Source organism: Salminus brasiliensis, chromosome 4, assembly GCF_030463535.1.
Source record: "Salminus brasiliensis chromosome 4, fSalBra1.hap2, whole genome shotgun sequence".
Taxonomy (NCBI): Eukaryota; Metazoa; Chordata; class Actinopteri; order Characiformes; family Bryconidae; genus Salminus; species Salminus brasiliensis.
This window is the reverse complement of record NC_132881.1, coordinates 28,415,933-28,532,227: the sequence shown is the minus strand read 5'-3', so window position 1 is coordinate 28,532,227 and position 116,295 is coordinate 28,415,933. Positions and strand designations below refer to the sequence as shown.

Sequence of the window (116,295 nt, the reverse complement as noted above, 5' to 3'; positions counted from 1 at the left end):
TACTCAAATAAAAGTACAAACTCAAACGTACTTAAAGTAAAGAAGGAAAAGAACATCTTTAAAAACGTTCATTTATTTTATTAAAAATCTTTTTGGCTTTTTGAGTTACAGGTGAGCACAAGCAGGACAGTGAGTGTAAATAATGGTTTATGGCAGAGCTGCCTGCAAAATCCTACAAATTGCATTTTAGTCTGCTCTTTTCTGTACAGAAAAACTACCAGTTAAAATACTGTTTTTTATTTATTTATTTATTTATTATTGTTATTATTATTTTTTATTTATTTATTTATTTTTGTAGCCAGTTTCAAGTCAAGTCAAGTCAAGTGGGTTTATTGTCATTTCAACTACATACAGAGTACACAGTGAAACGAAACAACGTTCCTCCAGGACCATGGTGCAACATAGACAGAGCATACAAGACACAAGTGCAACACAAACAAACAAGTGCAGACAGACAACACAACACAGTACAGACAGAGAATAATAATAAATAATTGCCGGTAGTGTGCAAGTTGTGCAATGTGCAATAAATAGAGTCCAGTGAGGTAGTAAAGTTATTAGTGCAAATGCTTGTGCAAAAAACAGTAGAACAGTAGTTATAACAGTAGTTATCTTCTGGTTCACAGAAGATAACTGTGGTAATACATGCTCTCCAGCTCTGATACCCTGAACATGTGAGTAGCAGTAAGAGCCTGTTTCTGTCTTTTCACTCAGATCTTAATTTGAACTGTCATGCTTCACACTACTGTGTTAGTATTTCTTTACAACCACATTTCTATCAAATTCTAAAAAAGTCCTTCTGTAAACAAGCAACACAAAAAGTGACACCACCCATCTGACATGTAACAATTGAACTGTTGATTTCCAGGTATTTACTGGTTTTAAGAGACTAGTGGGGAAGAGACAGTTTATCCAGAAAGCTGGTGAAAGGTTCCTCTCTGTCAGGGCTGTCCTTTCAGATTTGGAAACCAGATTGTAAGAGCAGTTAAAAGCCCAGCATTCCCACCTCACAGGACAGACCGATTCAACTCTGCTGAACTGGTAAAACTGACTAATCAATTGAGCGCTGTCAGCTAGTTGTGTATAGATGCCTTTGAGTTTAACAGTGAGAAAAACAGTAGATTAAACATCATAGTTTTTTTTCCTGGCTCTCAGATGAACCATCGTTTGATTCACCTGCAGACTGAACTGGGCAGATAACGACAGTGATACTGGAGTCTGAAGAACCCATTGATCTGGGTTGTTAAACCGAAGATCAGAGAGCCGAAGATCACAGAACCGAAGAGCAGAGAGACGAAGATCTCAGAACCAAAGATCAGAAAGCCGAAGATCTCAGAACCAAAGATCAGAAAGCCGAAGATCACAGAACCGAAGATCAGAGAGCCGAAGATCACAAAACCGAAGATCAGAGAGCCGAAGATCACAGAACCGAAGATCAGAGAGCCGAACATCACAGAACCGAACATCACAGAACCGAAGATCACAGAACCGGGGATCAGAGAGCCGAACATCACAGAACCGAACATCACAGAACCAAAGATCAGAGAGCCAAAGATCACAGAACCGAAGATCACAGAACCAAAGATCACAGAACCGAAGATCACAGAACCAAAGCTTAGATTCACTTACAGAAGCGTGCGATTAGCTAACTGAGTAACTGAGTATCTGCACGATTAAAAAAAGTAACAAGCCTTTGGTGTAAATATAGTAGATATATAATAGATTTTCTTGTGAACTGTAGGAAGCAAAAAGTATTAAGAGAAAATAAAAAAATCTGAGTACAGTAACAAAGTATTTATAGGTTGTCACTTGCCACCTCGACTAGTATTAAAGTCAGAGCAGAAAGGTAAAAAGAACCGGTGTGTTTTGGTTCCACAAAGAGAAGACTCCAATGATCAGAGCTGAAAAAAATTATAATATAATATAATATAATATTAATATAATAATATAATAAGCATCTCCATAGGATCAACCCTCAATAACAACACACTCGCTGAGTCTCTTCTAAAAGGAAAACGCTTTCCACAGTCTAACCTTTCCAGGATGTTTTGCTTCCAACGTTCATCAGAACTTTAAGTTAGTAGACTATATAAAGCACCGGAGACGATTTTAAAGCAAAAATGCAAAATTGTGGACGTTATAAAGTAATATCAATGTTAGATAAATTAGTGATGCTTTAATGACCAGTAAATATTTAAATATTTACTTTTAATATTAAATATTATATATTTTCCTAGACAGCTGACTTTAACACTGAATAGATCATATTCAGTGTTAAAGTAAAATAATAATAATCAAATAATAATCAAATAATAATAATAATAATCATTTCTATATAAATGATATATGTACATGTATAATTTATCTTTCCAAAAATCTAAGAATTACTTTTTGTGGTTGCAATAAACAATTTGACTGGTTTTACTGAACTCAAATAAAATCTCTAAATGAAACTAGTTTAACTGACTGAAACCATTTTTAAGGTTGAATGGACAAACCATTTTACAATAGAGCGCTGTTGTCTGTTCCAGTCGTGTGCGCAATACTACGTACAACTCTTTAAAAGAGGAAGGTAAGTGAGAGGTGCTTACATTAACACACACACAGAAAGTACTAAATTCATTGCTCTCATTCAAAAACATTGTATCTTCAATGTGGCAAATTCACAGGAAAAGGGAAAAAACATCTTAACTTTCAATGGAAGTCAATGTAAAACGTTATTTTTTTGTATTTAAACAATTCATTTTTTTTATTAATAATTCTGGAGCATTTCTATTGGTCCTTTCATTATGAAATCTCGACACATTGAAAAAACTGCCGTGTCAAAAAGTGAAAAGCAGCAAAACTATAAGATATCAGGTACTGAGGTAACTTTATTATTCACCACATTGGCTCCAAATGTCCCAGCCAACATGCTCATACATTTTTAAGTTGAACTGATCAACCATTTTACCCAGTTTGATATAATGAAAGGATCTGAATGTTATAACTAGTGAAAACGAAACTGAAAGGTTCACGTCAAAGTGAGTTCATAGGTAGTATTGTCTACCATTTCTCACGTGACTCCTCTTATTCATGATGAATGTAGTTCCTTATTTCACACCATACAGCACAATAAGAGTTTCCTACGGGGTTGGTTTCACACACACTTAGACCTTACTAGTGAGATACGGATCCTATAATATGCCTGCCTTTTGTCCGAATGGAGGCCTATTCCTCTACGTCCTTTTCATTTTTGTACAACATGGAATTGGAGAGGAGTGCACACAGGTAGGACTGACTATGAAAATCAATTACTTATCAATTATTACTACTATATTCCTAACTAACTAAGTAGACTGTAAACAAAACATAGCCTGTTTTTGTTATTCAACTCAAATCAACACCGAAACATTAGTTTAATATTTCCTTTGGTTTAAATGAAACTAATAATTTTTTTAGAGGAACACGCAAATCTATAGGGAAGCCTGATGTAGCTATGCTGATCCGCTGACTGTTAAGCCTATGTATATGCACTTAAAAGCCTCTCAGCAAATCATTTTGCATTTTTGATTGACGCAGATTAATAAAGATGGATGCTATTCCTGTGAAGGAAGGAATCTCACTTACATACCTATCAGTTTACCTCCCTCTGTGGAGATACTGGACTTCAGTTTTAATTTCTTGCCCGTCTTAAGAAGGTCTGTATTCCCTCAGCTGTATCAGCTGCAACATCTAGATCTCACAAGGTAAACGAGCTTTGTTAACGCAGTGATCGATCGCTGACAAGCATTGTTTCCAGAACAATTCACTTTTGAATGGAATTTAACATGGCAGTGTTTTTACATGTCTTGACCTTTCAGATGCCACATCCATCATATTGCTGATGATGCTTTCCTTAATGTGAAGAACATCACCACTCTAATTCTCACCGGAAACCCTGTCTCATATACCGGACCTCATAGCCTGAACTCGTTACAGAAACTACACAGATTAGTTCTGGTGGACACTGGCCTGTCCTCTTTGAATGTCCAGTTCAACAGTCTCACCAAGCTTCAAGAACTAAACGTTGGGACTAACAACATTCAGTCCATGGCTCTTCCACCGTTCATGACACATTTCAAAGACTTCTGCTTGCTGGATCTGCATGCTAATAACATTTCCATCTTAACAGTAAACGACACAAACATCCTTCGAGAGATGAGCGGAAATATCACACTGATACTCTCAAGGAACCCGATATTACACATAGACCCAGGAGCGTTTCGCAACATTCACCTCAGAGAGCTTAATATTCGTAGTGCTTTTGTTTCACCTGATGCCCAAAGGGAAGGTCTGAAAGCCCTCAGTGGTCTTAATGTTGGCAAACTCATCATTGGAAACTACCGACTGGATAAAACGACAAAGACATCTGATGCTGATCTTGACGGCCTGTGCCTGATCAATTTTGAAGAAATAGATTCTATGCATGCTGGTTGGTCGGCCTCTGAAGTGCAGTGTATTGTCAATGCAACGAAAATCATCATTGAACAAAGCGCCATAAAAGCATTGGAAAATGTTCCATTTCAACGGGTTAAAGAACTCCTCATAATTGCCAATTACATACCTGTGACACTGGAGCTCTCGCATCTACATTCTTTAGAAAGACTTGTGGCAGGTCAGACTAATATCATCCTTAGAGGTCTTAATGACCTGCCCAAACTCCAGCATGTAGATCTGAGTAAAAGCAGACTACAGCTACATAGCTCTTTCAGGGGGGCGCCCAACATTCGCAGCCTTAATCTGAGCGAAAATGGACAAATGTATATAGGTAAAAACCAGTTTTCTGGGCTTAGTTCATTAGAAGTTTTGGACTTGCACCTAACATCTTTGGGTGGACTAACTACACAATTTGAGCTTTTTAAAAAGCTCCACTATTTACAATTTCTGGATATTTCATATTCAGAAATTACTTTTAGAAGCACAATGAGCTTCGGTCGTCTAAGCAGTCTAAAAGTACTAAAAATGGCAGGCAACTATATCCAAGGAGATGCATTAAGTTATTTATTCGAAAATCTCACAGCTGTGGAAATACTTGACATCTCAAACTGTGATATTGACAACATAGCCTGGAAAACCTTTAACAATCTCCAAAGTTTACAGCAGTTATTGCTTAATCACAACAGACTGATGGTTTTGGATTTTGTAACCCATCCAAATTTAAAAGGCTTAAGATTATTAGAAGCACACAAAAATAATATTGCCAGCATCCCACTTAATATCCTACAAAATCTGCCATCAAATCTCTCTGTTCTTGACCTGTCCTTTAATCCGATTGACTGCTCTTGTTCACAAATAGATTTTATATCTTGGATCAGTAGCCATCAGCAAATTCTCCCCCAGTCAAACAACATTTTATGCAAGTCACTGTCACACAACTCGAGGCAGAGAACCATTGACTTTGACATTGAAAGCTGCATACACATCAGAAGACTCACTATTGTTCTTTCCATATGTGCTGTGGTTCTTCTAGCGCTTGCATCAGCTTTGGCCTACAGGTTCCAGTTTTACCTGCGGTACGGATGTATTCTGTTTAAAGGTTATAGGGCCCCCAGACACCACGAATTTTCCTATGACGCCTTTGTGATCTATTCCAGTAAAGATGAATGCTGGGTACTGGATGAACTGGTGGAAAATCTGGAAAATGGAATACCACCCATCCACCTGTGCCTCCACGTGCGGGACTTTGAAGCAGGCAAGGCCATCACCTCCAACATTATAGACGAGGGCATCATGGGCAGTCGTAAAAGTATTGTGGTCGTGTCTAAACACTTCATCGAGAGCTCTTGGTGTCGATTTGAGTTTGAAGTGGCCCAGTCCTGGCTAGTGACTCAAGGCAATCCCAACATCATCATCATTATTTTGGAGGACGTGGAGGAAGAGAAGACTAAGAAAGTGTTTGGGCTTCATAAGTACCTGAAAAAGAACACTTACCTGAAGTGGAGCACAAACCCCATGAGTAACATGAGGTTCTGGATTCGTCTCAGAAAGGCTCTCATGACCAGAAATTGATGCGTTCACCTCAGTGTTTAAATGAACTGGTAACACCTTGTTGTGAAACAGAATTACAGACAGTATTAAACCGCCACGGTTACGCTTTCCTGTCTCTGTTTAGATGAGGAAATATGTAGAATGTATTATTTTGTTTGATTTGTTTAAATAAAGCTCTATTTAAAGCCACTTTTGTGTCTGGAACTTGGCTTTAAAATAGAGAGGAAGTGAGAGTTTCTGAGTGCAGGTCAGACTGCCCTTTTGCCCATAATCTGTAGACCACAGCTATGAAAAGTCTAGTATAGAGAGAAGAGTAGTAGTGGAATAAGCCTCTGAAGAGTTCTACAGTCCAATTCACTTTTTGCCTGAAGAGGATAAAGCAAAACTAATAAACTGAAGGAGGAGGTTGGCTGTCAAAGTCTAAGTGAAAGGAGTCAGAGAAGTAGTGATAGTGAGGTTAGGGATGTATTTGCTATAGAACTGTTACACACAACAGTTCACAAAACAGGTTCTTCTATGCAATCACTGCAAAGGAGCCTTTTTGGAGAACAGAAAGGAGAAATTCCAGACATTTCCTCTGATATTCAGCTGTCATACAAGCTAAAGCTATTTTGCAGCATGTTTTTAAACCTTGGCAACCACATAATTTCTCTGATGACATCCTGTTTAATTTTTTGGGTCAGTTCCTTATTTCACATTCATCACATACATATGTAAACACACACCATTGTTGGAGATCACTCCTTCTTTTAATTTGACTGCTTTTTGCATGGATGGAGGCGTATTCTTCCTTTTATCTCATACAAAATGGAATGAAAGAGAAGTGCACCAATAGAAGCATCGCTATGTCAATCAATTACAGGTCTGAATCAAGCAAGGTCTTCTGTTTATGTACTAAAACACTCTCAGTGATTATTTTGCATTTTGAATTGACACAGTTTAATAAGGATGAAGGAAGTTTGTGTCCGTGCGAAAGAAGGAATCTCACTTACGTACCATATCAGTTTACCTTCCTCTGTGGAGATACTGGACTTGTGTGTGTCTCTGAGTCTTGACAGGTAGAGTAGATCGCTAGCTACTTATTAAGTGGAAATATTAGCTATGTCCACTGGTTACATTACTAGTTACAATGTTCCTTTATAATCCCAAAATGACATAAGATGTAGTCATCAAATGAATCAAACAGCTCCTATGACAAAATTAATACAGCTAGTTGTTCAAGATCAGTTTCTCCAGGTCTCCTCATTCAATCCATTAGGGTGAACATTTTGGCTTAATCATATTGTAAAAAGAACGTTTTTCACATTTGTCAAACTATTGCTTAATTGTATTTATTACAGTGTACAGTTTCCTTAGCGCTACACAATGACACACACACACACACACACTCATATATATATATATATATATATATATATATATATATATATATATATATATATATATATATATATATGCCTGTATACTGTACTGTAATGTGTGTAGTATGTGTATGGATGTGTAGTAAACTGTCTGTTATTCATTCCTTTTTAACAAGCTGGACAATAAAGTTATATTCTATGTTCTATTCTAAAGTGACATAAAAAGAAGAACACAAACAGTATAACATTCTATTCTGATATATTGTGAATATAGTTTAATACAATATAATAAAATATGATGGTCTACAAAGTCTTAAAAAAAGCATTTAAATAATAGTTCCAAACTGTGTGATTTCATAGTTTTGTGTCTTGTGGTCTTGTGACTACATTAAATCATTTTGTCAATAAAGTTAGATCCCAAAAATAATATTATTGTGATGCCAAACAAATTGTGTACCTTTTTTTTATTTCACATTAAACCTATGGATATCTGATCATGTGGTTGAGAGCATAACGGTACCCAAAACATGGGAAAAAATTGAAGATGATAGACTGGAAGATCATTAACACACAAATTCCCAGTCAGGAATTTCATACATCAGAACAGTCAAACAATACCCAGCATGAGCTCACACAGTAATTATGCAAATACTTTCAAAAGTTCCCTTATGTATTTGTGGTTTTCAGTCTGTGTCCAATCTGTGAAATCTTCACTTCCCTGTTTTACTGCATTAACAGCATTTTGAAAGTCACTTCTTCTCCTGTTACCCTAATATGGAATATGTTTACAATCTGGCATGTTTTTTTCTTTTTTTACTTTTTGCTCCACCCTTGAATCTTCCTAGTCACTAGTCGTCATCTGCCACTCCTCTCCATTTTTTCTCTCCCCCAACAAGGCATACTGGTTTACCCTACAGTGTGTTCATTGTTCACATACCCCCATATAAAGCCTGTGACACAACAGTTTCAATGAAACTAGACAGCAGGCAGAGACCTTGCACACAAATTTACACTGCAGAAGCTGGAAATGTCTCGGCGCAGTAGTGTGGCTGACCAAGGCCGCTTCAGCTCCATGGGGAAGTCCCAGAGGAGCGACTCATATGGCAGATACAGCAGTCCGCGACCCAGCAGCCGGGATGGTCAGCGGAATGTACTGTGTGACTTCTGCTTGGCCAAGAAGATGAAGGCTGTGAAGTCCTGTCTAACATGTCTGACCTCGTTCTGTGAGACCCACCTGCAGGCCCACTACGAATACCCAGCACTAATGAAGCACAAGCTGGTGGCAGCAACGGGGCAGCTGAGAGAGAAGATCTGTGCCGAACATGACAAACTGCTGGAAGTCTTCTGCCGCTCGGACCAGATGTGTGTTTGTGTCCTGTGCCTCATGGAGGAACATAAAAAACATGACATTGTCTCAGCTGCAGCAGAGAGGACAGAGAAGCAGGTGCGAGACACTTCTTTACTACCTTTTTATACTAGAGGCAGTAATTTGATCCATAAAGAAGCAGGGAGACCTGGACTGGCTGCCACATCTATTTCTCTTTCTATTATATGAGTTATTTTAATATAGTAATAATTGCTCCTCTTCATCTATTTCAGCCCTATAGATCTATACATAGTTGCACATGAAAGACAGAGTTCAGTGAAATATCTCCTAATGCTTAATGTGGTTGGTCAGCCAAGACGAGGTTAGTGCCCAGTGCATTTGCTGTTTGCACTGGTCCTCTGAGGCTAATGTCAAGTCAATATAGCTTATAGCCACCAATTAGCATCTTACAGAACAAGACCTAGACAAAGATTTAGTCTAGATGGCTGCTGGTACTGTTTAGCTAAGAAATATGTCTTTTTCAGTTTTTATAGACGACAGTATGTCTTACAGTACAATAACATCTTCAAGATTAGTGTACTTGATGTCCAAAAGCTAGGTGAAGCAAATAAACTCAAAATGAGCCTTGATTGGCTTCATATAGGTAAATTTCAACTTTTATTAAGCATTCACTCTGGTCCCTGCAGAAACAGCTTGCGGATAAGCTGATGGCCTCTCAGCAGAAGATTGAAGAGAAAGTGAAGAAGTGGCAGGACCTGAGGCAGGCCGTGGAGTCTCTAAAGGTGGGGCTTTAATGATGGAGGTGCAAGAGGTGACTCTGAATGCCTACCTTTTTTCTGCTGTGTACAGCTCATGCAAGCCATGGGTCAGCAGGACTCTCTTCTGCTGTTTTTTCACAGCACTCGTCTCAGAACGTGCTAGAGGAGAATGAGAGGATCTTCACTGAGCTGATGCGAGCGCTGGAGAGGAGGTATGTGGACGTGAAGGAGATGATCAGAGCTCAGGAGACAGCTCTGATGACTCAGGCCGATAGACACCTGGGCCGAATGGGGGAAGAGATCACACTGCTGCGGATGAAACACAATGACCTGGAGAAGCTCTCAGGCTCTGACGACCACATCCATTTCTTACAGGTAGATGAAGAGAACAACCAAACTTTACTGTGACTGAGACTTTTAAAGACTGTTATACGTGATATGTGCCAAGTAATTATAAACATTATTAAGTTCTACAAATGACTGAAAATACTGTCAATTACAGTTTGATACAGCCTACATTTCTCCTCTGGCCACAGAGCTGGCAGTCTTTGTCTGCACCCTCAGGATATGAAGACTTGGCCAAAGTGGCACTGGTCCAACAGCACTCCTTTGATAAAGCAAAGAAAGCCATCTCTGAGCTTAAAGTGCAGTTAGAGGATGTCAGTAAGGAGGAACTGAGCAGGATTTCATCTGCAGGTTGGTATGATTAGACATTTCTGCTGCCATCTGTTGCTATAAGGGGACTGGGCTTGCCTCATTTTACTGCATAAGCGTGACAGTGCATTTCTTTTACAGTAAGAGAAGTCCAAATCCTGCAAACCCTGGAGCCAAAAACAAGGGAGGACTTTTTACAGTGTAAGCTGCCTTTTTCCACTACTATTGCACACCAATCACACACCTCTATAAATCTGTAAACTAGCACTAAACACTGAGAACTTACACTCTCAATGGTTTGAATAATACACTGTAAGGAAAAGTGTGTGTGTCAGTAAAGCAGTAGTTCCGGTTTGCAGAACAGGTTTACAGCCAAAGGTTTCCATTCCTCAAGTCGATCTCAGTACAATAAACATGTCACTTGTCCAAGCTTCCCAAGTAAAAATATAGCCTACGTTAGTACATGTACCACGTCAACAACGATACAGGAGCATTACTGTAGCCTCCAGACTTCTTCTGCATGGACGTCTGGATCTGCTGTAATTTCACTGTGGAAATGGATGGATGCCATTTGCCATGACTCTACGTTCATCTCTGTTATTGTAGTCACTCGTCAACGTGTCTGAAAAAGAAGTAAAAGCCTTTGGTATTGCAACATGTTCAGGCAATGTGCTCTAACTGGAATTCAGGTTTCCTTGCAGCTCAGACCACATTACAATAGCTCAAACTATGAACCTCATCAGGACAGAAATGTTTCCTCCATGGATTGAACCCTGTAGCTGCTCTGACCAACATAAATGCTGTAGATTCATTGGAATTAACTCGTATGACCTCTCCTGTAGAATCCCCATTTTGGCCATGTTTTTCATTGGATGGTCATGACGCAGACATTTAATGACAAATATTGTACAATTATTGATATAATAAAATATATTTTCAATAAAATCTAAATATTCTGGCACAACACACAAGACCAGCTAGCTAGGTGGATAATTTAATGAAATCCAAGAGGCAGATTTTATTGTGTTATTTGTTTGCATTTTAAACGATCTGTGCTCATTCCCAATTCCCAAAAGCATCTTAGTGGTAAGAGTATTCACTCTACCAATTAAGAAACAGCTTTGTGTTCAGATGCTTTCACATCCACCCAGGGTCAGTTAAACTGGCTTGTGGGCTGCTAAAGCTTTTGTGGTCAGCTGTGTGTGTGTGTGTGTGTGTGTGTGTGTGTGTGCTGCAAGTTAAAAAGGTTGGGATCCCTGCCACAGAAAAATCAATTTTTCAGTGGATAATATTTTAAAGAACCATATTTTTAAATGGAATATTGGAGAATGAAGAACTTTTTTTTAATTAAAGAACATACACGTATTGTAAAGGTTAAAATACAATACAATACAAACAATACTGATATTTATTAAGAATGTTAAAAGTTACATTACATTACATACAACATAGCACATCTACTTCATCTTCACTCCTAAAATAAAGGTTAAGATGCTTTAATACCGTTTTTTAAAAACCTTATAATACCATGTTTGTCTAAAGACCCATATTTGTCTAAGATAAGTAAAGAGGGCCGATGTAGTGCAATGGATAACACCACTGCCTGCTCGTAAGCTACTATACCATGTGGGAAACTGGAGTTTGATTGCCAGTCTGGGTGACCAATTATTGGCTATACCAATAACAGTCCTTGGGCAAGACTCCTACCACTACATTTCACACCTCTGTAATATGACTACATTTGTAAATAAAGAACTTTTTAGAGGTTTAAAGATGTGGCTGTAAAGACCACTTGCCAATTTCTTTTGCATAATTTATTGGCAAGAAACCACTAATTAAAATGATTAGTATTTCAAATCCTAATTATGCCATTCAACCACGAGGGCATTAGTGAGCTCAGCTGAAGTTAGTTGGTTAGTTCTGAACTCCACTCTTAGGATCATATGCTGCAGATTGTCAGCTATGGGTGCACCTTAAAGTGACTGATGTCACTCATTAGAAGGGGTGTCCAGACACTGGACAGTACGCACATAAAACCCCCCATCCTGAGGTATCTTTGTTATGCTTTTTTTTGTGCAGATTCCTGCCACCTTTCGCTGGATCCACTGACAGTTCACCCTAACCTGCACCTCTCTGAGGGGAACACAGTGGTGCGGATGAGCAGTGACCCAAAGCGGTACCCTGACCACCCTGAGCGCTTTGATCACTGGCAGCAGGTGCTGTGCAAGGAGGGCATGTCTGGCGGGCGTTACTACTGGGAGGTGAACTGGACCGGTACAGAGATTGACATCGCCGTGACCCACAAGGCCATTAGCCGGAAAGGCAATGACAATGTCTGCAGCTTCGGCTGGAACGACATATCCTGGAGCTTGTACTGCTCCGACTCCAAATACTCCTTCATGCACAACAACAAAAGCACCACTCTCGCAGTGCCCACTTCCTCCAAAATAGCAGTGTATTTAGACCACAAGGCTGGAACCCTGGCCTTTTACAGTGTGTCCGACACGATGACTCTCCTCCATAGAGTTAACACCTCGTTTGCTCAGCCCCTCTACGCTGGGTTTGGAGTCTGGGGCTATGGAACAACTGTAAAGATACTGTAAAAAGATGTAGAGTTTACAATATAAAAAACTTTTAAAGATAAATGTTCCTAAATGTTTTTTGGCTTCAACTTGTTGTTCTAGGGGAGCTTGTTTGTTGTAATAGTTTTGTGGATTTTGAAAATGTATTTTACACTTAAAAATCAGTTACAAACATGGGTTTATTAAAAGCCTTATTAACATCAACCCAAAGAACCTTTTTTAAGCACTTTATTAAAGAGCATTGTCATAATATTTCATAATGTCTTTAGTCTCTCCAGTTCTGTAAGTTGCCATTCACTCATTAAGGTTATGCTTACTTAAAAAGGTTCAATTCTACTGACTCTAAAACTAGATGACTGTCAAAAAGTGAAAGGGAGAGGATTTTGTAAACAGTAGAGGGAAGGAGGTTGCTAAGACTATATCTAACCACTAGATGGAGTAATTCCATATATTTTGGTTCCAAAGGACATGGTAAATAAATGACTGTAGGTGTGATTGGGTGTCACTGTGTTCAGTCCCTCTGTGAAGCCCTGTCACAGTTTGAGTTTTTTAAACACTTTTTTTTGGTTAAAAGGTTAAAATACAAGACAATACAAACAATACTGAAATATTGTATATATTTTGTATTGCATAATACAAAATAAAGGTTAAGATGCTATAATACCGTTTTTAAAAAACCTTATAATACCATGTTTGTCTTAAGACCTATATTTGTCTAAGATAAGTAAAGAGGGCCGATGTAGTGCAATGGATAACACCACTGCCTGCTAGTAAACTACTATACTATGTGGGAAACTGGGGTTCGATTGCCAGTCTGGGTGACCAATTATTGGCTATACCAATAACAGTCCTTGGGCAAGACTCCTACCACTACATTTCACACCTCTGTAATATGACTACATTTGTAAATAAAGAACTTTTTAGAGGTTTAAAGATGTGGCTGTAAAGACACAATTTATAACAAGATGTTTTCTTCTACTGAAAAGCTTCTTTGACGCAACAGTGGAACCCTTTTTAGTCCTATGTGGAACCGTTTTTAAAGGTTTAAAGGACGAGAGTGGTGTAACCGTTTAAGCATTTGTTTACTTATCAAGTTATCTGCATTGTGTAGAAATGTGTGGGCATTTCTGAAGGTATAGGTTCTGGGAGATCTAAAAAATATAGATAAAAAAAATTAAATAAAAATAAAACAAAATTTAATTAAAAAAAGAAAAAAGAATAACAATAATCATTTAAATCTACTACGCAGCACTTTACTGATATTGCCTGCAGCTGTACTCTAGGTTGACTGGTACCATGGGAAATTAAACAGGAATATGATGTTTTAGGCTTTCACTGTTGAAAGATTGCTCAGGTTTCACCATTGATGAACACACACAGGATTACTCAAAGAAAAACGAGTCTCTGAAATGAAACCTAAAAGCAATGCTTATCAAATGGAGCTCAGTTATGTAGTGTTTACAGCCAACCCAGGCTGCTACCTCTCATTTTAATGAGGATTTACTTGTGATATGCCATCATTTATTTAGAAACCTGCCTGTTTACCGCACCTCAGTATCCTGTGATCAGCCGTGCCATACACACCACGTCTTAAATTAGTGCCTTTGTTTTTGTAGTTTATTTATAAGCAGTAATATTTTAACCAGCTATACAAACAGCTGGAAATCAAAATTTAGTCACACTAAAAAAACTATGTCTGTGTCTGGCCCCTCAAAAATTGTACCTAACGAATATTAAACTCTATTCAATAAAACCACATAAAGTTATTAAATAAAAATAAAATAAACTATACTGACTTTTAAAAGTTTACTGCTTTTCAGAACCAATTAAATGTTCTTTAAAGAATCATATTTGACAGTTCTTCCAACACAGAACCATTTAAAGCAACATTATGTAGTCTTAAAATAGCAGCTTCAGAATAGTTTTGACTATGGACTATTGACTATGGTAATATGGACTATGGTAATATGGAGAATGGCATCTCTGTCAATGCTACTCCGGCCCAGAATACTGGTAATCGCACCATGTAACTTTGGTGGAGCTGCACGAGACGTATTTGTATAAAATCCTGCAATCCTGTCAAAATGACAGAGGCGTTATTCTCCCATTTACAAGTCAGGGGAACCAAGACAAAAGACAGATCTTTACAGGGAAGTTCATCATAAATGTAAGGTATTAAAATGAAAGATAGGCTAATAGATAAATCTGTATTAGAGAACAGTACAGCAAAGCACATTAGATTTATGAGATGACGTTTTACATGCGGATCAGAGATACAGATATCTGTAAAGAAACAAACAAGTAAATATATGAAGCTATTGGAGCAGACCTGTATCTGCAGTGACCACATCACATGGTTCTGCACTACTAGGGCTATGTAACCTGACGTTTAGCATTACATTCAAGTCTCAGATTAAGTTTAGTCATGCTAATGCTGAGAACTATGGCTCACGTGCTCGCAGCAGTCAATCAGAGAACAACTACAAGATTCCTGTGAATAGAGATATTGTTCGTTTAGAGACCTGCTTGTGTGGAAAAGGAAAATCTCGATACACAACATAATGGTTCACATTACACATGGCATGATGTCTTAAAGTATTTATCTGTTCAAGCCTGACAGCCAGACAAATTAAATAGAGAAAATGGTCTGAAGTGCTGCTCTGAATAAGCCTGTTACATCAGTAATGATTCACTGATGAAAGAGATCAAGTCAAGTCAAGTCAAAAACAATTAAAGTCATTCTGGAAGAAAATGTTTCAGTATTAGGTTCCAGTAAGTGTGTAAACATCTAGACAGAGGGGGAAGTGTGTGTGTGTGTGTGTGTGTGTGTGGGGGGGGGGGGGGTATGGATGCCATCCCTGGTCAAAAAACAGGGTAAAATCCTCCCTCTTTAGATTAAAGTTAATGTGTGATGGCAAGACGTTTCCTGTTCATATTCATAGTTGATTGCAGTTGATACTCCAGACTCCAGAAAGTTACAATAGCATTCTTTTCAAACCTAGACACAGAAATACACACACAGTCCTGTGCAGAAGTTTGGACACCCTGGTTGCCATTTTTTTAAACTGAGAAGTAGCATCTGTACCTAATCAAACACAAAGCACTCTTTTCAGCAAATCCTAATACACAGTTACTCAGTCATTCATACCATAAAATAATAATAATAATAATAATCTAACCCCTTAAGTAAAACAAATACAAAATGGGTCATTTGGCCATGGTTGACCAGACTTTTGCAAAAGGCTGTATACAGTTGTGTGCAAAGGTTTGGGCTCTCCTGGTTAACTTACATGTTTTGATAAATTAAACCAGGTCCACGTGAGCTACAAAGCATGTGCAATGTCTTTTACAGAAACTGTGTGTTTGAATGCATGGACAATGCAATATTTAGGGTTTCTCTTTTTTTTCTTTTTCTTTAGAAAATAAAAATCAACAAATCATGTCATCTGAACAGGGCAGTCCAACTATTGCATACGACTGTTTACATAGGAGTGTTGCTGTAGAGAACATATACTGGGCTATATTAACTAATGAATCTGAATCTTTTGTCAGCTAGTAGCAGGTATACAAGATATTTCTCTTGGTGCGGGTCTCAAAATAATTAAATCCAGTGAAATCAATATAGAAAATGATTTACTAAATATGAACATAAAATAATCATGTGAAATAGACTATACACAAACAATTTGGCAAGTAACAGGATGATAGAGAGATACAATCAAGTTCTGTAGTACTGAGGTACAGATATTCATATATATACACAATAATTTTTCAATTATCTGTCAATAATCTGTAAATAGTATTGTTTTTTTTTCTTTTTACTATTATTTATATTGTGTATATATTGTTAATTTATCTACGTTTTGTGTCTTGCTATTCCTTTGCTGCTGTGGCACTGTTAATTTCCCCACTGTGGGATTAATAGGATTATCTTATATTATCTTATCTTATCTTATATATACAGCATGTACTATATAATTAAACAAGAAATATTTGACTGGACCTTTATTAATATGCTAAAAAGTAAATATAACCACCATCCCACTATGGTTCAGTTACACCACTAGTAATAATCATAGTATAATAATAATAATAATAAAAAAAACACTTTCTAATAGTACAAGGTTAAAAAAGGAAAGATTGACACATCCCAGTTGTCTGAACCCACAATGCCCTTAATGCAGCAGATTGTTGGCCATAATCAGCAGATTGTAGTCAGTAAGGTCAGGCTGTTTTGGAGAGCTGGTAGGAAGGCTGGAGCTATGCTGATGTACATGAGGGGTGCTGGAGGTGCAGTAGTGCAGGGAGAGTGAGTGAGGGACAGGGAGGGGGAGGAGCTGCTCCAGCTGTCTGATTTTAACCCAGAAGCGCCACAGAGCAGCAGCACGACTCAGCGGGGCTACGCTAACACACGAGCCAAGAGAAGCAGCCAGCCAGCCGGAGAAACACGTTTTGAGGGAAAAAGAGACAACCGTTGGGCGTCTCAGCATTCCTGCTGCAGCTGGCGGTGTGCGCTGGCACAGGGAGGCGGCTGTAGTCTCTCTCAGATACCGGGTCAGTCTGCAACGGTCACGAATCGGGGAGTAACAAAAGGTGGGAGAGAGAGAGAGAGAGACAGAGACAGAGAGACGATTACTGTCCCTCATCAGAGGGGGAAGGTAAGATCAAGAAAGACCTGCTACCCGCGAGCTTCAGGGGCTCGCTAGCTACCTCTGTACTGCTGTTCAGAAGTTGCTGCCGCTGATAATGTTCAGCCATTTTGCTTAGAAAAAAAAAGTGTTTGGAAAGTTTCGATGATGAAGTTTGCTCCTTATTCCCATTTTCGTTCCACCTTAAATAGTCCAGCAGCAGCAGCTGCAGCTAACGTTACAAACACGAGTCCCGAGCAGTCGCCGGAGTGGAACCGCTGTGCCATTTAAGGTGGAACGGAAAATCAACACGAGAACTTCAACTTCTTCAGCTTCGCTTGAAAGTTAGCTAGCTTAACGTTTCTGCGTCCTATAAGGTTGAACTGTGGGTTATTTTGTATTTTTTATCATTTTTTGCTGAATAACATCAGATATGACCTAACGCTGGTGTCGTCTCATGTTCTTTAATCCTGCTCCACTCGCAGTTATGGTCCTCTCGGAGATGAAGGATTTGGAGCTCGTCCCAACACCTTAAATGCAAATTGATGAGCAGAGGGTGACAGGCTGGCGAAGGCGAAGGAAGAAGTGGAGCTGTGCGGCGTGGCTGTGGAGGAGAGCCGAGTGGAGATGATGTCGCTGTGGATGATTTTACCCGTCAGCCTCCCAGCCCTGACCATCACTGGGATATGGGTCGTGTGAGTGCTTTTGTCTTTGCTCCTCAGCTTCACACACAGCACAGATTTACCTCCTGAAGCATGAAAGCAAAGGGTTTTGTGCGGGGATTTATCAGACCTGGCAACCCACATTCATTTACATTAAATTAAGCTGGCAACCAAAATTGTGAAATTCAATTCCTTCATGTTGTATTGGAGCACAAATGAAACCTTTCTTGATAATTGAGGTTGTTGAGGTTAGTTATTAAAGGAACAGTTCATTGAGGAATCACATTTGCACAGTTTTTACCCTTTTACGTCACACACAATTCATTAACTGAAACCATGTTAACTTTAGCATTAAATTTAAGGTAAGTGCATCAAAGGTCTCTCTCTCTCTCTCTCTCTGCCTCTGCCTCCGCATTAGCGCCAAGAGCAAAATGGTGTAAAATGAATTTATTAATATATTTATTAATATTAGTATAATTAAGTAACTTCTTCATAACCAGATGTACAAAGGTTTTTAAAGGGCTGTAGAGGAGTGTAACCTACTGTGTGTAAAGCTACAATATGTACAGTAGGCTGGTGGTTTGGTTGTGTACTTGCACAATTGCTGTGCAGTGTTTATTCCATAAAACCAGTGTCTTTTTTTTTTTTTTTTTTTTTTTTTTTTTTTTTTTGACTATGATAAGATTCAGTGTTTACTTTGTTGGAGTAATGAGAGCTAATAAGTTGACAGTGGTTGATGCAGCATAGTGGGCAACAACACTGCCTTCTCTGTCTCAAAATAAGGTTTGAGTCCATGGCTAAATAACATATGTATCATGTAAATAACATATGTATCGCTACAGTCTGTTACCCGTGTAACATGATTTAAATGTAAGTCGCTCCGGATTAGAAGTGCCAGACAAATGTCAGAAATGTAAATATCTCTTGGTCTGTAATTTCTTATGTCAGACCAGCGTAAACGTATTGGTTTAACAGCTTAGACTTTTTTTTACGTCCGTTTTTCGGTAAGTGCGAATAAGAAGTTTCACTGGAATTGCTGGGCAGTAATCACTGGCCAAGACATGTCCTAAGGTCTTTTCTCTCTGTGTGACTTCATGGGCCCCAGGCACAGAGCTGTTCCCATGTGAATATCAATTCACTGTGATTTTCTATTAATGAGCTATGTGGTGTAAGGGATTTGTTCTGATGTAGGTTGCTAATTTGAGTCATTTGAGCTAAAAGGCTGGGCCCTCTGCTGTAAGGGACACAGTCATATTCCACTTCTGGTGATGATGTGTCTAGAGGTAGCCTAACCCAGTGGTTCTCCAACCCTGGTTCTGGAATAATCCCTGCTCTGCACATTTTAGCATCGTCTATGATCCCAACAAACCTGATTAATACTGCTTTCTTCATTTGCACTGTGCTTGTTAGAGATTACCAGGACCGCAACTGAGAACTCATGGCTGCAGAACTCATAGAGAATGCAAATTGGCACCAAAAAAAAACCTGGTTTGTCATTATGAGCCAATCCCTGAGAGGTGGGTAGAAGTGCTAGTGAAACAGTTGAGTTAGGCTACAGACACATGAGAGATAAGAAGGCAGTGATAAAGAATTTGGGTAAAGTTGAGAGGGCGCTGGGACTGTCCACCTGTTCTGTGTTGGAGGCAGTTTTCCTTCTACTCTGTGATCATCACTGTGGAATGCAGGAATCCAGGAGGCTAACGCCGCATGCAGCTTTCTCTTTTCCCTGTACTTGAGGTGCAGTAGAAGGCTGTCGTCTCGGTGCACTGCTGTAGTTCCTTCCTGTGGAATGCTCGTAGGCGCCCGTTTTCTGAGCGCACTGAGGAGTGCCTTTTCCTCCTTCGTCCAGCAGGCCCTTGATCGAGGCTGGGCAGGGGTGTTTACGTAGAGCTCCCGCCAGCCTTGGAGGAGGAGAGGAACGCCGGGGTGGAGCTCATGGCCACGCTTTCCACATAGCATCAGCCACTTCTCATTGGCCGTGAGAAGATTCTAGGAAAGAGTTGAACTTCTTTTTTCCACGTCTCCCTTAGTGACGCCTGGGAGCAGTTCCCAATAAAACGTGGACTAACTTGTGCTACTCCTTAAATTGTTGCTTCCAACACGAGTCCTGTTTTGCCTGGTAAAAATGAGGCCGCTGTAATTATGACCTTACCGAGGGATTTATTGAAAACCCCAGAGCTTTGAGTACAAATCGAGATGTTGTGTTCTCCAAAAAAAAGGGGGGGGGTTCTTACATGTTATTGTTTTAAATATTTTTGCTGCAGTACTTCCAAACAATACCTTTTAGTGCTTCAGCTGTTTATGGAAAATAATCCCCAGTTATGGCACAGAACATTGTTTTAGATTTAATAATTCAGTGCTGAATTTTAGTGCTGTATTGTCAAACATTTATTTTAAGGAGTTTCCATGCCAGTTTTCTTTATGTTCAGGCTGTTAAATGAGAACCAGGAAAATGTGGTTTTGTTCCCCCTCGGCCCTCGGGCACACACACACACATTGGCTCAGTCTTTCTCACACTGCTCTTTGTGTGTGTGGGACTGTGCGGTGTGCAAACGCTGCCTTTAATACTTATCATCTTTCCAATTCACTTCGAAGGCTTGATCGGGACTCACTGGAATGGTGCCATGGCTGCCCCAGGGATAGCTCTTGGTTTACACAGAGGATGGGAAGCATATGACCTTGTGATGTGTTTGTCGTTTGTTGTTGTTACCAGAAACTAGCTTTGCCGGCAGCAGCTTCTAATGAGGCCTTTTAATTTCCCAACATGTTTAAACCACAAATCTTAAATCTGTAACAAAGCTGAATAGTAGACCTTTCCTCAGAACATCCTCTTTCCCCTCTTGTCAGAGTGGACCGGCAGCTCTAAGGTGGGATGGTGGTTTGACAGAATCAGATTAGACCTCTAGCCTCCACCTCTGCTGCCATACCATAAGCTCCTAGCTCATAAAAGTACACTTTTTATGAATGTCTCTTCTCTGGTACATAAGAAGAATGAGGTCTTGCAGAAGCAGGCTCTGTCATCTGTTTTACAATGCTGTCTGTTTAAATCCGCAGCATCATCCCTGGCTGTATGTCTGGTAGCTACTCCAACATTCTCAAACCTGCTAGTTTGGACTTGTATGTAAAAGGAGTTGAGTTGGTAGCTGTTCATTTACAGTTAATTTCTCACCTTTTTTGAGTTTGATATGGTAAGTAAATATTCTGAGATGTTGAACATGTGCTGTTCACTCCCAGTCCACATATAAAGGGGTTTTAAGGAGTGTTTCAGTTTGGACTGCTTTTTTAGATGTAAGGCAAAGCAGCCAATTCGAATAGAGATTTACTTAGGCTTTACATAATTTTACTGAAATTATTTAACTCTTTATCTCGACAATAAGGGTGTTTTTGCAAGTAGAAAGTCAAGATCACATTGGAACAAATGTGAACATGAACATAAATACAGTAACAATAAATAAATTAACAAGAATTTCTTGAACTTGAACCTAGTTGATATCATGTGAGCTACTTTGAAGAACAAGACTGGCTTCCAGATTTTTCCTGGTTGCCTCACGCCAGCATGTAGGTGTGTTCAAATCCATCAGCATCTCTTTATTTTATCATTTAAGCTTTGATTTGCCAAACCAGGTGTTAAATGATGACTATAAGTAATACTAGACACTTATGAAGCGAGTTTTGGAAACAAAGACCACATCATAGAATCACCACGTTTTGTATTATTATTAGTATTAGTATTTATTTAAATGTTACGATTTTTGAAATTAAATAAATACTTACTGCCTCAATAATAAAAAAAAAAATTATAATAATTATCCAGCTCATACATACTCAACGTCCCCCAAATTCCCCCACCCCCCAAAAAATTGCATGCGATGCCTCCCACACTAGTGTGGGTGAACCTACTCGCTCCCCTTCCTCCCCTGACGCATGCACAGTTGAGGCTCTCTCAGGGCCTCGGCTGGCGATGGCTAGCAGCATGACCGGGATTCGAACCATCGATCGTCTGATCATAGTGATAGCACTTCACTTGGGGCCCGCATTTTTATTATTATTTTTATATTATTATATTTATGTATTTTACAGTGAAAAATATTGTCTATCCAAGAATTCATTTTATTTACAAACAAAAATGAAAAAGGCAATCAATGTTTGTTGGACTTGTACACCACAGCACAGCATGTGCTAAATGTGGTACTTGTGTCCGGTAGTTGTATCCAGTAGCTGTGTGTCCTCTTCTGCAATTCCCCACCCCCTCTCCCACCTCTTTCCCACCGGTGTTAAGGGTGACCTGGTAACGGCGTGTGTGATTATTCACAACACCAGTTGAGGCAGATGGCAGAATGTTTGTTTACCAAATGTAATTTCACTCTGTGTAATGCTGAGCACTGAACTGGGCTCCGGAGGTGCATCTCACTGTGTACATACATATACACACACACACACACACACAGATGCAGTGAGAGATGGAAACTACCCTAATTGGCGTTTAGCCTGTTGCTGACCCTGCACACTGTCAGAGGCAGTTACACTGGACAAACGCAAACACTATGTGTGTTGTGTAGGACGGTAGAGGAGCACTGACTGTCCTCTGGTGTCCTGAGTTGGTGTGCGGTTCGTTTGACTTTTTGTCAGGTGATGTCTCTGCCCTCTGTAGTCCCGTCTGTTGTCCGTTTCTCTGAAAGTCTTGTGAAAGTGACCATGCAGACGTTCAGGAGCTGATGTTTATTCTGAGGGTTATCTGATGCCCTTCTGTTCGCTGACATTCAGAGACGGTCACAGTGACTCTGAATCAGCTGCTCTTTGACCTTGTTGCATCAGCTAGAGTGAGGATTAAAATGCAGTCATTGGTGCTGCTGGTGCAAGAGTTGAATTTGTGCGAAGGTATACCATGACGTCTAAAAGATGTGAAAAAGACAACTAAGACAACGTTTCCGGGACATCTAGATTACGGCCAGAGTGTAAATGTTTAAAACATCATTTAGGGAGGTGAAACATCAAGTAATGGTTTCCTAAACCTTTAAAAGGTTCTTTACACACACATCTAAGACAAACATGGTTTATATATGGTTTATGGAACTTAGGTTGGCTCTTCTGTGGCATTGCCCAAAGAGCAATTTGAAGATTGCTAGCTGGCCATATACTGGACATCTCATGTCAGTCGGTTCTGGTCAGTGCTATTTTCTACAAAAAGGCTTTTTGTAGAATTTTAGCTTTGGAATTCTTGTAGTTCTCTGGAAATGGCAAATACCAACTACTCACGATCACTTTCTTATTTTACTCTCTTTTCTTTCCATCAGGTATGCCATGGCACTGTACAACCAGCATGTCTGTCCTGTGGATAACTGGTAAGATTTTGAGTTTGCATTTATCTCCACACACACACACACACACACAAAAAAGGCTGTCATATGTACTAGTATGTGAGTTTGTAACAAAAAACTCATTTAAGCTTCTCTAGAAGGAGGACTTATGCATTAGCGTATCCGTTTGTAGGTCATAGTGCTTACCATATTGATCATTTAGATAATTCAGTAGTATGAACATAAGACTAAATAACCTTATGTGCATATTTCAGTGTGCCATACTGAATTAGATGACTCTGCTCTACTCTTAAGGGATCCCTTATTTAAGCTTACTCTGAAATAACCTCTTGATTTTATGTTTTACCAGCTGTTTGTAATGAGTTATCTATTCTGAGACTGAATGAATGTTTATCAGGTTAGGGAATAACAGGTTTGAAATTTCTATCTAAAGTCCAGAAAATTGTCCAACATGATTAGTCAAAGAAAAACCTCATCCACTAGCTGTGCAGATATCCGTAATGTGCCACCCAGTCTATATAGTCATATGGACATTACGTTTGGGTGTGTTAAAACAGTTTTTCTGCCAGCAATCATCTTTCCCTTAGCTCAACATAGTCAGGCAGCTGAGGTGTGTTTGGTGCCCCAGGTGCCCCAAGTTCTATACAGGGTCTCTGAAGCTAAGTGAAATGAATGGATCATCATGCATACAGCATGCTTATGTGTAGAGGGGGACTGAACAGTGTTTTTCAGCGCGATCGGGAGGGAGGCCGCCTTAATTTCCAGGCAAAACCGGTAATGCATCAGATTGCAAGGCTTTTGTAATGGCCTGTGCATCGTCTCTCAAGTTTAAATGTACTTTACATTTTTTAAATCAACCACATTTAAAACATTTGTTTGAACTCTGAGCCCTCACTGAGAGAGACCATGCAGGACTGTACTGTTTCGTGCAGTGTCTTTAGCAATGTTGGCTTGGCTAGTTCTGATGATGCTCACTGTACTGGGCTGAGTAATCTTAAGAGTGGTATTAGGTTTCTGGTGTTAAAAGCCTTGACTTGCTTCCCCCCCATGAGACGCTTTATGTTTAGACATTCTACAAATGTTTGATCTATAATGTCCCACAATATGTATCATATGATCTGACCAGCTCTCAGAATTGAAAAAAATATTAGAAATTGTTTTAAGTTGTTTTCTTTTTTACCATTTTTTCCCCCTATTTGGATGGCCAGTTATCCATCCCATACTTATTCATCCCTGTGCAATGCATCTGACAGTGGGAGGGTGAAGACAGACCCACTCCTCCTCCAGCAGGTTTTTTTTCTTTTTCCAAACTGCTGCCGATGCAACGTCACCAGACAACCAGTGTGCTCTGAGGGAAAACTATGTGTGTCTGGCTCTAAAGCATCGGCCAGCAGACTCCACTGGAGTGATTTGGACAGAATGTGCCATCTACCCACCCTGGAGAAAGCAAGACCAATTGTGCTCTCTTGGGGCCCTGGCCCTGCCAATGGCTAACAGCATGAACAGGATTCAAACCAGGCATCTCCTGTTCACAGTGGCAGCGTGTCCTCAAGCTATACATTTATTAATTCATGCTTAAACATCTGGATGCCCTGACCACAGTTACAAAACACAGTTACACAGTTACAAAAAATCAGCCAAGTAAAAACATAAAAATCAATTCAAGATCTAGAGAAAACAAATGTTAAATAACTCACCTAAATCACTTAAAATCATCTATAAAAACAATGTATTAACTTCAATGGCATTTTAGGGCTTTTTTATATTATATTCTTTATTATATTTTTTTAAAAGCACAATTAAACATGTGAATTAATAGAGGAACACAAACATTTCAAATCCTCAAGCAATAAATTCAGTTTCAATAAATCCCAGCTTAATATCAGTTAAATATTCAAGTCTAGAAGTATGAACAAATTCAAGATGCACTATTGGGACACCTATTCATTCATTGTTTCTTCTGAAATGAAATGTATTAAAGAGTTGATCCTGCTTTTGTTGAAGTAACTGTCTCTACTGCCCAGAAATTATTTTTTTACTTGATTTTGGAGCGTTGCTGTGAGGATTGTTAATTAAGTCCAGATGTTGGATAATCCTCATCTCAAAATAATGGAATGGTGCACAATCATTCCAGAGAACCCAGTTCCACTGCTCCACATCTCAGTGCTGGGGGCTTTATACCTCTCTAGCCAACACCTGGCATTAGGCATGATGCCAAGAGGTTCATGTTTATCTGCCTTAGTCTATTGACAGTACTTCTCTACAGAGACTAGACAAGCTGAATGTACAATACTGCATTCATTATTAGAGGGGGTGTCCACAGACATTTGGACATATAGTGTAAATTGACTGGATTATTTTTTTTTTCATGAGGAATGGACTGAACAGTGCATTGACACAGGTCTAGTATGCTCTGAATAATACCATGGTGAAAGCACCACATGCTACTTGATAAGAGTAGAACATGCTGTGTGGCAGATGTACAGGTGAATGTACACTTTTAGAAGTGTATGTGGTTTTCTTCTAATGCATATTTATCACACCATCTCTATACAGATGAGCCACTTGAAATCAACACAATCTGCTGCATTCCAGGATCTGTCACTTTTAGGATTTCCTAAAAACAACAGTTGTTACGGGGCTTTCTCTTTGAACTGATTCATTATGTCTATAGTGTGAGAAGAATGTGCTTTAGTGAAGCGCATCTACATCAGAGCTTTAAGGTTCTTTTAAGTGTGTGGATTAAGGTTCTGTGGTTTTGCAGACTCTACTGTCAAAACACGCTCATTTTGGGTCTTAATAGAAACTTTCAACATATTGTGTGAAAGGCTGGAATGCAGCACCCCAGCTCTTTCTGTGTTCATAGCCAGCGGGTCTCCTCTTCTAAAAGGTGTTTTTACCTGCCTGTGATTGATGGCTGTTTTAAGGAATGGAGATCAGAATGCCATGTCCACTAATGTGGTGGTTTAAGCAGTACTAATTTGACTTTGTGTGTGGTGTTTGTGTGTTTCAGGATGTATAATCAGTCGTGTGAGGAGGATTTGCCCTTGCAGAGTGGATCAACACTATGCTGTACTCTGGACAATGTGCCACTTATCAGGTCTGTTAACCCTTCAAATTTCTCTCCATCTCTTTCTCCCACCCCTGGACAGTAGAGACAGTAACTCCAACTAAAGCAGGATAAACTCTTCTTTAATATCCTTGATCTCAGAATAAGCGTTGAATAAGTGGGTATCCCAATACTTTTGACCTTATAGTGTATTTAATTACTTATGCTTTAGGATGTGTAGACGTGTGTCCTTATTTTCACTTAGAAAATCAAAGGACATGTAATGGGATCAAGGGTGCCAACACATTTGCATAACTGTTTGTTTTTTGCTTTTTTGCTTTTTGTTTTATTTAGCCAGTGTGAGTTTCTATTCCTACATGCTCCACGTTGCACATTATGAGCGTAATGAGCGCAAAGCAAACCACAAGCCTAGTTTAATACTTTAAGTTCCCATAACTTTTTTGTGTGTGTGTGTGTGTGTGTGTGTGTGTGTGTGTGTGTGTGTGTGTGTGTGTGTGTGTGTGTGTGTGTGTGTGTGTGTGAACAGTGTGAGTTTGCTTTAGGAGCTTATAGAACAGAGAATCCCTGTGCCATGAAGGTAACCAATTACAACAGGGTCCATGGAATGAGCTGAGTGTAAATGTCCAATCAAAGTGCTGCCAGCTACTTCTGTAAGGGAGGGGTCAGGCTTCTGTGCTCTCTGAAGGGGTCTAATGTATGTCTATAGACTGCCTGACCCGTGTGTGTGTGTGTGTGTGTGTGTGTGTGTGTGTGTGTGTGTGTGTGTGTGTGTGTGTGTGTTTTTTGTTTTTTTTTTGTTTTTTTTTCCCACCCCCAAGTTTTCCCTACAAAAGTGCTTCTGACTTTCACTGTCTTTTTATTGGTTCTACTTCTGATACCTCCCTTCTGCTTTCCCTCTGGCTTCTTCTTTCTCGTCATCTTCCCTTTTTTTTTGATATGACATAAAGATGGGCAAAATTTGAGTGTGAACATGCAGTTTATCTCCATAGATATACACAAGTCATTCATTGTCCATGTTTCGTAAGGGAGTGCCCCAGGGTTCTGTACTTGGACCCCTTATTTTTCTATTCTATATTTTACACAAGTAAGATAATTTGGACTGTGGTTCTCAGTTTCATTTTTATGCTTAAAACATTCAGATAATGTTGCATTTTACCATCTGTTCAATATTGCATATTTTCACTTCCAATGAAGCAATCTTAATGCTCCTGGCAAATGCAGCATTGTTGCGGTGTAGAGCAGTGCCGCGGATGTCTCCGAGTAGGGATGATGTTTGTGGAGTCTGTGGGTTGAGGATCCACATGTTTCATAAGGCAGCTCGGGATGGGCTTGTGCTTGCCTAGCAGATGAAAGCATTCCCCTGAGTGTACCCAGAAAAGAATTGAGGCTTAGATTGTAGACATAGTAATTTATTCACTTAGTTCCCTTTTCTCCTTTACACCCTGCAGAATATGCAAATGCTGTATGTTGTTAAACAACTTATGGGCTGTGGTGCTTTTGTCTTTTCTATAAACTCCTCTCTTCTGTGCATTTACAGAAATGTGACCTATGGAATTTCATGAGTGAACCTGTGTTTATATGCGTGTTTTGTTTATGTATGCTCCTGGGTGTGTCCCTATTCCTTGTGGACGCTGGCAGCGTGTTGGGAGCGTGGGTCTGGATGGGTGTGGGTGTGTGTGGGGGTCTGTTTTTATACTGCTTTCCCATCATCTCCTCTTCCTGGCACAGAGGTGTAGTGAAGTAGGTGAAAGGTCGCACTCAATGTGAGATGTAAGCAGACACACTGGAGAGTGCAGTAGAACTTTATCAACACCTCTATGCATGTGTATGAATCAGCTGTAGGGTGCTCTATATAAAGCACAGGAAGAGAGGTTGCAGGGTATTGGGACTGCTTGACTTTTCCTTGACTAAATGTAATGAATCAGCAGTTTAGTTTGCCGTACAGTAAGAAATTAGGTGTGATCTTTTGCCACAATGTTTTTTCATTTTTCAAATGAACTGTTTTAAGGTACCTTAGTTTGTCTTTAAGAGATCATCTTTGAAAAATAAAGAATTTTTGAAATGATTTATGTCATAAATAGTGAAGCTCCTTGACAGTATAGGCAGACATATGTGCATGAGTGAAGTTCCCTCTACGACGGTTTCCTGAATGAACCTGTGTGTCTTGAAGGTGGGGACTCTTTGATGCACATATGTAATGCTGGGTTTCATGAACTCCTCCTCTTCGGTGGTAATTAGTGCAATAGCTTTCTTCTGGTTCGCATCATCCTCCCGCGGTGCTGTCTTGTTTGTCTCATTCTGTTGTGCATGCGACCTGACAGCTGTGTGATGAATCCCCCAGCTTTCCTTTGGCCCTTATCAGCTTCTGCTCTTCTCTTCACTCCTCTCACTCAGCTGCTGGAGTGCTCCCAGGAACCCAGGCAGGGCCAGGTTTGATCAGCTGCCATGAAGGGTTCAGCATAGGACCCCTTCACCTCCCAAAAAAAAAAATCCATGATGTAAGAGAAGATATTCAACAATACTGTGTGAAAAAGCACCCCCCCCCCCCAGCAGCAATGCCTGCAACCAAGAGCTTTCTGTGTAGATGTGTGCTTGCTCGTGTGCTTTAGATCATTGTCTTGTCACATGACATGACCCAACTGCACTATAGCAAGCAGTAGCAGATAGCAAGGCATCCAGGACCTGATGCAGCAATGCCTCCACAAACCATAACACTACCACCTCGTTTCACAGTTGGTAGTAAGGCTCTTTGAAAAGCAGCGTTAAGTTTCGACAGACACAACTGTGACTGACATGAGTCTAAAGCTTTTTTTTTCATGAGTTTTAGGAATACTGACCAGTTATATGATTGTTAGTAATGATTTCTGACTTGCTATTCTGTCATGGATCACATTCTTGCAGTGTATTTGTTTGTTTATTTATTTATTTATTTATTTTTATTTTATTTATTTTTTTCCTGATCATGAACACCAGTCTTCACTGAGGCAGAGGCCTATGGTTTGTTAGGTGTTCTTGGTCTCTCTGTCACTTGATTGATTTTACAACCTGTTCTTGGAAGGATTTTGGGAAAGCATCTACCCATGGGCAGACTGATTGGTCTGGACTGAATGGTCTGGTCTAGACACTATTGCTCTGATTTGTGATTCAGTTAAAATGCACTTAGAAACCTTCCACAACATTTTTTCCCCCAGAGGTGTTGACCCAAATCAAAGCTGGTCATTAAACAAGGCTCTTGCACTGGATGCTGATCGCTGATCCTAATTAACTGTCATTAATTATAATTTCACAGCACAGTGTATATGTAGCTCATTGGACTGGACAAATGTGCCACCTGAGTAGTAGATCAGTATTTTACTCCTGCTCTGGTGTCTGTATTTATATTATTTTTTATTTTTTTTTTATTTTGCAGTAAGTGTGGCACACTGCCCCCAGAGAGCTGCTTCTTCAGTCTTATCTGCAGTACAGGATCCTTCATGGGTGAGTGTGTGTTTACCATGTTGCACATCACACTTGGGTCATCCTGACTCATTACACCATGTTTTTTATTTTATGCTAACGATATTGGACCAGTATTCTGAGGGAGGGGGGCAGGTAGTAGATGGGAGGATAGCTAAGAGGTAGTGGCATGAGCATGATGACCTATGTTTAGAAGATAATTCTAAGTGAAGTACTTCAACTGCATGTAGCTAATTTTGGAGCTTTGATTATTTATTATTATTATTATTATTATTATTTTTAAGAAACAGTATTGATAAAGTTGATACACAGTTTGAAAGGAGGCTAAAAGCTCATAAAAGATGGTCCCACTTTATATTAAGTGTCTCTAAAAGCTGTGTTGTTACATGCTTACAATCTAAGCAATAACAGTGAATCTACTGGTGACGTCTTCACTGTGGATTACAGTAGTAATAGTACAGTTTATGTAATTTCAATAGTTTTGGTTCATACAATTGAGTGTCAGACTATACTACTGTAATTCATCTGTAACAGACATCACTAATAGTTAGTTATTGCAGGGGTTTGTTCATGTGTAACTACACAGCACTTACAGACATTTAATATAATGTTGGACATTGGTGAAAAAAATCACCAATACATTGAGGTAATAAAGGGATTGATTTACTGCTGTTGTGGGTTCACGGATGAAGCAGTAGCGTGTGTGTGTGTGTAAGTGAGGGGTGGCTATGGAAGGCTGCCACCTAATCTGTCTTTTCTTTGGAGCCAGACTTTGTGATGTAATACAGCTAGTTGACATGGATGCGACTCCTTCAAAAATGAGCGTTCCTGCTGGTTCAGGCAGTGATTCCCTGCTGTACGTCCGATACACACGGCCTAGCCAAAGAGGGCCTTTGGAAGCAGCTGCCTCTGTGTGCATATGTGATCATGTATTAAATTCTTTGTAGGGAATCCAGAATAATGGAAAACGTTTAGTAGTTTAGTGCTGTATGAACATTTGACTGATCCTCACAAATATTAACAATGCTTTTGTTGTTCTGAGAGATGGTAGATTTTTTTAATGTTCAGATGTTTGTGGACACCCCTTCTAATGAATGCGTTAAGCTACTTTAAGTTGCACCGATTGCAGATACAGATGTGCAAGTGTGCACACACAGCTTGTCTATTCTTTGTAGAGAAGTACTGCCGATAGAATCAGACTCTCTGAAGCAGATTAACACATATGCCTAACACCAGGGGCTAGAAGGGTGTAAAGCCCCCAGCATTGTGTGGAGCAGTAGAGTGATTGTGCTCCATCCAGTACTTTGGGGATGAGATGGGGGGGGGGGGGATGATGTCATTTGAGGAGCATCATTATTTGAAGTGTGATTTAAGGCATTCTTTGACAGCTGTCTATGAAAATAGCCCACAAAGATGGCAATACAAAATTCTGTGTGTGAGATGAATTGTCTTAAATGAACTTACAAAGCTAATTGTCTGTGCCAATTATAACTTCTGGGTAAATGCTGATTGTGCACACTCAATGCTTGGGAATACTGTCGACTTGAACATGTTAATCTACCACTCGAGCTTCTGCAGACCCATTTCCATGGCATTTGCATTCAAGCAGCTGATGGTGAGTGGCCGATATGGTCATCCGGTATTATTGTCAGTGTTTATGAAGTGTAATCTGCAGGACACTGAAGATGAATCATGAAATTCAGCGGGAATCAGATCACCCACAGTGCAGAGAACAAAGAGTCATCCAAAGTTGATAAACAAGCAAACAGTTACATCATTATCACAATGCTAGAGGACCGAGCTGGTCCTATATCAAGATCGTAGAGCCAACTCTTTCTTGACTTACTGGAGAATTACTGGAGAACTATTGGAGTCTGAACATCAGGCTAACAGGAAAGTCCAGTACTGCATGGGAAACGTTGTTTGACATACCTAGAACCAGCCAGTCGATCACAGCCAGGTGTGAACTGTGCTGTAGGTCTCAAAGGGGTAAAGGCCCTTTGTGCTTTGTTACTGGTAAAACATGACTTATGACCTGGTCAGTTTGGTCTGACCGTAAAGCCCTAGGCTCAGATCTGAAGGCCTGTATTGTTGGTGACAGGCTGGATGGTCAGGTTAGGTCACTATGAGCCAATGTTCCCTTTTTTCATGAGGACAGGGTAGTGCTTTTTCCAACAATACCAGAAAAAGTCAGGGTATTTTTTTTCCCCTGTTCCTTGATATTATGCTGCTATGAAACGACTGGACATTCTCTGGTATGTAATTTGTGTTGTGAATATGTTCAAACAATACAAGTTGCTTACACAGTGAACAGGAAGGTTTCTGGAAAGGATTTTATGTAAAAAGGATTTGTTGAAACTGCTCCTGCCAGTAGAGTAAATATATCTAGTAGATTTTTCCTAGCAGAGCTGTTTGTGCTCCCCATAGCTGCAGGTTACATAATGATCACTGTTTCGAGGTGTGCCGCTCACTGAAACAAGAGTGGTACAGGAGGAAACGTCCATCAGCATTAGAACACAATAACAAAGATGAAACAGAGAGTAGAGAGCGCTGCAAGAGCTGACCAAGGCCAGTGGAGACGCCCAGAGAGCCTGTCCTCACACAGAAAAACCTAATGCAGCTCTCCCCTTCCTTTTCCTGCATGTGCACTGTCTCTGTTTGGATCAAGTGTGGAAGGTTAGAACGGGCCAATATGATGTAAATTGCAAAACAGTAAGCTTTTCTGAATGTACTGGGCATATCGTAAACTGGGTCCTAACCAAAGTTACCCTAAATAATATATGTTTAATAATAATGTTTAGATTTAATTTTAATTTTATTTATATTTTTATTTATTTTATTTTTTTATAAACTGACCTGAGGATCGCTAGGTCGAATCCTGAGTCATTCTGCCCACCATAAGCAGCCAGAGCCTGAGACTTGGTTGTTATTTTAAAAAAAATAAATTACACACACATATAATATGTGTAAATATATAATATTTATGCCATATCACCCAGCTTTAGTACAGGTGTATATCTCTGACCCCATGGCCTGGTCACCCTCAGAGGGAACTGTGAAATTGTTTGAATTTATGTATTTGCAGTGCTGCTGATTTCTGCAATGGCGTAAGAAGAGAATCCGACCGAAATACAATAGCCTCTAGAGGTTCCAAACTTAATTGAGTTATTCTTTTATTTATTTGTTACTTTTATTTATTTATTCATTTATTCATATCATTTCAACATTATTTATTAATCACCAACTTCAGCAGTTTTTAGCATCACACTGGTAGAGTTTAGTATTTTATGGTATGTTGCATTTTTTTGTGGCAACCTAATGGCATACTTCTGTCTATGATGACCAGACCTCTCTTTAAAGTATATCCATTAAATGACGCTGTTTTTCCATGGTCTCATATTGTTTGAGAACTAATGTCTGCTCTGTGGGAGCAGCAGCCATGAAAGAGCACCAGCCACAATCTGTCTTATCAACTTTAACAGGGTAGTTAAAGCACCAAGTGGGTGACTAACACAATGCCTGCCGTTAGTGTTATTAACACTCCCAGCATGGCTTTAACAGCTCCAGTAAAGCACAGATGTGTTTACGCTGGATATTATCACGCGTTCACTCAGAAGGCGTCGGTCTCCGCTGCCAGAGTGACATTGCGGATGCTGCTGCGGTGATGTCGCCGGCTCGGAGCTTTGCTTAAATGGACAATTGCCTCAAGTGGTCACAAGTAGCATGTGGCCATGGCAGCATATTTTCTGTGGGTGTTAATAAATGGCTTTACATAATTGTAAGGCTGTAAAAGAAGGGATGGCTTATGACTAAACCTGGTGTAGGAGCCCTGGTCGTCTGAGCGGCTGTGATCGCTGGGTCATTCACCGGCTCTGTTGACTCAACCTCTCGGCCAGTCGGCCTTTGTGGAAGAAGGCAGCACTGCTGTGTTTGTTTAGAGTCAGAAAATAATGATGGCGGCTGGCCAACGGCAGCATGTGTCCCCCAATCTCCTCCCACCCCCCACCCCCCCCCTTCTGAGGACACGAGTTCAACTCTAGGAAATGCTTGCGCATACACGTTTCTCTACAGACTACAGATTTCTGACCTTTTGTGACCTTTGCCACCTTCCTGCACTGCGTTCAGTAAATAGGCCGGGTGGTTTGGCTAAAAAAGGGCATGTGTGCTGCTGCTGCTGTACAGTATTAATGATAAGACATGATAAAGTGTGTCGAGCCCTGGCACCATATTACGCTGGGCGGCGATAAGCGACCTGCAGTGTCGTTCCACAAATAAATGTAGCAGTTTGTGAATTGCTGTGTGAGCTGGATTGGTACACGTTTCCTGTTACTGTATCCGCTCTGTGTTCTCCTCGCTGGTGAAAGCCACTGTGCACGCCTATTCGTGGATGCTCTTGAGTGCCGACTCCAGCCGACACTAATCTAATGGAGTAAACAAGCCTTATGGTCCCCCCCCTTTCTGCTACAGCTGGGCTTTGTTAAAGAAAAAGAGGGTAATTTCCTTTGCCCGAAGACAAGCAGTTTGATTTTTCCATGCTTGCAACTAACTTGCTCAACTTCTCCTAAAGTATTTATGTCTTCTCAGGAAGGTGTGTAGAGCCCACACATGTTCTCAAATATGGGTTTTATGGGGCTTCATCCATGTTAGGCCTGCGCAATGATATTGTTATCTCATTACATGGATATTTGGTGGATATTTGCTTAAAACGTTATCCGCATTGGATATTCAGATTTTATTTCAAACTCATTTTTGATTGTGCAATTAATGTGATGTGATTGATGTGACACTAAATTGTCTTTAATTTTACTATGGCTGCACCTAATGATTTTATTATTTTTATTTGTATATGTTTTTATTTTTATTTTGTTATCTAATGGCTAATTTATTGCTTATTAATTAATATAAGTTGACCATAATAATTTAAAAAATGTACTATGTAAATGTTATTCTTAATATTTCAATATTTTCTTTAATCACCAATAAAAAAAAAACACATTTGTATGCATTTCAGGGCATTATTCTGCAACAAAAAAGTATCCTCTGTTTTATGTCATAGGAACTCTTTACCTGAACTGAAGAATGAATATTTTTACTTAAACACTAGACTTAAAAACTGCTATATACTTGAATACTAATTAAGGTAATCACTGGGTGTTTTTGCATCAGTGTAGGAAAATAATTCAAACGTACCATAAGAGCAGTGATGCAGTAATTGTTTTAACATGGGGCGATGAAGACACAACACTTTGGGTGCAGTTATGCTGTTGTCTTGACAATGTGTTCCAGGATGCAAGTGCTCATGCATAGCAAGATGGACTGCTGTAAAAAGCCATCTCCACTTGCCAAGCTTGCAGAGCACCACGTTGTTGGGTCCCTGTCCAAAATACTCCCATACATTTATATGCCTGTGGGTGATTTTTAGCCGCAGCGGAGAAATCCATGCCGGTGTCTCAAACCACACACTTCCATACTTTGGAATACTATTTAGGGTGGTAGTGTGCAGTTTGGGACACAGGCCCAGTTTTAGTGAGTGCAGCAATGTGCGACGTGTCTACGCATGTTATGCAGATCAACTTATTTCCATAATCATTAATGTCAGTTATGTCAACAAGTCGTCCCATCTCGACTATTAATGTTACAGAAATAAGCAGTTTGTCTCTTTATAACTAAACAGGTTAATCTAGTCACAATTTTTAAGTCGGGTAAATCTTAATGTGTCTGCATTGGTGTCTGATGGGCACATTTGTAAAATATTGGACATCTGCATCAACCCACATTTCCCATCTCATCCACCAGTGCTTCCTAATTAAAACACATTGTTCTGAAAGTGGAGATTCAGCTAGCCAGTTTGAACAAGCCATTTAAAGACATTTTCTCCATACAGAAGAGTTCTCGTAATATTTTGGATGGAGAAGCTATATAAGTAACAGCAGGCTTTAAACACTGTTCAAACACTACACCATCAGTACCATTATTTTCATGCAAAGCATGCTGCGATCTATCCAGTTAAACAGGACTAACCATACTCTTTTAATGAAACATTCAGTAGGTCAGTAGTCACTTTGACTATAGGCTCAAGGCCTTTTGCGCAGTGACACAGTGACCTCTGCATATGATGGTAGCTTTGAGCTAGAAGGCCAGATCCTCTCTGATAAGTGCTGCAAGGTCTGAGAGATGTGACTGAGTTAAAGGGAGGAGACTAGGTGGTGAGTTGTGAAAACTTTGTCATTAAGACGTATGGAAGAGAGGGTATTTGTATAACGTTAGATTGGAAGGATGAGGGGTTTCAGACATTTTGTATATATCAGAATTATTATACCAAAATTTCACAATATGATAACATGCCATATTGCTCAGCTCTATTTAAAAATCCAGAAATATACACCGGCTTGTTTTATTCTCTGTATTCTACTAATATTGTAGAAATAGTAATGGTCAATATGGTCTAAATACATTTTGGCAATAATGATAAATATCATTTACAGCATTTAGCAGACGCTCTTATTCAGAGCAACTTACAAGAGTGCTTTTATTTACTCAAGAATAACCTCAGCTAGTTTGAATAGGCTAAAATTCAAAGATACCTCTAAGCTTAGATACTACTGAAGTATAGTGGTATATCATACTACCCAGCCTTAGTAAATAATTCCCCTGGTTCTTTTAGCACATATTCTTTAAAACTAGTTCTAATCAGTCATGCTGAAGTTTGAGACTTCATGGTTCATTCAGTTGTTTCCTAAATGACTGTAATTAGATGGTTGCGTGTTCAGAGATTTACACCCCTGGAGCCCATTGTATTTCAGTTTCTCACTCTCTGCTGTTGGCAAACGCAGGCATCGAGGCTCCTTGTCTGTGAAAGATTCTGGAATGGTTCCCCTCAGAGTGTGAGGTTGACAAGGCCGTTATGGGCCGTTATGGTGCGAGGGGTGATTTGTCCCCATGCTTGCCCCCAGCTGGTCAGCTCCAGTCAGCTTTCATTAAGCATTAAGCATTAACCCAGCAGAGCAAACAGAGGAACGCGCTAGACAACTCTCAGCACATAAAGATCAACCCCATTATCCACCCCCCTGAACACACACTCAGACACACACACACACACAGCCCCGCCACTCTTTCCTCAGCCACCCCACACCCTCCTCTTCCAGGAAAACAATGAATAGGTTCTAGTTAGAGGAACAGCAGACAGTACTTTTTTTGTCATGCAGGATCAGACCATGCTGATATGTGAACATGCCAGTGCACCCCCACATTCTGTCCTGCTGGCAGATCACACAGGAGAATTGAACACGGATAAGGGGGAGGCAGTTGTTAAGTGCTGGAGGATTAGGTCTTAAACTAATATTCATTTTGAGGGCATAGTAGTAACTGCACCACTACACTATACTCCTCTCTGATTTCGGAGGTTTTGTTAGATCTGATTTATTTGCATTTTTACAAATTATTTGAAACACAAGTAGTGTTGTGTAATGGAAAGAACCTGGAGATTTAATGCATATGACACAGGGTAAATGTTTACCATCATATGCATAAAATTACTTTTACTTTTTCTATAGTCAGAACAGTGGGATCTGAAAATAGAGCTGTGTATTGGCAATAACCTGGTGAGACAATACAGTTATAAGGGTTATAAATTAATGTATTGCAATATTGGATGCAAGGCGATGCATTGTGAAATTTACATACGCGTAAATTCTGAGTAGAAGAAAACGGAAATGTTTATCCAGTCAGAACAGTGGGATCCAAAGACTGAACACAGCACTGCTGTCTTAACAGTCTGGGTTTAAACACAACACTAAATGAAACACTGTCTGCCACCAATCTTTACACTGTCAACTATTAACTCAAATCTGTACTGTGTGTTTGAGAATCGGTACAGTATTGCAAAACACATCCTGACACTTCAATATAGGGCTGTTTGCTTGCACCCATGTATATAAGTAATATTCCATCACTGTCACACACAAACCTTGTATCTCCATTTTTTGCCTTTTCTAGACTAATTACAATTACTACTATTTGAGACTTCAATTTATGTGAAAATCTTTTTTTTTTTTTTTTACTTTGCCTTTCATTGAAAGGTCTTATCCTGTAAGCTTGCTGTTATGAAGAAGTTTTTGGATGTGGGGAACAATTGTGCTCAGAACAGTAAATTGTTCACATTTACTGAAATTGATTAATCTGGAATGGCACTTTTCAGTTCATCTTTAGATATGTACAGTCTGATACACGTTTCACACTAACCTCTCTCTCTCTCTCTCTCTCTCTCTCTCTCTCAGTGATGGTGATTGTGTTGCTGCGTTATGCTCATGTGATAGAGAAGCATCAGAACTGTGTGTTAAACACTGCAAGCCTCTCCACTGGATGGATCTGTTCTGCAGGACTCATCATGGTGGGAAACTTCCAGGTAAGGCTACCAGTTCTGCCCTGACTTTTTAACCTTATCGTATCCAGATGAAACGACTCATTTGGGTCTCTTTTATCTGGTCTTGTCCGGCACCTTTAAAGCAAGCAAAGTGTGTGTTTTTAGATAGAGCTAACCCTGGCATACTGGCTGTGGGGGCTTGTGTGAAAGCCTGACACTCTGGGGTGGTGTTCTAGGCAGAACTTATCTAGAAGTGTTCTCTAACTGGAAGTGAGAGAAGCCAGACAGATCCAGTCTAATCACCTGCCAACAGTGATCCTTACAGACCCTAGTAGTTATTCTCTGGTTTCCTGTGACTCCATTCATATGGTCTGACTGCCACTGCAGTCAGTCTGAGTCAGTCTGACCGTGTACTATATAAAGCCACCTTTCTATTTGGGTGATTTTTCTGTGGAAAGTAGACAGTGATGAGTAAGGGAGAGCGACATATCACAGCATCTTTTTGATAAATATGTTTAATAATTATTTATTAAAAGATAACTATTAGCAACATTAATCATTGCTGTAATCATTGCTGGCCATGCAGCGTTTCCAACAGGTTGAGCTGGTTGTAACAGGCCCTGGTGCAAGTGATGCAAGCCCAATTAGTTTTGTTCAGTCCAGTACGGTGTTATTTAAGCCAAATGCCTTTCGAACCTAGTACTTAGTAGTAATGGGTCCAGATAAATATGATTTGTGATGTAATTTTTCACCACAGCTCAATTTAATTGAAATATATTTAATTTACATTTACATTTAATAAGACTTTGGAAGGTTTATATTTGTAAAGGAGCCACTGTGTTACAACTAACAACCCTCCCCCTCCCATGTGGAAGCTGTACTATTAGACTGGCCAGCTCTATACAGTGTCATACAGTGTATACAATCTCCAGGTGATTACAGTGTGTGTGAAAGAACTCTGTTCAGCCCGCAGTTCTGCTTGAACTAATTAACTACATACAAATCTGTTACATGTTACCCCTCATCCAGTTTAATGTGTTAAACTTTAATCTGCCACTAGTCCGTTCTTTTAGTGTGTTTAGTTTTGAAATTTAAAATGCAAAGCACAGCCAAAGCACAGCATTAGGCTGCGCTTTGCATTTAATATTGCCTCGCTCCTCTTGTGCCATTATTTTACTGTAGATATGATTTATTTGCTCAGCTAAGGCGCTCTCTCTCTCTCTCTCTCTCTCTCATTCTCATCCCATTGGCCACGAGAGAATCAATCGGCCAAGGCCAGTGTTTCACTCTGAGGGCCGAGTGTCTTTTACCTTTATTTATGAATCGGCGCAGGTCGTTCAGGGAGCGGAGTTTTAGGCAGCTGAAATGTTTGGACGCTTGGCTGGGTGCCCAGCTTGCAAGCAATGTGGGGAGGTCGGCCAATAGGGCATCAGACAGAGGTTTTTTTATGGGCTAGTTGCCATAGAGACGGAGGGAGGGGGAAGCAAGAGTTCGTCCTGGTATTGTAAACGTCCATGTCTTAACTATGCCCTCTTATTAGCGTGTGTGTGTGAGACACTGACAGAGAATAAGTTTTAAACATGTACATCCTTCATCTCTGCCTTTATTTAAGATTAAGCTCTTACCTCCACAGCTTTATTAGGACTATTAATCAGCCTCACTGTGGCCCTGCTATGTTTCTGGTATTACCTCAACACTAGTAATTGTAAGTAGTCATTTATTTATATGTAATTTATATATATATATATATATATATATATATATATATATATATATTTTATTTTTTTTTCCAGACAGTTACACATGAATAGAGCCGTATAGGAAGGGATGCCACTGTAAGGCCTGAGGTTTTCAAAATGGGCTCAGACAAGAGACCAAATTTTCCACACTTTTTGCCTTAGGAATAAGGTTAATTTTTCCAAAGGCAGCAATGTTGATATCCAAGAGATCCACAGGTTCACAGAAGGTACATTGCACCAAGACCAAAGTAAGAAAAAAGAGAATGAAAGATTCTCTAGTGTATACAGTTTAAGTTGGTTATTTATTGGGAATAAAAAAAAAAAATCACTTTGAGAATGAAATACCCTGATTTATTTGAGAGAGATAGAAATAGATACTTTATTGATCCTGAAGGAAATTAAAAAAAACAACAAAAAAACCTACAATAACCTCTGCTTTTATTGACTGGCTCACGTCACCGTAGTGGTTCACAGGAGCCGCATAGCTTAGTTTTGAGTGCTGTAACAAACATGGTAATCATTTTTTGTAGTAATTCTTATCAGAGAAGATTGTATGTGTGTGTTTAGTGAGCTAAAAACATTGTGGCAGAGTTGGCTTTTAGCTTAGCAACCACTCACTTCCCCATTTGGTGCTTTTTAGTTTCCCTTTCTGATGTGTGGTCAGCTCTAGCCAGAAGTAGTCCAGATAGTTTTCAATGATGCGGATGTTGGAGAGAAGAGATGGTAAAAGCTGGTCAGCTAGAGTTTAGCCTAGCATGAATTCCTGATTGCTTTCCTGGCTTTTGTTTCATCGCAGTTTGAGCTCTAATTCTGTGGAAACTGGCACAGGAAAAGCAGTGGTCACAAGGCCTGGTTTGCATAGCAACCTGTATTCTCAGAACTAGTCTAGTGTGGAGGTGATGTGTTGCTTTTCAGTGTTACAAGCGTCATCCACACCATGATGTCCCAAAGGGGCCGTTGCATTTGGACCATATTGCAGCTTTAGGATTATAAAGACTTTCACTGGGTAGGTGGATGGGTTTGTGTATGTGAACTTTTGGGGCGTGATCTAAAGTCAGTTGTCATGCTCTCTTGGAGACTCAATCAATGTGTTATACTGCTTAGTTTTGTTTATTTTAGATTTTCTTTTGAAGCAGGACACGACAGTGTTTCAGTCCGTCCGTTCCATGTATCAAACTCTCATTATTCAACAACACATATAGGCATACAGGCAACTTTTATAAATATATAAATATAATAATTGGTATTAAAAAAAAAGAAGTAATTGCATGTCTCGATCTTCTGCATAAATTACACATGATGTTTTTGTGGGTTTTTTTTTTTGTTTTTTTTAGCAACTTGTCTATCACTATTTATAAAAAAATACAATACACACGTTTTGATTTAACAGTATAAATAAAGTATATCTAACTTTATGTATGTGACGATCTCTGTATGTTGGATTCTCACACTTCTCATGTTCATTTTATTTATTTATATATATATAGTTTGTGGATTTTGTGTTTTTGGTAACCACAGAAATTACATTTTTCTGCCATATAGAGCTGTGTAAGAACTTTCTATTTTGAGCGGCTGCAGCTTTTTTGGGATCTCTTTCTGCAAGAGCTGAAAAGGGGCAGTGTTTCCCTTTATGACCACCCTCTTCTCCTCCTCAGTCCAGCTCTCAATCATGCTGTTTGTTTGTTTGCCACATCCAAAACTACACACTTCTGTACTTCACATAGTGGTCGAATGAATGCACTTCCAGTTTTATTATTATTATTTTTTTTTTTTTTACATATTGTTTAATGTGGTAGTGTGCAGTTTGGGGTGCAGCATTTCCTGAAAGTATCCTTGGGAAAATAAATAAATCTCCCATATAGGTTTCGACAGATGGTTTGTCTGCTAAAGTGAAACACACACATACAAAAAAAGTTTTTTGGTGACTGTCATAAAAGACAATTTCCGTTCCCCTGCCTACACAGATATGAAATGTTGTTAAAAAAATATATCCATAATAAGAGTCCGCTGAGAGTAGTTAGCAGTTTACATGTCTTATAAAAACAGAGCCTGATGCACCCATTCATAAAATGTTTTTATGCTTATTAACTGAGCATTAGGGGTCTTTTTTTCAGAAACAAGTGACATTAATAAAGAACTGCGTGGGTTTGGTTTGTTACGATGTTCTTTAACCATTTTCAGACTTTGTTCTCAAGTAAAATGTCCTTGTTTATCTTTCTGCAGTAAAGTGTTCTGAAGCAGCACATAGTTTACGGTTGTTCGGTTGAGTGAAAAAAGGTGGCATTTGGTTAATCTGAATCTGTTGATATAAATCTACTGATTTTGTGTTTCTGTAATATAGATTGTACTACGTTGTTATAAACTGTAACAAACTGTAACAGTCTTTATTAACTGTATAAACTGTAAACTGTAACAGTCTTTATTAACCCTAGTCCGGCCCCTTCAGTCTCACAGTTTTAGTTCTCGGGTTGTTAAAATAACTCGTACACGTGTGTGGATGTTTTGACAAATTGCGGACCTCCCTCGCGAAATGTGGAAAACAACTCTAAGCGGGAGACTTCTATGTTTGGAGTGAACACATGAAATCTGCAAGCCATTAAGTCTGAATGGGCTGTTCCTTTCGTGTGTGTGTGTGTGTGTGTGTGTGTGTGTGTGTGTGTGTGTGTGTGTGTGTGTGTGTGTGTGTGTGTCACACACACGTGGCCTGGTAGGAGGGGCGTACAGACAGAGCCAGTCTCCTCGCTCTGTTTGTGGAAGGAAGTCACATGGGCACTGCCTGCCATTTAGTGCTCCAGTGCAACCTCTGTTAGCGTTGACTGAAATGTGAGTAGAGATTCCTGCTGCCAAATAAAACTCCCAGAGCCGCAGAGGGGGAGCTGAATACAGTGGTCCCTAGAACACTGGTGGCAGAGTGCATTTGTGAGTTAAGCCTGAAGCAGGTTTAGTCATATCGGCTGCAGCTTTCATCAGGGTTAAGTTCATTTTCAGGACATAGGAGTTGTGTCCTAATGATGTGCATCTCAATGAACGCGTTTTAGGACATCTTTGGTCCTGCTATGCCCACCATGTGTGCAGCTTTTTGTAAAATGTTTTACTTTTTTTTTTATTAAATAATTAATTGGAATAAAAATGCAGAATTTAGGCATTGTTAGGGCATCAGTCTGTTTCTTACTGTAATAAAGTCAGTAGAAATATTTAAAATATGCATGATCAGAATATCTACAGTTATCACTTCAGTTTAAAGCGTTTTACTTCATTTTTATTGCTGCTTGGAGGAATGGAGAAATCTATAAAGTTATCTTACTAAATACAAGCATTTTATGTCATGTTTATGTCTTTTGCTTTAAGTTGTTACTGCAGACAAATATGAAATCCTGCTGTTGTGCTGTTTCCTAAGATTGTGAGTTCCACCTCCAGTGATGCTACATCGCTCAGCATGATTCTACACTGCAAGCAAAAATTGATTTTCTTGATATTAGAGAGTTGTCATGGTGTATAAAACTATTGACTTTTCCAAATAACTCTTGAGATGCTCTTTTTTTTAAGTTTGTGGTGTGGCTGTCTGACTGGTTAGTGTTCTCCTCTAAGCGTGTTGAGGTTTTGGAAACAATCTCTAGCCCCACCTGCTAATACTCCCCCTTGTGCCATCACATCATTAGGGTGGGAGCATGGACTCCACTAGCTCTCTGTAGTTGTCCTGTGGTATCTGGCACCAAGATGTTTGCAGCAGATCCTTTAAGTCCTGCAAGTTAACTTGGGTGCCCATGACCCAATCACCAGCTGTCCTTTCTTGAACCACTTTTGGTAGGTAGGCTACTGACCACTGTATACCGGGGGGGGGGGGGACTGCCTGATGTTCTGACCCAGTCGTGTAGCCATCACAATGTTTCCCTTGTTAAAGGGACTTAGATTCTTATGCTTGCCCATTTTTCCTGATTTTAACACATCATCTAAAAAAAACCTGATTGTCGTACTTACTGCCTAATATATTCCACCCCACTGTATATGAACACAATAAAGGTTCTTCACGTCATTGGTCAGTGGTGCTAATGTTCTGGATGATTGCTATTGCTATTGATGATTTATATTGTCAGAATTTCATGTTAAATGGACAAAAAAATGCTCAAACCTTAAATACAGGTGAAATAAAAACCTTACTATTAAGGGAAGTCAGTGTTAAAAGACTGTAAAGTTGGCATGGTGGGGGGGGGGGGGTGAGACTAAAACAATGTGTTTTAAAATAACCTATAAATACCCTGTAGACATGACTATATTTTAATATCATTAATTTTTTGTATTAAAACCATATTCATACATCTTGGACAACAAAACCTTGATGTCGTATGTAACTTGAGCTAGTCATTAATTGTGTAACAGCATAAGAACACTTAAAGTGACAGTTTGGACTTTAGAGACCGGTATTGTTGGGCAATCAAAGCCTGGCGAGTTGAACAAGTAGAAATGAAAGTGAAGCAGATCCCCTTCTTTCCATCTGCTCTTTTCACAGTCACATATATTGCGAAACTGAGGAAAATTTACTGGATGTGTGTGTGAATGAGTCACTGTGTGTGTGTGTTTAGCTTGGAATTAGACACATCAGATGGGCAGGGGAGCTTGAGCGGGGAAACGAGTTTTGGACACAACATCTGCACCTCATCATCCTGCCCGCCTGCTCTTCTGGAGAATTCCACTGCTTCTGCTCACCATGCAGGATATCAACAGAGCGGCAGCATGAGAATCACATTATTCCCATTAGCAAACAGAGGAGCTTACATAATGCAGCCGCTTGGCTGTACCCTCACAGTGACCAAAACTTTTATAAATAGACGTTTCTTGAGACGCCCTGGTGGAGTTCCATGGTGACGGGGAGAGGAATGAGGGGAAGGGCAGATTAAAGAAGGAGAGCAATGGAGAAATGAAAGAGGCTTTCTGAAGCAGATTGGGTGGAGGGGGGCTGTGCAGGTACAGGTGTGAGTGTGTGTGATGTGCAGGGGGAGGGAGAGGATTCGGCCTCTACCAAACCTGCCTGTGCATGCTGGAAACACTGCCACGTTGCACACTCACACATTCATGTCTCTCCCTCTCTCGCTGTCTCTCTCTCTCTCTCCATTCTATTATTGCTTTTTCTGTCTGTGTATCTGTTATGCATTTTCTATTTGTCTGTCTATCTGGACATCTGTCTGTGTCTGTCTGTCTAGTTAGTTCTAGCTATTTAGTCATTTTGTATTTGTTTCTGTTTTCTTTTTTTTTCTATTGCTGGATTTGTGTATCCATCACCCATCTGCCTGTCAATCTCTCTCTGGTTAGCTAGCCAGCTATCGGTTATTCTAGTGTGTGTGTGGTCCCCCATAAATGTGTGTCTACACATAGGTTCAATGCGTACAGCCCACTGAAATGTTTAACCATTCTGGACTGGTTGAATTACCCATGTGTATATTCTTATGGGAAGTTACAATAGCATGACTACTGTATGTGTGTGTGCGCGCATTGTTTTATTGCTAGCGCATAGTTGGTGACATTTACAGCCTGCCAAAGTAAACCTCAGATTCCACCTACCAGTGTGTGGAGCACTTGCTCTCCTGCTTTCCCATGGCCTCCCAGGAAAAAAGCGCAAAAAATTCCCAGGCCTATAGAGATGAATGCACACAATGGCCATCACTTCTCGAACAGTTCTTCTTGGCTGGATTTCAGCATAAGTCAATAGTAATACAATCATTTTACTCCTGCTTTTAAAACGTCCTGGGGATTTAATCCAGCTCTTACTGCGGCATGGAATTTTAGGCATGACATTTTCAAGAATCTGACTTGAGCAACACACAACAGCTACCTGCAATACAAGCAGTCTGCTGCTACTTTAAATGGCATTATCAATTCTATTGGTCTAGACGAGGTCTTCCTGAGGTGTGTGTTGCTGTCTGCCAGTTAGTTGATGCACAGTCTGCAGAGACAGATTTAAAGAGGCTTATCTGTAACCAGGTCTGATGTTCAAAAAAGAATTAGCAGCCCCCCCCCCCCCCCCCCTCACTAATTAGGCACACTGAGACTGAACTGCATATGAAAATAACCTGCACACATGGACTTATGTAACTTGTTCCTGTCTTGATTTTTATTTAATTTATTTTCTTTTTAAACAGGACCTTTTCTGTTTTGAAACATTCTTATATAGTGATGTCGTCCTCCCTCCTGTTTGGGAATAATCTAGAAATTCAGCCTTGTTGCAGTCGGACCCTTAGTTAAGTTTGTTTTGTTTGACCTGCCTCCTTTCCTGTACAAACCTGGCTAAAGCCTCCTGAAACACCATCGCATCTGGCTAATGGTTCATTGGTTGCAAGCTCTTTATCAGGTCTGATCGGTACAATCAGCGTGGGAGGAAACCTCTGCATGACCAGGTCTTGTGGCCCAGGTCACATGATTACGGTCTGCTCCATTGTGCATTGTGGCTGTGAAGCCCCTGGTCAAGGAGATGCTAAACCTCTACGGGGCCAGAGAGCGGCCTAAGCAAACGACACACACTCCACACACTTTACACCTAATGTGTGTGGGACGTTGGGACCATGGCCTCTCAGTAGAGATTTCATTCACACCTAAGAGGGTGAGAGATTGGAGCAGATGATTGAGTAGGAGTAGTGGCTGGCTGAGTGTAGGATGTGCAGCGATGTTGGGAGAGCGATTATGGGAGAGGCGGTGAGATGAACTATGCTGACCTCTGCTGGTAGGGATGAAGCAGCACTTGAACACTTGCTGCTCAAAACTAATGAGAACAAATTGCTTAAAAAAAAAAAAAAAAAAACTAAACAAAATGTTGAAGTGATTGTACTGAAAAACAATGAGTGACAGACCTGTTGAAAATGTAGTAGATTGTTTTTCTCAGCCTCTAGAGCTTCATGCACAGCTCAGAGAAGTGAGCAGTGTAAATAGCTGGCAGCTACAGAAATGCAAGTCTGTGCAAACAGTAATTACCGCTTGTGCCTTGCTGTGTTTCAGGGTAATTTTAGGGGGGGAAAAAAGGGTTGTGGCTCACTTGGCAACGTCTTTGCAGGAGAGGAAGTCTGTTTCTAACAGCCATTTCAACCTTTGTGTTCCTGCCTACTGTCTTAGAACCTGTGTTTAGTGTTTTCAAAGGGGTTGCCTTTATATTGCATAAATCCATGTTATTAAAAAGCACAGCTATTTTGGCGCACTGTTGCTCATGATATACAAGATGTTTTGCTGCTGGCCTCTCTTCATTCACAGTCAGTCAGTCAGTTTTGGCTGTATAGTAGAAGCGCTTGTCACCTCTGTGTGTTTGCTCACAGGATGCTGTCATGACCTCACTGCTTTGTTTTCTGCTTGTGTCTCCAGGTGGATAATGCAAAGGTGTTGCACTACGTCGGGGCCGGTGTGGCTTTCCCCACCAGCATGCTGTTTGTGTGTCTGCAGTCTGCGCTCACCTACCGACTGGCCAAGACTCAGGGCGAGTACAACGTGGGCCACTTGCGCCTCATCATGACCCTGCTGGCTTTCGTAGCCCTGGTGCTCAGTATCCTTCTACATTACAAAGATCTACATCTAGCTACGTACTTGTTTTTGAAAGGGGTCCAATGCTTTTAGGGGATGAGGTATGTAATGATTCAGTGGAGGTGGACAGGGACACGCATGGTAACATTATATTTGTGGTGTGCTTGCTACAGCAGTCCTCAACATCCCTGACAGCAACAGATGGTTTCTAACAGTCCATACATGTCCACAAATAAAGACTCTCAGCACTTTTTTACTTCCTCTAGTGTAATTATCCCTGTAGTCCAATCACAAGTCACTGTAGATGTTTTGAGATGCATGAAAATGAAGAGCATAATCAGTTCACAGGGCTTGTATCAGGCTTGTTTAGATTCTTCTCTGGAAACTTCTGATGCTGAATCTTGTGGTGTGGATGGAGAAAGTAGAATACAGTGCACCACCACTCTAAATCTGCTTAGGCCTTATTCACATTACCTGTTTGGGTTAAATGTGGTCTGTGTGGACATGTTAAATCCATTCTTTTACAAGATTTAAGTCTCCGTCATATGTGGTGCTGTTTCAGGGACAGATTTGTTCACATTACAGGCAGGATTTATAAATGTGAGCCACCAAGATGACCAAATCCAATCTGAATAAAACACCTGAATTGATTGAGTCTGGCAATGTGAACATAGTCTAATCCTTCCTGAAGGACTTTTGCAATCGGTTCTGGAGTGGATTTGCTCTTTTTAGCAGACCAACAATTTGCTTGGGTTTTTGAGACCTCAACTTGACCCCCCACTGCTGAACTGCTCAGTACTTCTTGTACAAATTAGCAGTCTATATTGACTGTACCTACTGACTTGTCTGAATTTTGTGATACTGCCTACTGCAGTTAATGAGTGAACAGGCACTCACTTTTTGTGAGCCTCTTGTTTTCAGCGTTGGAACTCCTTAACTCCGCTGTCCTCCAGGTGGAGTGTTTTTTGTCCAGGAGAGTTTTGTCCTGCAGCACGCCTCTGCCATCTTTGAGTGGGTCTTCTGCGTCATCATCATGCTGTTTTACGGCACATTTGCCTTTGAGTTTGCTGGCATATCCGGTAACACCATGATGGTTCTAGCCAGAGGAGGCGCGATAGGAAGCTCTAGCAGAGACCACAAAATGGAGGCCCTCAGTGGAGCTAATCAACACCAGCCTGAGAGCCTTTCCATGCTTTAACCATTGGGAGAGAGGGGCACAGGACAGGCCTGCACCTGCTACTCTCTTTCTTTTTCTCCCTCTCCCCCTCTCTCTCTCTCTCTCTCTGTCTCTCACTCGGCCTCCACATCTCTCTCAGCAAAGACACTAACATACTCATTCAGAAACATGTCCAACAGGGTGCGGAGGAAGACACTAAACCAGCAGAGGAAAATCAAAACCGAAACTTCTCTGGATCTCCTGCCTTGATCTGAATTTTGCCAAAGGACTCTGCTCATTTTTGCACATTGACATTGTTGAGAGGCCAAATCTTTATCACTCTGTAGACCCGTTAACGAAAGGCCTAAAGGCTAAAAAGCAGCAGTGTTATCAAGACTGTATGGATGGGAGGTAGTATGTGTTCAAGTATTTGCAGGCCTGGTCTTTATGCAGCAAAGTTGATGGCAATCAGCCATGCATGCATGTCTGCATCCATGGCTGGGCATTGGGATGAATGTTGCTGTGCCAATTCTATGCGTTTCAAGACATTAGGACTGGAAATGCTTAACCAATGCAATTCTTACTATTTGCCTTTTGTATTCATCCAGTGCTGTTTTAGCCACTTTGCCTACACCTATGCTGTCAGTTTCGATGTTTTGCGTTGCCTCTATTGCTGCATTGCACCTTCAGGGGGCTATCGTTACCGCTGTGCCTTAAGAAACGGGGCCAAGAAAAACTGTTTAATGGACATAAACATAAAATGTCTAATTCTGTTTTTATCAGACCTCCAAGGAAACTGTCTGGTAGCTGTTGTTCAGTGTATATATTTAAAGTGTACTTTTATACTACAAATATCATTAAAGAGCTGTCTTTTAGGCCAACAAAAGGTTGTTACACTAATGTAAAGCATTCACAGAAGCTTTATTTTGACCTGTTGTTGGTGTCTTCATGTAAATGTGGTTGTGTACTCGCTTCTCTGTTCTAATGGGTAGTATAGTCAGAGGTTTGTTGGGAGATGGTTGTCTGTTTACAGCTTTATATCGGTCTGTTAAGAAAATGGGATCTGCATCAAATCCACTTTTCTAACAAAAGGACGGATTCAGCTTGACTGATGATCATCTTCAGTCTTGCAAGCTTTCACCTTGGACCATTTCACAATTAGGCCTGCCCCCCCTCCCCCCCATTAGTGGATGATGTAAGTATACAGATGTAGCATCAATATTGTTATCGGGTTTTGGCCATGGTTCATGTTTGTTTGTTTGTTTGTTTGTTTGTTTGTTTTTGTTTTCCCTTTCTACACCTTGTTTGCTTTTATTTATCAAAAGTTGAGTTCTGGATGTCCAGAAATGCTACCCAGATCTATTGATGAGAATGAAAAACATAAAAGGGGCATTTATACCAGTTTAGAAAGCTCATTCGGAGTGATCTGATGTAAAAAGTTTTTTTTTTTTTTTTTTAAACTATCAACTCCTGATTTTTATTCAGTGGTATTGATTGGAACCAAGGGTCAAAATGTTAATCATAAGAATTTGGCCGTTTAATTAAATATCCCAAACCACTAGTGAATCTGTAGGTCTTCTCAGTGAATGTGTAAGGTAAACTATGGTAAAATAAGCTCCCCAGACAAAATAGTGACAAAAAGTGTCACTATTTCAGGCTCCTGCAGATGGCGGATCATAAACACCAGTGAACACTTCTGGGGTGTGCGACGGGATTCATAGATTGAGAGGAGGAGGCACAGTGCAGTGAATGTCTCATTCAATGTGTTGCAAAATGCTATAGTGTGAAGGAAGTAGCTGAATTTACAGGGGTATCAAAGCATACGGACATACGGGTCTTCCAGCAGTGGCAAAAATTAGGATTAGGATATTCGCTTCTGAGTTGTGGCCAAAAAAATAAGCTGACAGACCGGGACTGCTGGCATGTTTCACGGCTTGTAAATGATGAATTGTTTCTAGAAGTCAACGCAGGCTTTCTCAAGTAATTTCTAAAAGAACACACTTCAGGAAATGGGCATACCATCAACATATAGAGTGGAACACCAGAGGCTTTTGTTCACTTCAACGAGAAGTTCCTATAGACCGCGATTTATGAGGCTGCTGGTAGACCTGTATGACCTTATGCTTCGATACCCCTGTAAATTCAGCTACTTCCTTCACACTATGGCCTTAAGCACACCCAAATGCAATCACTTCTCATTAACATCTGCTTTGTGACCCTTTTTCTATCCATTAAACAAGACATTTACATTTCACTGTACCACCTATTCTCAATCTAAGAATCCTGCTTTTGCAGGAGCTAACTAATTGTTTTTTTTGTTTGTTTTTTTGTTTGTCTGTGGAGATTTTTTTTTTACCGTGATTAACATTTACAAATAACGACGAAGACAACAGATTCGCTAGTGGTTTAGAATAGTAAATGAAAAGGCTATATTCCTATGTTTGACATTGTGAGCTTTGGTTTCAGCCACCACCCTGAGCTTTTCAACACATCTTAACTATGAATTTGGAAATGGCTTGAAGTTACTTTTAAAAGCCCACAAAAGCCCCCTTTGCGACAGACTCTTATTTTCATAAAGCTAGGCCTTTTGTTTTAACAACAAGGTTTGCAGCAGGACTGCAAGTTTGTTAAGCTATATGTTTCAAATGGATGGATGGATATTCTTTATTATGCTCTTAACCTTTATGTTTATAGTTGATTTAAGTGCCCTTAAACATACAGTAAAGAAACTACGTTCTGTGGATGTATTCATAGTACATATTAGGTGCATTGTTTGCTCCTTGTTATTAAGAGTTATGTGTTTATCACCCAGTCCAAGTCCAAGTCTAGAATCATACATGGTTTAATATATTTTTTTTCTTTAATTATTATTTTCTTATCTACTTGTTTGGATCTCTAGTCTACTCCTCAGGAAATTGTTACAACACCAGCTTGGAGTCAGTGTTTTTAATAATAAATGAGTACTTTAGATATGTTGGAACTTTTAAAGAGTTTTCGAGTTTTGATTAGCTAAATTTATGACATGAGTGAAAGTTTTACAGTGAAATTTACGTTTGCTTGTTACGTAACAAGTATATTTGTTATTTGTAACCAGCAGGCTTCGGGACTGCGTCTGATCCGATTGAATGAATCATCCTTTCCTGTCTGCTTTTCTCAATAAAAAAAGAAAAGGAAGCTCCATTAAACTATTCAGGCGCAGCCCCAAGCATTGAGCTTGATTTGCAAACTGTTTAAATGGAGCCCGTATGGTGTTCACATTCCATGTGGCAATTTGCAAAGACTTAGGAGCTGCATTACCTCCAAGATCCTGATTTGGATGGGTCTTCTCAGCAAAGGGAGGTGATGTGGAGCATCACCTTTTACCTTGATTTACCAATGAGGACTTTTGATGACATGACTGGCTATTGGTTAACTTAGTCCAGTCTCAGAGGTATTGCTTAAACTCACACAGTATCCCAGAACATTCCTACTCAATCGAGAGTGATGACGCATGCAAAACACTCGCAAACCAACAGCAAGTACAAACGTACGGCCACAGTGTACAAGTGCAAAGACCCCACAGTATCCTCTCACCAAAAAAGCCTCTCCCATAGGCAGATGTGCTGGCTGGCAAAAAGCACCTTTCTGTGCCTTTATTTTTTCATTAAACCAAAGACTAAAGTGGATCCTGTAGAAATCAAAAGATGAGTTTGATTGTATTGTATATTTGCCTTGAGTTGTAAAAGAAAGAAATAAGAAATAAAGCAAATTCCTATATGACCATGCTGGCTCTGATCAGTTTTTTAGTTTGATTGTTGGCATGTTTTCATGAGATCTTTTTGGATATGCAGTTTATCCTAATAAACCCCTACTCTGGAATTGCCTGGAAGTATATTTTTACAAATGAAAGGCCCTAAATGGCATTCAGTTGTCCTAGATGTGCTTTATTTTGAAAGGTATGAATGTCTTCAGACACCCTGCACATACTGTATCAACACTCTTGTAGTGTTGTTCAAATTATTTATGCTAAATCTACACTTTGTAATGATTGGTGAGTGAGTTAATGAGTGTATTTTTCTCAGTTTATGGTTACCGCTCAATACCGCTCATTAAATTGGTTCTGTTGCATCCAGTAGAACTTATTTGTAGCACAACCAGAAAAAGGCTTATTTGGTAAAAACAAAAACTTTGTCCTGTGTCATAATAACCACCCCAAGGTGAGTAGCTCCTCCCACTAGCTGTGCAAAAGGCAGCCACAGGTCAAAATTGTCAGGTTGGGGAGTGCGTTTTTTTGGGGGGGCCAAAGATAAGACTGCGGACAGTAGAACATCAAAATGTGTGGCATCATGAGCATATATTGATCATGATTTTGAGAGAGAGAGAGAGAGAGAGAGAGGTGTAGTAGAAGTAAAGAACTTCTGGAAAAGACTTCCACAGTTAAGTTTAGATTCTTTTATTTGAAACAGGTTTTTTTTTTTTTTTTTTTTTGGAAAGGAACAGCAATATACTAAGCATTTTGGATGTTTACATTAGAAAGTGAGTTCCTACTACATAAAATAAATCAACTGTATTTTATTTATAGTACATTATATACCATATTCTAGAGATATAGCTATTCTCACAGCTACAAATACAATGTTGATAGTATACAGTGTTTGCATAATGTCCTGATCTATGTTTGTTCTGTTGAAGCTTACTCTTAGCTTGAGATATAGATACAGCCTTGACCATTAAAACAAATGTAAGAACAAATGATATTTTGTTCAATAGTTTTTAATTATTCACAATTATTTACATGATCACATCACAAATTTCTGAGAAAAATTTCTTGGACTGAATGTGTGTGACGAGAACAAGGATGACCTCAGTTTTTTTTTGTTTCGTTAAAGTAGCACCTTTTGGAGAATGCTTGGACATCATACAGCTGAGACATAGCAATCTTACTGTGGCTGACACACTCCTCAGTCTTACAGCATGGTTTTGGGGTTTAGTTGATAATTCACACGCACACGTACACACACTGGCCTCTGGTGAATACACCGCAGTGGATCTATACATGTAAACAGGAAGGCATCATTCACTCATGCGATCAGTGTAGCTCTACCTCCATTACACCATTCTCATAACATTCATGCCATACAGAGGGTATAAAAAGCAAAGTTCATAAGAAATAAGGCACACAAATCATTCTTTATGGTGTACGCCTCCTGCAACGTTTACGCATCAAAAATAGCTTCTCTAATGCAAAGCTTACAGTGGTCCACCAATTCACGCCCACTCTTCACAGCATTGTATTTTGGAATCCATAGATCCATATATTACAAACTAAATTTACACAAAAAAGAGAGAGAGAAAGAATTAAAAGAAAGAGGGATCATCAAACAAACATTACCAAACCCTGTCCAGAAGTCCAGAAGAAGCCGTTCTTTTGGGTGCTGATGATAAATAAAGAGAACAACTGAAGACGGAAAAGCTGTAGCCGAGTCAAATAAACTACGGCTGGAAGGAGAAAGACTAATATTTGTGATTCGTGACCATTTGTAACAGGTTTTATTTAACATCTCTATAATTCCAGTGATTCAAAAACGTGACCTAACTGCTGATCTGAATGTGTGAGCTACAAGAAGATACACATGTGGGAACTGGCTGCAGCACCAAAAGTTAAGACTTAAGGCCAAGGATTTGACATTTATTCCCATCATTTTTCAAAATATTTACGTTAATTTGTGCCTGACACTCTGAGTTAGAGCCGGTAATGCAATAAATCGTTCCCTGATAAGCCCAGCGCACAAGGTGAATGTACTCCCACATGGTGGGTGAAAAGAAAGCTTAAGACCATTATTTGCTCAGTATGTTAAGATGCATCAGGTTGTGAAGGTAATGTGTGTTAAGGCACTTTCAGACAGATTCCTACATACATCAGAAATGTGTCATTTGTTATGGGTGATGCACTTCAGACAAAAGTAATAGCGTCCAAATGTGCAGATGGGGAAAAGGAGACAGAGGGACAGAAGCACAGAAGCAGGCGAGATGTTGTCGTCTCATAGAAGCATTTCTACCACCTTGCACAGCTTTAAAACTTCAGGTTCTTGGGCTGCTCCCAGGAAAAATCAGAGCGGCCAAAGTGGCCGTAGCAGGCTGTGCTCTGGTAAATCGGCTTCTTCAGCTTCAGGTCCCTGTAAACACAAATAATTTATCACTGTTTCATATGTGATTTCATTTCTCTAGACAGCAAATATGCAAAATCGTGTGCAGGAGTGCAATGCAATGTTATAGGTGTGTATATGTTTGAGAATTTCTTGGTAAAAGTTAGTAAATTTTCTTCTATACACTAATACAATGGTTTTACAAGGTATAACTGAAGTGTAGAAAGTATATTCTTTTACTATACTAAATATGTGACTGAGAAGCAGCTTCATGGCCAGGTGTGGCCTGTTTCTACAGTATTTCTTGACAAATATAGAAAAGGTCTGAAAGTAATTTTAAGTGTTGGGTTGCATTTGGAAGCTGTTAAAGGGAACTCTCCATATGTGGTCTAAAGAGACTACATTGTGAAAGTCTACAATCAAGAGACACGTTCAAGAAGGCAATTACAGAAAGTTACAAATCACTGGAAACACTCAAGAACAAAAAGGCCAGATAAACCTGGCCAATTTTGGAACAAGATTCTTTTAAATTGATGAAACTGAGAAACAGAGGAGAAGAGTTTGATCTGGTAAACATGGTGAAGGCAGTGTTATGGCAATAAAACTGGGTAAATGGTGCCTATCGATGAGCAGGATGAGTTTTGACGTGTAGAGAGTTCTTTATAATATAATTCAAATGCTGCAAAACCAGATGGCGCTTCACAGTAGAGGTGGAGAAAGACTGAAAACATAGAAAAGCAAACCAAGAGCTTCTCAAGGCAAAGAAAAACGTTTTTAGTTTTCTCTATGATTTCAACCCCACTGCTCTGAACACCGTGTAAATACTTCTGCATGAATAGACCAATGGAAATGCTTTAAATTACTCGGAATAAACTCTTATTTTACCTGGACTTCCATTCAAAGTTAAGGGCATTTTTGCATTCTCCTGTGAGTCACTATTTTGGAGATATATGTTTTCCATTGGACAGTGACAGACCATATGTCACAATATGTAAAAATGGTTGTAATTCTTAATGGTTAATGCAATACTTTTGTTAAGTCTATACTTTCAAAACCCATTGTAGTGGTGTGCTGATGATAAAAACACACTGGACCTCACACTGGACCTCACTGTATAACCTTTCAATGAATCTTCTTGCTTTTGATATTTGGGTGAATTGTTTGAGCATATTCAAATTCATGATGTCTGCTGAAAGCTCATGCACCATACCTATGAGCTCAAACACACAGATTTAGCTTGTATTTGTTTTTTTAAGTGATTAAAAATTTTGATTTAATGTGTTTAAATTTTTCACAGGGACAGTTTGTTTTATTTAATTTCATAAATGCAAGAATCACCTAACCTATTTGTATTTTTTTTAAATGGGGTAAAATTAGCTTTGCAAGCTCTCGAAAGTCTGGATTTATCTGGTTTAACATTGATTAGTTCAGGCCAATAAGTACAGAGAAAGCTTGTTTTCTGAATTTGAGCCATGTAGAACACAACAACATCCATGTTTACCTAACAATGACACCAGGTCGGAGGTCAAAGTTCTTGTTGACAATCTGAAGTAGTTCTTTCTCTGTCTTCTCGGAAGAGCCGTAGGTAAAGAGTGAGATAGACAGGGGGTGGGCCACTCCAATAGCATATGATACCTGAACAACAAGAGAAAAAATACAGCACTTTTATCTAAATGCCTGATCATGTAGTAGATCATGAACATCAGTACGCTCAAATGTCAACAGAGGTCCATCAAAAATACAACCAGAGCACAGCACAAGGAGAACACACACAACACAGTCTCTTGAGTCTCTCGAGTACTCTCACCTGCACCAGCACTCTCTTGCACAGCTTGGCCTTAACCAAAGACTTGGCCACCCAGCGGGCAGCGTAGGCTGCAGAGCGATCCACCTTAGTGTAGTCCTTCCCAGAGAAGGCCCCACCGCCATGAGCACCCCATCCACCATATGTATCCACAATGATCTTTCTTCCAGTGACTCCAGCATCTCCCTGGAAGACAAAGTAGATGAGTCTCCTGGTGGAACTAAGTCTCAATGGGCAATTCAATTATTCTGCAAAACCAAATAATACAATACAATGAAGCTCACCTGAGGCCCTCCAATGACAAAGCGGCCACTGGGCTGCAAATGATATACAGTCTTGTCATCGAGATACTTGGCTGGCACCACAGCCTTGATGACCTTCTCTAATAGGATCCGTTTCTGCTCCTCCAGAGAGATGAGATCATCGTGCTGGACTGAGATGACCACAGTATGCACACGCAGTGGGATCACAGCTCCATTCTCCTGCTTGTAGTGTACAGTGACCTGCAAACACGAACAACCAGAAGAGGGTGCTTGCTCAATCATTTGATGTTTACCATTCTTATTAAGAGATTGGTGTTCTCAGAGTGTAGCAGGGATAATAGAAGAGGGAGAATCTGCATTGGAACCTATAGGGACACTGCTGAACCCTACCAGCCACTTGGGGGCCATGTGCCACAAATGGTAAACCCCTCAAGCATTTCTGGGTCTCCAACATGAAAGTGTTAAGAACTCCAAAATAGCAAGAAGGTTTCATCTTCCAGAGAGGATGTCATCTTGGGTTGCTGGTATGTTGTAAAGGCCAGGCTGAAACTGACAAGTAGACAGCAGCGTCCAGCTGTGGGGGCCATGGCCTCTGAGCGTCACAGTTAGGGTCATTTTTATCTCAAGGCATAAAAAAAAGCTGCTGCCAAGGCTTGTCAACTTGCTCAGTAGGGAGCCATTGGTCAACACCAATGTGCTGTGAAGACCACAACAACTGAGATGTTGTTGAAACTCATGGTCAGCTTCTGTCAGGAACTTGAATCCTGGACATTTGAGCCTTGCATAGGCTAGAAACATGATGTTCTGCCAATAATGCAGAATCACCTGCTTTAATTTTTTTCCGAACCTGTGTTTTTGAGTCTGGACGGAGCCACGGAATGGTGCCATCACGACGGAGTTCAGCCATCTTGGAGTTAAGTTTGTGGGCAAGGACGATGGTTAGGGGCATGCACTCCTCTGTCTCATCAGTGGCATAACCAAACATCAGACCCTGCCAAAAAGTAAGACACAGTCCAGTTAATTCACAGTTCTCAGTTGATTGGTCTCACTTTTACCTTCTCTACTGAGTAATTACCTGGTCTCCAGCTCCAATGTCCTCCTCATGCCTGTCAATGTGGACTCCCTGAGCAATATCAGGAGACTGCTGCTCCAGAGCCACCAAGACATTGCAGGTCTTATAGTCAAAACCTGAGAGTAGAGGGTGTAAGAGTGGATTTTTATTTTTTAATTCTGAAAAAGGCCTAGAAATGTCATTTGTCTGGGTGTCCTTACCTTTATCAGAGTTATCATAACCAATATGTTTGATGGTGTCTCTTACAACCTTCTGGTAGTCCACATTGGCCCGGGATGTGATCTCACCACACAGAAGCACCATACCAGTCTTACATACAGTCTCTATATAATTAAACACAAGGCCAACATAAAGAAATCAATGTTTGCTGCTGAACAATGTCTACTGCTGTCCAAAAATGTAGAGCAAGTAAAGATATTGGTTTTTGACTTATAGGGGTGAAGACATTCTGGACGTTTAAGGATGGAGTTTTAGAGATAAACATTCAGTCTAATCATTGGTAATTTTACCTAGAACCATAGTCATGTCGGACTAGTAGGTAGATGTAATAAGCTAACCAGTGGGTCTGAGAGGACTGAGAAATAAAACATTAAAAATGTATTATATTACAGATTACAGATTACCTGCCTAAAACTGTAATGTGCAACAAGTAACTATAACTTAATTATCACATTAAAGTGATGTCCATTATAAACTTACCACAGGCCACCTTGGCATCAGGGTCCTGGCTCAAATGTGCATCAAGTACAGCATCACTGATCTGGTCACAAATCTTGTCTGTGCACAGGAGGAAAATAAAAATTGAATTGAATTAATGTAACTAAAGAGATTGCAGAGATATAATGGAGGGTTTTAGCATTAGATTTTGCATTTAACTGATGAAACCAAGCAGCAGGTATTGCCAAGTAATGACTACTTTTTTATAGGCAACTAGATATGCCATGGTAGCACATTAGTTAAATTCATGTATTTAGTACATGGAAGTTATCAATGAAGGTATTTAACTGCTCTGCAATTCAACTTCCCCCAGTTTCCCTATTACATACTAATGTTTATAAGTAACTACTGAATAATGCAAAGTGTTATTCTTAGGTTATAGGAAAAATAAAAGGGAACCTGGACCTGAAAGCATCATCTGATCATTTAAAGGAATACACAAAACGGCATGGTTATTATATACTACAGAAATGGCAGAAAAACAGACACAAACACATTGATTATTAAACTGAAATATTAAACCAAAGATACTCTAAACCTGCCTCACTTAAATCCCTGGGTCTTTTATACTCCGGGGCTGTAAAATGTAGCTTTTGTCACACAAAACTGTCCCAGTAAAAAGTCACAGACGAGCGACACTGGAGGACAATACCCTGGGTTTTTTCGCTCTCCACCCCATTCTGCACTGAGGCAACACCTTACATGAGTTACATCAGAACCAACAACAATAACAAGCCTCTTTGACCTCAAAGGCCTGACCATTTGTTCAGTGGACTCAGACAGCTGTGCTGCATGTCTGAAATTGAACCAAAAAGATTATTTATGGATTGTGTATCCCCCCTCCCCCAAAAACAGTGACCATCACCCTGCCTTATTGATTCAGGGTCAGAGGTTTACTGCAAAAGCAAAAGTCAACAAGACTTATATCTAATATTTCTCATTTTGAGGCAGTTTGAGGTTGAGATTATATATCTGTCAGTATATTGAGGTAAATTCATAATACAATCACAAAATGGAAAATATTAGATACATATTGTATATAAACTAGATTTGAGATGATTTTACCTGCCAATATATCATTTGTTTTGTTCAGCCGAGGTGGATATCAATCACTTTGCCCCTGCTTTAAGTGTGCTGGCCTTGCAGCATTGAGGCAACAGCAGATAAGAAATGTGAAGTCTGGCAAATTCCCACACAAGACTGCAAAAACCCGCAGAAAAGTGTTTTCTCAGTAAACATCTAGCAAACGTCAATGCCAGGTTTGATTCTGAGGCAGGCTGAAATGCTCAGTTGTGCAAATCTGACATGGAGGACATGCTATTGTAGAAGGTGCTACTCGTATCAGGAGTAACGATATTTTCAGAAGTTCAGTAGGACTTTCGGATAGTCTTTCCATAGCGCAATGTAATGCGACACTGGACATTTGTGAGTAATGTAGTAGTACTCACTGAATGAAATGCCAGCTGAGTGTGTGATAGAGTGAATGTGTTTTCACTTCAAGCATGAACCACCTGTCTTGGTCTGCTTCCGAAAGCAGCCACATGCTGCCATGGTCTTTCAGCACAATATGGCAACATAGGTTTCTTAGTAGTTACAGTTGAACACTGGTCCTCCTCAATACAGTATCTTCCACAGATTTAACCCAGAATACTTCTGTCATGGAGTGGTGGATCAATCACTACTGTCCCACTCAGCAGACTCAAGCCTTTCAGCAAGTACTTGCTGGGGCAGGCAGAGTGCTGTGTCAGCAGCTTGCTGTTTGGAATTGCATGTATGAATCTGCACAGCTTAAGGAAATCTTAAACTTGCAGACAGAGACCATTCGACCATTCGAAAAAAAAAAAATAGGCAAGGAGATCAGAAGCTTGGGCAAAGCAGAAGTCAAGACCAAGACTCACCCGGATGTCCTTCTCCCACGGACTCTGATGTGAACATGAAGGAACCATCATCATGAAAGTCATTCAGTCCTTCCATATTTGCAGGATCACGCTGAGAGCTCAGAACCTCACTAGAAACCAAATTATCTTCTAAAGAACTTCTAAATGGTTTCAGGTTGCAGCTAAAGTGGATCAGGATTGCAGTGTTCTTTATATTCCTCACAGGCTGGATGAAAAACTTCAGAGGGGGAATGAGCGGAGAGAGTCAGAGACAGAGAGAGAGAGACAGAGAGAGAGAGATTTACAGTCAGATCACTGATTATCAACAGCTCTCTAACCAAACATGCTCCTATATATGGCCCGGAGAAGCGCGCATGCACACACACACACATACACATGCATACACATACACATATGCGTCATGTGAACCAGTGGGGCTGACCATTCCAGGGGGAGTTGTTGGAGGGAGGGGATTCAAAGTTTTAGAAGCACTCTGTTAACCCCTTCACTTCTTACAATAGTGCAGGGATGAGCAATACTAGGGTATGTGGACATAGCATAGTGAGACCTGACCACTGAGGTTCAGTGTGTCACTCGAATCTTGTGCCAGTTCTTATGAAATGTTGCTTCAAACGGAAAACGGCTGATTAATGTTAATTGAGAGTTTTGGTGTGTCTAGATTTCACATTTCTGCACACATAACACCTGCTGGTAACTTACATAACAACATTTAACTGTGACAGAGAGACTTGATGTCAAATGGGAACAACCAGGGGGGTGGATAGTGTAGGGGGGGTTGAGGTGGACCAGCTTTTTGTTCATTTGATTGGAAGACAGTGTTGACCATGTGTGTTTGGCAGAATTCAGTAAAGAAGAGCAGTGTAAAAATGGTTTTCAGTGACAGGTTTGGTGTAAGCAATGGCGAGCTTGTTGATGCTTATGCATCTATAAATACATGTCATTGAAAGGCTTATGGTTTAAGATATCCATATAGCCAGTCGATGCAACATTGAAACCAAAGCTACAACATGCAAGCACGCCTTGCTGGACTGCACCCACCTTCAGGTAAACACTGCAGCATGTACTACTAAGCTCATGATCATGCTAATAGTGAAGAAGCCATGCGTATACTGTCACAGGACACGTGGCACAACAGGGGCACAATGCATCAGTGGGCAGCTCAGACTTTTGAGCTCACCAGTGTTACATAATAATAATTCACACACAACACAAACAGTGAGTGGGTAGCTACACACCTCCCTGTATTCACTGCAAACATTGCAAAGAAAGTGAGGGAAATAACAGCTAATAATTTGATTTACTGTCTGTGTCTAACACAGCTGTCCATGGGGGTAAGGGTATATCTTTCAGAGCCATGCCTGTGAGAAGGGAGGGAGGATTTTGCAATTTCTAACTTGAGCTTAAAGCACTGTCTTGAGATTAGTTGCAGATTTCAGTAAAACATTGGCTATGATTTCAACCTGATGTGTGATGTGCAACTTTCTTGTAACAGGTTTAGGTGAAAGGGGCCCTTGGCATAGTTGAAGAATGGGACACATGTTCGGCACATGGGACTGATATACCGTCAACCTCAAACACTAATGCGTCCTCCTTAAAAAAAAAAAGCAAAAGAAACTGGCATAACCGAAACAGGGCTGGAAAACGGCCCAATCATATTGGGAAAACCCCAAAACTGTTTCATAACATCCTTGACTCACTACTCGCTTTAGACCCTGAAAATCTAAGCCCAGCCTACTAGAAAAAGCCATGGTGAAAACTGGCAAAACGGATGAATATGGTGTTGTTGATAATTAAAGGCAGCACATAACCACCAGACTTAATAACTGCTACTTATAGGCGTGTTATGTGAACCAGACCCTGTGACCACACAGAAGAGGAGCTCAAAGGCAAAAAGCAAGCGCTAGCTGATGCTGGTTTTTACCATCTCTTCTTTCCATTGTCCGTGCCCTTGAAAACAAACTGGATGACCTCAGCTGACCACCAAACTGGATCTAAACATGCATCAGAAGGCAAAGTACCTGATTTAGTAGCTTATTTTTTAAACTAAGACTCGAGAAAGCTAAACTGGGGAAGCAAGCACGTGGAGGAAAGGCTATAAGCAAACCCAGCTACAATCACTTCAGCTTGCTAACAGCACATCGCTCTCGGAGAACACAATGAGATCCTCTGGGTAGCAACACTGGGTAATATGGTAAGACTACATACATAATTACAATTACAGTGTTTTTGTTACTATGGTATAATGTGCTGATTCTGTGATCCAGATGAAGTGCAGTATTCCAGCTAATATAAGCAGAGCATACACTCTCCAGAAAAGAAAAATTAGCATGCTGCATTATGAGGCAAAATAACAGGGTTGTAAACAGATTTGTAAAATGGCATCTGAAAATGTTTTGTCCCAATCAAACTCACATACTTGCATTTATACATTAAATAACATGTATAATAACCCAATAAATGTGTAATATGGCACCTTTATATACTGTACCTGAAAGGAAAGCAGATATATGAATAATTAAACTGAGTGCTAAACTAAAATTTTCAGATGAACTCTGCAGCAGAAACTGTAACATCAAATATATTAATATGGGTTGGGTTATGATAGGATGTGTCCATGTGTCAGATGGAGTCAGAAGTAGTTACCAGCCACCACACAACACCTTTCACAAGACTTACAATACTTTTGGTAGTGGACCAATGGTTGTTGAAAGCAGTGCGTTAAAAAGACCTTGTCCGCCACTGACGTGCCCAAAGCAGTACAGCGGTACTCTTTGGACTTTAGTTCAGTGGCACAAAATGACACCGCTCTGCTACTCTGACCCTGGAATGGTACATCGCTATTTGCCTTGGCATCAAACGTATACATAAAACATTCATCCCTGCCACTGAGTAACACCAGCAACGCTGAAATAATAGGTGGGTGGAAAACTGGACGCTAAAAGAAGAAGTTAATGACTGACAGAAGCAAATTTTTCTACAACAGACAAAATTGCTCTGAGTAGAAAGATAACCATATCAGTGCTTCGGCCTTGCCAATATTTCACTTGCTTAACTGTTGACAAGAAGTATGACTGCTGGACTGGTGAAGGTGCACGGAGTGTGCATTGTGTCATTGTGCTTTAGGTGTGCTCATGTAGAATTTGGAGTGTATCTCCAAATATAAGATATTTAGGTTTAGATTTGCTGCACTGACAGGGCTATTTGTGTATTTTAGTGTATTTGCTATTATTTGGGAACATGCTCACTTCACGTTGCAAAAAAAGTCAACAGAAAAGAAAACAGCTGTGTCTAAACTCCCTGAAAAAGTGTGATCTCAGCTTTGGTAAACTCTGGTCAACAGACATGATGAGGCTGGAGGATAATACAAAGTGCAACATTTCCTTGAACTCTAACCTGGAGAGATAGGGGACCTCAGAAAACTCTGAGGAAGGTTGAACAGAAAGGTGAGACACAGGGCTATATTAATCACCTGGATTTTTTTTCCTGGAAAGTAAAAGTATTTGTTATGAGAATTAATTTCTATTTAATGAACACATTTGAAATATACTAAAAGTATGCTATTGCTGAGGCACACTACAGTAAATCATGTTATTTTCCTGGTGAATAAAATAATGTGTGATTGACAGGGGCCCCTAAAAATGATTAATTGAGTATTTTGGCAGAACTGTTGTGAAGAGTTGTGTTGTCCAGTGTAAAAAAGATTCATGGGCCCAAAAACCCTGGCAGTGTCCCTGCTCATATTGTGTCAGGTTACGTTGTTGGCTTTGAGTGTTTGGATAGCTTGAGCATGGTGGCCTACGTTTGGATGCGCATTTTTAAAATTAAATGCTTCATTTAAGATATCAGATTGGTATAGTTCGATACTCAATTTTTCAATACTGGCATCGCTACTGGAAAAAAGTGATATAGCCTCTGTTCTCTGTTTATTTAAGGTAAATTGCAGGTTTTTAGGTCCCAGCTAGCATTACTACTGGTCATTACAAGCAATCTTCACTACATAGGATGAGATAAACCTAGAAATGGACAAATGGTGAACACTTGTCCCATGTTTCTGAAGTTCAAGGCTGGTTATGACAGTCCTGCGCAGCTTGCAGACCAAAAAACAGCTTAATCCTGCCTTTCTGTTACTGTTTATTACGTGTTTAAGGCTGTGCAAAGAGATGTGCTCTGTGAGCAGATTTCACCACTGCTTTTCAATTACGTAAGATACGAAACATCTATCCAGTTACATAAAAACAGTGAAATCAGTTATTCTCTGATGCTTGGCATAATGCTATGGTAAATAGTCTCACTGTTCAACGTATCTGGGTGTCCATGCAATAGGCCACCGAGCTGCCAGAGGAGTGTAGTGCAACGGCCAATGGCAAATCTGATACTGTGCCCTCGAGGAGGTGGGGCACTTCTTCTTACAGCTGATAGGCTATTATACCAAACACTCCCCTAAAACAGGGCTTGGCCACAAAAACCCAGGAATGATCCAGCAGGATGGGGCTGATCTAATCAGCGGGTTGTGGTGTGAACCAAACAGCTGGAGCATGACAGGCTTCCTAAACCTGGCCTGAAAAGTGAGATCCATATTATGATAAACGAGACACACTTCTAACCTCTCATTCTCTTTCAACTTCTATGCTCCAGATAGATACTGAGTAGAAAACAACCAGGTTTCGGTCATTCCAACAGCATCGCACAGGATTACTGTGTGTAACAGAACACACACAGTATTAAACTGACCCAGCATCACTCAGTTAAATGAATAACCCAACAGGCTGAGTTGTAGCATAGTTATCCTAATACATAGTTCTTTTTATTTGTGTTGTTTTGGTTTGTTAATCATTTTTACTTTCAACATTATGGATTCTATTAATTTTTTTCTAATAAAACCACCTACTTGGATGTCTAAAAGAAAGAAAAACACTCTTTAATATTGATGCTATTCTAACTTGTTTCCTTCACGAGAAGATGACAGAAGATTGATCAATAACTACAGAAAAAACAAAACACATAAAGCCTTTAGCATTAAGAAACAGACTTTACCCAGAATAATATACCAAACATATACCACAGAACAGTGATGCTCTAATAGCTAAATAGCTTAATATTCAGCTATACATTTTGGGGATAAAAGCTAATCGGCTACAATCTATTCAGCTTGCTAACAACACATTGCTCTGAGAGAAGACAACGAGAGGACAGCAGCACTATCTGGTAAGACTAAATACATAATTATAATTACAGTGTTTTTGTTACTATGGTATAATATGCTGATTGTGAGATCTAGGGCTTTAACCAGAGTAATATACCAAACATTAGGAGAAAAACAGTGATGCCCTAATAGCTTAATAGCCTAATATTCAGCTATAAACCCATGACAAATATCATGGGCCACAGTTATCAACTACCAGCAACTCTAAAGTAAGACAGTGTAAAAATAAAAAAAACAACACCACCACTTTATAACAATCCCGTATTAGTGAATCAGTCACACATTAGCAGTTCAGATGTGTAGGTTTTTTATACTTTTTTGACTTGAAATAAAAGACGTGTTTGTGGGTTTGCTGTCCTGTAACAGTAAGTGGTACACAAAACTCTTCATTCAGAAATAACCCAGTAAAATGACAGACTCAGCTCAGCATTTTAGTAAAAAAAAACAACAACCCAGCAGTTTCTAAACTGTATGATTTCACCCATAAATGTCAGCTTGAAGTAGATCTGTCTAGATCTCTATATTACCCCTGAATAGGTAATGGGTTGCAGTATGTGAAATGAACTCCAGGCCAAGTTAGAAGACTGTAATGGGATGTTAACTTAGACATACAAATGGGGAAATCCTTCTTGTGTGATGGAATTAGGTCACATCACCGATGTCCTAATGCCAGACCAAAAGGATTTTCCATGTGTGTAGGACTTGATTCGAATGTAGTTCAGCTAACAGGGTGGTGCTGCTGTTTACCTGCCTGTTTTAATTTTTATTTTTGACCTTCAGCAACATAATCCTGCTCTGGAGAATCTTTTGAAAACATTGGGACTCTGAAAATGTGATATTTTTTCCTTCAGGAGAATAGAAATTTTGCCCGTAATTCTTTATATCATGTTCAATCTGACAGCATTAAGGAATACAGTAGAGGGAAGAACAAACGTAGATTGGTTTTAATTTTTCAAAGGCAAATAAATGAACATAGAAAACCTCATCAACCTATTTTTCCGTGCTGCTTATAGCAGGGCATGGGTAGGAGAAGGTCAAGTTTGGCAAATGCTGGGAAACTGAGCGAATGCAGAATGCAGAAAGCAGAAGGCGTCCCGTGACGGCTCGGTAGCCCGCTGGAATGCAGCAGCAGCTGCAGACTGGGGTGGGGTGTCAGTGCTGCCCCCTCTCAGCACATTCCTCTTTGCAGTGGCCGGCAGCAGCCTCCTGATTCTCAGACCTTGCTCCCTAAAAATAACAATTTGCCTCAAAAATGGGCCCTGCCTCTAATATTACACCATATTACCATATTGCACAGTTGTGGTCTGATCATGTGTGGTGCATTAAAGACTGCTTGCTCAAGAACAAAACAAGGGATAATGCAAATGCATGGACCCTGCAAACCCAGTAAAACAATCAGAAAAGCAATCACTGCTGAGTTACAGTGCCAAGCTTCTTACTTTGAATCTGGAGGCATATTGCAGAAAACTGCAAAATCACCTTAAACCTCATGTTAAATATGAATTTCCGCAAATTCATAATAAAGTACAATTGAATGTTTTGTCCCTCAGCATGTGGAAACCCTGTAAGGAAACTGGTAAAAAAAAAAGAACATACACTCACCCAGCACTTTATTAGAAACACTATACTGAGCAGGGCCTACTTTTGCACAGAAAACAGCCTCAGTTCTTCGTGGCATGGATTTCACCTGATGTTGAAGACCATCCTTTGACATTCTGGTCTATGTTGACAAGAATGCATTACACAATTAATGCAGATTTTTCAGGAGCATGTTCATGTTGCAGTGCTCCTGATCTACCACATTCCAAAGAGTGTTCTATTGAATTCAGACCCAGTGACTGGAAAGGCCACTGAAGAACACTGAAGGCATTGTCATCTTCATGAAACCAGTTTTAGAGATGTTTGCTTTGCGACAGTGCATTATCATGCTGGAAGTAGCCATTACTCAAATGGCTCTAGCATTCAAGCGATGATTGGTATTAATGAGCCCAAAATGTGCCCTATTACACCACCTCCACCAGCCTGGACTGTTGAAACAAGGCAGGTTGGGTTCATGAAGTTATGTTGTTGACACCAAATTCTGACACTGACCTGAAGAATCGAGATTCTTTAGAGCAGGCTATGTTTTCTCCTGTGCCCACTGCAGCCTCAGCTTTCTATTCTTGGCTGACAGAAGTGGAAATCGATGGGTTCTTCTGTTGCCTGAAGGTGTGACATGATGTTCATTTTAAGATGCTTTTCTGCTCCCCAAAACTGTACAGAGTGGTTATCTGAGTTACTGAAACTTTCCTGGCAGTGCCATTCTGTTCAGAACTGCTGCTAACTGAATGTATTTTCTGTTTATTACACCATTCCGAGTTAACTTGCACAGTGTCCACTATGGTGGACATACAGCTCTGGAAAAAATGAAGAAACCACTTTTTTTTTTTTATTTTTATTTGCATCTCTATGTGTACGGCAACCATTTTATTCCAGACATTTCATCAAACAAAGCTGAGTTAACTGAATTTGCATCCTGTGAATGGCATAGCGTCACCCAACAGCAACATGAAAGACTAGTGGAGAAAGCTGTGACTGACAGTGAATGTTTTTACCACAGTAATTTTTGAATTAAAATATTAGTACTGTGTTGTTTAAATTTGAATAATAACTTGTTTATAATTATTATAGTAATTTCTTTGCATTATTTGTTGTCATTTCTACAATTAAATGCTTTAAATAGCAATATTTTTGGGGGAATTTATGGGATATGTTGTCCATTGTTACAACGCAAATGTTTATTTACCCAGACACATTGCCTATAAATAGTAAAACCAAAGAAACTGATAATGTAGGTTGATTTTTTTCATGCCTTGCAAAATGTACTACAAACTAACAGAGAAACATCTCCTGAACCTACTGTGTTGCTGAACAATCATTTTCAATTGTCTTTATTAATATTTGTTATCTGAAATATTACATCATTCATCCAATAATGGCAGATAGCAGTGGACATGACCATGTGACCTCTGTTCTACACAATCTTCGAGTTTTTAAATTACTATTTGGTCAAATGAAACTAAATGGTCAGAATTGAAGTGAAAAAATATAACTTATTTACTAGACACGCTGCAGTACGGGCGCAATGGATTCCGCTCACGGTTTCTGTTGTTTCTGACTTTTCCTTCACAGCAAACTACAGAACGGCGCTGAAAGTGTTAGTTGTGTTTCGTCTAACAAACTGAAGACTGTCTGGTGCAGAACACAGGTTTTCAGCTGTTGATCTGTCAAGATGAATAGCTGTTATTAGAGCTTTTTACAAACTGCACACAGCTCTCAACTGTAATTCTCATGTCCAGCACAACCCCTAAGGGCATCTCATCAGTGTGAGTTACACACACATTTCATTATGATGACAAAACCTCATAATGGCGTACATATTTGTTAGTGACAGTTTTAAACAAAATTACTCCCCCTCCCTTATCTCTGGAGTACCAAGCCTGATACACATCATATTCATTTTGATGACATGAACATGTCTTGATGTGTAGATGTTACCTTCAAATTCATTGCATTGTAGCACTTCTACAGAGAAGAATTTTGTACAACATCCTTCCCTATAACAGTATAACATAAATAATATATAAAACATAATTTGAAGACATGTCTTAATTACACATTTCATTATTGGTTCTATAGCGGAGATGTATGTTGAGGGTAGCAGTATTTATCTTTAAGAGTTAAACAGTTTAAACAGTTGCCGTCCCTGCTGAAAGTATAGGAACAGCAGGCCCCTGTATGGGAAGTTTTGTCTTCAGGTTTCATGTTTACCCCCATATGGATGCCCACCAGGGTAAGTGATAGGACCAGGAGGGGTTAAACATGGCCCCCATCTGAGCTGTACACTGCATACAGAGCCTAGATAAGACCAATGTGAGACTAGGGTGGGCTGTAACAACCAGGCTCATTTGGGAAGCCCAACTAAGTATGTACAAACCCACTCAATGTCCATGGGTCCGTAGGTTCCACCTGGAATCCACCTGGCCATCCTCACTATTTCTGACATTTACATCCAGACGTGTTAAACAATGCTGAACATGACATCCCTTGTTTGAACCCACCAATTTTTCAAGTGATCATTATTAAACATGTGTCGGAAGGGTGTTTTCTGCCAGGTGTGTGCTGCTAGATTGATTTGAATAATTAATAACTCAATAAATTTGATGTCTATCTGGCTTATTATTCCAGAGATGAGGTGTGTTTTGGGGGGTGGGGGTGGGGGGTTGGGTAAGTAGTGAGGGGGATCTGGGGGGGATCATAGTTTTGGCAGGTGTCAAAATTGCCAAGGATTGCCAAGATCCTACTCCCCCTGTTGAAGGTATCAATAAAATACATGCATAGCTAACATCTTCCTGCATTTGCAGTGCAGTGCTTTCTTCTGGTGAGGGTTTGTCATCATAATAAAATGGGTGTGTAACTCACACCGGACTTCAGTTCTTGTTCAGGATATTTAGTTCACAGTTGAATTCTTTCTTTTTAGAATATGTGAACATCTCAGAACGACAGGCACTGATGAGAAAGCTGGCATTTGGCAGAGATGCCCTTAGGGGTTGTGCTGGACATGAGAATTACAGTTGAGAGCTGTGTGCAGTTTGTAAAAAGCTCTAATAACAGCTATTCATCTTGACAGATCAACAGCTGAAAACCTGTGTTCTGCACCAGCAGTCAACCCAGACAGTCTTCAGTTTGTTAGAGGAAACACAGCTAACTCTTTCAGCGCCGGTCTGTAGTTTGCTGGGAGGGGGGGTCAGATTCTGACGGGCAGATCCGTGCGATAGCGTCGCCTGGGCTTCGACAGGCCGTGCTCGATGTTTCTGAAATCGACACGTCGCTCCTGCGTATCTTTACATAACTGTCTGGAGATTAGGGGACACGTTCTGCGGCCGCTCGGAACTGTGAGTATTTTACACTGTACCTTCGTGTGGTCTCGGTGAGGATCATGAAGGGTCTCTCTCTCTCTCTCTCTCTCTCTCGCTTTCAGCTACAATTTAATGCGATCTGTCTGAGCTGGTTCTTCACTGTCTAAACTGGACTTTGCTCGCTAGCTTAGCCCGGGCGCTGACTGTCTGCAGTGCAGGATAGGAGGCAAGGCAAACGTTTTACAAACGTACTTGAGGAGAAGAAGACAGGCTCTGTAGGCTGTGCGTTTGCCTCCTCTGCGTTATTCTGCGTTATGCTGCTGTTTAGTGCGGAGGCTTGTGAAAGTGCTCACTGTAACGCTGCGTAAAGGTAGTGCTACGTTAGAGGTCGCTAAACCAGTCAGGTGGCTTGTCCCTATTTTCGCCTGCATTCCTACAAAAAAAGAGATGAACTAAACAACATGTAAAAACTACAAACGCAAAAGCACAACTGTGTTATTAATTAAAAAATGTGAATCTGAAGGAAAAGGGGAAATGTGCACATCAGGCTAACGTTAGCTAGATGCAGCGCGGTGTTGTTTATTTGTAGCCGCTCAAACTCTGATTTCATTGCACCCTCTAATGACTATAATTTAATAATTACATGGAAAATGTAATTCCTCTTTATTCATAAGAAAGATGAAGTCCACAGAGCCCCCCCCCCCCCCCCCTCCCTCAGAGGTTTACACTAGTATATGTGGAATAGTTAACCTCGTGTCTAAGGGCCATTCTTCTTTCCTTTCCAGTGCTTTCCCCTCAGTCAGCTTTCCCTGACTGAAAGTAAGTGGCTAAACCCAGGGTGGATGGCCTTTATACAAGCCCAGCTCAAACGAATAGCTCAGCCCTTTGGAAGAGGTGGCTGTATCTCTCATGTCAGTAATGCAGTTCAGCCCAGAGTGGTCCCACCCAGAGGGCTCCACTGGTCTGCAGGTCCAGGCCAAGATAAGAAAACTCACTTAAACCACACATTAGTCCAACCAAAATATGGGGCACGTGACATCTTACGATACCAGCCATGCTTAAGACCACCAGTGCCCTGTGCTTGTGTCAGCAAGGACATCACTCGTGCATTGTCAACAAATCAGCAACCTACTGTGAGGGGCACGAAAAGCCAGCTCACCATCCCTGAATCAAAAGGTACTGCCTGTCCTACAGTCCTTCCTCCACATGTGTTTGATTTAGGCACTAGTGCTGATAGTGTGGATTTGCAGATGTATGTGAGAGGATGTGACAGGGGTTGAAACCATTTCCACCAGTTGAGATTTGTTGAAGTATCTTTAAAAGTGTGGGATCGCTGTTTTCCTAACCATTTTTAATAATAATATAACAATTTGTTGGAGGATACTTGTGTAAAATTTTGTGATGCTACGAATTATACAATTTCACAGCTTTGGGCCATTTTTAGAAAGATTCTGAGATTTTATTATCTTGAGAAATATGTTTTAGAAATAAAAGTATAATAATAGAAATAAGGCAGAATCATATCATTATTGGTTGGAAAATACTGCCAACATTTGATAGATATTTATATTTACTAAACAAGGTCATGGTACTCCCAATTTTAACATTTAATAAATGTTAGTTAATATGCATCAGCATCAACAGAAATTCAAATGTTGGTGCAACACCAAGTACATTGTTTAATAATTGTAAGTGTATTACCTAACTGTAAAAATTAATAAATAAAATAAATAAAAAATAAATAAATAAATTATTGCTATTAAATAAAAGTGCTATTTAAGAGAAGTGTTTCCAAACCTTTGAACGATTCCCAAAGTCAGTCCTGATGACCCCACGCTATGTTTTTTTTTTCTCTCCCTCATTCACACACTTTTATTAAACTCTTTAGCCAATTAACTGGTTCAGATATTCTGGATCAGGTGCATTGGAGCATGGGTTCACTAGGACAGACTTTGGGGGCTACTGGTGTAAACATTTATGTAAGCCTCTCTTTCTGTCATCCCACTGCAGAGTCATTACCAGCCTTGGAGGGGGAAACATTCACCATGGGCATGTGGTCCCTGGGGCTTGGGGCTGTAGGTGCTGCCATTGCAGGCATAATTCTTGCCAACACAGATTTATTTCTGACCAGGCCTCAACACGCCACTGTAGAGTATCTGGAGGATGCTGACCTCAAAACCACTCTAGGAGGTAACAGGGAATTCCGTTAACGAGTGCTTATTTATTATCAAATGAGTGTTTTCTGATATATTGATTTTAATTGCCGTTCAGATGAGAAGACATTTAAAGCTAGAACTCTATGGGAGACGTCTGGGGCAGTGATCATGGCTGTACGGCGGCCTGGATGATTTTTGTGCAGAGAGGTAATCTTGACACGCTCTCCTGTATTTCCGCTCAGAGAAGATACACTTTACACTTTCTCGTCGCTGATTGACTGGTGCTGTGTCTCTGCAGGAGGCCTCTGAGCTGTCCTCTCTGAAGCCCCAGCTGGACCAGCTTGGGGTCCCTCTGTATGCTGTTGTCAAAGAAGACGTTGGTACAGAGATTCAGGATTTCAGACCCCACTTCGCTGGGGATGTTTTCCTGGATGAAAAGGTTAGGAATCCTGACGCTTTAAATATTTCTACAGAATCCTGTATGAGGAAGAATCCCACGCTGTCACGTGAAGAAATGCTTTGTAGGTCTGGAAATAAAGAAATTGTGTGCTCACTCAACTATTTACATTTATTCACAGCAAACCTTCTATGGACCACACCAGAGAAAGATGGGTGGCCTTGGCTTCGTTCGTCTAGGGGTCTGGCAGAACTTCGTTAGAGCTTGGAAGTCAGGTTACCAGGGAAACATGAATGGAGAGGGCTTCATCCTGGGTGGGGTATTTGTCATAGGATCTGGCAAGCAGGTAAGTTACATTGATTAAATAATGCAGCTGTATGATGAGGAAAATAAATGATAAAATGATATTTGATCTGAGATGACCGCAGAAGTAATTCTCAATTAAATAATTAATTTCAATTTATTTTCACTCTGAAAAATGACTACTTCCAATGTATGTTCTTCATATAAGTGTTTTTATTTTCTGCTGTTTGTAGGGAATTCTTTTAGAGCACCGGGAGAAGCAGTTTGGTGACAAAGTCAACACTGGGTCTGTTTTGGAGGCAGCTAAGAAAATAGTGGTGGAGAAATAATTAGATTTGTATGCTTATTGATCTAGACCAAGTTTCCAAGATGGAACAAAATGGTAATAAATGTTGAAAAAAAAAATCTTTTTTTTTTAAATAGAAAGACAATTTAGAACCGATAGAAGAAGTATTTACACATTACACCTCATTTTCTTCTTTACTAATGTGAATATAAAGAAAAGCTCAGGTTCTGCAGGTACTATAGCATGTTGGAGACTGAGGCACGCAGTGTTTTCCTGTTTAATAATAGCCAGTCAGGTACTACCTAGATTGTACTGTTTGCTACACTGTTGTTTTTGCACTTAGAAATGGCTGTGTTGCATTGTGCAATTCCCAATATGCTAAATCAGGTAAACCATTGGCTCTCTGCTGCTGGACTGATGCTCCGGCCTGTGTGTGTTTTAATGATAGTCTGACTCAAAACTCCTCAGTGAGAGAGCAGATTTGAAGCATAACACATTCTTTCCTCCTTATCAGTTCTTGGTTAGTGGACAGCCAATGGCCCTGGACCAGCTGGAGTTTGCCGATGGCAATAAAAAGCAATCTACAAACCTGTTGTACTGAGTTTTCTTTTTATTTGTAATACAAATACCAGTAATGTGTTAAGACTGTAGGAAAGATGTGAGGAGCATTTATGTCTTGTTGCATCATTAATTCAGTTCTGTTGAATTTCCATTTCAGTGGGAAAAACAGACGGTCACTTTTTTAAATGAGCAGTATTCACTAATTCAGTCTAAATGATTGATTTATTGTCTGTCTATGCTTCATTTTTAAAATTGTACAGTGCTGGGGAAAAGTTTTGCCTCCTACCTGATTTCTCCTTTAAAAGAAATTATTATAAAGTGTTGTTGATTTAAGATGTTAATGAGTGAAACTTGGTGCCAGCAAAGCATTGGAAAGCTAGACAAAGATTTCAAAGCCCTTCCAGCGTACAATTTTTCCCTGTCCAAAAAACCAGTTAGGGGGAACTGTGGAAGTCACTGTATAATCTAGAAGATCAAGAACACATATTGTATGTTGGCCAGAAAGAAAAGCGAATCCAAAATAAAATGCATATATTCGTTTTTTTGCTAAGTGTTATCTGGGGTATAAATAGTAAGTATTTGACTGATTTGATAGAGGTACTCAAATGTGATCCATTTACATGTAGCTACATTCTCCTTTTATGGTGGGCACCTGGAAAAACAATAAAGCATTGCTTCAGTTGACTGGATTACGTCACCGCAGCGGTTCACAGGTGTCTTACCTGGTTAGTGTTAGTAGACATATAGTAGATGCTCTTATCTATACGAAAGTGCTTCGCCTTTTGGAACAGTGTTTTTAATCTAATCACCCAAGTTGCTTAACAGGATTCCCGCGGTGATGCTTTCTTTGGTCTACCTAATGCTAGGTGCTTAGTCTTTTAGCCTTACTTCTGTATTCTCATATAGTAGCTGTTGCATTTAGCCTTTAAATGCTTTTTAGTTCCTAGTGAACTCTAGTCTGAAACAGTCCAATTTGTTTTTGAAGGAACCGATGTTGACAAGATGGTAAAAGTCGGTTAGCTAGAGTTAGCTTTTAGCCTAGCACGGATACTCCTTTGCTTCTCTGGTTTATGCTTCATTGCACTGCATTTGTTCACATAGCAATTCCCATTACTTAAACCTTACATTCCCATAACTAGCCATTCCGTGTCATAGCTTTATGGCTTTCACTAGTACGTGGTATGTAAACAGCTATGTCAGATTAGAGGGCCTAAATAAAATCAGTCAAGACTGTTAAGAAACAACACCGCAAATGTTGTCACAGACTCGACCTCATCTGACACCAGTTAAAGCGCCTATGATTTGGGATGCAGTTATGGGCCAGAACTAATAAAAATGCACTTGAGTAAACTCATTGGGCATTATCCAAGTCGTGTCCATATTTTGTATGATACATGATTACTGTAATTATCATGACAGGCCAAGTGTTTGAGGTCACAGTAAGTTTTCTATTCCAGAGAACCTTTAAGTTCAGTCATTTAGCTTTAAATGTCGCATTTGCCAAATGTGTTTACTGTTGCTATCTACCTAACTTCACATACTACAGTTATTGCTCCATGAATATCAGAAAACTCTGAACAGAAATATTAATCATGTTTAGTATCTGAAGTGCATTAAAAGGCAATTGCAGTGCCCCTCAACACTGACAAAAAACACCATGTATACAGTTCAGTATTAATCATATTTTAAAATCTTTATTGTACTGTCTATGTATTTATGCAGAACAAGACAACAGTGAATGGAATACAAAACGCAGGAAAAAAAAACATGAAATGAGCACCTGTGCTGTTAAAGGATTTATAAATCTGAACATTGAGAAACTTTGAAAACTGTTTACACAATAGAAGAAAAACTCAACTCAGTTGGGTCACAGATACACATGGAACAGAATATAAGGGTACATGGCACCAAAGCAATAACTTCTTCATAAGATGACCCAAAATTTTCTAGTAGACAAAAAAAGGGAAGAAAACTTAACTGTTGTAGCTGATCTTGCAACACTTCATTTGTCAGTTTAAACTCAGATATGTAATCAAGGCAAATATTACTAGTCCACATAAGATTTTTCTCATTACACCAGGTTACCACTAAAAGATATGCCTTAGGAATGCTGCTCTTTCCTTTCTTTGCTCCAAGTTATGCTTAGAAATTATACGTACCATGGTAGCGCCATTTTTGGCCAAGCTGTATCTGTTTGAGTCCTTAACACCTCTAAACCACGAGCGGTCAGTGTTGAAACTGCAATACTGCACTCAAGTTAACTGTTGTGCATTTTCAAACCCAATTCCATGACACGCAGTTAAGCTAATAACTGCTTTTGTGCTTTTTCACAAACACACTTACAGAGGTCTACATGCTGACTGTGCATTCATCTAAACCATTCGGCCTCTTCTGTTTATTTGTAGAAAGCGAAGTTTGCATAATATACAGAACAACTGGTGCCTTAAAGGAAGTCAATGTGTGTAGTGCATCATCAGCCCAAGACATGAGTATGCACGAAAGTAACTGTGCGGTAGTAGGAACTTCTGCTGCCTCTCTGTGGGCATAAAGAGTCGCATCATGTTTTATAAATACAGTCCTCCTCTGCTGCTACATATCTACAGTGTGTTTCAAGTGGTAAGGAAAAACGAAACACTGCAGAAATGGTAAAGTCAACTACAGAAACTGAAGTGTGTCCCCTCACGCCAATACTTCTTAAAAAAAATGTTTTGATCGTGTCTGCTCAAGTTATAACAGAAAATCCAAAAAGAGATGCATTTCATAAACCTCCAGGACAGGCTAGAACACAGACGGAGGATCATATATTTTTGGTACAACATCCTTCCAATGAGAAAATAAATAATTAATATATTCATTGCTGCTTAACTATGAGCACATACACATACACACTGTGTAAAGGTACAATAAGGGTTCCAAGGGTTCCCAGGGCCCCCCCCCCCCCCCCCCCAAAAAAAAAAAATATATAGAATGACCATGGTAGTAGTTAGTGCTATATAATGATATTAAAATTACCACCCCCTAGCTGGCTGTTCACTTTTCCACAGCAGCTCCACCAACAATAGAGCCAATAGGATCTATGCCAGTATGATGTCAGACAATCAAAATCATAAAGGACTTATTGCACCTTTAATATTTCCATCAATAGCTGTCAGACACATTCTTTGCCAGGTAAGGAGTCATTTGTCTTTAGGACACAAAGGCTTATATTTTTTAGGAAACAAGACAACATAGTACTCACTATCCATACCACCATTTTAAGTGGTACTGGCAACACTATACACACACACAAACACTACACTCTTCACCCAACAATCAATGTAACAGTTAAAGTGTGCATATGCACCAATTAACTCCGAGTTGTTAGATCACACATAAGGCTTAGAGCTTAGATACAGACACTGACTAAATGCAGCCTTCATATGTAGTTGGGAAATGATGGACCAGCAAGACACCTAAAGTTTAGATTAGGGTGTGCTTACAAAGAAAAACAACCTGAACCCACTCGAGTGTTTAAATTCCTATGGTTCTTCCTAACAGGTTAAGTGCACTTTAATTGCACTCATTGGAGTGTACAAGATGAAGCCATTTATACTGGTTTAAACAATCCTAGGAGTTGGTTCTATAAATTATACTTTCCTCATCAGCTTTGAAATGGTCCTCTAAAAAAATCAAACCGGAACTATGCACAGATGTTTGGCTAAGAAACTCCAGAGATTTTGGACTACAATACAGATTAGTTGAAACACACACAGGTCAAGTGTCCTTGCAACAAGCAAAAATAAATAAATAATGATAAATACAATTCAGGTGTTTTTGGGATAACTTGCATGAAAATAAGCAAAACAGATTACCTATCATATATAAGTGACAATAGCGCATTATACATCCTCAACCTCAAAACACTATCAACCCCACAGTAGCACTTCAAATTTGTCAAATCACTCCATCTACTGTACAGATATAATAAAACAGGATTGCATAATATCTTCAGGAAAGGTAGCAGTGACAAAGCAATGTAGATACATGTACACATTTTAGATAAACAAACAAAAAAATATATATATGTATTTACCCTTCAAATTGTGCCCACTAAAATCCATTATAGCAGAGTGCAACAGTACAGGGCAGAGAGAGAAAGATCCCTCTACAGGCCCTTGTTGAAATAAACGGTGGTGGTGTGTGGACTGCTCTGTCGTATACTCTCCTGCAGCTCCGGCTCCAGACTGCTCACCTTCATAGAGCTACACACACACACACACACACACACACACACACACACACACACACACACACACACACAAATAATCATGGTTGCAGCAGCATTGGGTATCAACAATCCAACAAGTTCACAGACATCAGAAAAAGGAGTTTAGTGCTTACCTCTTTTGTGGGAACAGAGCACAGCACAGTGGTGTGGCAAACACCAGGCTATGAGACGAAGAGACGCACAATGTGACTCATTATTCATCTGTGATCAATGCAATCGTGCAGTATACAGTACAGAAATCATCAGTGGAACTTACCATAATCCAACAAGTCCGACCTGTACTGGTGCATTAAGCACAGGGAAGCGCTGTGGAAACAGAGAATGAGAGTAAGAGAAAAAGATCTGTAATGCTTTCATCTTCATTATATAAACACAGTACTGATCACAGGAATACCAGTAAGATAGACAGGGCTTGTGACTTTACCTTCATGAAGGCTTTCTTCTCCAAGCTGTTCATGATAACTGGGGGAATAGCTGCAAGGACAGAAGGGGTTTCAGTGAATGTAATTCACTTCACATAATTTACTGTATTTATACATGTAGGGGTACTTACTGTGTTTAAATACACTTTTTTGAATTTAAGGCTATAATCAGAGACTTTAAAATAACAAATGGTCATAAAAAGAAGAGTATGGACTTGGAGAGAGAACCGAAAACAAAACAAAAAAACCTAAATGCAAAATATAATTACTTAAACAATGGGACACAGTATGGCTCATAATAAAGAGAACACATCCATAATTATGAGATACTGCATATATGAGGAATGTGACAATCCCACAGAGTTGATGACACTTCTGACTGTATGCAGTTGTCTTATTCAGCATCTGGAAATCTACCACCCAGTCATGGTTCCATTTACACCAAAGTGTGGACTTCTGTATACTGTTACAGCACTAAAATCTCAATTAAAATACTAATATTAACATTTGGATTCTATTATTTTATGCTCTTACCCATGGCTGGTACTGCCATGCCGATTCGAGACACCACCACCTGTGCAATGGCCTGCTGAGCAGCATTGGGAGACTCTCCCAGACGATTTCCCTCCTCATCAGTGACAGGAATACCATACTTCAGTTCTCTGAAAGAAGGTAAAACAAAAAGCAAGTGAGCAAACTTGCTGAAGGTTGTTAAACTAACATGGCAGCTTATGGACTAACCCATACCTTTGTCTCATGAAGGGAATGTTTATGCAGTTAGCTGCTGCCACTGCAGCGAATGGAACAAATCGGCCAATAATAGCTGGCAGATGCTGGAGACAGAGAAAGTCAGTTAAGTCACAACTGAACTATGAAATGATGGTGTTTACTACAGCAGACTTTTACACAGTAGCAGCTCAACATTGACCACAAAAAAAGAAATACATTTATCCTTCAGTCCACACTTTCCATTTGCAACTTCAGACTGATCTTGAATATTCTGAGAAACTCAGCAATGATCAGCCCATTTTAATTAAGTTTCTGTGTTTAATTTAAGTTTCCAGCTGTGCATGCACTGGACCAGACTAATACAGTTCAAACTTTGAATACAGTATTGAACCATTAATAACATCATATGTGGAGGTAAATATATAGCAAATCATTTTAAATAATAATAATAATAATAATAATTTGAGAGCATACAAAGATAGGACAGCAACATTATTTGATAAGACTTCTGTAAAACATTGTAGTGCTGTAAACCAGCAGATAACAACAAAGTTTATTTTAAGGCCTCAATAAAAGGAAAATTAGCGCGTCCCATTCGGAGGCAAAATAATATGGTTGTAATTAGGTTTGTAAAAATCACCTTGGTTAGAGACTTGAGGCCGAGAGCAGTGACTACAGCTCCAGTAGTAGCACTCACGTAGGCTGCTCCGAGCTGACTGTAAAATACAGAACAAGGACGCAGGAACGCACACACACACACACACACACACAACATTAATCTCTAGTTGCGGAAGTGTAACTGCATTACCTACACACAACAGGATCCTTACATGCTTTCAAAGTCAAACAGTCAAATAATGAAAGTAAGAAAGGTGATCTTGTACTGAGCAATTTAAGTTTCACTTGATGCGATAACAATAACAAACAACTTTGATGTGGATAATACTCCCCGACGCACTTCAAGTAACGCTAAACTAAAAAATTCGGAACTAAGGTAATTCTAACTTTTCTAAATTATAATCTAAATTATAATGAAATGACTTCAGTTGTGTTTTTGGTTTTATTGAGATAAAGCATTTGTCAAGTTATAACAATCTTTTGGACTGCCAGATGTGTGGATAGGCTTACAGGTTATCTTTACCTCACACCACCATATAAAAGAATACAGATAGCATAAGGTAACAGATAAGCTTCTTTGTGCGCTATTGCCAAATTCAGCTAGATCAGATATGTGTTGCCAAGGAGAGATTATTGTACTAAGGCGTAGCATTACTGTGCAAGAAATGAGGGGCAGGCAGACGTGATAAAAAGACTTCAAATGAACATGTAAATTCTAGAATGAGAGACTCCATACTTCACAGTGATTGGTGCATCTCCACTGCGGTTTGTGTAGTTGACAATGGCGTTGAAGGACTGGTTGACCCACTGCCAGAACACAACTGCTGGAGTTGTCCTACAGACATTCAGGAGATATAGTTTATTAGATCACCATAATCTTAAGAAGACACAAATGCAGTAATTTTAAAAATTGGCCAAACAGTTTTTATAAAAACGGAAAAAAGCAGCAGAAACTAAAATGTTGCTATTTACCTAATTATGTTTATATTAAAGATTATATACTTATATATGTAAAATCAGAAAACACAGAACACACATTTCAAGCAGAAAGAAGAAGCCCTGACAAAACTCAGATGAGGAGTTTTTTCCATGGTGACTCATTTGTGGATGACTCACTGAACTGAGCTGAAATATTTCTGCCAGGACTGGGAGGATATACACTCTCTTCTTGTTCTGTTCTGTGTTTTAAAACTTAACTCACTCCCAACTGACAGACAATCAAAAGCTGACTGTTGCTTATCAGCACAGATGAGCTGAGTTTGGTGGTCTTACCTATAGAACGTGAGCATGCAGCCTGTGATGGTCATGTTCATGGGCACTTGTGCAGACATGCGTCCAACCAGCAGCATCTTCTCGCCCGTGTCTGGATGGAAGGCAGAGTCGTAGATGTATTTGGCCCTCCATAATTGATCCTCTGTCAGGCCTGGCTTCACTACACCCTGCCTGTTTAGAAGGACACAGAGGTCAGCTATTTTAGCACCTCAACAGTAGCCTGTGTCACACCGACTGCTCCTTTCATGGTACACTAACAAGTTAGACAAATGCCACATAGGGCTGTTTATTCCAGCTGCCTTTAAAAATACAGTTTAGTTTCCAAATCACATTGTATGCGTGTCTGTTTTATTCACTGTACACAAACTAACGGAACATTAAAGCCTGCAGTCACATGCACACGCTACTCCATTACCAGTTGAAGTCTTTCTTGCATAATACTATAAGGAAGGACAAATATCATAGGAGAAATGGAGGTGCAATGATCTGTTCAAGAGACAAATGACAAAAGACAAAAAATGACAAGAGACAAAAAATTTTCAATCCAGTGCATCTGCAAAGGGAACCTGAATATGGCAGAAACTATTCAGTCATTGCTACTACCCTAATAGTCCTATTACATGCATTACAGTCACAAGTTAACTGTTTAGATGGATGGATGAAGTTCGTAGCTCCACACTGACCTGTAACTCTCCACAATGACTTTGGCATCCTCCAGAACTTTACTTGACAGCAGCACGTTTCTTGGGTCAGTCACCGTAAAGAAGTGCTGGGCTCTGCCCATAAACGTACTCTGATCCCATCGCGGCTCCTGAATGTTGATGTTCAGCGGCAAATCTCCAGACATCCTCTTCTACCTTTATATCAAAAATGAGTACAGAACAGAACAGACAACTTCTTATCATCATGTTTTCCAAATACACTACAGTCATACATAGAGGCACAGGCAAAGCATTCATAAAAACCAAGTCCATTTTCAGATAGCCTATGATCCCAGAGCACCTCCCCCCAGTGTTAATCTTCTGAACAGTAAGCCTCTGATTGTTTTCATTCTGTGAAGTTACAGAGAGAGTAAAACATGAGTGTCTGAATTATTCTTACTCTGCTTATGGTGAACAAAAGTATTTATTTGTTATTTATGATCATGACACAATAACTACACTGTCATACGATATATGGACATAAATTCAATCTTTTTTGCTGACCTTGAAATTACACACTGTGTTTACTTAGCCAGGAGAACCCATTAACATGAGTTAGCCGGTATATGAGGGGTTTTAATTTCTAGATGTAGGTTATTTAAATATTTTTGTATTCCAACATCTGAATATTCTTAATAATAAATGTTCATTGTTTGTTTTTGTTTTTTTAATGGTGTAATCGCATTATTATAAACGTTTCATTTTATCAGTGACTTGAGGTGATCTTAAAAAAAATGACTAATTTCACTCATTGCAATTATTTCTGGAATAATTTATCCAAAAATAAAAATGATAAAATATATATTATTGTGAAAGGCCTAAGCATGACTCAAGCTAGAGGTAGAACTGGATAATTGCATATTGCAAATATCGATACAGGATAGGAAATATCTGTGTGCAATTTTATATATTTTTAAAAAATAATAATAAAACAAGCACAAGTCATCTGTGTGGAAATAGTTTTGAGTTTCCTCAGCAGAGTACAGTCTTGTGCAAATCATGCTGTAAAAACATTGCAGATAAGCGAAACTGCCTGACGCCTTTTTAATCCCATCACAAATCATTCTTTGTTAAGGTTTTCATCGTAGTGAACATCATTTCTCTTTTTCTGTCATATAGCCAGTCACACGTAAAGGTGGGCAATATGGCAAAACTATTTTAAAACTTTTTCCTACAGCCTTTAATTATGGGGTTATTCCTGGGTTCTTTACTAAAGGCCATGTTTTATACAGAACAATGCCAACTGAAAGAAGAGCCGCTTGGTTAAAGGGTTCGTCTCCATAACGGAAAACTTTTTTTTTCTTACACATAGGTTTGATTAGTTGGAACAGACAACATGTCTATATGAAACTAAGAATACAATAAAGTTTTATATTCAGTGTTACACTGTGGATAAACAGTGTGGGTCAGTGTCAAGAAGTACTGCTGATTCACGACGTCCTTAGAAAAGCTTATTGTGGGATGATAAAATGACAATGATAAAATGTCATTGTCATTTACATTGTCAGATGCACTAATTATAAAGATTTGGGCACAGCTATTTTGCTATTATTAAAAAATGGTTTGAAATTAAGACCAATAAATAAACGCCTGTGAGTAAAGACCTGTCCTACACCGACCAAACACTCGTTCAGCTAGACTGTACTGCACACAGGTATGAGATGGTTACAGTGACCCTAAAGTATTAAGGTACAACAATATATATATTGTTAATATAGTAAATTAACTTTACTCAAGCATAAAATATCTTTCACAAATGAAATGTGACCAGCCCGGCTGGATGAAGTAAGATGGCGAAAACATCTTACGACTACACAAATTTATGTGCGGCAGGGGATGAACATGAACGGCAAAACACACTCGTGATTCGTGCACACAGATCGCTTTCAAATGTGCCACAGCCTCAGATGTAAATGCCCAAATCAACAGCTAGCTAGGCTGTGAATCATTAACGTTATCTAGCTAACCTTCACAACCTCGATACGACTGAAGGTGGAAAATCCAGAGAGTGGAAATCCGCGCCACGGTTTTGTTCCGACTGCCAGGGCGGCTCTGCTGCAGCTGTCTGTACGGACAGTCAGCAAAACTCCTGGCGCGGATTTTTACTTTCTGGACCTGGATTTGCCACCCGGTACCTATAGCTAGCTAACACTACAGGAGACAGCTTTATGACTCGCTAACGTCAGTTAGCTTGCCACCCTTGTTAGCATTAGCTCTCCCTCCAGGTTAACATGAGGCGAACCGTTAGCTCCCGAACAACACCTTCATAACGCCTTCCTGCTGTAACCAGCTAGCTAGCTAACGTTAGCTCACCAAGGCTAAGCTATCGTATAACTAAGCTGACTTAGTGGTGTTAGCTAAATAGCCAGCTAACGTTATCTAGCTAAAGGACATCGGGGTTAACGACTGAGCTGCTGTAACCATTTGAATCCATATTAATAATCAATGTTTTTAGAGTTAGCTTGCTAGCCGAGTCAGCTAGCTATAAGCTAGCTATCAAATAACATCTCTACTGTACTAGCCAGTTAGCAAACAGAGCTAGCTAGGTAGCATTAGTGTAGCTAGCTAACGTAGCTACTAGTAATGGCATCTAAACCCAACAGCATTTAACGGACTCGGTAAGTTCAACAGAAATCGTTTGCTCGAGTCACCAAGCACACAAACATACCTTTAGCAAAGTCTAAAACCAGGGACTACACCTCGGGACAGCTGGAGACTGACTGACCTCCTCAAGCGTTCGGTCTATCTAGCTTGAAAACCGTCAGGCTTGGAAAGTGGCACGAAACGCGAATTGCTGTGGTTTTACGCAGGGAATGAAGGCGTTTGAGCGAAAAGGCGGTTTGGAGGAAGCGCAGGTTCATTGGAGGAACAAATAGGGCGTGGAGAGGCAGACCTCTCACCATTGGTGCTTTACCTGCTGCTAACATTAGACGCACCTCACACACATCTACACTGCTGTGCACGAGAATGCTCGCTACTTACATTATATGGACAAAAGTATTGGGACACATGCTCATACATTGTTTCTTCAGAAATCAAGGGTATTAAAAAGTCTGTCCTGCTTTTGTTGGAGCAACTGTCTCTACTGTTCAGGGAAGGCTTTCTACTGGAATATGGCGCATTGCTATGAGGATTGTATTGGATGTAAAGTAAAGTAAAGTATTGTAAAGTATTGGATTGAGCATCATCACTGAGCACCAGAGAACACAGTTCAACTGCTCCAAAGATCAGTGCTGGGGGGCTTTATACCCCTCTAGACCACGCCCGGCATTAGACACGGTGGCAATGGGTTCATGTTCATTCTATTGGCAGTACGTCTCTACAGGGACTAGACAAGCTGTGAGTGCATCTGTGTCAGCAATGGGGGCAACTGAAGGTAGCTGAAAGCATTCATTAGAAGGGGTGTCCACAAACATTTGGACATTATATATACATATAGCTATATATATGGATGAGCACTAGGTGGCAGTAGAGCTCTACAAAAACCCACGCACTGAGTCTGTAGAGACAGAACATGGCAATGCAGCAGTGGGACCCTTTTTGGCACTGTGTATATATTTAGCTACGGTTTTCATTAAAAAAAGATTTTTCATCACAGAGACGAATCATTTATCACGGCAATGAACGGTTCTGCGTTTAACCCAGAACCACTGAGAAGCGTCGTTGTGAAGGGGCCCACACCTCTGAATTTACTGACCACGATTCAGAAACAGCAACTCAATGGGTTAATGCTGTCTTTAGTAAAGAGCCCCTTGAAGACAACCCCCCCAAGACATAAATCGATCTACAAAGGAAGATCTGCGAGTAAGTGTGTTTGTCTAAATGCTTCTCAGAGGTCTAAGCATCTGAGCATGTGATTTAGTTAGATAAGTGGGCTCCACAAGAAGCATGCTTGTTTAATACTCTTATGCTATGCGAGCCGATTGCCACTCTCTCGATCAAATAGGGCTGAAGTGTCAGCGCTAAGCCTCTCCAGGTAATCCAATCGTGTTGCCTGAGGGGCGGGCTGGAGGAAGACTAATACAGCCTTCGACTCAGGTGAGGTCATTCAGCGCAACATGGACACAGGTAAACACCGTCCACCTTACTTGGTCCGAGCTGCGTTTTTGCGTTTAACTTCAACTAATATACGCTCAAATAACCTGTAGACGTTTACAGACACGTGTTGAACACTTTTTTAGGTGTGGGAATGTCCCACCTGTGGCTTCAAAGCTCGGCGTGTCTTCATTCGCAGTGACAACGCTTTTTTTGACATCTGGTTTGCAGGACTGGACTTGTTTCTCCCACAGACAAAGCTGATGCAAGGTTGCGGCTCTGTTGTGTTTGGACTGAAACGTTTGTCCGACGTGTTGGTCCAGTGGAAGACTCCAGAAGGGAGATCGTCAGAGGTTCTGGCTTGTCAACGCAGGCTGTGGGCCGAGCGCTGTCCATGGTGCTGACGATCACATCACACGTTTTAAGTGGATGTTACTCTGCAGGTTAAATGCCTAGTCATTAATGACACCATTGAGTTTATAATGCCCGGCAGTTATACCATGGTTCTAGTTAAAGTCTGTACTGTGAAATACATGCTCCGGGCCGTTCTCCTTCCAGAATGTTTTAATCTCTCATATCACTTTACCTCCCATGGGAAATCATAGTCATTGTTCATGCGACCCTGTTCTTCTTAGATCGCCCTTTCTTTACTGTCTTTGTTTATCGCTGGGTGAAGGAAACACAACATGGCTTCGAAGAGGTGGACAAGTGATAGCTTCAGTCTTAGCGAACAGCAAAGGGCCACTTCAGCCCCAGGCCCTTGTCTAGCCAGTGGGAGGGATTCCTCTGGACAGAAAGGCCAGAAGCCGCACAAGAAAAGAACCACCTTCCTTCCATAGCACAAATAAGAAGAAAACCTACTTGGCCTACTTTCCAACTAGTCCAGAAAGTCTGCTTGGTTCAGATGTTTTTGTACTGTTTTACCATGTGGATATAAGTATTCAGACATCTCCTTGAATAGACACTGCACATTCAAAACAAGCAATGCTGGACCTGTTACAATCCCGTTTTCCTGTGCCACTGGAAAAGACTTTATTCTTGTTCATGTGACTGACATTAGCACTGGCTTATCAGTCCTCCAGTTGAGCCGCTGTAGTTTCCTTGTTGTACCCCCAACCCTGAATGAGGGTTCAGAGTAGGTACCGCATCTTGTCATGGCTCATTCGTCCGATGAGGTGCGTAGAGAGATGACGAATGGGGCCCATTCCAGCACCCATCCAAGTGGGTCCGGGACCTCCACTTTGCCGAGGTACCTGCACAAGAAGCAGCAGCGCCAGAAAGGAGTCAGATCTTCCTCCCCGATGGGTAGAGTGATCCTCATCAACGCACCTGTGGATGGTGAGTTTATCTATCTGTATCTGTTAAAATGCAAAAAAAGAATGTAATTTATCATAAATAAGACCTATAAATGCATTTTACTTTTAACAAACATCTAACAAAGTCTAAATGAATATAAACCAAGGTGCTCAGTAAGAGAAACTCAGCAGTGTTTGTGTTTGGTACTGTGGGTCTGCAGGTGGAGATGACTGTGAAGACATCCACACAATCACTGTGGACAAGAGTGAGGACGGCAAGCTGGGCTTCAGTGTGCGTGGAGGCTCTGAGCATGGCCTTGGCATCTTTGTCAGCAAGGTGGAGGACAACAGCTCTGCAGGTATATGAACTGCCTTGTATTACAAAGAGGAGGATTTCAGACACCTTAAGAAATTCATTGTTATTTAGTCTTTGATTAAAAGGTGTAAAGTGAACCGATTAAAAAGGTGTAAAGGTTCAATAGACTAAATGTAAAAGTAGACTGTATTTTAAGATGTTTTTGATGTAGAGATGGTAAATATGTGACTTTAGGAAGGGCAAAAAAGCTCCAATGCCATTTTACATGCCTTTTGTTTTGCCTAGGAATAGCAACACATTTCCCTTCAACTAGAGTCTGGCAGTGATGTGCTGCATGTCTCAGAAAACTGACTAAAAGTATCAACAAAACCATATTCTCTCTTTATGACGTCAACTTTAGGGCTGGACTGGGAGTATGTAATTTTTTTTTACATTACAGTTGTGGGATTTTGAAATTAATGCGGTGAGGTTCTCAGTATTTCACTTCCATGTACCAAACTCTCATAATTCAACTATACCAAGGTAGATACAGGTTTCCATTCTAGGGCACCTGTAAGTGGGAATGACACTCTTATCCAGAACTGAAATGTCTTCTGCTGAATTCAGTCTCCAGCATAGTTCAGCAACATTTATCTGCCTGTTCTTTATTGTAGAATGGTTCTGTAATGTTGTGTATGTGTATTACAGAGTGTGCAGGGTTGTGTGTTGGAGACAAACTGGTGGAGGTGAATGGGATCAGTCTGGAGAGCATCACAATGAGCAGTGCTGTAAAGGTCCTAACAGGGAACAACCGCCTGCGCATGGTGGTCAGACGTGTGGGGAAAGTGCCTGGCATCCGCTATTCCAAAGAGAAGACCACATGGTAATAAACAAAACTGGTGTAGTTGTCTGTACTGTTACAGTATGTAGAAAGTTCAAAGGTTCACACTAGCACATCTTATTTACAAAACGCTTTCTATATGAAAACATCAATTGAAACATTCTGAAAAGGTTCTTTGGAAAAATTAAAATAGCTCTTTGATGGCATTGCTTTGAAGAACCTTTATCTCATGTTTATTTTGAAGCATGTACATTGTAAAATGATTAACTCGACTCATACACACGACTGTTACTCATCGCGCTACTGAGCAAACAACTCAGTGGGCGTTGAAGGACACAGCATATCCATATCCAGAATAATTATTTTCATTGTTTGTGGGCAGAGTTGATTCAGAATGATAGTGTTTAATTAAGGCACCTGAATGAAAAAGATAAACATAAGACAGTGACAGGCTGCTGCTGTCCTCTCTCTTTCATGCCCAGCAGGGTGGAAACCCACTGACTCCTGGCTTTTCCTCGTTATCTTTTCTTCCAGCTACTCTTTCACTATGCAGTGGTGGTAGAGTTACCCCAGTGGTCTTAACATGCCATTTCATTAATTGGTAGTCTAGTGGGAAGATGTTTTAGAGCGTGTCCATGATCATGTTTGCGTGTGCACTATTGTGAAGGTCTTTGAGTGTATAAGCATGTGTACATGTGTGTCTGAATTAATAATCAGGTTGATTTCAATGGGTTGTGAAACTGTAGCTGAATATGTGTGTAGCCAGCATTTATGTGATCATGTACTTGTCTGTAGGGTGGATCTGATCCACCGGAGGATGGTGGTGGAGGAGAGTGGTCGCACCCCCTCGGAGGCAAGCTCAGACGGGGCTTTGCGCAGGATAGTGCACCTCTACACCACCTCAGATGACTATTGCCTGGGTTTCAACATCCGTGGGGGCAAGGAGTTTGGGCTGGGCATCTACGTCTCAAAGTATGGACCACAGGGAAATAACCAGCAGTTTATACCTTATACTGATTTTATGACTTTTCACAGTAAAGCCGTAATTGTTAACTCGTTTGTTTTGATGATGAGGTTGGACCCGGGTGGCTTGGCAGAGCAAAATGGCATTAAAATGGGAGATCAGATTCTGGCAGCCAATGGAGTGAGCTTCGAAGACATCACACATAGCAATGCTGTGGAAGTCCTGAAGAGTCACACCCACGTCATGCTCACCATTAAGGTAAGAGCTTGGCAGAATAATGAAGGTATTGGAGTTCATCACTTTTGACCTTGTATTAAGTTAAACTGGATTTCAAGGGATTGACAAAATAACAAAGGAACAATGCAGTATACGTTGTATGCTTTGAGAAAAGCTTGCCAGTCATAGCCCAGCACTGAGAACATCTTTCAGTCACTAAATCCCAACGTTATTAATGGCTTGCATCTAAGGCTATTGTGAGTAACATCACTTCTCTGTTGGAAACTCAGCCATGCATTGTAATGGATGACAGAGACAAATTACAAACACTCAGGAGGCTGCATGATTAAAGGCACCCGTCTAAGTGCCTATATTGAAAGCTTTAAATGTCAACTAACTCCCTACATACGCTCCCCTCAAGGTGTTGGATCTTAACAACACAACCAATGCGTCTTACAACGCTATGCTTAGTGTTAGATATTAATGTGAATAATTTCCAAAGATGTAGTATGAAAAAGTAGTATGAAGAGTTTTGTCTTCAAACCATTGTTAAAAAGACATATTAAAAATCTTTTGGCTCAGAAGTAGTTTACACAGCTCAAAGATTTAGTAGCTGATGAATGTTGGCATTGCAACAAAGGGCTAAAATATGTGTGGTATGGCATTATTCCCAAGCTAGTACTGCCTCAGTTAATGCCACAAATATGTTGTTGTGTCATTGCGAAAATCTCAAAACAACTTAAGATGGTAGAATAAAAAAACCTTCTTAACTTTCAATGGTAATCCAAGTAATTTTGTAATTTTTAGTAAATTTTTATTGGTCATCATAAAATTGTGTTAAATAAATGATATCAAGAAGCAAAAATTGAGATTTTAGTCAATTATCCAACCCACTCCTTAGTACTCTTCCCCCTTCACATGCAATGCTCCCGGTGAGGACTGGCACATGCCTCATGAAACATGCTCAACTAGTCTGTGCCTCTTTTTGAACTGTCTCCAATGCAATGTCACTGGGCAACTATTGCACTCGCAGAAAAGCACCATGTATCCAGCATTGCCTAGCAGATGCCAGTGATTCTCTGTCATAGTGGCAGTGCCTTAGTCCACTAATGTGGTCAGCCTTTAAAATCTTACTGCAAATATGTTCTTTAAATTGTGGCATGATGAATGGATCAACAGAAGTGGCCCAAAAATAATATCTATCTATCTGTCCATTGAAAGTCAAGAAGGTTTTCCCCTCTTCTGAAAAGCTGCAATTTCAGAGATGCATGTATATGCTGCTTAATTTAGATAACACAAGCATGTATCGAATGATTTATCTTAGTGCTGAGGCGCATTTACTATTGTACTGTGTGTTAAAGAACACAGCTTCCTTTTGAGCCCAGCAATGAGACAGAATAGCAAAGCAGACAGATGGCATTTAGTCTTCACATTCCTGCTTGCTCACTTTACTCAGGGGGGGCTCGGGTTCCGCCTGTGAAAAACAGCCAGGGGACGTGCATTATTCACCAGGCCACTGGGATCAGGTTATAATCAGCAGAAAGCATCTTTTTTATGGCCTTTCCTTAGCATGCTTCACCTCTGTGGCGTAGTGCTGAATCAAGCCCCTGGTGGTTCTGTAACCAGGTTATGAGGGATGATTAAGATCAAAGATGATCTAGACCCATTCTTGAATTTGACATTAAAGCTTTAGTTGATTTCCATGTGCTGCCCATGGAAAATTTTATAGCGCTCTCAACAACAAATCTGAGAGGGTGTTTTTATATGTAATGTCAGAGCTGATGTCTGTTCTAATTGATTGGATATAAATGTTGAATAAACACATGCCTTACAGACAAAAGTATTGGGACATCTACTCATTTATTGTTACTTCTGAAATCAAGGTTACTAAAAGAGAGTTGTTCCTGCTTTTGTTGGAGTAACTGTCTCTACTGTCCAGGAGAGGCTTTCTACTAGATTTTGCTGTGAAGATTTGATTGCATTCATCAACAAGAGCGTTAGTCAGGTCAAGATGTTGGATGATCACCATCTCACCTTATCCCCAACTCATGCCAAACATTTTGGTTTAGGCACCATCATTTCAGAAAATGCAGTTCCACTGCTCCAAAGCTCTATGCTGGGGGGTTTATACCCTCTAACCCAGGCCTGGTATAAGGCATGGTGCCAGTAGGTTCATGTTTATCTGCTCCAGATTAGTCCTATTCTATTGGCAGAACTTCTCTACAGGGACTAGACAAGCTGGATGTGTGCATTTGTGCATCTGTGTCTGCAATGGGTGCAACAAGTAGCTGAATGTTTTAATTTAATTTATTTTAATATTTTACTTTAATTATGTTGTTTCTTGGGCTTCTATCGAAAACTTCCACTCTTCCTACTCCACATATGCATGTTACACAGTTGCTGACTGTTATGTTGTGAATTGTAAGCTATTTTTGTCTTTCTTCTATTAAAACAGGAGGCTGGGAGATATCCTGCTTATAAGGAGATGGTAGCAGAATACAGCTGGCTCAATAAACGTATGTAAATCCTCTGCGGACATCATTTGTTCACAGTGCCTTGCAAAAGTATTCCACTCGTCAGAAATGTCTGGGTAATAAATGTCCAAGTATCCACATTCTGCTGCAGTATGCTGTTAATCGTTCACACTGTAGCTACATTTTGTAAGAGACTGATGCAGGTTGTCTTGCAGTATCTTTCTATTTTTGTCACCATGCATCCAACATTTCACTCTTCTTCGCATCCTCACAGTGTGTCCTGACCATGTTTACCTACTGAGATGGTGTTGAAGAATAGTATGTGTTAGGTTTGCTCCACACATAGCATTTTGAATTTTGGTCAAAAGGCATACATTTTGTCTCAACTTGCCACATAACCTTGCCCCACATTTTGGTTGGCATGCTTTCTGGTAATCTCTAGATGTTTCTAGTACTGGCTTCTTTCTAGCTTCCTCTGGTATCCAGAGTTCTTTATTATATTGTTGACTGGTACACCTTCACTCCAGTCTCAGCCACTGAACTTTGTAGCTCCTTCAAAGTAATTGTTGGCCTCTTCTCACAAGAGCCCTTTTTCCTTTGACACTAAATGTTGAGAGAAGGCCTTGTCTAGGCAGTGCCTGAGTGGCGGGTTGCAGCTTCCATGTTCACAATTGATCCAGCACGGTTTACTGGTATATTCAAACACTTTAGCCTTTAAAATAAAATATGGCAGCACAAAATATCACAGTGTTTTTTGTAATCCAGATGAATTTGATTACATTTATAATTATTATTTTATTTATTTGTTTCATATATTACAAAAATAAATGCCTGCACCATTGGTTCTCACTTTTGAAAGGGAGATTTGGCTCTTCATTTGAGGACTAACTACATACCAGCACAGTCCATACGGAGATTAGAAGGAGAGCACTGAGTGACCTCAGCAAGGTTTTTCACAGTATTCACAGTTCCTACTTTGCATTTAATGTGAGTCTAGAAATAGCCTGGGATTAGTGCTAGGTTCAAATTCTGTGAGTAATGGGTACGTTTCTCACATCAAGGTTGTCCACGGTATTTAGGTTACAAGGCTTACAGGATGGAGAGGTTTGCTTTCTATTTGCAATATATATATATATATATATATATATATATATATATATATATATATATATATATATATATATGTTGTCCAATTACATTGTGTTAACAGCACTTTGAAAAGATGCAATGGTGTTTCAAGTTACTCAGAGACAGCCTCCACCTTCCCAGCTCTGGTAGCACTCTGAGGTAGGGGTAGAACTAGCTTGTAGATAAATAAGGGGGAAATATATATAATTGGAGAGTAAACTGTGTAAACACTGAACAGTGTTGGTGTTTACTAAATGAAAAAAAGTTTGTTTTTAGGTATTTCTTATTTATTCCACTACTTTCAGTCGAACATAAATCTACCTTTGCTGAAGTTCAACTCTTCCTTGACTTTGTCTTGCTCTCTCTGTTGTTCTCTGTCTCTATTCTTTCAGTGGCTAATGGTGGACAGCCATCCTCCTCTCTGGGATCAGACTCCTACTCCTCCACCTCTTCTCTCTCGTCTGGAACACCTGTCAGCTCCCTCAGTGGCCTGTCTCAGGTCATGTTTCCACCTGCGTTCGGCTCAGAGATGGTGGACGTCTGTATCTCCACTGAGGATCGTTCACGCAGACCCAGTTCTGACCGGACAGAGACCGCCATCCAGACTGACCCTCTGGAGCCGGATGCATCACCCCGACCTAGCAGGGTCATCTCCATGGACACTAGTCGGACGGTTGGTGAGACTGTTCTGTTGAAGGATACGGTGATCCGGACTGGGAGTTTTGATAAGAGCGGCCGGGCTCGGACGAGGACGTTTTCTGCAGGAGACAAGGAGGTTCTGGACTCTCCGAAAACTGCAGTGCTAATGGCTCTCAGCAAGCCTCGCAAACCCATCCGCCGATCACAGAGCCACATAACTATCTCAGGTACAGTATTTTATTAAGAATAATATTATTTAGTAAAGGTAAAAGGTAACTAAAAGGAAATTGGGCAAAGGAAAGGAATATGTGAGAACATAAAATAGTGAACCCTATGTGATGTACTTTCTTGTAAGTTTACTATTGTTCAATTTGGAACAGTCTCGATCTGGGTCGATCTGGGTCGATCTGGCGGTTTGATCTCCAGTGATGCCGCTGCCATATGTAGCAGAGTACCAGTGAGCACTAATGGCCTTGATGTAGCAGAACTGGCAGTTAGTGCTCTTCTCCAAGCCTGTTTAACTGTCCAATAATGAAGAAAAGATGCAGAGGTTGATTTAATAACACTCTACATGCTACACAGCATGCTACCTTTCACCCTCTTAGCACTGGTAGATTCGTGTGTTATGGGTAGTTCTAATTAGAGGTTGAGAATGGAAGATGACTTACCAAGACCAGTAATTACACCCATGAAACTGTGTAACTGAGAAAAACCTCTGTTATGGTGCTATTGAGTCAAATATGTTACTCCACTTGTTTTTGTCTTTAATATAGAGCACTTGTAGCATGATAAAGCAGAACCTTAGGCAGTGTTATCAAGATTAGAAGAACCTCAGACCCAAAGTTTCTATTATTTCTCAATTTTGGCCAAAACTGCAGTTCAAGTTACTGCATTTTTTTCTACAGCAGCATAACACTTACAAGGGCAGCCTCTGCTTGCTTAATTAATGAACTATATATTTGAGTGATGTCAGTGTCATCATTCTCAGTGTTACACACAGAGCAGTTTATAAGAGTCCTTGACGTAGTAGGTAAACCCATTATGGCCTTGGGGTTTCACCCTGAATGTTTAGTGAAGTGACCTACAAATGGCTATGCTAATCTCTTGCAGTGCTTAGTCACGCTATTGTGCAAGGTTGTCACGTGCAGGCCACTGTTTAAAAAGATTGAGGTTTAACCACTTTGGAGTTATTCAGTTTGCCCCCGCAGGGAAATCCTTATCAGTTGCAAGATGAACTGGGATGGGATGGATGTATTTGGCACTAAACCGTTAGACAAATGTAGAGCTTTTGTATCAGTTTTTAATCACAGAGACAGTTTCCAGGGTCTGATAAGTGAGTGAAGTGAAATGACTTGGAGCTCAGATCTGGCAGGTGTTTGACATTTTATCCTATTACTCTGATGTATGATGAAATTTAAATTTATGACCTTATGAAATTGCTTTTGAGGCATTTTACAGTGCCTCAGCTTACACAGTATTTTTGTAGCATTTTGCTGTGTGGGCATGGGTCTTCAGAAAGCAAAAATAGCTAAACAAAGAGCTGCCCAAAATGTGGTCCTGCAGGCCAAAGTTATCCGGTAGGAATATTTGCTTTGCTCCACCAGCAAGTAACCCATAACACCACCCCGTCACACAGTGAAAGAAAAGTATTTAAAATGGTTTTAGTCCAATGATATATATATATATATATATATATACATTTTAAATATTGCAAACAGTGCACTTTGGCCCCCAAGACAAAACGTGTGTATTCCCAGATCTCCTTCATGCACTCTTTAAGAACCCTTTTGTGAGTGCCCTTCTATAGCCTATGAATATGTAAACCCGCTTTGTGTAGTGCATGATACATGAGTATTACTGAGTGGGATTTCACTATGGAAGATTAATGTTGCAAGGAGAGAATCCGACACCATAAGGAATGAATGCTCAATATGGGCTGAACGATGCATATGTCACCCGGTTTTATTTTCCAGTCTTGGCACCTCGTGCAGCTACGATGAATGACTGATACTGTAGCCAATGCCTTTAGCACACTGCTGGTTTATTGCTCCTTTCACAATACACCATATTTATTTCTGCTGTTGGATATGGAATCCGTTCCATATTTATTATTTGCTACTTTTCCAGTTGTCTCTAAAGGTATCTATAAACGAATATTCTCTTCATCTCATATCTAAACTGGCTTTTATGTGTGTTTGTGTTGTTATGATGTTGAGCAGAGGACAAACGGAAGAAGAAGAAACAGCAGCAGACAGAGAAGGTTGAGCCCGCAGGCAGTACTCTACAGCGCTCCAAGACCTTCGTCAGTCTGCTGTTTAAAAGCGGCCGCAAGAGGGACAGGTCTGCTTCTAGGGACAGGAAGGATACAGGCACAGGAGACAAACGCAGAGGACGATCTAAATCACCTACACATAGTGAGCGGGGTGAGTGTCTATATACAGCAAACTATGGGGGAAAAAACTTCTAAGTTGCAGTCTTCTCAGTTCTATGTATTAACCTGTGAGTGAGGTAAAAGCTCTTCTGCTTAGTAATTATTTTAGGTAACATGACAGATCGTTCTGAGGCAGTTTGCACTGCCAGCTATTATCTATTCTGATAAAGAACAATAGAACATATCTTACAATTACAGATATTAGTAGCAGATTTATTTACAGTATCTGGCATGCAAAAGTTTGAGCACCCTGTTACTGGGAATAGTTAAGTGAGTAGAAGATGAACTGATCTCCAAAAGTTAAAGATGAGACATTTTCTTAAACATTGTTATTCACGGTTGGTGTATTAGTTTTAAAAAAGGAGCACAGTGTGCACCCCAAGAGATTTGAGTTCTCAGATGCACTCTATGATAAAAAGTATTGAGACACCTACACATTACACCTACAGGAGCTATTCTAAATCCATAGACCTTAATAAGGAGTTGGTCCCCCTTTGCAGCTCTAACAGCAAGTTTGGTACTTGAGTCTACAGAGCATTGGCCACTTTTAGTCACAGGACGCTTCACATGGTCTAGTGACTGTGGTTCATAAACTCTTCCACTTTTCAATAATACCACTCACAGTTGATGGTGGAAAATCTAGGAGGGATTAAGAGGTGTGCGATACGTTTGTGCATATAGTGTAGCTTTTACCAAAGTCTCAGACTTAATTAGCTTGCTAGAGTTATAGCTTGTTTATAAACATCATTAGAAAAGTGTCAGGAAACTTAAAAACTTTAGAAAAACTGCACTCTGTAAATATAAAAACTGGCTTTAAGAAACACACTTTTAGACAGATTTAGAAGTCTCTTGAGAGGTGGTGCACTGTTCTACTATATAATATGACCTTTATATGAGAGTCATTAGAAGAAAACCTTTCCTGCTTCATCAGGACTTTGGAAGCCCTCTGAGCTGATAAAGTTAGAATCTAACTTTTTGACTGCAATGAGCAAAGTTATGATTGAAGAAAAAGGGTGGCGTATTTCATGAAAAGAAAGGGTGGATTGATCATGATATGGGATTGTGTTGTAGCCAGAGATTTCACTGGTAGAGGAAAGAATGAATCCCTTCTATATGCATTTTTGTCTAATTTGCTTTCCTGTTTAAAAGTAAGGCATGCAGTGAATTTATTGTACATTTGTTCACATTATTACTTCAAATGTGGATCCAGTTATAGGATGTTTTACTATATCCTTTGTCAGTTTAATAAGTAGAACCTGTTACATATTTTAGTGTAATTTGCTCACACTGTCCTGGCTACTTTATTTGTTCTTGGTCCCAAAATTTGACCTGAACTAATTAAGACAGTATTTTTTTAGTTTGTACCTCACACTTACCTGGTTAATACCTAGAACTTAAGCAAAATACTAACTGAACGATTTACATAATTCAAATGTGTACATCTTTTCCACATGACATGTGTAAAATGCATTGATTGGCAAAAGTAAATGAAATAAAAGACATTTTGTTGATGTAATATTTACTTTATGTGGAAACATTTCAATCAAGCTAATTCAGCGCATCACTTTTTTGTGTCTTTTTCTGAAATCTAAAATACATCCAATATTTATACACACTTTCCCACGTGCATTCACTCATACACGCTTTTTCATTTTCAACTCAACTGCCCTTTGCTAACTGAACAGGCTTGTTGTGATGAGTGAGTGCGAGGCTGCTGGAGAGGCCAGTTGCAGAGGAGGCGGTTGCATTTGCACTTGAAAGCTGGCAGCATAATGAGGGCTTACAGAGACTGGCTCAGAGAGAGCTGCTTTGCTGTTAATTATGCAGTAATTCCTGTGGAGTGGCCTTGAGTCCAGCCCCAACAGTTCTGCTCAGCTAATGATGAGTTAGGCGTTCACCATCTTTAACACAATCAAGCCAGAATGCAACAATTGGGCTTCTTCAGGCTTTGAAATGTATTAACAAAGCTCTGCTAATCACTCATTTTTTGTCCATTTTGTTCTTGCGAATTCAGAGCACAAGTTTGGATCTAGAAGCAGGAGATGGGGTAAAATGTGTATATTTGATGTGTTGTAGTTCCTGTGGTTTTAGAAGCCAGTATTGTGACAGTGTTGTTAGATGAGGAACTGTAGTTTGAAACTGTAAAAAAACAAATTCTGCCATTTCTTACATTTCTAGTTAGTTATTTCTGACTGGCTGTGCTATTAACAGCTTATTTGTACACTTATGTCCAAATTTGAGTATAGTGGATACAATGTGAAATATGTAACTTGTAGTCCCTGTTGTTAAATATTACTATTTTATTATGTATAATTAAGTTACAGAACACATGACATCTGCATGGTTACATTTCTTTGATCTATATGTTTTGTGAGCTTTTAAAAGAGCACTGATCAAACAACATGGCTAAAATGTTCAAATTTAAGAAAGTGTTTTGGTCACACTGAACTAAAAAGAATAGAACAGGCCTATTTATTTGTGAATTGATGGAATTAAGTAATAATAAAAAGTGAATGGGTACTGTGAGACCCAGCCATAACTATACAAAAACACCAAAACATATTGTGGTATTGTTGTGTCTTGAAAATGTAGTTGCTGGACATGAGTGGGTTAATATAATGATAATAATGACAATGGTGGTAGTAGTGATGATGAAATATCATTATTATTATTATCATAGTTGTTGTTTTTGTTAAGTATTATTGTCAGGTTTATTAACCTGTTTATTGAAATTGCAGTGAGCTCCTGTGTCTTTCATGTGTAATAGCTAGCTCAGTCAGATTACTGGATGTAACTAAGACATGCTGAACATTTAAACCCTCTCAGGTTGTTCTCAACAGTGCCACCAAAGACAGGGAGTCTCCGGGGCATTTCCTGGCACTGTAATTAATTCCTGCTGTCACATACTTAGGTAAGGAGCGTAGTCGTCCCATCATTAGCCTCCTGAGCTCTCCCAGAGAGACGCGTGCTGGGGTGTGGGAGCCTGCGCCCATGCCCAGTCCTGAGACCATGGCCATGGTGGAGGACATGGCTCGCAAACTGCTGACTGAGGATGAGGTGGCAGCAGTCATGAGGCACTGCAGTAGGGTAAGCATGAGCTAACTGAGTGAGCCATGTGGAAAGCCACACTTTACACACTTTAATGCCAAATGTAATCAGCAGTACTTCGAAGTTGTCCTTATGCTTCTTTTCTTTTGGAAGCCATATATTTATATTGCTACACTACAAATGATCAAATTTCACCATGCTTTTGTTCTTACTAACATTAACCGTGACTTGAACTTGCTCATTTATGACTGTCCTAAACATGACATATCCTATATCCTTGACATGGGTGCAGACAGAGCAGCCTGCCAAGGATAGTAAATCTCCTGTATCTTGCTTGGGCTTCATAAGGGATCGATGTGCCGTCTGGCTGCTCTCAGAAGAAAGGATATGCCTTTCCATTTATGATTAGGATCAAGTGTTCCAGATCATCTGATCTGTGTAGCTCTCATAAAATATTAGCAGTCATTATCACTCACCTATAATACTAGACCATTATTACTTAAACACAGTACTATATTTATCAATATTCAGCACTATGTATACCCAAAAATATCCCTCCTCAAGGCCATAGTAGGCCAGAACGGAGTCTGCGATTCACATAAAACATAAATATCCAAAGTCTCTCTCAGAACTGCTGTTATTCTACAGTTGTTCTGGTTCACATACTCTTGCTGTACCTGTGGTGAAGTTTTGTTCAGACCTTAATAGATAATTTGAACTTAAATTAGGTACTTCAAGTGACACCAGTAACAACCCCTTTCTCCCCCTGTTCTGTAGTTTTTGGCAGAGCGGGTGGTTGAGGATCTGGTGCGCCCCCTACTGGCCATCCTCGACAGGCCTGAGAAGCTACTGCTCCTGAGAGAGATCAGGTCAGGAGGAGAGGGAAGGTTGGATTGTGCTGGGTGACCTTGGGCTTCTGGTCTTGTTCTGTTCTGCCAGATATGTTACATATGGGCCTTCTTACTGTTGTTGTGATGCTAGCTTATCTCTCTTTAAAACATTTGTATGTCTAGAATGATCATCCCCCCTACAGACTTGGGCCGGTTTGACAGCATGGTCATGCCTTTTGAACTGGAGGCCTACGACATTTTAAAAAGCCGCTCTGGTAAGAAAATCATCTTCTGTGCTGTAAAAGTGCTCAGACAACATTCATTCTCATTTCAGAAAGTTATTGTCACTGGTTTATTTCTCAAGTTTTATGAAAATCAGGTAAGATGTACTGATGCTTTCCAAGAAAAATAGAGATTGTAAGAATACTGTATTGGTTCCCCTATAGATTACTCTACATACATCCACAGAAATGTGCATCTTTGGTACATGTTGTCTTTTATTGTTACTAATCTCCAAAATCTCCACTGTTGTCAAAGAGCAGATTAAATGAAAAGCACATGTGTGAATACCGTGTGAATAGTGTTTGAGCAGAAATATTCTTTTCTGAATGCCTTTGTGTGTGTGCGTCCTTAGTGCGTTCTCCGGCCCTGCACTCCCCTCGTCATGGTGGAACCCCACGGCGCCATCTCATAACGCCTATCCCAGGTAACCCTTTCTGAGCTGGCTCTGAGTGAGTGTGTGCCTGTGTGTATGCACGTGTACCATCCCTTTCTCTTTGATCCGCACTCATCTTCCTCACTGTGTGGCATGCGCTCTCTGATCCCACTGGGGAATTATATAACCACCAGCCTCACACTCCTCCTTCCTGCTCCAGTCATTTCATATCCTGAAATGAATGTCTGACTGTAAGAGCTACAAACGTACACTGCAAATATCCTGTTTCTGACATTTAATCCTCCCCGCCCAAACACATGTGAGCACACACACACCCACACGCATGCGTGTACGCAATCCCAGTCTCTCTTAAACCCTGTAAGCCCTGTCTGTCATACCGTGGCCCTCCCTCTCTCGTACAGAATCGAAAGTCATTCATGGGATGACAAAGCTGCATCACTGCCTGACCAAGGTCACACATCACTGCCTGTGGAAATGGACAGCTGGACCCTGCCATGTCAGTTTCCTTCTGCGGCTGAACCCTGCTGTGACCTCTGGGCCCCTGACCTAAGCAAGGCGGGAGGCAACTGATGCTGGGCTTGGCAGCGGTGAGCCAGCGCCTTCGCTCTGGGCCTCTGAGCCTTGAATGGGAATCATTTCGGAAACACAAGAAAGGCTCTCTGCATTGTTTAACCTTCGAAGACTGCCCACGCAGGTCTGGAGCTTATTGCTAGTCCTTTTTGTCCATTGTACTGGACACAGAGGAGTAATTCAAACCTCTCTGTGGCGGAGGCCCCTGAAATCCGAGCGAGGTTGTGTGCATGCGTGAGTGTGTGTGTGTGTGTGTGCACCCCAGCATCACAGCTCACTCTGTGTATATGAATGGTTTGAATCTTGTTTTGTACTATACATGAAAGAATGTATGCATGAGAGACTGCATCAACTGCATGTATGATCGTCCAGTGACAGTTGTTTAAATATGTGTTTCTATGGCTGAGGTACAAAAGATTCTTCAGTCTAAGAAACTGGATCAAACCAAGATGTTTGAAAGGTCGTAATAAATCAGATATATTAATAAATTCAGAAATCTGATAAATGATCACATATTTACATATAATATAAAGTAATAAACTAATGTATAAATAGATGTAATCAAATACTTGGCACATATTTATAATATATGAAACAGCCACTTCATTAAAACCTTGTATCTACACTGATTGTCCATGATATCAGCTCCACTTCCCATTTAAGAGCACTTTGCTGTTCTGTAATTACGGACTGTAGTCCATCCGTTTCTCTGCCTACTTTGTTAGCCTTCTTTCATCTTGTTCTTCAATGGCCAGGGCCCCACTGGACCACCACAGAGAAGTTGTTGTTTGAGTGGAGGGTCATTCTCAGCACTGCCGTGACCCTGAGACATGGTGGCAGTGTGTTAGTAGTGTGTGTTGCACTGGTTCAAGTGGATCAGATGCAGCAGTGCTGCTTGAGTGCTGTGTCCATTTACTGTGCACTCTGTTAGACACTCCTACCTAGTTGGTCCACCATATAGATTTAAAGTCAGAGACAGAAGCTCATTTGTTGCTGCACAGTTTGTGTTGGTCATTGTCTGGTCCATCATCAGTTGTCATAGAAGTCCAGCATCGGTGTTTACCAGCGCAACACTCGTACTAGCACAATACACATTAACACACCACCGCCACCACGTGAGTGTCACTGCAGTACTGAGAATGACCCACCATTCAAATAATACCTGCTCTGTGGTGGTCCTGTATTATGTTTATATTTCCTTGTATTGCTTCCTCTAAAATAAGTCATTATATCTATTTACATATAATACACGAGAGCCAGCTCATCCTCTCTGCAAAAGTGCAGCTTTTTCAACTGTGACTCATTTTCCAGTGTGTTTTGATCCATTGCTTGTTGTTTCCTCATCTCCCTGTCCTCTGAGTGGCACTTGTATAACGCAGGTGTGGTAAATAGAAATTTGCGAGGGTGCAGTTAAACAGTATTGAGACAGCATCATTATTTTGGTGTCACATGTGTTACCACCAATAAAAAGTCATAAAATGATAGGAAAGCTCTGTTTGGTAGTTATGGACTAATCTATGTTTACCTACCTCGAATAGTCTGACTAATAAAAGGCTGCACTGCATGTTTTAACTGCATCTACCCTGAGAATGCCAGTGCTGCTCAATCCTGGTCCTGGAGATCCACCACCCTGCAGAGTTTAGCTCCACCCTGAATCGAACACACCTGATCCAGATAATGAAGGCCTTTAGTAGCAACTGAACATTAGAGTCAGCTGTATTGGATCTGAACTCTCTCCAGGGTGGTAGATCTTCAGGACCAGCCCTGGTGTAGGCTATTGAATAAAATAACCCAAAATGATAAATACGACACATGATTGAGAATTTTAAACTGTAGTTTGCGGTATATTTGTAATCATATCAATAACTGACGCACACCTGAATGGTTCTGTCCCACCCCCCTGAAGACTACAGAGGAGGTTTCCAGCTGCAGGCTGTTCAGGATGTGGAACGGGATCGGCAGTTGGTGGAGGAGTTGGAGAGGCTGAGGCTGGCCACTCTCCCTACCGGCCGTCTGCCCCCGCCTCGGGCCTTCACTCCTCTGCTGGACGTACCAGTGGACAGCTACATCTCAGGCTCTCTCCGCCAGCACTCCTTAAGTCCTGCTCGGCCCAACTGGCTTCTCAGCGAGTCCCCTCATGGCACAGAGCGGCACGGGCGCTCCCCACAAAGACAGAGCAATGATTCATCCCGGACTGCACACCGGGAGGAGTACTCATATAGGGGTGAAACCACACCGGAGCGGGGGAGGTCGCCTTACAGGAACGGCCATGGCAGAGCTGCGAATGGAAGAGAAGTTAAGTACACAGTGATGAGCGCACACAGGCGGAACAGAACACCACTGACACAGGTGTTTGGGGCAGACACTGAGCTGGACACTGTGGGGAGAGAACAGGTGAATGGACACACTGGATTTTCTGCGAACGGTCAAAACCTGTCAGGGCTGGAGTATGAGCTGACCACTGTCTCCATTTCCAAGACCAAACAGTCCCTGGGTGAGTATATATAGGTATTTTAAATCATGTCAGACTGTGTCATTAAACAGCAGCAAATAAATGTATACATTAAACTATGCCAACATTATTGACATGTTATTTACAGTCACCGAGCACTTTATTAGGAACACTATAATGATGATGGGTTGGGTGTACTTTTGTTCTCATTTTTTTGTGGCAATATGTTGAAAACCTAGGGCAGCCTGGACTGTAGACACAAGACAGTTTGGGTCCATGAATTGCATATTGGATAATGCTATTGGCACATACTACTGACCTCAGCAGAAATTAAGATCCATCAGACCAGACAATGTTTTTTAACCTTCAACTGTCCAGTTTAATTGAGCCTGTGCCCCCTGCAGCCACAGCTTTCTGTTCTTGGCTGACATAAATGGAACCTGAGATGGACTTGTACTGTTGTAGGCCATCCACCTCAACGTGTTCAACGTGTTGTGCATTTTGAGATACTTTTCTGCTCGCCACCATTGTACAGAGTGGTTATCTGAATAACCGTAGACTTTCTGTCAGCTTCAACTAGTCTGGCCTTTCTCCGTTGCAGGCATGACTGTCCACAGAACTGCTTTTCTCTGAATATTTCTTCTTTATCTTGGCATTGTTTGTAAACTGTAGAGACTGTTGATTGAAGACCACTGGAGATCAGCAGTTCTCCAACCAGCTTGTCTACTATCAACAGTCATGATTCACTCCAATTCACTGAGCCCACATTTTCCCCTGTTCATTTGCTTAATGTAAACATCATCTTAAGCCGCTGGCCCGTATCTGCATGATTATATACATTGCACTGCTGCCAAATAATTGACTGTTTTAAGGTGTAGGTGTACACAAATTCCTAATAAAGTGCTCAGTAAGCATATATGCTCATTGGGAGCATGATAGAGTAAAGTATTCACACAAACAACAGGACAACCCCAGTACTCTAGCTCACCGCTAGGGGTCAGTCAGGCACCCAATGCAATCAGCATATTCCAATAGAATAAATGGGATGGCAAAGTCAAAAGATTTTTCATCTCATTACATATCTGCTAAAAATGTAAATACATACGTTTTAAAAATAAAGGTTTTTATGTTACTGAGGTTGATCTTGTCAGCACCCCACAATTTCTGTCCTTGGTGTGTCTCAGAGAAAAAAATATGGGCCATCATTGTGAGGTCTGCTGTGGCTCTGGACAGCCAATGGACGGATGTCATTATGAGAAAGCCTCAATGAAACATAATCTCCTCCAATAAGAAACACTGCTCTGGTTCACAGCAGTACTCTACTATGTGGAACAGAAGCAGGCAGTCATTACTTTCCTGCTGTATTGTATTATTTACTCTAAGCAGCTCAGCCATGCAATCAGAGCAGGTTTTGCTCAATCCCTGGAAATGAAGGGATCAAACATGCTTTCAAATAAAGATGGCTTGGATTCAAAGCCTCCATTTTCTGCACACATTTAAATACTGCTACAGTAAGCATTTAATTATAGGTTGGGGATAATTTAGGAATGAGCTGGCACATATCTGGGGGAGCAACATGATAAGCAGCAGCATTACAATTGACTTTTGGACCTTGGAAAAGCTTTATTTTCAGATTGAAGCACTGTCATAGAGTGTTTGTCCCTTTTCTGCTTGTGGCAGGTATAAGCATCTCAGGCGGGATGGAGTCTAAGGTTCAGCCAGTGGTGAAGATTGAGAAGATATTTCCAGGAGGAGCTGCCTCCACTAGTGAGGTGCTGAAGGTACTGGGCCCACTTCATTTGCTATCTCATCTAGTACTACACGCACCACAGGCCCTAATGAGACTATCACATTGCACTATATGGCGCCTGCTTCAGAGCTACATCTACCTGATATGGGTGTCATCTCTCAGTTTGCTCCTCTTTAGTATGACTTTCACTCAAAGCTTTTTTTCCAATCTTAATAAATAGTAAAGCACCGCTTTGTCCGTTTATAACAAACACACCTTTTGTAACTACATTCAGTGGACGTTTCGAGACACCTAACATAGGTGCATTTTGTTGGTATACAGTTACTGTAGCATGTCTGTTGCTGGATAACATGTCATCCACCCTCTATATTCATCATTGTAAAGGGGCCACTACTGACCAGAACCTTTACTGACCAGATCTCATTTGGGTGATAGACACTTAATGATAGTGGCATGGTAGTGTTCTTCTGGTACAAGTGGTACAGCAGCATTGTTAAGCTCTGTAAACATGTCAGTGCCACTATTAGGTCAAGAACCGCCCACCAGCCAAAAAAATATCTGGCCAAGAATGGTCCAGTGGTCTAAACCCCACCACTGATGAAGAGCTAAAGTAATCTGTATCTGTATTCTATTGCCTAAGAATAGCCCCACCAATGTGTACAGAGATCCCTGTAGTTACTTAGTAATATGCCTTAGAATGTAATAAGCCTTGCTGTGTTAAGGGGTTAATATATAGAATGGTAATTCAATACATTGATGTCTACCATTATTGAATGGATGTGCTTTATTAGTTTTTTCAATCTTGACAGTTAAGACCCAAGCTGTAAGTTGATGGATCCAGTAATGGCCTTTTGACTTTCTGTTGAGATGTAGGCTGTTGTGGTTATTAGTGCCACTCAGTGACATGTGAGCTGAGCTCAGACGCATTTTCCTAGGCTTAAGTGGCACAGCTTGTCCATGATTGATGAGCTTACACTGACCAGGCCAGATAATGTACTGCACTGTGACTGGTCCTCCAAGCAATAGCATTTTTTCTTTCCAAGAATGCTGATATGCCTGACTTTCTCTAAAACACTTTTCCATGCGTCCTTGTGTACCACTACTCCCCAAGTTTTTACTGGCTATATGATATACTTGTTTACAAAGGCATGGCCAGATGACACAGTTGCACAGTTATTCTGTCTTCCATAACATATAAAACAAAAATCTAAATCTTTAATGTGGCCTTCGGAAACGTCTGGACACAAATGCTTTATGCAGCCAGTTAGAAGTATTTCAATTCTTAAGTTGAATTTTTTCGCACTCTTCTTTGCAGAAGGCCTCTAGCTATGAGCTATTTGTGGGTGATCTTGCATGCACAGCATAAATTCCTATGTTGTTCAGGTCAGGAGGCTGTGAGAGTCATTCTAAAGGTTTCTGGTAGTCTGTGTGGATTTTGAGGTATCTTCCCTTTACCTGTGCAATGTTGCCAATGCCCACCCCAAAGCACCCCATTCTTCACAGCTGACAAGGTTCATTTATCTTGCTAATGATACCTTTGCTGATTGTGGCCAAAGAGTTTAATTTTGGCTTCATCAAATTATCTGATTTCTTAAGATGTTTTGTGGTGTACTTCAAATATTGAGTTTTGTGTCAAGGTCATTGGTAAGACTTCCCTCTTATAACACTTGCATGACGGTTGTGTGTGCGCAAGCAATGCTGCAGTGGAAAGGTACACCACCACTCTTGACTCATCTTATCCTTCTAACAGGTTCTGGTAGTCATATTGTGGTTGGAGTTGCTTGTCTTACCAGCATACAGGCAGTTCTTGGCCTTCCAGGGTTGATCTTGACCTCCACAGTTCCCCTGAACTGCCATTATACTTAATAACATTCCCACACCATAGAAACCACACGTTGAAAGCTTTTTGCTTGGCTTGGCCTGTGGACATAAAGTGAACTTCAGTACAGTCATACCTGACATGCCAGCATAATAGCAACATATTAGCTCACATAATCCACAAATAAAGTGAGGTTGGGTGCTTGGGGTAAGGTCACTGGAAGTTACTAAAGGTTACCGAAAGTATCTGATACCAGCAGTGCCACCGCAGTGACCCTGGAAGCTAGGTCAAACCCCTCGGAATCCCAAGCGCATGGGTGTGTGGGTGTGTATCTCTGCTTTGATGACAGCCTATCGGATGACGGCACTTCCCTGCTCTGTTCTGAGAGACTCATGTTGCACTCACTTAGAAGATCCAGTGTCCAGCTTCATGTTGTTCGGTTTTCACCTGCTCCTCTCACCTCCTGCATGTGACAAGACCTAAAGGGGAAAGATTAAATATACAGTGGCATACAAAAAATGTGGCACCCCTGGTCAAACTTTCTGTTACAAAGACTAGCTAAGCAAGTCAAAGATTACCTGATAAGGTAATAAAGTTAAAGATGACACATTTCTTTAATATTTAAACAGGATTACTTTTTATTTCCAACCTTTAAAGTTTCAAAATAATAAAAAGCAAATATTTGGGCACTTTGCATGGTCATTACTTAGTAATATGCCCTTTGGCAAGTATCACAGTTCATAAAAGCTTTTTGTAACCAGCTACGAGATTATTGGGCCATCTTTTGAGGTCTATCCACAGATTTTCATTAATGTTTAAGTTGGGGGACTGTGAGGGCCATGGCAAAATCTTCAGCTTGCACCTCCTGGTGTAGTCCATTGTGTATGTCATTGTTGTGTTTAGGATCATTATCCTGTTGTAGAGGCCACTCTCTTTGCATCTTCAGCTTCTTCTTTTTTTGATTCCAGAATATGTCTGGTATATAAACATAATGGCAGTTTTAATTGACAATCAGGCCTGTTGTAATGCTTGTCAGCTATGTGAATAACTGGTCTTTAAAGTTATTAGTTAAGTTACACCAGATACACATTATGACTGAGTTCAAAATGTCTGAGTACTTTGTTGTATATGAAAATATTTCAATTACATTTATATGCAAAACTGTATATTTTCAAATCCATTCTCTGCTGGTTGGATGAATCAGATGTGATTTCTCCCACAAAATGCCAGAAGTACGCATGGAGGACCTTAATTGTAAATATAAAAAGGAGGACTCTGGGAGATTGTATTTATAATTCATTGTTTAAAATAAAAAGACTTCAGAGGAAATATGGACATGAAAAATATTAAATCAGTGGGTTGACCAGGTTGAGTTAAAGAAGAGTTTTTGAAGGTAAGGTAGGTAAACTAGCGAAATTAAGTGTATTTGAGGTTAAGATTGAAATTAAGATGCAGTTGGGTTGGGTCTGGATGTTTAGCCATTCTGTTGTAGATTTGCTGGTGTGTTTGGGATCATTGTCCTGTTGCATGATCCAGTATCGGCCAAACCTTTGAATAGATGGCCTCACTTTTGACTCTAGAATACTTAGTACACAGAGGTGTTCAATGATTGCCAAACATGACGCTATGCAGTGAAGCCAAACATCTCCACTTTGATCCTGTCTGTCCAAAGGACATTGTTTTAATAACCCTTCACAGATTGATGGAAAACAACAGTTGTTTGCCTAAGGTTATTGCTGATGTCTTTCCTCCTTGGCATTGTGTTGAATGCTCCAGACCAGCAAACATCTGCTTTTATAGAGGTAGTCACACTTGCTGATGATTAATTAGGCAAGAACATTTAATTAGCAGCACCTGGCTACTACTTACCCTCCTAAATCCTATGGAAGCAGTATATATTGTATTTGACACTACATTCTGACATTGTATGATAGCAAAGTGTGTGTGTGTTTTAACACATAGCAGTGGTTGTCACACCTCAAGGCTATACCATGTTATGAGCTGCTATCAGGGCTGCACTCGGCAGTTGTCCCAGTGTCTGAGTGTAGGGGAAGTGTGAGTTATTGGACCTCACTCTTAACACACTTCCTGGCTCTCACGTCCTGCTGATAAGTGTGTTATCAATGCAGCAGACACAGGCCAGCCTGAACTGGCTCCTGCCACACCTTTGGGGTCTGCAGGCCCAAACCTTTTATCGCATAAGTATAAACACAGAAGGCTGGGAGAAGTCCAGCAGTAGCCAGGGCCCAGTGTTGCATAGTAACAATGGACATTTGGGGATTTTGTTTATGATGCATGATGCGCTGTTTATGATCACCTTCTTTCTTTCTCTCAAGCACATGAACAATCCCAGGACCCACTGCTGGGTCCAGATGTTTTTTTGGTTTTTTTTTGCACGCTTCTATATTTCCAGAATAATTCTGTAGTTACAGAATAATAGGCATAACATTCTTGAAATTAAAGTTGCTACAAGGGGTTGTTTGAGCAGAGCCATTGGAGTACTATGAACTTTAATTTCCATAAAGAATCATTTTTGTAAAGAAGAACCTTTAAAGTGGTAAATAACCTTCACACTGATTCATTTAAACCCTTTAAAAGGGGTTTCTCTTTTTTTCTCTTTATTTAATCAAAATAGTACTTCACTGAAAGCATCACTCAAAGAACCATTTGAAGCAGCTTTAGTTTAGTTTTAAGTAGAGTGTTGGTGTAATAGAACTGGGATTGTAAGAGATGAAAGGCAAAATGCCATTATCACTAATGAGATGCTTTGAGGTCTATAGGTACATTCTATAGCTGGGATATAGGATATAGGATATCTAAGCTGCTGTTATTAATCTTTCATTTACAAATGGGTTTGCGTTTAGACATTTCATGTGGAAGTGTATTGTAATGAATAGAATTTTAAGACATTTGTGGTGCAAATAAAATGACAGATTGGATGTTTTGCAGTTAGAAAGGATAATAATACAAAAACAAGGAGAGGCCTTACTGTGTTTTATTTGTTTGCTGTTCTTTTGATATTTCAGTTGTTTTAGTACTTTATTAGTTGTTGTAGAACTTCTATTTTCTCATATATTACTTTAACCCTCACTCTAGGCATTTTCCATTAAGGCATTCTTATTGTTACTCATGCACAATGTGACTGTTAAGTACCTTATATAATTCTGCCAGGTACACTAAATGCTCCTCCTGATTTCACCTCTTTTTCTGCAAAGCTATTCACTGCACTCCTGTTTGATGTCCCTCCAGGAACACCTCTCTCTCTCCTTCTTTCTTGGAACCACTGAGGGAGATGACTCAGGGTTATTAGCTGCCTTAGTTTTAATTAAGACATCCAATACTGTACAATATCATGAATCTGTTCACAGTGGATTGCTGGTACTGTTGCTGCCTAAAAGCACTTCTTCCTATACCCAACACACATCAAACAGCATGATACGTTGAACTTCTTCTGGTAATCGAGTCTGTAAGACCTGGGGATCTACAAATGCTGTGTGATTTTCTTGTGTTAATGAGGAACTTAGTGCATGACAAAGCACACGCTTTATATTGAAACCAACCCATAAACACAGAGTTGCTGTAAGTACTATATAATGGCACTGAAAATACAGACCCAGGGGGGTTGAACAAATCTGTGGCTCTTAAATGGCCATTAAAGGGGTAAACCAGATTATACTGCATTCAGTTTAATGGTTTTGCCGCTGCTTAAGTGCTTCATTTGAGCTGCTTTTTGGGTAAGTGGATCCGAACATGGTGAAATTCATGTCAGGGCTAAACTCAAAAGGGAAGTGTGAGAGAAGTTTAAGTGCTGGATGATGATAACAAAAAAATAATTAGAATTAAAATGAATCTCCACAGAATGCTCACTGTTCAGTTATTGATATACGGTACTGTGTAAACATTAGAGACCAGTGTTCATTTCTTTATTATTTCAGTCAAAACAGACATTAAGTACAAATGTATTCATTTTTAAAAGATAATTAGATATAAGAGATTAGATATAAGATAATCCACTTGCAGGCAGACGTAATACAAAAAGTGAAAGAAAATGAGTTTCTAAAACTGGAGTTTAAATAAGGATAAAAAAAAAATGACAAAGTGGGACTCCTAACAACTGTGCAAGACCTGGTAGACCTCCAAAACTGGAAGTTAAGACAGTGGGGAATACAACTTAACTTAATACAACTTTTTGTGCATCTAAAAGAATATGGAGCTGATCAAGAAGCTCTTACTGGAAAAAGCAATCAAGCAAAAATGACGAACACACCCCAGTCCATTCTTCAACATTATTGAAAGTGGTTCAGATTACTTGAACGGTGAAAGGTGAAAAGCACTGTGTGTTTTGTTTTCTAATGCTAACAAATAAATGAAGGGTGGACTGCAGTGTCATGGTGGTGCTGCCGGTAGCGTGTGTGTTACACAGCTCCAAGGGCCTGGGGTTGTGGGTTCGATCCCTGCTCTGGTGACTGTCTGTGAGAGCTTGGTGCGTTCTCCCTGTGTCCATGTAGGTTTCCACCTGCCTCACAAAAAATGGATATGGTAAGTGAATTGGCCATGCTAAAATGCCCCAAGGTGTGAGTGTGTGTATGAATGCTTGCAATAGACTGGTTACCTGTCCAGGGGGTATTCCTCACTAGTGCCCAATGATTTTTGGTAGGCTCTGGACCCAGTGTAACCCTAACCAGGAAAAAGAGGATAGAACAGATCACTTATATATATATATATATATATATATATATATATATATATATATATATATATATATATACACAGTGCAGAAAAAAAAGTATTTAGTCACTCACCAATTGTGTAAGTTCTCCCACTTAAAAAGATGAGAGGCCTGTAATTGACATCATAGGTAGACCTCAACTATGAGAGACTAAATGAGAAAAAATTTCTGAAAATCACATTGTCTGATTTTTAAAGAATTGTTTTGCAAATAATGGAGGAAAATAAGTATTTGGTCAATAACAAAAGTTCATCTCAATACTTTGTTATATATCCTTTGTTGGCAATGACAGAGGTCAAACGTTTTCTGTAAGTCTTCACAAGGTTGGCACACACCGTTGCTGGTATGTTGGCCCATTCCTCCATGCAGATCTCCTCTAGCAGTGATGTTTTGTGGCTGTCGGCGGGCAACACGGACTTTCAACTCCCTCCAAATGTTTTCTATGGGGTTGAGATCTGGAGAACTGCCATATTCACCTTTTGTGAAAATGTGAAAAGCGGTATATGACAGTGATGATATTAGCTATTTCAAATGGATCTCTCAAGCTGGCATGTATGTTCTTAAGTTATGACAGTGAAAAACTTAAATGTGAATCCTCCAAAAATGAACAATATTCATATTTATCTTAGAAGACAATCTGTAATGTCGTGGTTGAAGGTTCTTGTTAAGGCTTTTATTCATCTGCTCTGTGGAGACAAAGTGCTTTGTTCTAGCTGACTGAAGTGCAGCTATGAAAACAGCTCTAATCACTGAGAATAGCTGCCAGGACATTTCCAAACAGATGCATCCTGGTACCCGGCTACAGCAAGGGAAGCACCTTCAGTTCTGGCGGTTCTTGGTTGGGTGTTTGTGTGTGTGAGAGAAGCTCAGTTGCTGATTACTGTATGAGATTTTTCCCTTCAGGAAACATAAGTAAGTGGCCCTAAATAGAACTTTTGCACGTGTGTGTTTGAGTGTGAAGGTAATTCCCTCTTCACTGGGTAAATACGCAGGTTTCTGGGGGAGAGGGTGAGAGGGCAGGTCAGATTTATAGAGCTGCTGGATGTTCAGGATCAGCACGGTGAGCAGGGAGAGACTGTGTAGCTGCATTGCTGCATCAATATCTGTGGCAGGACAGTGAAAGGAGGATAATCAGTCATCAGGAACATCTTCATAACTCTGTTATATATATGTTCATGTATTAACACCCTTTAAAGGCTTGGGGACATGTGCTACAAATGGTTCTTTGAGGGATGGTGAAGAAGAACCACTTTTGGTTCTATAAAGAAGCATTTCTGTAACAGATGCGTGAGTGTGAAGAACCTTAACATTAAGCAATGAGGTAAGAAAGAAACTTATTTAAAGGTTCTTCATACTCACACATCTCTATAATATGGTTCTTATTTGGTCAAAGAACAACTGAAAGCACCTTTATTTTTAAGCTTGTACCTGATCCACCATCGTTGGTTTCCCAACTCCTTATATAATGCACTACATAAGTCATGAGGGCAGCCATAGTCTTAATGTTAGAGAAATGGGCTTTGGACTGGAAATTAGCAAAACGCTATTGTCTTTCAGTGCGACTGCCAGTCTGACCTTTTCTGTTAAAAACTTATAGCTGCTGTGTGTTTTAGGAATGTAACGGAATGTGTATTTGTACCAGGGTTCAGTGTTTGGTGCACGCAGGCGCACAGAGAATACATGACATACAGTATTAGAGTAAATGAGATCTCATAAGAGTGTATGTTACCCAGAAAGCTTTACACAATGTCTTTTGCATGGTATTGTGGTAACTGTAGTCTTCTCCTTCTGTCTCATCTTTCTCCCTGTCACTGCTTTGTGTGTAGCGAGAGACTCAGGCACTCATTCTCTCACTGTTCTCACCTTCGGGTTTGAACATTTCTGAAAAATTCTGGATTTTAACATTAACTTATTTGAAGTCATGAAATCATGGTGGACTGCACGAGGATGATGTGTCAGTGTTTTAGTGTGTGTGTGTATATATGCTTCCCTCGCTGATGAGCACTCGCATAGGGAAGGTAAATTAAAGAGAGCAAAAGGGGACAGGGAGCAGAGAAAAACAAAGAGGAGACATTTATGAGAGTAGTGTTTGTCGAGTTCCTAGCCCTGTTAACAGAGCACAGAAGGCAAAACACACGTCAGACTTGGTGTGAAGGAGCCGCAGTGTTAAAAATTGCATTCGTTTTTGTCCATACTTGAATAGGCCTTTAGTTTTATGTTTTTTCCCGTTGTACTGTATTTTCCCAACTTTTTATGTAGCATTACCCCCTAATGAGTTTTTGATGAACAATAGTCTGGTCAACACAACAGCACTGTATTTAAAAGGAATCACACATGTAGTGTTTGGTAGCTTTACCAAAATTTTACAAAATGTGTCCTGGTGAGCACATAGTCCTCCACGCCTGTGTTGTGTCTGCTGTTGGTTACTGTTGTTGCAGGTAAAACACTTGCGTCTGGAGTAATATAACAGGAGCTGATGTAATGCCCTGGCAGTGCTCTCTCTGGCGGACAGGCACATACACAGTGTCTGAGGCAGGTTGGATGAGCTCATTCACAGGTACTGAAGGAAGAGAACAAAGGAAGCGAGCAGCGATTTCTGCCCGAAGCATCTGTCTGACCTGCCGTTCATCCTGTATTCTTCTGTCGTGCCTCTGAGATGCGCTCTCTGTGCTGCCAGAAATAGGCAGCCATTCATGTGCAGTCAGTATAGAAGAAAAGAGCAGCAGCGGAACCAGTGAGTGAAAACAAATCAGAACTTAGCCCTCTCTCACTTTAACTCACTCTCTTTCTCCCCTTTTCTGTGTGTGTGTGTGTGTGTGTGTGTGTGTGTGTTTGTGTGTGTCTCTCTCTGTAGGCTGGATTTGAGCTTGTGTCGGTTGATGGAGAATCCCTCCAGGGAGTCACACATCAGCATGCAGTGGACGCCATAAGACGGGCTTTCAGCAACAAGGCCAAAGACCCGATGGAGTTTGTCGTCAAAGTTCCGAAAAATCCAAAAGACTGAAGGAGAAATATCCTCCACTCCACTGTGTAGACAGTTTGGACACCAAGAGCGCTGTTCTCACTGTGGTTCCCCTGAACAGAGACCTGAGAATGAGAGAGAACATGCCCTATACCAAACCTGCAGGATAGAACATCATAAAGCTGGAAGAAAGAACCAACAGAAGAAGCAAAGCTGCCATTGTGTAAAGTTAACCAGTTGGCTGAGCCAGAGAACCCAAGGGTGAGGTTCCTGAAAAAGCTTCCATAGCGTTCTCCTGGCCAGTATAAGACCAAGCCAGGTTTCACAGACACGTTCTTCATCATCATTTCTACACATTAGCTTCTACAGCTGTATACTTGTTAGTCTACAGCTGTAGCTTAGGGTCGGTTTCCACAGACAGTAATTTCGGCACTTCTTCTAACTGGAAAAAGACCAGAAATCCTGTAGAATGCCAATGGGCAGATGCTTGTCTGTGGTAAACTACCCTATGATACTGACACAGCTGACGGCGGTGAGGTTGAAAAATGCTGGACTGTTCCAATAGGAGCACTACTCTTTCTCTTTTGCAAGTTTTCCAAAACTTGCTCATACAACATTCTTCCAGGCCTCTAATGTTCCCTCTCCATTCCACTTAGCTCTCAATATCTAAGTAAATATGAGGCGGGGAGGCTTTGCGTCTAAATTTGGTCGTAGCTTATGCTCTGGCCAGTGCGGAGTGATAAGAAGCACGTTGGCATGGGGATAATCTAAGTCATAACACCAGCACTCATCCCAGCCAGGCAGGGGAGTGAAGAGTTGCGGAGCTCGGCTGTCATGCCTAATAGAGATTAAGCAAGGTTATGAGATTTA

The 116,295-nt window shown here is 40.2% G+C and overlaps 7 protein-coding genes across 9 annotated transcripts; 5 read left to right on the top strand and 2 right to left on the bottom strand.

Moving 5' to 3' along the window:
- Positions 1-3,152: 3,152 nt before the first annotated feature.
- LOC140554082 (toll-like receptor 4) lies at positions 3,153-6,140 on the top strand. Its single transcript, XM_072676893.1, has 3 exons — positions 3,153-3,270; positions 3,562-3,728; positions 3,843-6,140. The coding sequence occupies exons 1-3, from the start codon at positions 3,184-3,186 to the stop codon at positions 6,028-6,030; spliced, it is 2,442 nt and encodes an 813-aa protein (XP_072532994.1). The 5' UTR covers positions 3,153-3,183; the 3' UTR covers positions 6,031-6,140.
- Positions 6,141-8,397: 2,257 nt separating this feature from the next.
- On the top strand, positions 8,398-12,786 carry ftr14l (finTRIM family, member 14-like). The gene is made up of 6 exons (XM_072676892.1): positions 8,398-8,814; positions 9,384-9,479; positions 9,597-9,830; positions 9,992-10,151; positions 10,251-10,310; positions 12,189-12,786. Exons 1-6 carry the CDS (start codon positions 8,398-8,400, stop codon positions 12,710-12,712), a joined length of 1,491 nt encoding a protein of 496 aa, XP_072532993.1. The 3' UTR covers positions 12,713-12,786.
- A 4,313-nt stretch (positions 12,787-17,099) lies between these two features.
- On the top strand, positions 17,100-50,039 carry LOC140554654 (transmembrane protein 150A). The gene is made up of 8 exons (XM_072677868.1): positions 17,100-17,349; positions 17,805-18,014; positions 23,276-23,323; positions 26,313-26,399; positions 29,779-29,846; positions 38,102-38,229; positions 47,268-47,445; positions 48,377-50,039. The coding sequence occupies exons 2-8, from the start codon at positions 17,947-17,949 to the stop codon at positions 48,619-48,621; spliced, it is 822 nt and encodes a 273-aa protein (XP_072533969.1). The 5' UTR covers positions 17,100-17,349; positions 17,805-17,946; the 3' UTR covers positions 48,622-50,039.
- A 3,276-nt stretch (positions 50,040-53,315) lies between these two features.
- Positions 53,316-60,749, bottom strand: mat1a (methionine adenosyltransferase 1A). Of its 2 annotated transcripts, XM_072676891.1 has the most exons (9): positions 60,459-60,749; positions 58,543-58,620; positions 58,044-58,166; positions 57,847-57,959; positions 57,619-57,762; positions 56,793-57,011; positions 56,512-56,694; positions 56,206-56,339; positions 53,316-54,734 (listed from the first exon to the last, which is right to left on the bottom strand). In XM_072676891.1, exons 1-9 carry the CDS (start codon positions 60,532-60,534, stop codon positions 54,632-54,634), a joined length of 1,173 nt encoding a protein of 390 aa, XP_072532992.1. In that variant the 5' UTR covers positions 60,535-60,749; the 3' UTR covers positions 53,316-54,631. The 2 variants fall into 2 exon arrangements, with proteins under 2 accessions (XP_072532992.1, XP_072532991.1); XM_072676890.1 differs by having other exon boundaries at positions 57,847-58,166.
- Positions 60,750-70,469: 9,720 nt separating this feature from the next.
- On the top strand, positions 70,470-74,289 carry selenou1a (selenoprotein U 1a). 2 transcript variants are annotated; one of them, XM_072676888.1, is made up of 7 exons: positions 70,470-70,595; positions 71,345-71,735; positions 72,570-72,749; positions 72,831-72,922; positions 73,014-73,154; positions 73,294-73,458; positions 73,649-74,289. In XM_072676888.1, the coding sequence occupies exons 1-7, from the start codon at positions 70,509-70,511 to the stop codon at positions 73,742-73,744; spliced, it is 1,152 nt and encodes a 383-aa protein (XP_072532989.1). In that variant the 5' UTR covers positions 70,470-70,508; the 3' UTR covers positions 73,745-74,289. The 2 variants fall into 2 exon arrangements, with proteins under 2 accessions (XP_072532989.1, XP_072532990.1); XM_072676889.1 differs by lacking the exon at positions 71,345-71,735 and having other exon boundaries at positions 70,512-70,595.
- A 2,909-nt stretch (positions 74,290-77,198) lies between these two features.
- On the bottom strand, positions 77,199-85,078 carry sfxn3 (sideroflexin 3). Its single transcript, XM_072677861.1, has 11 exons — positions 84,940-85,078; positions 82,254-82,427; positions 81,571-81,741; positions 81,035-81,133; positions 80,321-80,396; positions 79,699-79,784; positions 79,486-79,613; positions 78,954-79,003; positions 78,786-78,835; positions 78,643-78,690; positions 77,199-78,503 (listed from the first exon to the last, which is right to left on the bottom strand). Exons 2-11 carry the CDS (start codon positions 82,415-82,417, stop codon positions 78,407-78,409), a joined length of 969 nt encoding a protein of 322 aa, XP_072533962.1. The 5' UTR covers positions 82,418-82,427; positions 84,940-85,078; the 3' UTR covers positions 77,199-78,406.
- Positions 85,079-87,460: 2,382 nt separating this feature from the next.
- On the top strand, positions 87,461-115,946 carry pdzd7a (PDZ domain containing 7a). The gene is made up of 15 exons (XM_072677867.1): positions 87,461-87,644; positions 87,823-87,960; positions 88,605-88,779; positions 89,533-89,709; positions 89,812-89,959; positions 92,373-92,433; positions 93,912-94,385; positions 96,378-96,581; positions 99,501-99,676; positions 100,415-100,506; positions 100,651-100,742; positions 101,102-101,173; positions 103,620-104,207; positions 105,846-105,946; positions 115,318-115,946. The coding sequence occupies exons 1-15, from the start codon at positions 87,461-87,463 to the stop codon at positions 115,465-115,467; spliced, it is 2,832 nt and encodes a 943-aa protein (XP_072533968.1). The 3' UTR covers positions 115,468-115,946.
- Positions 115,947-116,295: the final 349 nt, after the last annotated feature.

Coding starts and splice junctions, on each gene's coding strand:
- mat1a (XM_072676890.1), bottom strand. CDS start 60,534: ATGGAAGGACTGAATGACTTTCATGATGATGGTTCCTTCATGTTCACA. Junction 56,695..56,792: donor TTGTCATTGGAGGGCCTCAG/GTGAGCTTCATT, acceptor TTTGTCTTCCAG/GGAGATGCTGGAGTCACTGG. Junction 56,340..56,511: donor GCAAGAGAGTGCTGGTGCAG/GTGAGAGTACTC, acceptor CTTGTTGTTCAG/GTATCATATGCTATTGGAGT.
- LOC140554654 (XM_072677868.1), top strand. CDS start 17,947: ATGATGTCGCTGTGGATGATTTTACCCGTCAGCCTCCCAGCCCTGACC. Junction 23,324..26,312: donor GTCTGTCCTGTGGATAACTG/GTAAGATTTTGA, acceptor TGTGTGTTTCAG/GATGTATAATCAGTCGTGTG. Junction 38,230..47,267: donor TCATGGTGGGAAACTTCCAG/GTAAGGCTACCA, acceptor TTGTGTCTCCAG/GTGGATAATGCAAAGGTGTT.
- LOC140554082 (XM_072676893.1), top strand. CDS start 3,184: ATGCCTGCCTTTTGTCCGAATGGAGGCCTATTCCTCTACGTCCTTTTC. Junction 3,271..3,561: donor TTGGAGAGGAGTGCACACAG/GTAGGACTGACT, acceptor TGATTGACGCAG/ATTAATAAAGATGGATGCTA. Junction 3,729..3,842: donor CAACATCTAGATCTCACAAG/GTAAACGAGCTT, acceptor TTGACCTTTCAG/ATGCCACATCCATCATATTG.
- ftr14l (XM_072676892.1), top strand. CDS start 8,398: ATGTCTCGGCGCAGTAGTGTGGCTGACCAAGGCCGCTTCAGCTCCATG. Junction 9,831..9,991: donor ACCACATCCATTTCTTACAG/GTAGATGAAGAG, acceptor CTCTGGCCACAG/AGCTGGCAGTCTTTGTCTGC. Junction 10,311..12,188: donor AAGGGAGGACTTTTTACAGT/GTAAGCTGCCTT, acceptor TTTTTTGTGCAG/ATTCCTGCCACCTTTCGCTG.
- pdzd7a (XM_072677867.1), top strand. CDS start 87,461: ATGGCTCATTCGTCCGATGAGGTGCGTAGAGAGATGACGAATGGGGCC. Junction 87,961..88,604: donor GGAGGACAACAGCTCTGCAG/GTATATGAACTG, acceptor TGTGTATTACAG/AGTGTGCAGGGTTGTGTGTT. Junction 89,710..89,811: donor CTGGGCATCTACGTCTCAAA/GTATGGACCACA, acceptor TTTGATGATGAG/GTTGGACCCGGGTGGCTTGG.
- sfxn3 (XM_072677861.1), bottom strand. CDS start 82,417: ATGTCTGGAGATTTGCCGCTGAACATCAACATTCAGGAGCCGCGATGG. Junction 81,742..82,253: donor GTCATTGTGGAGAGTTACAG/GTCAGTGTGGAG, acceptor CCTTCTAAACAG/GCAGGGTGTAGTGAAGCCAG. Junction 78,504..78,642: donor GCTCTGTTCCCACAAAAGAG/GTAAGCACTAAA, acceptor GTGTGTGTGTAG/CTCTATGAAGGTGAGCAGTC.